At 32.5% G+C, this 144,179-nt stretch overlaps 4 protein-coding genes across 9 annotated transcripts in view; 2 read left to right on the forward strand and 2 right to left on the reverse strand.

Moving 5' to 3' along the window:
* Positions 1-11,484: 11,484 nt before the first annotated feature.
* Positions 11,485-34,298, forward strand: LOC143083944 (thymidylate synthase-like). The gene is made up of 9 exons (XM_076260352.1): positions 11,485-11,534; positions 13,458-13,576; positions 22,333-22,460; positions 23,710-23,886; positions 24,972-25,142; positions 25,655-25,755; positions 26,554-26,628; positions 29,627-29,698; positions 30,639-34,298. The coding sequence occupies exons 2-9, from the start codon at positions 13,470-13,472 to the stop codon at positions 30,774-30,776; spliced, it is 969 nt and encodes a 322-aa protein (XP_076116467.1). The 5' UTR covers positions 11,485-11,534; positions 13,458-13,469; the 3' UTR covers positions 30,777-34,298.
* Positions 34,299-46,554: 12,256 nt separating this feature from the next.
* On the forward strand, positions 46,555-81,284 carry LOC143083945 (retinoic acid receptor alpha-A-like). 3 transcript variants are annotated; one of them, XM_076260353.1, is made up of 10 exons: positions 46,555-46,646; positions 59,568-59,632; positions 60,634-60,875; positions 61,391-61,532; positions 63,433-64,670; positions 66,830-66,926; positions 69,749-69,837; positions 70,792-70,996; positions 75,946-76,149; positions 76,969-81,284. In XM_076260353.1, the coding sequence occupies exons 3-10, from the start codon at positions 60,774-60,776 to the stop codon at positions 76,998-77,000; spliced, it is 2,109 nt and encodes a 702-aa protein (XP_076116468.1). In that variant the 5' UTR covers positions 46,555-46,646; positions 59,568-59,632; positions 60,634-60,773; the 3' UTR covers positions 77,001-81,284. The 3 variants fall into 3 exon arrangements, with proteins under 3 accessions (XP_076116468.1, XP_076116469.1, XP_076116471.1); XM_076260354.1 differs by lacking the exon at positions 60,634-60,875; XM_076260356.1 differs by lacking the exons at positions 46,555-46,646; positions 59,568-59,632; positions 60,634-60,875; ... (1 more) ...; positions 63,433-64,670; positions 66,830-66,926 and adding an exon at positions 66,956-69,057.
* A 1,213-nt stretch (positions 81,285-82,497) lies between these two features.
* Positions 82,498-116,391, reverse strand: LOC143083946 (RUN domain-containing protein 1-like). Of its 4 annotated transcripts, none has more exons than XM_076260359.1 (17): positions 116,250-116,391; positions 104,026-104,172; positions 103,628-103,772; positions 102,620-102,715; positions 102,042-102,149; positions 101,562-101,674; positions 98,975-99,017; positions 98,218-98,308; positions 95,457-95,515; positions 94,843-94,923; positions 94,110-94,246; positions 93,035-93,152; positions 92,228-92,320; positions 90,642-90,752; positions 87,600-87,790; positions 86,949-87,043; positions 82,498-86,488 (listed from the first exon to the last, which is right to left on the reverse strand). In XM_076260359.1, the coding sequence occupies exons 2-17, from the start codon at positions 104,169-104,171 to the stop codon at positions 86,382-86,384; spliced, it is 1,734 nt and encodes a 577-aa protein (XP_076116474.1). In that variant the 5' UTR covers position 104,172; positions 116,250-116,391; the 3' UTR covers positions 82,498-86,381. The 4 variants fall into 4 exon arrangements, with proteins under 4 accessions (XP_076116474.1, XP_076116473.1, XP_076116475.1 ...); XM_076260358.1 differs by having other exon boundaries at positions 116,246-116,373; XM_076260360.1 differs by lacking the exon at positions 116,250-116,391 and adding an exon at positions 111,251-111,306 and having other exon boundaries at positions 98,296-98,308.
* A 22,051-nt stretch (positions 116,392-138,442) lies between these two features.
* The window catches only part of LOC143083947 (uncharacterized), an 8,762-nt gene continuing 3,025 nt past the window's right edge, over positions 138,443-144,179 (reverse strand). The window contains exons 2-3 of the mRNA XM_076260361.1: positions 142,005-142,032; positions 138,443-138,946 (exon numbers count right to left, since the gene is read on the reverse strand). Coding sequence (XP_076116476.1) covers positions 138,576-138,946; positions 142,005-142,032 — 399 coding nt within the window. The 3' untranslated portion in view covers positions 138,443-138,575. The remainder of the gene's footprint in view (positions 138,947-142,004; positions 142,033-144,179) is intronic.

Consider the following 144,179-nt stretch of genomic DNA (forward strand, 5'->3'; position numbering starts at 1 on the left):
TTAAATACTGGAAAAAAACGTTTTTCAAAATATTAAATAGTTTAGACGAAAATCACAGTTTAGTGGTTACAATAAATGAAATATGTTACGCGGGACAGCCTAAAAATAGCCGTTTTTCAAAACTGAAGCTTGTCGCATGCAGCATAAAACATAGTTTCAACAAATATTTTCTTTTTATTTAAAAAAAACCAACATTTTTGTTAATGCGTACAATAGCAATGAATATGATATCACAAAATAAAATATTTTGGACTTGCATCATGTCAACTTCACCGATTTTCCAATGAGGTACGAACATCGCGCGTAACGTCTATACATATATGAATCCTATTGCATAGAAATAAAAAAAATCGAAGTTTTACACTTCCCAAAGAAAATTTAAAAAGAGGATTTTTTATCCTCTCGTGATACAAAACTTTTTCACAACTTAAGAACCTCATCTAAACGAACAACCCCAGTCATCGGATTTTTAGCTCACCTGGCCCAAAGGGCCAAGTGAGCTTTTATCATCACTTTGCGTCCGGCGTCCGTCCTCGTCGTCCGTCGTCGTTATCTTTTACAAAAATCTTCTCCTCTGAAACTACTGGGCCAAATTAAACCAAACTTGGCCACAATCATCATTGGGGTATCTAGTTTAAAAAATGTGTGGCATGACCCGGCCAACCAACCAAGATGGCTGCCATGGCTAAAGATAGTACATGAGGGTAAAATGTAGATTTTGGCTTATATCTCTGAAACCAAAGCATTTAGAGCAAATCTGACACTTTATTAATTTTGTAAAATTGTTAATCAGGTAAATATCTATCTGCCCTGAAATTTGCAGACGAATCGGACAACCGGTTGTTGGGTTGCTGCCCCTGAATTGGCAATTTTAAGGAAATTATACCGTTTTTTGGCTATTATCCTGAATATTATTATAGATAGAGATAAACTGTAAACAGCAATAATGTTCAGCAAAGCAAGATCTACAAATAAGTTAATCGACCCCTTAAGGAGTTATTGCCCTTTATAGTAATTTTTTACCAATTTTTCGTATTTTTTTCTTATCTTTTACAAAAATCTTCTCCTCTGAAACTACTGGGCCAAATTTAACCATACTTGGCCATAATCTTCATTGAGGTATCTAGTTTAAAAAATGTGTGCGGTGACCCTGCCAACCAACCAAGATGGCCACCATGGCTAAAGATAGTACGTGAGGGCGAAATGTAGATTTTGGCTAATATCTCTGAAACCAAAGCACTTAGAGCAAATCTGACAGGGTTAAATTGTTTATCAGGTCAAGATCTATCTGCCCTGAAATTTTCAGACAAAACAGACAACTTGTTGTTGGGTTGCTGCCCAAGAATAAGTAATTTTAAGAAAATTTTGCAGTTTTTGGTTATTATCTTGAATGTAATTATAGATAGAGATAAACTGTAAACAAATAAGTCAACATGACCAAAATTGTCAGTTTACCCTTTGAGGAATTATTGCCCTTATAGTCATTTTTTAACAATTTTCATAAATTTTTGTAGATTTTTAGAAAATATTTTCCACTGTAATAACTAGGCCAAGTTCATTATAGAAAGAATGTTCAGTACAAAAGTAAGATTTACAAACACATCACAATCACCAAAACACAATGTTGTCATGAATTTATCTGTGGCCATTGTTTAATATGCACATAGACCAAGGTGAGCGACACAGGCTCTTGAGAGCCTCTAGTTTTATATACTTTGTGGTCTTGTTGATAGTATCTGACAATCAAGAAAATTCTATCTGAGGAAATAAATACAGATGATCCACCATAAATAGCGTACCCTGAATCGACATGCAACGTTGAAAACGTATGAAAATCGTCCAGTGGACAAACTTGCAAGACATTTCATTTCTTTGAAAACGAAGTTTGACTACGCAAATTAATAAAAAGTATGTAGCTGTTTTGAAAAGTTAAAGTACAATTACGGAAAAGCACTATGTAGCATGCAACTAATCTGAACGTCGCAAATGACAATTTATTTGTAAAAACGGCGAAATCCGACATTGGACATCTTGCAAGACATTTGCCAGAAGCCGTTGCATTTTTATATGAAGTGTGAGTGCTGCAAAAATTCGATTTTGATATGGTCTATGTATGTACTTTTGTGAGCACAATTTACACAAACGAAATATCATATAATCTTGTATTTTAAATCATGCAAATTTTGATGACTTAAGGGGGTACCCAACACTTTCACTAAAATTAATTTGGCTCGTTTAAATTTCATAAAATTTTGTAAAAGTATTTAAAAATATAAAAGATTAAAAATTTTTGAACCAACCGTTTTGTCAGAAAAAATTACACTGGTTATATAGCAATTTGACAACCACCAATTTTGATCATTGAGATGCTTAATATTCCTTTTACAACACAACGTAATTAAAACGTTTAGCTGACTTTACAGAGTTATCTGCCTGTAGTGTTAGGTACCACCTTAATTTAACATTTTTAAAAATCTGACAATGAATGAACACTTTTGTTTTTTTGCCAAAGAATAGCGTTGGTCGTTACAGGAACGCATAATCAGTAATATTGCAATACTTTAATACTAAAGCATATATCATTCATTCGAATTTTCGTGGATTACCACTGTTTTGAAGAACACAAACACCCCCTGCTAAAGTTATTATGCGTAGTCTGTTACGTCTGACCCGCATATTTTTGACGTTTTGTCAATTTGTTGTCCTTATTCTAGACTATAGTAAAATACATGATAAAACAATTTGTACATTTTTTTCGAAATAGTATTTACCTGTCTAGTCTATGGATTTAAGTTTTATATATCTTAACTGTTATGATTTAATAGAAAAGCTGTTTATTAGTGTGGACTGGTTTATTACACGATATTGACACAATAACGTGCGTAACGTCTTTGATATAAGAAGATGTGGTGTGAGTGCCAATGAGACAACTCTCGATCCAAATAACAATTTAAAAAAAGTAATATAGTAGATATTATTCAGTACATGTATTTTTGAATTGTATATTGTGTTTATTCTCTCCTCCCTATTTAAGTGTGTATTAGTATATATTTTTTTTAAATATTAGAAGATTATAGACAAACGATGGACGCGAAGTAACAACATATGATAACATGACACCTTGTGCAAATTCAGCTAAACAGCTTGTTGCCACCCAATTTCGGTGATGGTTACAAAGTCATTAAAAGCAAAAAATAAATAAAACCCTTCTACCATTCCTTTCAAAACATAAATAATGATAAAAAGTTGCATATGTTATATCATATATTGGAAACAAAAGTAAAGGCTTATAAATCAAATTTACTATTTATTTGCACAAGACAATTAAGCATGACAGCTGAACTAGTCTACACAAATTCAATAAGCTTTTGCATGTGCCTGTCATACAGCCACTCTGATAACTGCATGGCCTTGGTCACCACTTAAAGATAGCAGTTGTACTGCTTTCATGACTGTAACCGCAATGTTCTCTGGTACATGTATGTGTTCAACATTGTCAAATATTTTCTCTGAATCTTTTTCGATTTGATTTTCCAATTTGTGTTCCTATATATTCTATATTCATTTTTCGGCATTACTCAGCACAACTCCTTTGGTTTTTCTACAGTCCATCGGACCTTGGTCTACTCTTTCTTTGCACTGGTATTAAAACATTGTCTCCAATATCTAAATCTTTTAATCATGTTTTTGAATGTACTGTCCTAATCAAAGGGTAAAGTTCATCCCCTGTAGTAATTTTCTCCACTTTGTGAATACGTTTTCGCTGCATTCAAAACACCATACTGCCGTAAGATATATTTTTGAAGTGTTTAATTTGGCTTCCTTTACAATACTAATTTTCTCTCTTTATTTTACCCAATGTGAATACCGAATTGTTAGAAGATTTATTTTCATGCCAGACGTTAATTATTTTGAGCATATTTTTTCAACACTGTTTTGCATCTTTAGTACACCTTAATTTTGAGTCTAAGTCTAAGTCATAATTTATTTGTATTATTTGTTTAAAGGGAAACGATTTGTTGAGAACATCAAATAGGCCAAGGTAGAATAATGATTTGTACAAGTTACTATCTTTTTCTCAGTAAAAATTGTACTAGTAATTACTTGTACAATTGTTTTTGTACAGGTAATAACTTGTATATGATGGCCTCATACAAGCAATTACTTGTATGAAATAGTTGTACAAGACTTAGTAATAACCTGTACAAAATAATAATATGTACACGACATATACATTATTTACAGCAAACCACTAAAATCAGAGTGAGATCCATACAAATATATGTTTATTTGCATGGGATCCTTTGTAAAACGGTAGTACGGGTTGGGGCCTTGACCATTTATGCATGCTTCGGCAAACTTTACCATGTCTCAGTGGTATTATTTTTAACTTTAGTTTCTTGTGTATATTTCGAAGTTTAGTATGGCGTCCATTATCACTGAACTAGTATACATTTTTGTTTAGGGGCCAGCTGAGGCACGACTCCGGGTGCAGGAGTTTCTCGCTGCATCCAATGAAGACCCTTTCAGTGGACTTCGGCTGCTGTCTGCTCTTTGGTCGAGTTGTTGTCTCTTTGACACATTTCACATTTTATTCTCAATATTATTATACAATTATTTGTTAAACCACATTGATTATTTAAAAGTTGATGGCTTGTTTAGGTGCACTCATTGGCGGATCCAGGGGTCCGGGGGCTGGAACCCCCTTTTTTTTAGCCGATCAATGCATTTGAATGGGGACATATAGTTGGACCCCCACCCTTTTTTTTTAAATGGCTGGATCCGCCCCTGGCACTTATTTTTCAATGACATATATAATTCTCACTGATAGTTGTCAAACTTTTCTTTGATGGATTAATAATAGAATAGAATAGAATAGAATATTTTTATTTCCCAAATTACAGGGCCCATAAAGGGCATAAAATCAGATACAATTGATTTACATAATTAGTAACAACAGCAATAATAGAGGCATATACATATATAATTGGAATATAAGCATTGGTCAGAATCAATCTAAAAACCACATATATATTGTGAATAAAAGAATAATAAAATTACATTATACATGTATATGTATTTATTCTCAAATTATTTACTTGACTTATTGTCAGTGTTCATGCCTGATCTCCTTAATTCAAAACAGTCACAAATATAACAACCCAGTTTTTCCATAAGAGAAACATTTTCTTGGGTCAAGAGCCATAAAAATTTAGAAGATTTATTTAATTTATAAAATTATAACAATTGTTAGAAATGTCTTGAAAAAAATCGTCCCTTTGAATATCATAAAGAGGGCATTCTAATAAAAAAAAAAGCAAGCTCATCTTCAACTTTACCAAGTGAGCAGTTAGTACAAAGACGCTCAGATCTTTCTATATGCTTTTTTGAATATCTGTCTGTCTCAATTTTTAAAGAGTGAGCACTTATTCTTAATTTACAAATTGACTGCCTTTTTTTGAAGTCATGCAATTCTAAATATTTTTCTTTTTTAAAACATTTTTTTATAGAAAAATAAGTACCAAGCTTCCCTTTTTCGGAGTTAATTGTTTGATACTTAAGTTTATTCCAAAATGTGACATAACTTTTACATAGCTTATTTTTAACATACTGACATAAAGAACCAATTGATTGGTCAAAATTTGGTAATTCAATTTCTCTCTGAATATAATCTATACTAGAATACCATGTATTTACATTAGAGCTATGTAACTGTTTACAACATATAAATGCATCAAATAATAATTCTTCTTTCAAACGTTCCAGTCTATGACAATATTTTAACATTGATAAAATTATAGTAAAATATAGGAAATCTACCAAGCTCTGACATTACAGCTATATTACTTGACTTTCTGTTTACACCAAGAATGTATTTCATAAATTTGGTATGAGCTTTTCAGAAGAATCCTGACCAAAGACTTTTTCTAATATATAATCATTATCTTTTTTACAAGCAGCTGAATCCGTTCTAAACATCCCCATATTTCACTGCCATATAATAGTATGGGTTTAATTGTATGATCATAAAGATGTAAAAAAGTGGCAATACTAGGGTTAGATGATGACAAGCATCTTTGTAGCTTTAAACAAGCTTTTCAGATTTGTTGTATAATTCGTCTTTACACTGCTGAAATAAACCACTAGATGTAAATGTGATTCCAAGATATCTATATAATTTTGCACTTCAATCTCTTTACCTCCAAAATGTAAACAGTCTTTTAAAAATTTTCCTGGCTTGTTAAAAATTATACTTTTTGTCTTTTTAAATTTACATCAAAGCACCATTCTACATAATATTTATGTAACATATTAATTCTCTTTTGCAAGCCTTCCTGTGTTTCTGAAAAAATTACTACATCATCAGCATACATAATCTTAAGACAGTCTAGATACGGTTTTTAATATTTACTGGATCAGGACAAGATAAAAACTTGTCAGGTAGATCATTGATAAATATTTAAAAAATATTTGGGCTTAAAACATCACCTTGTCTAACCCCTATAAATGATTTAAAACATGGAGTCATTTCATTATCAATTTTAACACAGAGGTCACTTTTATTATACATGTCTTTAATGATAGAATAAAACTTTCCAGTAATATTTTTTGTTTAAAGTTTATATATCTGATACCCTCATGGATCACTTTATCAAAAGCCTGTTTAAAATCTACAAAACAGGCAAATAGTTTACCCCCCTTTTTTACTTATATATTTATCAATAATGGTTTTTAAAACAAAAACATGATCAGACATGATCTACATTTTTTTGAAAATCTAATTTGACATGGATTAATCACTGATTCTTTTACCAAAAATTTATCTAGTCTGTTATTTAAAACAAACAATAAAAACAACGTTTTGTTTGGAGAAACAAGTCAGCTTAACATTAATTTATAAAAAGAATGATTTACGAATTGTTCATCATTATGAAAAGCCGGATGAACAAGTTCACATATTATAACATGTTTGGTACGTTAGTCTCAGTTATATACTGCATACGTTGACTGATTAGAACTAGTTGTTATTAAATATTTAAATAGATATAAAGGCCTTGTATTCCACTATTCTAGTACTATGCAAATTAAAGGGAAAATAACAAATTGGTTGTAGCAATACAAATATTCGGGCCGGCGAATTTTTGAAAAAATCTTTAACAGGTCAGGACCACTACCTTATATGGAAATGCATAAATTAACATACTTATGTTCTCGCACATGTAATTGTTTATTTATATGTGACGCAATTTATTTTTACCTATGTTTTTGACCAATCCACTAAATGAGTCGCAATGCATGATGGACTACTACGTGTTTACAATCAACCAAGAACACGTGTTATTTACTGAAATACAACACATTTTTTCGTGCAATGCCGGATTCACAATTTCGCTTAGTTTTTCATTTTGTGTATCCTCATTTATAGTTCGTGATATAAAGTATTACTTTCATGCTCAGATTAACGAAAACTTGTTTCTATGCGAAGAAAACATGGTTTGAATTACCCGATATATAGCTAACATGTTTGATGATGGCACAGAGATTTCATATATATTCGTCTACCAGACAGCAACGAAACAACAGCGAAAAACACAATTACCCATGAGACAAACTTACTAGTGTAAGAATAAGCCGTCGATAACAGCCAGTGCTAATATTCACGAGTACGACAATTTTCGTATAGATAATTAAAGGCAAATGTGTGATCATTGAATTTTGTGATCGTAAAAAAGGCGAAGAAATATTTACATACATGGCAGTGTTAACAAAATCTATACGTATTTATTTTTGTCACATTTCAATATATTGGACTTCCAAACTGTTCCCTTTGTTTTCAAGGTAGTGAAGTCAGCAACTGTAGTTTTAGTTTGTTCGTTTTTTATCAGGCTCGTACTTTTGCCAAACTTAATAAATCAATACAGCTGATTTCTTATACCTGCAAAGTAAAACTTTGGTTGGTTTGCTTGCTTTGTTTGTATAGATGTTTTTACAAGCTTTGAAAATAAGACTGACATCTTTAAACAATATATATATATAGGCATAGTTTAACTTGTATATTTTATATTTTTTTACAATAAACAAACAAAGCGAGCAAGCTAACCAAAGTTTGGCTCTACATGCAGTAGTAAATAAGCTGTAATAATGTTATCCATATGTATGTGCGACAAGGTGGAAAATTTGATATGTTTTGTGAAAATGCAGCGTTGGACCTATAATAAGAAAAGAAGATGTGGTATGATTACCAATGAGACAGCTGTCCACAAGAGACCAAATGACACAGAAATTAACATTTATAGATCACCGTACGGCCTTCAACAATGAGCAAAACCCATACCGCATAGTCAGCTATAAAAGGCCCCGATATGACAATGTAAAACATTTCAAACGAGAAAACTAACGGCCTTAATTATATATAAAAAATTAACGAAAAACAAATATGTAACACATAAACAAACGACAACCACTGAAATACATGCTCCTATACAATATATTTTTGTTGATGAGATATATTTCTTCTTCTTTGATACATTTAATTGGGCCGGGTTTTTTGTTGTTGTTGTGGTTTGGATTGTTTTACACAAGTAATTTTTGGGTCATTTATAGCTTACTTTTCAGCATTGAACCTATGCCTGCTAAGCTTACTTTACTGAATTATGTCTTTGTTGGAAAGATGTCTCATTTGGCACTCAAACCTCATCTTCTTATTTCTATATACAATGCACGTTTTAGAAGAAAAAAATAATAGGTAATATGGCACCCACTATGATCCAGATACTTTTAATATTGGAGATATTTTACATATGTCAACAGGGCAGCAGCCGAACGATAAAAAACCTCTGAGGTATATTTTGTGATAAATTAGCAACAAACGGATATTATCGATGGATGAAGCAATAAAAAAATGAATTGAGCTATATACCGTACCTGCTCCAGGAAGGCGGGGGTTCCGGGGGGATGGACCCCCCTTTTTTGGACGATCAGTGCATTTGAATGGGGACATGTAGTTGGAACCCCCTCCCCTTTTGTCAAGGTTTAGGACCCTCCTTTTTTTAAATGGCCGGATCCGCCCCTGCCGCTTTCATAACACTTATTTTTAGCATACTGAATATTATGATGTTCTTACTTTTAGTTCAGGTCCTGATAAAAAGAATCACACATTCAGTACAGAAAGAAGTGTTTAAATGAAAGTTTTCGTGTTTTTCTAGGCAGAAATGATTTTGGAATGACATTATATAGCGGTTTAAAAGAGCTCAAAATATTTTCTTACTGGACAGTGGTCACTTAATTGGATATTTCACTGTTTCATGTCGTGAAATTAATGCAGGTTCAATTCATAACAATGCACAAAACCGGTTCAACTACTTTTGCCAGGCGAAAAAGAAAGTCGAATCGTGAAGCCAGTAAACAATATTTTTTAATCTGACCATGCAAATTGAGGATTACGTTATATATTTTACATTAAATATATTTGCAGAATAAAAACATTGGTAATGAGAGTCGCAGACAATGTATAAGTTGACTGTTTTCCCACTAATTCCACGTGTTTTAAGTAGTATTTTACTCGTAGTAGCCCACAATGCATTGTAGTTCATTGAGTCGATTGGTCAGTTTTTCAAGGCCGTATTGGCCTTGTGTTTTTGAAATTACTATGCAAATATATTCTGACGTCAGAAAATCTAGAGTTCTCGATCTGTTTAACATATACTGTTCAAATAATAAACACTATGCAACTAGACAACAATAAGAAAGAAAAAAATCAGGGCGAATGGATCCTTGGTGAACAGGTATTCACGCCTCCGGGTGCGGGAATTTCTCGCTACACCGAAGACCTGTTGGTGACCTTCTGCTGTTGTTTTTTTTATTTGGTCGGGTTGTTGTCTCTTTGACACATTCCCCATTTCCATTCTCAATTTTATTAGGCCGAACGTGAATCGGGGTCGAATTTGGGGTCTCACTAATTAGCGACAACAAGCGTCAACAAGCGACAATAAGCGTCAACAAGCGACAAGAAGCGACAACAAGAATTATTTTAGCGACAACAAGCGACAAGAAGACTATTTAGCGACAAGAAAACATTTTTTTTTATTAGATATAAAGAAATTTGTATTCAATGTTTTTTTTTAAATATACGAGCAGATATGTCTAATTAAAATGTTTTATTATATAGATAGACGAAAAAATAAAACATTTGTGAGGAAGAAAGAGATTGTGAAGTTTATATTAGTATATTGGTAGATGAAGAAATTTAACATTTGTGAAGAAGAAAGAGATTGAGCTTCTTTTGCAAAAGTCTTTTCTTTCTCCGATTTAATCTGCCATAGAGCTTTTGTGCATTGAAAATGGCAATGGAATTCTCTACTCTGTTTTTCGAGCATTGTACACGTAATCCCTTATAGTAGGAATAACTTTTTGCGTAAGATATGGACCAACGAGGTCTTCATATATTCTTTCAATATCAGTAACCTTACTTTATACTAAACATAAAAGTTATATGGCTTCAGTCAGCTTGGTAGAGCAAAGGAAATGCACACGCTATAAAATTGAAACAAAAACAAAAAAAAGGTCATATTTCCTTTGAAGGATTTATTGAAACAAAAGCATGAAATATTATTTCCTTTCTAACAGTATAATTCATTGTTCTTGATAGGAACAACATTAGATGTGGCTTCACCCTAAGGTAATAACAGTACACACAATGTGGAACATCAAATGAGATTAACAAGTCGCGTGTTCCGTGTTTTAGTGCTACAATAACATCCAATTAACACCTTCAACTTTGTACACGCGTCAGACTATACAATTACACGCGCCAGAATATACAATCATTGTAAATAGTGAACACCTGTTGAAAACTCAAGATTGTCATTAATTTCCTTTTGAACATCTTCAATCAATATGCATAAACATGATAAATATCGTTTAATGAGGCAATAAACAAATAAAAAGATGAAAACATTCACATTTCAATTTTCTTTTTCTCCTGTTTGATTTCAGTTCTTTGTATTTCACAATTTATGTCAATATTGTCAGGACAATGATGCACAAATAATTCATTTTGCGAGCTTAATATATATTGCACGAAAAGAGTTTTAAAAAAAAAATTATAAGAGAAATAATATGTTCTTAAACACAAGGAAAAGTAATCTCATAATACAATAATTAAACGTAATACTGGCTGTTATTCATAATAGACGATAAAATATTATGTAAATAATGTTTCATTTTTTTTCTATCAATTTTAACTTTCTTGTCGCTAAAATTATTTTCTTTTGCATATTCTTTTCAAATTTATTGCAATAATTAATTTTAATAAAAACAAAATGTTTTCTTGTCGCTAAATAGTTTCTTGTCGCTTGTTGTCGCTAAAAAAATTCTTGTTGTCGCTTCTTGTCGCTTGTTGACGCTTATTGTCGCTAAAATTCTTGTTGTCGCTAATTAGTGAGACCGCGAATTTGTATTTGTTTCACTCGGAAGTTTTCGAGAGTTTTCCTATACAATTTTGGCGCGTTATTTAGGCGGGGAAATTGAAGAAGGTAAACAAAGCTGCAAAGTCTTTATTTTTTTATTCTCTACTTTATATTTAAGTTGATAGCTGTGTATTCGTCGAAACTATCTATAATCGTCAGTTTTGTACGCTTTGCAAAGATTGGATATCTGCTTCACAATCACATGCAGACACTTTTTATAATTTTTACCGACAAACTATATATTCATAACTTTTTAATCTATGTATTTCATATAATCTAAGGTTAGACATCCTCTTTCCTCCCTTTTGGACTATCTATGCAATAGAATAGGGACATAATGACCCCCTTCTCGTCCTGAATATGCATGAAATATTTGCCACTGGACGTTAAGCAACCAACAATCAATCAATTGAAAATGGCTAAAGCAAAGCCACCCTTTGGCACCAGAATGGACGAAGCAACGCATCTATTTTGGACAGGTAAATATCCACTTTTGATATGGATGAGCTCTGATGTCCAATGGCCCCAGCTTGTCTGGCAAAACAGCTGTTGGACGTCAGAGTACTAAGCCCATACTAGTCCAAATAATAATGATGGCTGGCAAAGCAATTTAAATATTTTTCTGGGACATCATAACACTGAAGCCTTTATTTACATCTGGACTTAAATGAGAGCAAAATTTGGGAGGAACTTTGCGACGTATAGTTTTGACAAGAAGTTTGCATTGCTAGCTAGACATTTTTGGTGCTAATTGATGCAAAAGTTTCCAGAAATATCCAAAAGAAATGATAGAATAAGATATGATCCCATTTGAGATGGACAACTATTTATTTTGCTTTCAACATGATATCCTAGAATCACTAAAATATGTCAATTCCCAAGACAATGCAAGAGTATAAAATATTAAACTCAATAAAATTTGAATTTTCGGATAATGTAAATGGAACATTCCAGAAATTCAGGTTCAATAAATTTTACCGAGTTTAATATTTTATATTCACCGAAAGTGATATTTCTTAGGAGTTCTGGGATATCATTTTGAAAGCAAAATAGATATTTGTCCACCTTAAATGAAATCGTATCATATTTTATCATTTCTTTAGGATATTTCTGGAAACATTTTACACCAATAAGCACTAAAAAGGTAGGACTTTGTAAGTACGTCAAAATTACATGAATTAGGTCACAAAGTTTCCCCAAAATTTTGCTCTCAAAGTCCAGATGTTAAAATTGGTTTCAGCATTATGATGTCGTAGGAAGGGGTCCCCCCAAAAAAATTGCCTTGCCAGATGTCATAATTATTTGGACTAAGCCCATACTGGATAGTCCCCTGACCTTGAGGGTACGATACAGTTTTAAACCTGTGTTTACAAGTTGATAAAAATTTGCATATTGCCTTTTTTTTTACCTGATTCAATCAAATATGTAATAAAAAATATACCTTCATGTGCTACTTTTTGAGTAAAATTAGGTCGAAATTTTGTATATTTGCCCAAAATTCAGAATGTGGCAGTATTTTCCATTTCGAAAGAAAGACAAAACTTTTTTGTTTTAAAAGATAAACACAAATTGTTTTTTTGTTAAATAATCGGTAATATCTGCATTTTATAAGTATCATTAAAAATTGTGTTAAATGAAACAAATTGCCGTTTTAAAAAATAGGGGTCCATGCACTCATTTTTAAATTAAATCAGTTTTAATGATAAAAATTAGTCGAAAAATGCATCTTTTCTCGATATATCATAGTTTGACGTTGCGAAAATAACATTTGACGTTAGCAACGTCATTACCTCCCCTGTAACTGTATCGTATGCCCTTAAATGACAAATGTAAAACAGTACTAAATTAACAACCTAATTTATGTTCAAAATAATGACAAAAAACAAATGTTAAACAGCAACAAACCACACCCACTGTATTGTAGGGTATTTTTTTTAAAGTTTTTTTTTATATATATATGTATATGTGATCTGATCTTGATTTTACTAGACAGCTGTAGTTATGGAAGTAGAACAGAAACTAATGAATGGACATGGCGACAATTTGGTCAAAACAGGAGAAATAAAACAGAACGGGTGTAATGGACACACAAACGGTACAACTAGAAGGTAATTAAAGATCTTGTATGTTTTGTGCTGATAGAGTTCCCTTAAGCATGTTAAGTGTTATGTTTATCTTTTTAATACTGGTTAATGAAATCATTACAGTGTGTACTGGCTGGTCATTATCGCGTATGATACGATTTTGACACGCCTACATAGCTAATGAATATTCATGATTTTAAAGATAAGAACAGCACGTGTAGCCAGAGACTGGGACTTGTAGATTTGTAGCATAACTGTACATATGTAGTTTTGAAAATATAGAATAGATACAAAAATATGTGTTTTTAATATTAGTATCCGAGCAAGTAAAACACGGATCTATCATGGTGGAGGACTCAAATTATATTTATTAATATTGTGACTTTTATTTTAAATGTTTCCATGAACTTTATACGTAAACATCTTTTTCTAGTTATTTTTTTTTACTGGATATTATGATGGTATTCACCAGTGTCAAGATTATGGTTGGTAAAAACTTTGTGGTGTAATATGTACTGTCTTTAGTTATAATACCAGCGAATTCTGCCTGGAAAGGGATTTATTTAAAACATTCAACTCCAGTTACCTGTAAGTACGTTTATTACTATACTTAATGATTGTATGTGCAAATTGTCGCGCTACAATATTCTAGTTCCGAATTTGGTATAAGTGTGAAGGAATCTGCGCTACAAAATGCAAGAGATGTATAACCTTTTCTGTATGTGTACATTGGTACGCTACAATTTGAACTGTAATTGAAATGAGTAGTCCAGGGTCTGATGAAATTAATAACACCTCTGAATCTACGTTTTTTTATCAACATGATCAAAATGAAGATGATTTTGATAATACTATTCTAACTCCAGATTTTTTAGAATTTAACGAATTTAAAGAACATGACATTTTTCTCTCACTACCAACACCTAGGAAAAGTTCCACGCTAAAATTGCATTCAACAAATTTAGATTCATTTTTTCCAAAAAGCTCAAACTCGTTTGCCAAAATGGAAAAACTTGCCAACTGCTCAACATTTTCGGGTTATTCCCAGGACAACGCACAGAAATTTTTATCGGAATTTAAGTCATATGCCCTTTTGCACGATCTTCGTGAGTTTGACGGGAAAAAAGTAGCTGCGTTTCATCTTCATTTAAAAGGTCCAGCATTAACCTGGTTTAATACTCTAAGTGAAAGATCAAAAGAATCATGGACATGATGGAACGCCATTGAAGTTTTGTTTGAGGAAAAATTTACAAATTTTAAAAATCACAGTGCTATGGCTATGATGGAAGGTCAAATATTCAATACCCTTAAGTTAGGAAAATCTCAACAGCTTGAAGATTTCCATAGTCAAATCCTTGAAAAGGGAAACCTTTTACACAAACCTGATCATGAGGTTTTAGCTAGATTTATAGAGGGTCTACCAGAGAAAATGGCATTCTTCGTACGAGCTGGCCAGCCAGCAGATTTGTCCGCTGCTTTAACATCTGCTAAAATGGCCGAAACATGTGGATACCGTGAGAAAATATTTGAAAATGCAATTTCTACCTCTCCTCCTGAACAACAAAGCGATATTTCTACTCTCAAATCCTCTGAATTTGCTAGTCTAACGAATGAAGTTGCTAAGCTCAGTAAAAATGTGTCAGAGCTTTTAATTTCGAAAGTCCCAGAAGCATCAGCAAATAGCCAATACGAGTCGACACAAAATAATTTTCAAAGGAGACAACAGTATCAATACCCAAACACAAACACCAATTCAAATTGTTTCAACTGTAATTTTCCAGGACATAGGAAACGAGAATGCAATTGGAATGGATTTGGACAAACAACAAGTAATAAATGCCAAATTTGTCACCAAACGGGTCACACTGCTTATCGATGTAAAACCATTAAACCAAATCAGGAAAACTACCAATACCCGGCCGATACAAGGCCAAATCGTTCGGGTCCATAAATTCGAGGTCTAAACAAGTCAACTATACCGATTCCAAACCAGATAACCTATCTACTTTTGATAATTTTATATATATGAATGTTTGTTGTGATACTGTTGATATTGCAGCTTTGATTGACACTGGAAGTTCAATTAACATTATGTCCGCTCCACTATATAAATCTTTACCAAGGCATGTTAAATCCGATATCAGTAGGTTCACTGAACCCATTAAATTAGCAAATGGACAATTAATATTTGTAGAAGGAACTTCTTCTGTAACGATACAAACAAATCAAGGTTTGCATGAGGTCAAAGTGTACATTCTTAGCACGACATCACATCCGTTAATTCTAGGTATGGAATATTTGAAATCTAGTAATATTACATTGAAGTTTAGTGAATTTAACACAAATAGTAAATATCATCATGTGAAATGTAATAAAAGGCTATGTATTCAGCCAAATTCTGAAATTTTTGTTCGGGCAAATGTGCCGAAACATTTGTCTGTTGGTCTTCAAGGTATATGTACAAACAATGTGTTTTCGTTAGGAAAAGGACTGCTTCTTGCAAAAGCGTTAGTCACTGTGTCAATTGATAAAACTATTCCTTTGAAGATAATAAACCCTACAAATACAACAATTTCAGTCTCTAAAGGGTCAATCTTGGCGAACTTTCAGATATTGAATGCTGACTTCAGTGTTATAACTGAAGACATTAAATGCCCCCCTGTAGTTCAAAATGTACAGATTGGATCCACTCATCCGATTATTTCAACGAGTAAAAACAATGAATTTAGGGATGAAACTAAGACAGTGTTTTTGTCGAATTTTAGTATTCCTGAACCATTAAATCCTGAACAAACAACGCAATTAACTGACTGTTTATATAAAAACAAAGACATTTTCGTCACAAAAGAAAATCCTGATCTAGGGTTCTCAACTTATGTACAACATAAAATAAATCTTAAACCTGATGTTAAACCAAAACACCAACAACCGTATCGACTCCCGCCACATAAAAGAGAAGTATTGCGGCACCATTTAGATGAACTCCTTAAACAAGGAATCATAGCACCGATTAGCGAGGAAGAAAATGTGCCTATCACAAGTCCAATAGTATTGGTGACTAAACGAAAAAGACAAAATGATGCTTTTCAAAGTGAAAAGGATGCAGCCCTATCACAATATAGATTTTGTTGCGATTTTAGATATTTAAATTCATGTACAGAACAGTTTAAATATTTTATTCCTAATCTACAAGAACTTACAGAGTCTTTTTCACAATTTGTTCCAAACTATATATCGTCAATTGATTTGTCCTCAGGATTTTTTCAGTTAGGCATTGACCCTGAGTCTTCACGCTACACCGCATTTAATACATGTTTTGGTACATATAAATTTTTGCGTTTACCGATGGGACTTTCGTCATCACCAGCATCTTTCCAATTACTCATGGACAAAGTGTTGCATGGGCTAAAATTTAAGTCATGTCTTTGTTACCTTGACGATGTTTTGATATGCTCGGAGACATTTGAGCAACATATTACTGACTTACAAGAAGTTTTTCATAGATTTCGTTCTGCAGGTCTTAAGTTAGGACCAAAGAAATGTTCGTTTGCTCAGTCGTCATGTATCTTTTTAGGCCATTCTATTTCAAAGGAAGGAGTAAGTCCGCCACCTGATCGAGTACAGGCAATTCAGGAATACCCACCACCTAAAAATATAAAAGAGCTACGACGTCTTATAGGAATGCTTAACTGGTTCCGAAAATTTATTCCGAATTTCAGTGCAAAAATATCACCATTAACTAGATTACTGAAAAAGGGTCAGTTTTTCGTTTGGAATGTTGAACAACAATCGTCATTTAATGATTTGAAATATTCGTTACTGAACTCAAAAATATTAGCATTTCCCAATTATGATTTGACATTTAGACTTGCTGTAGACACATCTTCGCGTGGGATTGGTTACATGTTATATCAAATGCATCCTAATGTAAACGGTGAAGAACAACCAAGAGTTATACGATTTGGTTCAAAATCGTTAAGTAGATGGCAACAGTCCTATGGACCGACAAAACTCGAACTTTTGGGCATGGTAGTTAGTATACTAGACTGTGCTGATTATTTACGTGGAAATAAATTTGTTGTTGAATGCGACCATCAAGCTCTGAGACCTATTTTTCAAAAACAATTCAAGGGTGCAATTTATGAACGATGGATGGCTATTTTACAACAATTCAATTTTGACCTGCAATATAAACCGGCAGAACAAATGCAAGTAGCAGATGCATTGTCCCGATGTACGAGAAAAAATGATGAACCCGTCATCAGTCCAGATGAAGACGATCCATTCTTTCCTTATGTCACAGAACGAACTGGCCAAATCAAATTGCCGTCCGGTAGAAATTTAGCTGACTTTCTTCACAATTCTGAAACCGAATCCGCAACGGTCATAAATGTAAATAATGTAAATAATATAGATATTTTCTCTGAATGTGTTTATGATGCTGATACAGACGATGTTCTTGAGACACCAAACAAAAAGAAGAAAACTAAACTTAACAAAAAGTGTGAAACTGTAAATGTTACCCAAGTTCATAACAATGACTCTTTATACGATAAATCAACTGACCAGTGTAGTGACAAAATAGACATTTTTGATATTTCCACGGTGTATGATACGCCAAGTGACAATAATTTCGATAAACCTACGCAAAATCATGACAATACGTTATCGGAACTTGAAATTTTTAAAAACAGTGATTTAACACCCCAAAATATTAAAGATTTGCAAAGGAAAGATCCTGATTTATTACCTATGATTATTTACTTGGAAGAAAATAAACTTCCTAATTTACAGAAAGAAGCTAGGAAATTATTATTACAAGCGGCTGATTATCTTTTGATTAATGGCGTATTATTTCATAGCTCGATAAAGAAGAAATCCCGTAGAGCAAGTAATTTAGACAATTTTCAACTTGTGGTTCCGAGATTAATGAGAAATTTAGTGTTACACATGTGTCATGATTCACCTCTAGGAGGTCATTCTGGAATTAAAAATACAATCGATAGAGTACGTGAACATTATTATTTTTCGAGGTTATCTACAATAGTATCAGAATATGTCAGGACATGTCACGAATGCCAAATACGTAAAACCTCAAGTGTACACACTAAAGCAGGTATAATTTCTTTTCCGACACCATCAGCACCGTTTCAGGTATGGGAAGTAGACTTATGTTGGCCTTTCCCACTTTCATCGGCAGGACATTCACATATATTCACTGCTGTTGACATGTTTAGTAAACTTGTGTTTGCTGTACCTTTGCATAATTGTGATGCGCTGTCTGTATGTCATGCACTTTTTCAATTATTTTCGTCTTATGGTGTTTGCCATACTTTATTGAGTGACCAAGGGTCAGAATTTATTTCAAAAGGTACAAAAGAACTATGTAAAATGTTGGAAGTTTCCCAAGAGTTTACACCAAGTTTTGCACATCATTGTTTAGGTACATGTGAACGTTCACATCGAACATTAGAAGAACGAATGACTCCATATATAAGAAAAGGTCGACCTTGGAATGATATTCTACCAGCTGTAATATTTTCAATGAACTCCTGCACAAATGCAGCTTCACAATACTCGCCATTTGAAGTAGTATATGGTAATAGACCCCAATTTCCGCTTTCAACTCCTCATGATTTAGATTTAAGAGATATTCCAAAAGATATACACGTTTACCTTAAACAAATGCAACAAAAATTGAGCACAATAAGAAAAGAAGTCCAAATAAACGTTGAAAAGGCAAATGCTAAAATGATTGAAAGAGTTAATAAAACAACATCACCTCTAAAATTATCAGTTGGAGACTATGTGTACTTACACGACGAGCCTATTGGTCAGGGACGAAAATTACAAGCTAAATTTACGGGACCTTTTATTGTTGATAATATACGAAGTCCTCATTTAATTAAAATTAGAGATCCTGAAAACAAGCGAAGACTTCGAATGCCTGTACATATAAATAGATTAAAAATGGCATATATTCGTGCCCCACAACCACAGCCGTATTTGCAACACGTAAGTGAAAGCCAAAGTTCAAATACTACTGTCGATTCTTCTACTTCGTCATATTCTGAACATGTCCCCGTACGTCAGTCAACTAGACATAAAAAGCCACCCGCAAAATTTAACGACTTTGTTAATTTAGATTCCGAATTAGGAACAGATTCAATATCATCAGACGACAATCGATATCATAAAATCAAACGTGTTTTAGCAAGGAAAATCGATAATAATCAACTAAAATATCTTGTACAAATTGTCGGCGAGCCAGCACAAAATTCTATATGGGTAGAGGAGTCAAGTTTATCACCTAAAGCAAAGAAGATAGTTAAAAATAGACCACCTCCAATGATACTGTAAATCTATTTTTGTGTGTGAAAATTGTTTCGCCACAAGCAATCGTCGTTTTATACAGATCTGTGTGTGAGAATTGCCTCGCCACAGATACTTCGTCAAGACTTGTGTGTGAGAATTGCCTCGCCACAAGATTCTGGAATTGAGTGTGTGAATATTGATTCGCCACCTGTAATGTGATTGTCTCGCCACTATCGATATATCTAAATACCAAACCAGAGATGAAAGAACATTTTAGTGACAATGTTGAAATTTGACATTTTGTTAATATGTGTTAATGAGAACACTGCTTTACATTGAATTGTTTGTGACATGTAATTAATTTGTTTGTTCTATTTTATTTGGTTCTTGTGCATGCTTATATATATAGGGCTACACGTGACTGCATTTAGATGTTGTTGATACTTAAATCGTGCTGATAAAGTTTAAATTGTAAAAGTTACTTTTGCTATAATGAGTATTTGAGTGTCTAATTGTATTAAAAATGTTGGGTGGAATCAAATGATTCGTGAGATATTTTATAAAATTGTTATAGTGGCCAAAAATTGATGGCTGGGTAGAATCAAATGATTCAAGAAACTGAGTAGTAGCGGTCAAAAATTGGTGGCCGGTATTTTATTAAAGGGGACAAAAATTGGTGGCTGGGATTTCATTAGAGGGGCCAAAAATTGGTGGCCGGGATTTGTGAATTGTTTGAACGTTGAACAACAGATGTAGTAGCGCAAAAGATGTTATGCTAGAAATAACCTTTGTTTTCATATATTAATATCTATTTTTGATTGAATGTTGTAAGAATCTTTAATCTCAGTTAACGGAGCATTAATGAGTAATTATGTGAGAGTGTGAGAATAGACTAGTTATTATTATTTGAAATATATTATTAAGAGTCACGGGTCTCTGCTAGTGTCATCACTTTGAAACATGTATGTTTATTTTTAAAGCTACATTTTTAATGCATCGCAAGTGTTCACTTGAGCAAAGTTGGCAGTTGAAATATGTCGTGCTCTTGGAAGTATCCGTAAAATAAACAAGTGAGAGTTTAATGGTCAAGATTTTACGACCTATGGTATCGAACATCTGTGTCTGGGATTTCACAGAGAGATATTAATGTTGTTGTGGTTTTTACATAATGAGTTTTAATGAGATTTAGTGGTTAGATTAGTTGATTTGTAACTATAAAATTTCTGCACACTTGTCATTTTGACAGATCAGATAAACAGAATTTTCGTTTCAAGACTGCAATTTTATTACACTGGGAACTAAAGTTTAAACTATGATCATTGATTTTCAATGTTTTATTGTTTTCTGTTTTCATATACATTTCGACATAATATTTTTTTTTTACTGCATATTTTAACTCAAGAAAAAGAAATCTTTCATTATAGATATTTTAAAACTTTCTGTTTTTATTTTTATTGACTACAAATTTTGAAGTTATTTAATTTAACACATAGAATTATTATTTTATGAGAACTTATGATTTTTTTTCCCAAGTTTTAAATGTGTGTATATTAAAATACAATTAGTATTTTCTGAGAGATTGTTTCAATTTATTTTTTATTTTTTTTATTATTATTATTTTATATAAATAGATTTCATTTACCAGTAAGAAATTTTTAGAAATTTCTATTTTGTGGGCGGGGGATGTTATGTTTATCTTTTTAATACTGGTTAATGAAATCATTACAGTGTGTACTGGCTGGTCATTATCGCGTATGATACGATTTTGACACGCCTACATAGCTAATGAATATTCATGATTTTAAAGATAAGAACAGCACGTGTAGCCAGAGACTGGGACTTGTAGATTTGTAGCATAACTGTACATATGTAGTTTTGAAAATATAGAATAGATACAAAAATATGTGTTTTTAATATTAGTATCCGAGCAAGTAAAACACGGATCTATCATAAGTGCATAACAGATGGAATGCAGGGTTGTCAGATAAAAAAATAAAATATGGCTGCATTGACAATATGTTTTGCTTATAGATCAGCGTCATGAGGACACAGTATACAAAATAAGAACCCTTGAAGTACAAAAGAATAGATGGTATCTTGTATGTGATGTCATAATTGTCTGTTGTTGACTTTGCTATTATAAGATACAATAGTTCTAATGATTTAGATGGTAAATAATTTTGAAAGAGGTGTCAGTTTTGTAAGCCATGTATAAATTTCAAGAATATAAAGGAAACCTTGTTGTCTATAAAACTCTCATGTAACACAAAAAAAAATCTTTTTTTCTTCACAAGATTGAAGAACTTAAAACACAAACAATGAAAACTGAATTAACTTTTTTTTATTAAATATTTTACAAACAACGACAAAATTTAACAGGACTAGAGCTAGCGCCCTTCACTTGCTAGATAAAATGTCAAATTCTTCTGCGGTATTATGTACTGTATTATTTCTTCTATTTATAGACATGATGAATACCACTACTTAGATGCCATACAAGAAGTAATGGACCATGGTGTTAGGAAGAGTAACAGAACTGGTATAGACACGTTATCTATTTTTGGTATGCAGATGAGATACAGTTTACGAGATCGTACGTATGAAATTTTTTTTAAATAATGTAATAATAAATTTATTGCAAAACATGAAACCCTGACGGATTAAAATACAAACATAGTATACACTAGTGACAAGAAACGTAATGCATGATAAATCGATAATTCTTATATGATTTGCATATCTATAAATACTTGAATTGGATTGTGATTGGTCATTTAGAATTTTTCTCAAGGTTTACACTTCAATAAGCCATATTCCCGAAACTACTTTCGTAATCTATTCATGTGTGATACCATTCTTGCAAAGATTATGGGATTTTCAGCAAATTGAGATTAAAAACCAAATCCTGTTGCTCTTCTAATGCATATATATATAAACAAAAAAGAAATAAAATAAATGCACTAAAGCTTCGATAATGTATAAAAATAAAATTTAATTAAAATTCCGCGAAATTTCATGAAGGATTTGACGGATTGACGTCATGGCAAACCACAATGTCATACGAATAAAAACTTTCAAGGGAAAGAGAATTTCGTTAAGTGTACGCTTCAAAGTCGGATAATATCTCATTAAAATGAAGTTTTGGAGGTAGGTGTTATTTTTTATTTTAGATTCCATTGCATTTATCGAACATTATGGATTTTTGAAAGTCAATATAGCGGCCAATTTGAATCAAAACCAAAAAGTGGTTTCAGTACAAAATCTTATAGTACTTTGCAGCAAAATCAACAACCAGCTTCTATTTTACCGGAAATTCAATTTTATTAACCAATCAGAAATGCCGTTATATATCTCTCTAGATTGTCCTAGATAGTGACCGATGATCTGAAACTAAAAGTACGATTTATATTTTTTTGACATGAAAAAAACAACCAATGGGAATTTGATTATAAACGATCATTTTAATCGGCAATCGGTTCTTAATGAATACGCTGCTAAATAAAAAAAATATTTAATAATGCTTACAAAAATTGAAAACAACACGTATAATAATTTCATGCTTCCCCAGTGCTTTTCAGGATGAACCTTCATCAGGAACTCTCAAAGCCAAACATTTGAAATCTGAGGATGTATAATTACCGTTGAAGAGCTTTATGACAAGAGTACCCAAAATAAATAGCCAAATTTATCTAGTCAACTTTGACCGAGGGAGTTGAAACCTTAGTTTCTATTGAAAATGCAACCACCCATATTTTTTTATTAATTTTAGTGTCTCCCATTCCGCTATCCACAACAGATTTTATTTTGAAGCAGCCTTTATCAAGACTTAACATTATTTTCAGAATTTCCCCTCCTGACAACGAAGCGAGTGTTTTGGAGAGGAGTTGCTGAAGAATTACTGTGGTTTGTGGAAGGTTGTACTAGTGGGAAGAAGCTGAGTGATAAAAATGTTAAAATATGGGATGCTAATGGTTCCCGAGATTTTCTGGATGGTTTAGGTCTTACTCACAGAGAAGAAGGTATTTTTTATGTTTAGAAAATTAAATATGTAATTGTGAAAAAAATGCAATTTCAAAAGTAGTAGTTTTAGGTGTTTGGAGGCAAAAAAAATAGGGTAGGTAAGTATGGATTTTTTTTTTACATTGAGCCTTTTAGAGGGACATTCTAACTTAAACAGTGCTTATTGAAAAATGTCAAAAAAGACTTTAAGGTAGGCTATTTTCAGGTTAAAAAATAGGGACGGTAGGGTATTAGGGAAACACACATCTTTTTTCTCTTTGCCCTGATGGAAGTTTGCCAGCCAGTATTGTCAAAAAGTACCAACGGATTTGGAATTGCAATATTAATTTATATTAGTGCAATCTGTCGTTATTCCTTAATCAACTTCATTACACAATAAAAATTATCGTTCATGATGACACAAGGTCCCTCAATAAAGTGCACAGGTAAATTAAATAAAAACCTGATAAAAATTGTGTTTTTATGATCCTAGCTAAAATATGTTATTATAAGTATTGAATGCTTCTTTTTGTAACTTCATAGGGTTGTAAAAGCCTTGGCCGTGTGCACATTGTTAGAATGAAGCGCTTCCCCTCTTCAAATAACATAACTTCTGTCCTAGTTTTTACACCCCAATGAAGTTACAAATAGAAGCATTCAATTCTTAAATAATATGATTATCGTACTCTTCTGTTCAGTATCAGAAAAAGCTTCATTTAATTTCCTACAACTTCATGTTCAATGTAAAAAAGAAGAAACAGAATGTGACTTGGGTACTTCGAAACTTTGTTATGCTGGCCTTGCAAAATTAAATCTTTAATATAGTTCTCAGACCTGTCAAATTTCTGGATAAGGTGTTTCAAGCAAACGTTTTTTACTTTTTTAAGTACTGTATACTTATTTCTTAAAAACTATCTTCATTTTATAGAAAATGTGGGAGGGTAGGAAGGGACTTGCAAAGTATCCCTTCAACCATGGAACATTTTTTGCATAATGGTAATAGACTCATACTGAAAAAAGACCCATGGCCAATAATCAATAATTAAACTTTCCACATACATTTTAATGGAATAGGCTTTATAATAACTATCAATTTTGATTGTAGGTGATTTGGGTCCAGTTTATGGATTTCAGTGGAGACATTTCGGTGCTGAGTACAAAGATATGCATGCAGACTATACTGGACAAGGCGTCGACCAATTAGCAGACGTCATCAACAAAATCAAAACAAATCCTGATGACAGACGAATTATTATGTCAGCATGGAACCCTGTTGGTAAGATTTTGTACCTGATATAAGTAAATTTAAGCTTATAATAACACAGGAAGTAATATAAACAAGAGTTTGTCCTCAGTACACGGATGCCCCATATGCACTATCATTTTCTATGTTCAGTGGACCATGAAATTGGGGTCAAAACGCTAATTTGGCATTAAAATTATAAAGATTATATCATAGGGAACATGTGTACTAAGTTTCAAGTTGATTGGACTTCATCTTCATCAAATCTACCTTAACCTAAATATTTAACCTAAAGCGGGACAGAAGAATGGACAAAATAAGAAGACATGTGGTAAGATTGCCAATGAGACAACTATTCGATTAAGTTAAAATGACTAAGCAATTTTACCCTTCATAATTTTGACATGCTGTAGCCCTTGATTAATTATATTCCCAAATAACCTTTATAGTTTCCTTGTGATGAACCAAGCACCACTTGACAAAAAATTGTTTGTTTTTAACAGTTAATTTATTGGCAACATTTTTCATTTGAAATTTTTGTTCAGATCTGAAGAAGATGGCATTGCCACCTTGCCATGCCTTTGTACAGTTCTTTGTAGCTAATGGCGAATTATCTTGTCAGTTGTACCAAAGATCTGGTGATATGGTAATGTATTGTCAATTCTTGTTTTAAACTTCTTTTTTTCATAAAATAATTTACCCGTCTCATGTGGTACATAGTACTACATACACATTTAACTCTAATTTTCTTTTCTTTCGATAAATATTTTCTCTTTTCGTATATACATAAAAATGAATTTACAACTATGTTTATTGTTATAAATAGATAGTCAAATGTATTGCTAACATTACTATATGTTTGTTTGATGTGTTGTATTTGTTGTAATTCTTGAAAATAATAGAAAATAAAAAATAAAAAAATAATTAAATCACTGCGAAATAGGCTAGTATATAAGGACTAAACATGAATAAAGTATCCATGAGAGTAACTTGGTTTATAGAATTTCAATGGTGTAGTAATTCAATCATTGTTTGAAGGCATTTTGACCACTGGCCAACTTCTTTCTTATTCTTCTTTACTGAATGGTAAACATTTCACTTTCACAATCATTAAAGTGTTATACTTTAGGATCCTTGGTAATGTTATTACATCATAATAATTCTTTTATTTTCATGGGTACTCAATTTTGTAGTTTTCACAAATTCAGCTTTCTTGTTTATGGGAAATTAAAAAAATTTAGAACTTAAATTTGTGGAACCTCTTTTCCCATGAAATCTGCTAAAAATTAATTAATTTACACACTACCAGTTTTAATCACATTTGAAAAAATGGCAGAGAAAGGATATTCCATAAGCGTGTGAATTCATTTATAGTTAAATTACAGATTGAAATTTCAATTCCTAGATAATTACTACTTCATATGACATTTTATTTTGTTTTCAGGGTTTAGGGGTGCCTTTCAATATTGCCAGTTACTCCCTACTAGTATACATGATCGCTATGGTAACAAATCTGAAGGTTAGTGTTATTACAAGTAAAATAAAAATAAAAATCTAATATCATTAATATATATAAATAACATGAATAATGAGATGTACGATTTCCCAATGAGACAACTATACACCAGAGTTCAACTGAGATAGATGAGAAAGAATATGGTTTCCATTCATGACATTCATTCATCACAAAATTAGTTCATGCACAGCAAATAAACATAAAAGTAAAGGAAAAGTGAATTACTTGTATATAGTTAACAACCTCTAACAATGGGAAATCATGTCATGACATGACATGACATGTCAAAAAGTGTGTGAAAACGCGTGACGTAGATGCGGATTTGTTAATATGAATGTGGTAATGTTCATAATTACATACAAATTTGTTAATATAAAAATACAATATATATTCTACTGTAAACTTTTATTGTATTAAACAGTGGTCTGTTATGTTGCTTTTAAAGCACCACCATTAGGCACATATTCAAAACAACTGACAGTTTCAAGTTTAGTTACATTTATTTCAATGTATTTGATAACAGCACACAATGCAAATGTAACATAGTCAAGTTCTGATCAGAATTCAGTGTCAATTTCTTTATAATTGAAAAGGCTCTCCCACAGTAGGAATTGATATTTGACTGAATTAGCTTCATCAAGATTTGAAAGAATGTCATAATGTTTTGTTTTTTTGGCAATGTAAGTGTCATCTATTAGCTCTGCCATTGCTCCCATTGCTATTGCCTTGTTAAAACTGAGTATTTCACCAGAAGAAAGCTGGTACTATGAGAGCTATTCCAACAGTTCTGTGATATTTTTATCCCCATGGCCTGTAGAAATCTGTTGCCGTGTTGGCTAGATTTGAAACTGAAATTGAAAAAGAAAAATGTTTTATAAATTTGATTTCCATTAGATAAACATGTTAAATGCTTATTCAAATAGCTACATTGTATTTCTCCTCTCACATGTATTGTTTTTATGCCCCACCTACGATAGTAGAGGGGCATTATGTTTTCTGGTCTGTGTGTCCGTACGTTCGTTCGTCCGTCCGTCTGTTCGTTCGTTCGTTCGTTCGTCCGTCTGTCCCGCTTCAGGTTAAAGTTTTTGGTCAAGGTAGTTTTTGATGAAGTTGAAGTCCAATCAACTTGAAACTTAGTATACATGTGCCCTATGATATGATCTTTCTAATTTAAATGCCAAATTAGAGTTTTGACCCCAATTTTACGGTTCACTGAACATAGAAAATGATAGTGCAAATTTCAGGTTAAAGTTTTTGTCTTCAGGTTAAAGTTTTTGGTCAAGGTAGTTTTTGATGAAGCTGAAGTCCAATCAACTTGAAACTTAGTACACATGTTCCCTATGATATGATCTTTCTAATTTTAATGCCTTATTATATTTTTATGCCCCATTTATGGGCATTATGTTTTCTGGTCTGTGCGTCCGTTCGTCCGTCTGTTCGTTCGTCCGTTCGTTCGTCCGTTCGTCCGTCTGTCCCGCTTCAGGTTAAAGTTTTTGGTCGAGGTAGTTTTTGATGAAGTTGGAGTCTAATCAACTTGAAACTTAGTACACATGTTCCTTATGATATGATCTTTCTAATTTAAATGCCAAATTAGAGTTTTGATCCCAATTTTACGGTTCACTGATAGAAAATGATAGTGCAAATTTCAGGTTAAAGTTTTTGGCTTCAGGTTAAAGTTTTTGGTCAAGGTAGTTTTTGATGAAGTTGAAGTCCAATCAACTTGAAACTTAGTATACATGTGCCCTATGATATGATCTTTCTAATTTAAATGCCAAATTAGAGTTTTGACCCCAATTTTACGGTTCACTGAACATAGAAAATGATAGTGCAAATTTCAGGTTAAAGTTTTTGGCTTCAGGTTAAAGTTTTTGGTCAAGGTAGTTTTTGATGAAGTTGAAGTCCAATCAACTTGAAACTTAGTATACATGTGCCCTATGATATGATCTTTCTAATTTAAATGCCAAATTAGAGTTTTGACCCCAATTTTACGGTTCACTGAACATAGAAAATGATAGTGCAAATTTCAGGTTAAAGTTTTTGGCTTCAGGTTAAAGTTTTTGGTCAAGGTAGTTTTTGATGAAGTTGAAGTCCAATCAACTTGAAACTTAGTATACATGTGCCCTATGATATGATCTTTCTAATTTAAATGCCAAATTAGAGTTTTGACCCCAATTTTACGGTTCACTGAACATAGAAAATGATAGTGCAAATTTCAGGTTAAAGTTTTTGGTCAAGGTAGTTTTTGATAAAGTAGAAGTCCAATCAACTTGAAACTTAGTATACATGTTCCCTTTGATAAGATCATTCTAATTTTAATGCCAAATTAGAGAATTTATTCCAATTTCACAGTCCTTTAAACATAGAAAATGATAGTGTGAGTGGGGCATCCGTGTACTGTGGACACATTCTTGTTTATCATTGCAACATAGAATGCACAAATTATGTGTTACTTGTCACTCAATCATATAAACTCGAACTCCAAAATATAATTTATAAATCTTGAATCTTGCCATACACATCGTTTTGGCTTAACAATCAGCACTTGAGACGACGGTACAGGGCCTGAAAGTGACCTCTTTCTGTGCACATTTCCCCATTAAAGTAAATTTGAAAGAAAGTCACAAAATCGTTAAAACTAATCACAAACTACTTACCTTTTACTGTTTGTCCATATAGAAAAATAAACAATATTCAATATATAGGCTCAATATACTTCGAATTTTTCGGTATTTATCGACGAAAAAGGAAAAAACCCAAGAATAGTGATATCAATAACAACCAAAAAATGAAAAGAACGAAAAAGCGTGTAATTGTGTGTAAAGTGGTGAAAAGTGTGTACACGCCATGTGACAAAATCCTCGCATGTAACCCGTTGAAAAAGGGTGTAACACACGCGAATATCATGTCACTTGGCATGTATGTGACATCCTTAGCCGAAAAGTGAGCTATCTATATAAATTTTACAGTATTTTCAAATTGTGACATTTTCTTTTCTTTACAGCCAGGAGATTTTGTACATACCATTGGAGATGCCCATATTTACGTTAATCATTTAGATCCTTTAAAGGAACAGGTATAGTAGTTTTATGCAAATAGAGTTAAGGATGTTTGCTACTCTGCTTCAAAATAACAATCTTTTTAAAAGACTGTTATAAACTGATAGTATATAAGTAAAGGAACTAATTTGAAGTAACTGCTAGCAACTTCAATACTAAAACGTTTAAATGTACCAAACTTTATATAGTACCATAAAACCCCATAGTAGAAATCGGCAAATTTTTTCTTGTGCCTTGTGCACGTAACATCAAACTTTATAAATAGTACTTAATCTTGAAGAACTAGTTTCAGAACTACTTATACTCGTTCCTATCTATATATAATTAATACAAATACCAAACAGGAAAAAAAATTTCAAATGAAATGAAATATATCGTATAACTGTAAATTCACAAAAAGTTGGATGCGTTTATTTTAGCAATATTACTAGAATGGATGAAATGATAGTTTAATTATTGTGATTTCCCAAAATCTGCGTAATGGTCTATGTTTCAGTCATAGAATGCAAATTCTTATTATTGCGATACTTACCCAGTCGCATTATTCACATTTATAAAAATCAAGCAGTAATTTCAGGATTTACAGTAATCTGACTCTTAAAACCTTTCATGCACTTGACCTAAACAAAGGAGCTGGTCTCTTAAAGTCTGCATCGGAATGTGATATAGCCAGTTTTTCTTTGATTAGTTTCTAATACTAGTTTGACAACAATGTTTCTATCAATGTGAAAACAGGTAATGGCAAGTTATACAGGAAATATATGATACACTTGGGTTTTTTTCATCTTCAGTATAAATAAACATTTTTAAACAGGGTAGAAAAAATGTCTGAAAATGTTCATTTATGAAATTTTAAAGAGTGGATTTTTTCTATGCAATGGGAGGAGATCCATTAGAAACTGGATTATTTGGAGGTTCACATGTATGAAACATAACATATTCTACTATTTATTGCAGCTGAAACGAGTGCCAAGAGAATTTCCAAAACTTGTCATCAAAAGGGAAGTTACAGACATTGATGATTTTAAATTTGAAGATTTTGAAATTGTTGGTTATAATCCTCATCCAAAGATTGCTATGGAGATGGCTGTGTGATGTCTAGGGTTGTTATGGAGACAGACTTGTTATTGTTTATTAGTTGCCATGGGAATGGCAGTGCATCCAATTGATCAGTGGAATCAAGAATGATTTGAAAAGTCCTTTGTTTGATAACATTGAAAAGTGCTCAAATCTTTTATGTATAGCCCAAAACATTAAATTAGGTATGACATTATATTAATGTTAGGAAGCGCCCTATTGAAGTGTTTTTTGCTATATATCATGGTTTTATATGTAAGAAGCAATTCTTTAAAAAAAAAATTGTACTAGAAAACCAAAAAGTGTGTTATCTTAACCCTTTCGCCGATGAGTCCCGGTTTACCGGGATTCACGCTTCAGACAGCTGACGATGAGTCCCGTTTTACCGGGATCGGAATACCTCTTTTATATTTCCCGCTCAAAACAGTGCAAACATGAGTTATCTTTCTTTGATGAATACCCGGATGAAAGTGTAAACATGTCGCTTCCGTTTGTTGAAAACTGTGTCAAAATCAGAAGAAATTTACGGAATTTACGAGAATTTGAAAAGAGGGAACATTTTTTTTGAAAGAATATGGAAGAATTGAAGCCAAACTCAGGGGTTAAAAAATCCACTAGCCCGACGTCCGGGACTACAGCATTTAGGCCTCGGGCAACCAAAACTTGTAACCCAATATGCCCGACGGACTAGTAACAAAAAATTCTTGGCGTTTCCAAAATAGAAAGTGGAAAATCCCCTCATCACTATTCTATCTTAGCCAATCAGATTCGACTACGTCATCTGGGATTCCCAGAATTTGAACTGATTTTGTAAAATTTTTAAAATAGAACAAATAACTCGGGGTGGATCCCGTACTTTCAATATCGATTTGTCAGTACAGGGGGAATTGTACATTGCTTATGCAACCAGAGAAATATAATGTAACCTGATTGTACCAGTAACCTCCTTCTGAATAATTTATTGCAATATAAATGTGAATCCCTTTTGGCATCAGAAACCTGACTTTTGTCAGATTTAAATGTGTAATATGTGCACATGTTATGGATGCCATTTTGTTTTTGTTTACATACTGTGAAGCCTCCAGAACCAAGACCTAAACATGAACAGTCTTCAGAAAACTTAAACTTGATGCAATAATATTTCATCAATCATGTTTATCTTCATTTATATTCAAATTAATTTGATTTTTGAAGAAATAAAATTTATAACAAATACAATTTCCGTTTCGAGACTGCTCAGTTTTTTTTTTATCTATTTATAGCCCACAATTAGCTTAGCTAATAAATAAATGTAAATATGGATATTACTGCACTTCATTTATAAAACAATTATAAAAGACACAAACTCTGGAAGGTGATATTTATTCATATAAATATTTGAGGTCATTTGATTTATTTTAAATAGAACTTTAAAACTGAAAACAAATATGAGCATTACACATAACCAGCTGATAATTCTTTTACACAAACGTGATGATGTATCTCAAAAATCACTCCAATCCTTTTATATAACCATGTATAGCAGGGGTCAAGACTTGTTCCATCTCGGGATTTGGTCAACTCATTATTACAGAATATTCCATTATCGATTAATTGAATATATCTGCTAATGGGATATTTTTTTGCTGACATAAGTTTTGGGTATCCAATTTGCTAAAATCTACTATACAACGGATAAAAATTGTTAAGTTTATAGAATTCATTGTATATTGCAGCAAACTCGGAAATTTTAAGGCATACTAGGGCTAGCAGGTCAATTTTGTTGGGCTAGTATTTCTTCCAACAGGGCTAGTAAAATCCTGCTTCCAATTAGCCCTGGGCTAGTGAGCTATAACGAAATTTCTTAACCCCTGCAAACTAGTATACTTTTTTGACATAAAATGTTGTTTTATGTACAAAACACTTGGAATGGACATCGTTCAGTGCAAGGAATTTGTACAGCCTCATAAAATTTTTCAAAATTATGCCGTTTTGGGTTAAAAAATTACGATGTGGGGTCTTAGAGCAGAATTTTGAGAATTTCACCTAGATAATGCCGAAAATTTGAATATTTTATGAAGAATAAATTATCAAAACATGAACAAAACTGTGAACATGTTAGTGAATGAAATAAATACACAAATAACTACAAACAAGTTTTTATTGACATTTATTATGAAGATCTCCCACTTGAGTAATAGTAGCCAGGGAAGCCATCGTCTCAGAGTAGCTTCTGTCTGGGCAGCAATCGGTGAAAGGGTTAAGGTTATGTATAGATTTGTGTCCTCTCAAGATTTTGCATAGTGTTGTGTTTTTTCATGAAGAGATTCACTAAATTTGTTTATTTTATTTGCTCTCCTGTAGGAACATTGAAAGAAAAGATGCTTTGAAAACTACTATAGATATTAAATTTACATTTTTTTTGTAAATTATTTGAAGCTTTTCTAATGCTCAATTGTTCTGTTGCCCAATATGTATACATTTTTTGGCTTTGAATTAAATTTTTCCAATTTCTTTAAGAATATGAGGATTTAAATTAAACAAGACCCTTTTATGTATGAATAAATCAGGAATATTTTTTTTTTATCTGTAATTTTTTAACCTACTTGTGTTCAATTATATTGATGTCCACATGTGTTACAAAATACTTATGCAATATGTTGCCAATGATTTATTTTTCTATGTATATATTCAAGTAAATATGTTTTCAAATATACTGTACGTACTTGGCACAAATTTCATAACCCCATGTGTGTTCAAATATACTGAAAAAATTGATCTATTCAATTTCTTACCAAAAAAAACACACATTTTAGAATATAACTCGAGACCATACTCGCAAATGGTGTCAAGGGAGAGCCGAAAATTCAGTTCCTGAAATTTTCATCCCAAACGGGAATCAAACCAGGAACCTTTGCCTGATTTCCTATTGAATGTCATGGTTCTCTCAGTGCACTCCTGTTTTGTCCACCATACACCTGCCATGTAAAAGCCAAAAGTAATAAAAGTGGCATTAAACACCATCAATCTCTCTTAAACTTCCTGTTTTCAGAATATTCAAAGAACTTAACTTGTGTTGCCTTTGCATTTGTTTAAGCTACTTGTGCTCAGTAATTATATTATGATATTAAAGTATTGAATCTATGCAATAACTAAACTGGTGTGTTTTACCTCTTTGATAACCTTCACTTATGAAATAATGTAAGCCAGCTTCTGAATCAAAGTAACAACATTTTTGTTAGACATCTACACATTATTTAAACAGTTGTTATGAAATATGCTTAAAACTGTACTATGCAATTGTTTAGTCTAACCACTTTCAGGTGTTGGTTCAGGTTCATTTGTAACTTGTTATTTATATATTGATAAGATTATGTATGTATTTAACTTATACCCACTTGTGTTCAGCCTAAATGGCAGCTATTGTATTCTATGTATTATTCTTGTGCCATAAATATTTACAGAACTTAATTATGTAGATCTGAGGTTATCAATTCATTTCAAACACAAATGTCATTTCATCTTTATTGAGAAATGTTTTGTGAGTAAAAATGATGTTTATTTCTTTGTACCTTCATTTTTATGCACTGCCTACTAGTTTTTAGTTGGTTTGTCTTTAGTCTTCCATGAACCAGTAGTTTGTTGTAGTATCCAGGCATTTCTTATCTGAGCATGCAGTATGGGTTTTGCTCATTGTCGAATGCATTATGCTTTCACATTATTGGACTTTGTTAGATAGTTGTCATGTTTACTAAAACTCCTGTGATATTTTGATATTGTTTGTCTTTTTGTTGTTGGTCATTGCGTGCCATGGATTTGCAAGTTTTTCTTCAACTTATTATATTTGATTTTCCCTTGACATCCATTGGAATGGCTCTTTTAAAGTTTTTCGTATTCACCATGAAAAACAGATAAATATATCAAATAGCCAGGATGGTCCATAACAGGTGCAGATCCAGGATTTTGATAAAGATGGCCATCCTGCAAACCAACTTTTTGAATGGTATGGCTCTTTTTCATATTAACCATGAAAAACAGAGAAATATATCAAATAGCCAGGATGGTCCATAACAGGTGCAGATCCAGGATTTAGATAAAGGTGGCCATCCTGCAAACCAACTTTTTGAATGGTATGGCTCTTTTTCATATTAACCATGAAAAACATAAATATATCAAATAGCCAGGATGGTCCATAACAGGTGCAGATCCAGGATTTAGATAAAGGTGGCCATCCTGCAAACCAACTTTTTGAATGATACTTTTCAATCGTTTACAGTTTGAATTTATAATAGGATATGGTATGCTTACCAATGAAACAACTCTCCACAAGATCCCAAATGACAAAGAAATTAATTAAATATAAAATACATGCAGCTTCATTCAGGTGGACTGAGCTCCACATAAATCTGTCTGCATATGTCAACTTAAAACTTTCCAACACCATGGCAACCAAAACCAGATGCTCCACAGGGCGCAGCTTTATACGACCGCAGAGGTTGAACCCTGAACGGTTGGGGCAAGTATGGACACAACATTCAAGCTGGATTCAGCTCTAAATTTGGATTGTGATTAAATAGTTTTTAGCTCACCTGGCCCGAAGGGCCAAATCAAACCAAACTTGGCCACAATCATCATTGGGGTATCTAGTTTAAAAAATGTGTGGCGTGATCCGGTCAACCAACCAAGATGGCCGCCACGGCTAAAAATAGAACATAGGGGTAAAATGCAGTTTTTGGCTTATAACTCAAAAACCAAAGCATTTAGAGCAAATCTGACATGGGGTAAAAATGTTTATCAGGTCAAGATCTATCTGCCCTGAAATTTTCAGATGAATCGGTCAATTGGTTGTTGGGTTGCTGCCCCTGAATTGGTAATTTTGAGGAAATTTTGCTGTTTTTGGTTATTATCTTGAATATTATTATAGATAGAGATAAATTGTAAACAGCAATAATGTTCAGCAAAGTAAGATCTACAAATAAGTCAACATGACCAAAATGGTCAGTTGACCCGTTTAGGAGTTATTGCCCTTTATAGTCAATTTTTAACCATTTTTCGTTAATTAAAGTAATCTTTTACAAAAATCTTCTCCTCTGAAACTACTGGGCCAAATTAATCCAAACTTGGCCACAATCATCTTTGGGGTATCTAGTTTAAAAAATGTGTGGCGTGACCTGGTCAACCAACCAAGATGGCCGCCACGGCTAAAAATAGAACAAAGGGGTAAAATGCAGTTTTTGGCTTATAACTCAAAAACCAAAGCATTTTGAGGAAATCTGACGGGATAAAAATGTTTATCAGGTCAAGATCTATCTGCCCTGAAATTTTCAGATGAATCAGTCAATCGGTTGTTGGGTTGCTGCCCCTGAATTGGTAATTTTGAGGAAATTTTGCTGTTTTTGGTTATTATCTTGAATATTATTATAGATAGAGATAAACTGTAAACAGCAATAATGTTCAGCAAAGTAAGATCTACAAATAAGTCAACATGACCAAAATGGTCAGTTGACCCGTTTAGGAGTTATTGCCCTTTATAGTCAATTTTAACAATTTTTCATAAATTAAATTAATCTTTTACAAAAATCTTCTCCTCTGAAACTACTGGGCCAAATTAATCCAAATTTGGCCACAATCATCTTTGGGGTATCTAGTTTAAAAAATGTGTGGCGTGACCTGGTCAACCAACCAAGATGGCCGCCACCGCTAAAAATAGAACATAGGGGTAAAATGCAGTTTTTGGCTTATAACTCAAAAACCAAAGCATTTTGAGGAATCTGACATTGGATAAAAATGTTTATCAGGTCAAGATCTATCTGCCCTGAAATTTTCAGATGAATCGGTCAATCGGTTGTTGGGTTGCTGCCCCTGAATTGGTAATTTTGAGGAAATTTTGCTGTTTTTGGTTATTATCTTGAATATTATTATAGATAGAGATAAATTGTAAACAGCAATAATGTTCAGCAAAGTAAGATCTACAAATAAGTCAACATGACCAAAATGGTCAGTTGACCCCTTTAGGAGTTATTGCCCTTTATAGTCAATCTTTAACCATTTTTCATAAATCTAAGTAATCTTTTACAAAATCTCCACTGAAACTACTAGGCCACAATCATCTTTGGGGTATCTAGTTTGAAAAATGTGTCCGATGACCTGGCCATTCAACCAAGATGGCCGCCACGGCTAAAAATAGAACATAGGGGTAAAATGCAGTTTTTGGCTTATAACTATGAATTCAAAGCATCTAGAGCAAATCTGACAAGAAGTTAAATTGTTAATCAAGTCAATATCTATCTGCCCTGAATTTTTCAGATGAATTGGACAACTGGTTGTTGGGTTGCTGCCCTCCAATTGGTAATTTTTAAAGAAATTTTGCCGTTTTTGGTTATCTTGAATACTATTATAGATGGCGATAAACTGTAAACAGCAATAATGTTCAGCAAAGTAAGATCTACAAATAAGTCAACATGACCTAAATGGTCAATTGACCCCTTAAGGAGTTATTGCCCTTTATAGTCAATTTTTAACAATTTTCATTAATTTGGTAAATATATGTAAATTTTTACCAAATATAGTTCTCTGTTACTAATGGGCAAAGTTCATTATAGATATAATTGTAAGAAGCAAAATCGTTCAGTAAAGTAAGAACTTCAAACACATCACCATCACCAAAATACAATTTTGTCATGAATCCATTTGTGTCCTTTGTTTAATATGCACATAGACCAAGGTGAGCGACACAGGCTCTTTAGAGCCTCTAGTTATTTATGAAATCTGAAATGTGAAAAATTCCCCCCCCCCCCCAATTTTTTTTTCACATCCCCCTTTCCCTTTTTCCAAAACTGATCTCAATTCACATTTCTGATGGAGTTTGCAACAATAACTACTCATTTATATACAGCATAACATAATAAAATGTAAAAAAAAGTGCTTGTTATCACTGAATGGTCAAGATTGTTTTAATTTATCAGTTGGTAGTAAAAGTGAATATACATTGTATATTGTATAAAATCATTGATTTTAAGTTGATTCAACTACTATTCTTGACAAAGAAAGATAACTTCAATTGAAAATTTCTTGCTATTGCACAATACTGTGCAATTGAAAATATTTGCTTTGCACAATACTGTGTAATTGAAGATTTCTTGCTATTGCGCAATACTGTGCAATTGAAAATTTCTTGCTATTGCTGAATACTGTGCAAGTGAAGATTTCTTAGTATAATAATTTTGGACCAACTTGAAAACTGGGCCCTTAATCAAAAATCTAAGTACATGTTTAGATTCAGCATATCAAAGAAGCCCAAGAATTCAATTTTTGTTAAAATCAAACTTAGTTTAATTTTGGACCCTTTGGACTTTAATGTAGACCAATTTGAAAACGGGACCAAAAATTAAGAATCTACATACAGTTAGATTTTGCATATCAAAGAACCCCAATTATTCAATTTTTGATGAAATCAAACAAAGTTTAATTTTGGACCCTGATTTGGACCAACTTGAAAACTGGGCCAATAATAAAAAATCTAAGTACATTTTTAGATTCAGCATATCAAAGAATCCCAATGATTCAATTTTTGTTAAAATCAAACTAAGTTTAATTTTGGACCCTTTGGACTTTAATGTAGACCAATTTGAAAACGGGACCAAAAATTAAGAATCTACATACACAGTTAGATTTGGCATATCAAAGAATCCCAATTATTCAATTTTTGATGAAATCAAACAAAGTTTAATTTTGGACCCCGATTTGGACCAACTTGAAAACTGGGCCAATAATAAAAAATCTAAGTACATTTTTAGATTCAGCATATCAAAGAACTACAATGATTCAATTTTTGTTAAAATCAAACTAAGTTTAATTTTGGACCCTTTGGACCTTAATGTAGACCAATTTGAAAACAGGACCAAAAATTAAGAATCTACATACACAGTAAGATTCATCATATCAAAGAACCCCAATTATTTAATTTTTGATGAAATCAAACAAAGTTTAATTTTGGACCCTTTTGGGCCTCTTATTCCTAAACTGTTGGGACCAAAAATCCCAAAATCAATCCCAACCTTCCTTTTATGGACATAAAAGAGGGACGAAAGATACCAAAGGGACAGTCAAACTCATAAATCTAAAACAAACTGACAACGACATGGCTAAAACTGAAAAAGACAAAACAGAAAAATAATAGTACACATGACACAACATAGAAAACTAAAGAATAAACAACACGAACCCCACCAAAAACTAGGGGTGATATCAGGTGCTCCGGAAGGGTAAGCAGATCCTGCTCCACATGTGGCACCCGTCGTGTTGATTATGTGATTACAAATCCGGTAAATAGTCTAATTTGGTAGGTCATATTCATGAAAGGGAAGGGGATAACCTTGTGTTTAAATTTCATAGATTTCTATTTACTTATACTAAAGTTGTGGTGCGAAAACCAAGAAAAATGCTTATATGGGCCCTTTTTTGGCCCCTAATTCCTAAACTGTTGGAACCAAAACTCCTAAAAGCAATCCCAACCTTCCTTTTATAGTCATAAACCTTGTGTCAAAATTTCATAGATTTCTATTTGGTTAAACTAAGTTATAGTGCTAAAACCAAGAAAATGCTTATTTGGGCCCCTTTTGGCCCCTAATTCCTAAACTGTTAGAACAAAAAATCCCCAAATCAATCCCAACCTTCCTTTTGTGGTCATAAACCTTGTGTTAAAATTTCATAGATTTCCATTCACTTTTACTAAAGTTAGAGTGCGAAAACTAAAAGTATTCGGACGACGACGACGCAGACGACGACGCCAACGTGATACCAATATACGACCAATTTTTTTTTTTTTTTTGCGGTCGTATAAAAACAACAACATTGTCTTGCACAAGAAGTATTCCTGTCAGGTATAAGGGACGACATCAAAAGTTCAATGTAGGATAAATAACTTAATTCACATAGTTTTTTCACTGACCCCCCACCCCCCTCTTAATTAACTTAATTTGGGAAAAAATGATTTACCAATAGGGATATATGTAAAAATCGATTGTAGATATACAAAACTTGCAGAATTTTAACCCCCCCACCCCCAAACTATTTGATTTAAGTTTGTTTTTTTTATCCTACATCGATCTTTTGATGTCGTCCCTAAGTGACTGGCTAAACTGATAAATGTAAAGTTTCTATCAGAGACCTATAAAATTGGTATTCGTTGCTTCACCACTATAAAATTAATTTTTGAAATTTTAAAAACTTTCTTAAACTATCATGGATTTCTACCAAACTTGGACAGAAGCTTGTTTACGATCATAAGATATTAACCAGAAGTAAATTTTGTAAAAAAAAATATCTTGTTTTTCCGTATTTTACTTACAAATGGACTTCCGCCAGGAAAAATTAGTCACTCTGTGGTTAAGGTTTTAAAATTTTTAATAATAATTCTTAAACTATCCTGGATTTTTACCAAACTTGGACAGAAGCTTGTTTATGGTCATAAGATAGTATCCAGAAGTAAATTTGTAAAGAAAAAACACATCTTTTTCCGTATCCAACTTATAAATGGACTTTATCTTTACATAAACTTTGACAAAATATGCAAACGATAAAAATGCGTCTGCAGTTTGTCGTTTGTTAGTACAAACGCTACATTTGTTTCTTACTTCAACCTGATTAAACAAAGTATTTGTTTCTACGTTTGTAAAAAGTATGTTTAGCCAACAACATGTGCATGCATTATTGAAAGTTCAAACAGGGTCATTAAAGACTTATCAAACTATGTATTTGTTTCTACTTTTGTAGCGTTGAGAAAATAACAACAAACGCGAGACAACGTTTACGAAATTTTGGTTAGAAAGAAATGTGGCCTTGAACAGAAGCTTCTTACAATCAAAATATAGTATTGGGAGGATTTTTTTTATTATTTTTTCCTCATTTTAATTTTTGTTGAGCCTGTGATTAACAGCAAAAGTAGGCGAGACACTGGGTTCCGCGTTCGAATTTTTCTTCCAGATAACATATTTACATACAGTCTGCAATAAAAGTTCTTAAAACATGCATTAGATTCTTATAGTAGGCGAGACACTGGTCTTCGAAAATATAACTGTTTTTGATCCCTCTGGAATCTTCTGTTTTTTTACAGTTTCTTTGAGGAACAATATATATTTTTTCAGAAAATTTTCTGTCTTGTATCTAACAGAAATGCTTTTGACTACACCTTAACATTCAATATTTTCAGTTAATATTTGTGAGTCTAAAACCCTAAAATCCAGGAGCTGCCGGGGGCTTCGCCTGCTAGTCCAACTGGAAGCCTTTATCGGCCTCAAGTGCCTGCCGAGTTGTGCTTCACCTTCAACATATTGATTTTGTTACCAGTAAATTTAAAACAAAAAAAAATATTATTGTTATATACACAAACACATTTATATGGATCTACAATCTGTCGATACTTGTATCTTGACATTGCATAATGTCATGTTTTTTTCTCTCTGACTGTTTATGATGTCTTTACACTGAATCCACTATTATAGTTGTTAATTTCTTAACTCGAATGATTCAGCGCCCTCTATCCACTACTTTTCTCGTTAATGAAGTGATCGAAGTGATCGCAATATAACGACTGGATTATTCGGGTTATTAATTTCTGTGTCATTTGGTCTCCTGTGGAGAGTTGTCTCATTGGAAATCATACCACATCTTCTTTTTTTTTCTTTCTTTTTTTTAAATATTAGACACACTGTGCAATACCTCTTACAATATTGATAACTATTCTATGCAAGAGACTTCAACTATCAAAACGGACACTGACTCGCATACCATTACAGCTGATTGCATTGAGTGTGTAGCTAAAGGTAATACCTTCTTCTTCTTTCGTTAATCAGCAACGGAAAAATACCATCACGCTGATGCTGTGTCATCAAGTGCAGGTGCTGTACAATTTGTGATCAACAAAACCGAAAAGTAAATAAATATATACAAGTTTAAAATTGTGGTCTGTGCAGGATAAAAACAAGGATGATCTTTACAGCATCACTGTGACTCTGGTCTCAGGATGGAAGTGTGACCAGAGGTTTTCCTTGAAAGAGTCCGAGTCGGTGTCAGTTGCAATGTTTCCTGGTAGATGGTTCCAGTCTCGGATTGTTCGTGGGTAGAAGCTGTACTCGTATTCAGAGGTGTTACATTGTGGCTGCATGATGCTGACTGTGTGACTATGACGTGTTTTCCTGTTGTTGATGAGGTAGTATTGGGGAATTTCAGTGGCTACTTGGTGGTACAGTATTTTCTGAAATAATATTAATCGATTTGCTGTTCTTCTCGTTTCAAGGGTAGGCCAATTTAAAGATTGTAGAATTGCGGTCATAGAGCCGGGTTGGTAATTGTAGTTCTTGGTTACAAATCTTGCCGCCCTGTGTTGTACCATTTCTATACGTTTTATGTCCTTCTTCCAATGGGGGTCCCATACTGAACTGCTGTATTCCAGGTGTGGTCTTACCAGAGCAATATAAGCGTGTTGTTTAATTTCTTGAGGGCATCTATATAAATTTCTTCTTACAAAATTCAGTTGTTGTGAAGCTTTGTTAACTTTTGAGGTTATGTGATGGTTCCAATTGAGCTTGCTGTCCAGCTCCACCCCTAGGTATGGGTTATGTTCTTTTAGTTCCAATTTTGTAGAATGTAAGAAGTATGGTCTTATAATTCTATTACGGATGTTATGCGTTGTCTGTAAAACGTAGCATTTCTTTGGATTGAATGACATTTTCCAATCGATAGACCATTTTTCTAGTTCAGTTAAGTCTTTCTGTAATATTTCTGTATCATTATGAGTTTTGATGTCTCTGTAAAGTAGGCAATCATCTGCAAAGAGTCTTATGCTGGTGCCAGTTGTTAAATTATCCCCAATGTCATTGATGTATAGGAGAAATAGAAGTGGGCCAAGTACGGTTCCTTGAGGGACTCCGGATCTTACGGTAGCTGGTTGTGATTTAAAGCCATCTAGGAGTACTGTCTGTTTTCTATTTTGGAGCCAGTTATCTATCCAGTTTACTGTGTACTTATCAATACCCTTTTTCCTAAGTTTGTGTACAAGATGGCGATGTGGCACGGTATCGAAGGCCTTACTGAAGTCCAGTATCAGTATATCTGCCTGGCTTTTGTTATCTCTTATTCTAGCTAGATCTTCTGTGGTGTTTATGAGCTGTTGTTCACACGAGTGTTTTTTCCTGAATCCATACTGGTATGATGACAGGAGATTATTGTTGTCCAGGTAGTTCATAATACTACTAAAGATTATGTGTTCCATAATTTTGCAAGGGACAGATGTAAGGGAGACAGGACGGTAATTTGCTGGATCTGTTTTATCGCCCTTTTTAAAGATCGGGATGACATTACCGATGAGCCAGTCTGATGGTACTGTTCCTAATTTGATAGATTTATTAAATATAACCTCCAAGTACGGTGCTATTTGTTCTGCTGTCTCTTTCAGGACTCTGCAAGGTATCAGATCTGGTCCTGTTGCTTTGTTAGGATTTATATTTTTCAACTGTTTGATAATTCCAGGTATCGATATGTATATTGGTTTCATGTGTACTATAGGTCTTGGTAATTTTGGTAGCCTAAATTCAACATCTGTATAGAATCGTATGTCTATGTACTGGTTAAAATCAATATCAGAAAATGCTGATTCGTACTGCTGATTAAGGATGTTTGCTTTTTCTTCTGCATCTATGATGTCCTTACCATTCTTATTAAGCATGCTGATGTTACTGCTATCCTTCTTCATACCTTTTATGTACGACCAAAATTTCTTGGTTGTAGCATATATTTGTTCTCTGCAACTGTCTGTATGTGCTTTTGTTGGTTCTTCAGGTGTCAGAATATCTTTGACATATTGATCGTGGTTGCTTTGAAGTTGCTCTTTGACCTTCTTTCTATAAAGTTTAAAATCTTTCCAGTGTTTCTTATCGTTTGATTTTTTGGCTTTGTTGTAAAGTCTCTGTTTCCTTCTTATCATTTGTTTAGTTTCTGTTGTTATCCATGGAAGATTCCATCTTGTAGTAGTATTCTTTGATGGTATGTTATTTTCAATCGATTCTGTAACTAGGTGTTTGAAGTTTGTCCATGATGTTTCTATACCTTCTTTATTGCTGTCTTCTTTGAAATTTTCAAGTTTTGATCTTAGGTCTGATCTTATACCTTCCATGTTCCCCTTTTTATACATGTATATTTTCCTAGGTGGTTTTTTGTGAATTTTTGCCTTTGTATTTATAGTGATCTTAACAAGGTTATGGTCGCTTATACCTGGTCCTACTTCTACTTTCTTTATAAGATTAGGGTTGTTGGTGAAACATAAATCTAGAATGTTGTTTTCTCTTGTTGGTTCTGAAACAACCTGTTCAATATTGTGGTCATTCATGATATCTATCATTTTTTGGTTGATGTTTGTACCATACTGAGCTACTGGTTTGATTGTTCCATTTTCCCAGTTTATGCTTGGAAGATTGAAGTCGCCCATTAGTATAATGTTGTTGCTATTTGTATCAATCATACTCAGTGATCTGTCGAGGTTTTCAAGGTCTTCTAGTGTGCTTTTTGGATTTCTGTAGAAGGATCCAATATAAAGGTTTTTACTTCCTTCTATTTGTATTTTAGTCCAGATAATCTCGCATTCAGTTCTTAATTTGGTTTGTTCTGTACATATAAGTGTTGTTTTGCTTGCTATTAACACTCCTCTATCTCCCTTTTTACGGTCTTTGATTATTTCGTAATGATCGGTTGGTAAAATGGATGGATTTTGAAAGCTTTTGTCCACATTGGTCTCGTTAACGCATAATATATCTGGCCTGTGTGTGTCTACTAATGATTGGAATGCTATCCTTTGTTTTAATGAGTAAAGACTGGTGGTGTTGATGCCTATCATTGTCAGGTTCTGGTTGTTGTTTTCATTCAATGTTATATTTATTGACTTATTGGTATCTAGTTCATCACTGTTAGAATCTGAAAGTGAACTGAACGAATTGTCATTGCCAACACTTAGATTGAAAAAAGATGTACTCACGTTGGTAAAGAGACAGTTATGGCAACTCCAGCTTAGATGTTCATGTTTCTGGAACATTGCATATTCTTTTTCATTGATTTGCCCATTACATTTAATATGAGTCCACTCGTTGCACTCATCACACTGTAATGCTTTTTGGTTACTTTTTACAGCTTTTGCACAGAGTGTGCAAGGGTATTTTGTTGGACCAGGGTTGGAGTGTATGTCGCCACATAGTATAATCAGATATATGTTGGTCTGAGTTGTATTAATGTTTGTATACCATTTGTGTCTTTTATTGATGTCTCTGTATACGTAAACTGAAAACTTACTAATATTAGTTTCCACTAATGCTTTATGAATATGATGATTATATGGTTCAGCATATACATCCTTTTTTATGAAGTTTCTTTCAAGGGTTTTGCTGGTGTTAGCAATAGATGCCTTTGGTAAGCTTGCTTTCTATAGATGAACCGTGAAGTAATTATTAGATTAGATAAACTATCCTCCTTTAAGAATAGACTAGTCTGACATATATCCAATTTATCTGTCTGTAGGACTAGGCTACTTCGAAAGGAGGTAGTATACCTTACCTAATAATTACTTCACGGTTCAGCTAGCAAGTAAGCTTACCAAAGAAATTACCTTTGCCTACACACTCATTGTAATCGGCTGTAACACTATGGTAACTCTGGTCACTCTTTTATCTGAGACCAGCGATATTCATGATATGGATATTTTTTTTATGGCAGTGGCTTGAATTAAGATATTTAAAATTTTTATTAGAGTCGGCAAAATAGCTACTTCCTTTTTTTTTTTATCCAGCACGGTACCCCTTTTTTCAAATATTTATTTTTGTGCTTTTAATCAGAGACATATATACACAGTAACACATGTGTATATATATGTCTCTGTTTTAATATAAGATCATATCGTCGCTGTTATGCAAAAACCTCGTATCTAAGGTTTTGATAATTTTACACCAGACAGAAAAAACTGAAATCTTTTTATCGATTATTTAGAATTAAATATGTATTTTCCACTGTATGCGAAAATATCTGATCTTCTAACCAATCAATTACCAAGACGAGAAAATTTTTTACACATATTATGTATTTTCAAAGCTTTTCATCATGTAATAGCTTTGAGAATCTAAAATTGTTAAAACTGTACCTGTGATAATGTCAGCTGCCTTGACATGTGTTTTTCTTTTGAGATACGATATTTTCGCACAACAAAATGTCTCATCAATCCGACTACACTTTTTCGTCACATGTCAGAATTTGGGTTAATGATTGGTTAGAAGATCAGATATTTTCGCATACAGTGGAACATACATATTTAACCCTAAATAATTGATAAAAAGATTTCCGCAAAAAATTGAGATACGAGGTTTTTGCATAACACCGACGATATAACTTACACTATTTCACGGTATTGTTGTATATGTCACCAAAAACGTCCATGAATGATGTCATGAATGTTGGATTACGGTATTTATGATATCAGGTGCTTCATCCAATAATATAATATCTAATTTGATATTCTAACTTTATGTTCAATGTGAAAATTATTTTAAATATATATAGATATATATGAAGTTTTTAGGCAATCTCATTAAAATCCGATGTTCTGACACGTATCAGAACATCGGATTTTAATGAGATTGGTTTTTAGGCCACCTGTTTTTATCTCCCATAATTTTTCTAAAAGTGCAGGTTTTACTGTATACATTGTAACACATTATTGACCTGGATCGTGAGAAAGTCGAGCACCTGTTCGTGTGACGTCACAATATCCTATTTCATTTCCCACAATACAACCGGCGGAAATTTACCTGTTGCAAATCAAAACAAACCATTGTGGGGTTGGTTCTATCCCAATGTTGTTCACTATATACTACAGTAAGTAAATATAAAATATATCGTTTTCAAATGTTCTTCCAGACACAACATGACGACAAATTTAGAATTATGTCACTCAGCAAAATTGATCTATTTATTGAAATGGTTCGGTGCCGGGTATACAAGAAAATCAATAAAGTATATAAGTAAATTTTATCTAATAACTGTAATGTCGGAATATCTGAATATATCATATGCACATATAACTATGTAAAGTACACGTGCAAAGCAAATAATATTTTATACCTGCAAACTTCTGGAAAGAGGCCCCTTTCTCCCCTATACCTACATGTAGCTGCTATAGGGCTGGCAACCACACCACTGCATGGGCACACATTTTCGTTGTAAAATGTAGTTTAAACATATTTTATTGTAGAAAACACTGACAATAGGACTAGACACAAGTTTTGCAACTTAGAATGTCTTAATTCTCCATTACCATGATTACATACAAATAATAAATAACAGTACAAAATAAAATACAAAATAATAACATCATAAGCAATATTAATAATTATGGCATGTATGGAGACATGAAATGAACAATAGTTTAAACCACATTTCTAATAAATTTCTAATAGTCAAGAGGGCATAGCCTATTTGATATATATGGAGATATAAATAGTGAACTATGGACGATTGGATTTTGTAATATATAGTTAACTTCGTTTACATGGTGATGGATGAATCCGGGTCCGTTCGCCCTGACTCATGTTCGCCCTAGTACCTGTTCGCCCTGATACCTGTACATCATTTTCGCCCAGGGTCCATTCGCCCTGATTATTATTTTTTTCTAATTGTTGTCTAGTCGCATTATTTTACGTGTTTGAACAAATTACGTTAAAGTTTGTTGAAAAATTGACAGAATATTTATATTGCCGCAGTCAATTTATCATTTTCCCTTTGATTTGAAATTGCAGAGTAAAATACTGGAATACAATGTATTTATCTTTATTGATATTTGTTAACAAAATAATTGTAATCAGTCAATCACGAAAGTATGCAGTATAAATAAATGAACTTATAAATCCGTTTTATAATTTACAGTTCGTACATTATTAGTTTTATTAATTTCAAGCTGAATATTTTATCAATTATTAATCCATCAAAAGACAAGTTTCACAATAATCAGTTATCCGAATTATTTTGAATTTAACAATTAACAATGATTAATGATAAAAAACAAGCCATAAACTTTTAAATATTTCAATGTTTCCATAAATTTCAAGAATATACATGTACATGATATATATACCATAGAAATATCTGAATAAGTTTATTCAACTTCAATGCCCTGAATATTAATATTTTTATAGTAGGGCGAACGGACTCTGGGCAAACGAACTCAAAGCGAACGGACCTAGGGCGAACATGTTATTAGGGCGAACGGTCCCGATACCGTGATGGATTAGTCCACATGCTGTATTCATGTATATGTTACTGATATAAAAACTACATATACGAACATGTACAATATTGCATTTATACTGATTTTATGAGTGCCCCGTGTGTAAGGGTTAGGGTGCAAATAAGAAGTACGTAGGAAACCATGGTAACAGGTAACAGTCAAGTTGACCGTAAATTTATTTATGAATTAGTCAATAATATATATATAAAAGTACATGTACAAGTATATATTGATAGTAGACCAATATTTAATAATCATGCATGCCTCAATCCTCAAATAGCCAAATAGTCAATTAAAGGATTGTTTTTACATCTTTGGACCTTCTTGGAATGAAAAAATGTAGTATAATGTACTTGTAGACAACTTGGTAGAGACCCTCATGTTTTGCTCACTTATACAAATGTACATGTAACCTTTTATTCTAAAAACCAGTTGTTGGCATGACACGGGTTATGTTCTTCTCATATATGTTATGATGGTATGATACTAAACTCCTAACGGGAAGGATTGTGCCTGATGTTCATATGATGAAATCATAATCTTTCAGTCAGTTTAATTGAAGTCTGGAGCTGGCATGTCAGTCAACTGCTAGTAGTCTGTTGTTATTTATGTATTATTGTCATTTTGTTTATTTTCTTTGGTTACATCTTCTGACATCAGACTCGGACTTCTCTTGAACTGTAGACAACTTGGTAGAGCCCCTCATGTTTTGCTCACTTATACAAATGTACATGTAACCTTTTGCAGAGTTTCCTCTCAAGTCAAAAAAAAATGTGCCACTTTTAATTTTCTTTTGCCAACTACATGTAGCATAAACATGTTTTTGTTAAGAACATGAAGAACTTGCTTTCCCGTTCTTGGTAACAAAACAAATAGGAGGGGATGATCAATGCATTTGAATGGGAACATGTGGTTGGACCTGCCCCCCTTTTTGTCCTGGGCTTGGATCTGCCCCTGAAGTAGGTTCAAATGTATACTTAATCCAAATTTCCATAATTTCAGTAGTGCTGATGTCAGATCAATTATAAGAAATCATTTTCTCAAATAAATTCAGCAATATACATGTAGCATCATATTTTGTTAGGGAGCTACCATTTGATTTTTAGGGGGGGGGGGGCTAGGATGAAAAATTTTGTCCTGCTTTTTTTTTTTAGTTGTAATCTCTGTCCTGCCTTTTTATTTTTTACTCTATTCGGTCCTGCCTTTTTTTTTACTAGTTTATCCTGACTTTTTTTACACAAATTGTCATCTGCCTTTTTTTTTTAACAAGTTTCTCATCCTGCCTTTTTTTTTACTCAAAACTCCTGTCCTGCCTTTTTTTTTTCAATTTTCATCCTAGCCCCCCCCCCCCCCCCCCCATAAAAATCAAATGGTAGCTCCCTTAACCATTTGCTCAACCACTAAAATGATTGATATATAAAGTTCAAAACTTCAAACTGTAAAACAAACATTTATTATCAATGATGTAAAAACAAACAATCCTTTAAGTTGACATCTTTAAATGAATCCTTTAGCATGTTTTAAGCTGGCATCAGATGATATTTTACCACACATTTTAATTTAACAATACAATTAACACCTTTAGTTTATTAATAAGTTCATGGTACCTATTTCTATCAAATGCAATCAGCTGATTATTGATTTTCTGTCAAAATATCCATACAGGTGAAAATCAGGGGAAAAGTCTGAGAAACTGAAAAAAATGACAAGGTGGACTAAGTCGAATGTTTGAATGTTTCTGATAAAATGAAGTTGTAAGATGTGTTCACTGGGATAAAGATCCTCCGGGTGCGGGAATTTCTCGCTGCATTGAAGACCTCTTGGTGACCTTCAGCTGTTGTTTTTTTCTATGGTCGGGTTGTTGTCTCTTTGGCATATTCCCCATTTCCATTCTCAATTTTATTCAACTATAAATCATATAAGAAGATGAAAAGGTGATATGAATGCCAATGAGACAACTCTCCATCCAAGTCACAATTTGTGAAATAGTCAATGACAGCTGTTGCTTAAATAGTTCATAGGACATGTAGGAGTAAAATTCAATTTTGGTCAGTTTCTAAAAAAGTTAGAAGGTTTAAGGGACTACATCAAAAGTTCAATGTAGGATAAAAAACTTAATTCACATAGTTTTTTTAATGACCCCCCTACCCCCCTCTTAACTTAATTTGGGAAAAATTGATTGACCCATATGGATATATGTAAAATCGATGTAGGATAATCAAAACTTGCAGCAAGTTTAACCCCCCACCCCCAAACTATTTGAATTAAGTTTTTTATCCTTCATTGATCTTTTGATGTAGTCCCTAAGGTCTATCACCTCTAACATTTCAGTAATATTGGGACAATGGATTTTGGAGTTATTGCCCCTTAAATGTAAAATTGAGTAAATTTCACAGATTTTGACTTAAACGTTCAACATGAAGTAAATTAATCTGTAGATACATGTATATATGTCTTATATTTTTTTTGTCTTCTGACAATTTTTTTTAATCTCCTTAGGGGATATAAGGTGATACCCAAAACCTTGACTAAAACTAATTTGGCTCATTTAGTATTCATAACATTTTGACAAAATATTTACTGGTCAAAAAATATATAAAAATTTCAAAAAACTTTCTTGGGAAAAAATTGTTGGATATATAGCAGTTTGTCAAACACTAATTTTGATCATGGAGAAGCTTAATATTTCCTTAACAATACAATGTGATTAAAACGTTTAGCTGATTTAACAGAGTTATCTCCCTGCAGTGTTAGGTACAATGTACCACCTTAAGTCCTAGAAGTCAGAACCTAATGCCAGGCTGCTAATGCTCCTCTAATCATGCTTATATCATGTACATGTATGTTGTCAATTGTTAATGACATCTATGCTATCATGACTATTAAAAGAGAAGACCTCATTTTGTGTGTCGCTTCTCTTCCTTCTTGAATAAATTAATCATCATGCCTCTGTGTCCTATAGGTACCATGCATAGTCACATTTGTCAACCATTCTAATGATTATTCAGTTTAGGTTATTCTGGGAGAAAAACTAAGAAAAAGGCACCCAGATATTGTTCCCGTTATCAGATCTAGACTGACTGTTAAGTCATACCCAAGACAGTTTAGACTTCCGATTTAAACTTTAAAAGAGGGGGCAAAGGGTTATCTTTGTGCAACATGTTTTGCCACTTTTTATTTCATGTGCAGCCGTGAAAAAGGTTAGTTATGCACCGTGTTTTCGTGAAATTGATTTAAAGATCAACGTGCAAGGAATTTTTTATTGTTTGTTCATCATGTTCATTGTGAAGTGATTATTTTATTTCGCGTTTTTCTGTGGAGATACCCCTCTTTACTCCCCTCTTCAAACATAATTGTCATTATTACTCGGGGACTAAAGGACAATATTGTCTTATTATGTATTTCTAATCTATTACTATAAAAAGAAGATGTGGTATGACTGCCAATGAGACATCTCTCCACAAGAGACCCATTGACACAGAAATTAACAGCTATTGGTCAATATACGGCCTTCAACAATGACCAAAGCCCATACAGCATAGTCAACTACATGTATAAAAGGCACAGAAATCACAAATGTTTTTTAAAAGCAATTCAAACAAGTAAACTAACAGCCTAATTTATGTACAAAAAATTAAAAAAAAAACACCAAGCATGGAACACAGCAACAAATGACAACCACTGAACTACAGGCTCCTGACTTGGGACAGGCACATACATACAGAATGTGGCGGGGTTAAACATGTAAGTTTGATCCCAACCCTCCCCAAACCTAGGACCTTGGTGTAAAATGCAATATAAGATTAGAACTATAAAAATCAATTTAACTCATCCTTTTGTCATTAGTCATGTTAGTTGGATAAAATGTAAGTCAGTGGCAGATTCAGAAATTTTCCACTGACTGCCTAAGAGGGGGCCTGCTCCAGTCATGCTTCACTGATTTGCTTTATGATCAACCAAATTTTCTGTACTAAAGTAGGGCTGGGGCACTCTTGGCATGCCTCTAAATTTGCCTCTGTAAGTATAGCTTTCTCTTTGGTTTGAACCAAGAATCTTTGTTGAAAGACATATTTAGAACAATACATTTTTGTAATTGTCTACTTTTTACCCATTGTTATTAATGGATGGGGAGTTGTTTCATTGGCACGTACTCATACTACATCTTCTTATTTCCAATTATTACTAACTTAATTTAAGTATCAAAGAAACAGATATATAATATTTGACAGCACAAATGTTCTTTTATTAACCATATTTCTGTTAGTTATAGGAAATAACTGTATTGTATTTTAAGCTCTGACGGCATCAATTGGGGATTTGATGGTAGCAAATTAAAATTACTGGAGACCCGTTAGCGGAGACAGTAAACAGGTATTTGTGACCATCAAATCCCCAATTGATGCCATTGATGCTTAAAATATAATCTCCATTTTAATGAAACTGACACGAAACAACGTTAAAACATGTATTTTAAATCTGTCATATATTATCTGCGCTTAGCGTACGTTCCATAGCATCAATTGTCAATTTATGCAATGTAAATCAAGTGACGTTATCCAATCAAAACGAACGTTACAAACGTTGTTGCATTAGAATTAAGATTTCCTTCTGCAAGATGTACTTGCAATTGTTTCAGTAATATCATATATAATTTAAAGCACCTGCATATGAAACCTGTGTGCACCAAAATCTTTTCCAACTACTATAGTACATGTAATAATCTATAGACAGTAAGAAGAACAATATTCCAACAATTTTCTTAAATGTCTAAACAAATTATAAATTATTGTAAATGCTTATATATAATTTAAGAAGAACAATATTCCAACAATTTTAAATGCTAAACAAATTATTGTAAATGCTTACTAGTGCGAATACAATTTTACTAGTCTATAGACTTGGTCTGAGGCATCAGACTATTGTGTAATGGTACAGACTGTAAAGAACTGTAATGAGCCATTCCAGTTAATTTCTGACAGTTGGGGATGGATGCAGAGATATTTTTTTTATATGTATCAGAAAAAAACATCATAAAAACAACCTATCAGATCTAAAAATTAGGACCTATCAGATGTAGAGTTTCTGTTCATATTGGATGAATGGGCGGGCTCTCATGGGAAAAATGTCCTATCAGAATTTTTTACTGCAAGGATTGTACCCATCAGAATTTTTTAAATACATGCAATACCAGATAATGCATGATACAAAACTGTCTACATTCCAAAGCACCCCTTAGATCTGACATAGGCATTTTTGTAACCGGGCCTAGGATGTCAGTATTTTTAATTATTTAATTACTGCTGCAAGACCCTCAGAAGTTTTTTGTGTTTAAGTGTATGTGTCAAATGAAAAACCCCAAAATTTCACCCCTAAGATGTATTAATTTTACAACCCTCAGAAAGGACCATCCTTCCCCATTTAGGGAGCTACCATTTGATTTTTATGGGGGGGGGGGGGGCTAGGATGAAATTTGAAAAAAATAGGCAGGACAGGAGTTTTGAGTAAAAAAAAAAGGCAGGGTAAAAAAAAATGCAGGACAAAATTTTTCATCCTAGCCCCCCCATAAAAATCAAATGGTAGCTCCCTTAGCAGACATTATCTGGAATGGCCCAATATGAAGTGGATATTCTATTCTATTCTATTCTACCATATATAGTGACCGCCTTCAACAAATTGAAGATTATGTCACAGGAGGAAACTTACAACAAGACATAGATTGAAAAAAATTACAATTTTTAAAAATACGAAAAAATTAAAAAATATAAATTGTTTTGTATAATAAAGTAATATGTTGTAATTGAGTTAATATTGATGCTTTGAAATTGAAGATTTGAAAGAGTCTACTGAAGTGCAGTTTACAATGTTATCCGGTAGTTTGTTCCAGTCGGTAATAGTTCTTGGAAAATATGATTCTTTTCTGTACTGTGTTTTGCAGGATGGAATTTGGAAACTGTTCGAATTAGAATGTCTTGTATGTCTTTTTTGTGGAATTAATTTGTTATTTTTAGGAATTGCAACCTTTTCGTGTTCAATTTTGTAAAGCATTACCAATCTGGAGTCTTTTCTTCTGTCAGAGAGACTGCGCCATTCAAGATGTTGTAACATGATATTATTTGTGCTTTGTCTATTGAGAAGGTACACTGTTTCCTTGGCATCAAAGGGAGACAACCCTGACCTGATCTGAGGAGAGAAACAATAGAGTTTAAAAAGACCAATGATTATCTGTTAATTTCACCGTTTTCTAAGGCAACATCAATAACATTGGCTCATGATGTCAACCATTATCTTTCTACTCCATTGATTATTTGTTGGTGTTGTAGTACCATTTTTAAGTGCCACTTTTGGGCCATTTCGTGGCAGTTTTTTTTTAATTGGTGGAGATAGCTGGTATGCCCTGAGAAAACCACAGATCTTCGATAGGAAAACTGACAATCCTAGTCTATTATGATTGGAGTCAAGTGCACCTGTAAAAGCAGGGTTCAAACTCACAACTTCAGTGTTGATTGGCCAGTGAGTACAGTAGTAGATCACTTGATCACAGGTGCGTTTGATTGAGAAAATCTCTTATCACTTTTTAGGGGCCTCGGTGGCAAAGTGGTCGAAAGACTAATTAGCCATTGCTGTTTTCAGACCAAACAGATTCAGACTAAATGACAAAACATTAAAATAACTAAATTAAATAATTATCAAATGCAACGCTTAAACTATGCTTACATGAATATTTTTCACATGCATTATATATACATGTAAAATTTTGTTAAAAAATATCATGATCAAATGTAATGTGTAATTTAATTAATTACATTAGTAAAGTAATTGTAATTTAATTAATTACATTTCAAAAACTGTGTAATGTGTAATTGATGTAATTGATCATTTTTGCAATGTAATGTGTAATATAATTAATTACTTTCCAATGTAATTGACCCCAAGTCTGGTTTAAGTAGTTTCTACTGTAATCACTAGCCCATCAACACTGAGGTTTTAAGTTAGAAACACGCCGGTGCATTCGACTCCAATCTTAATTGACTAGGATTGTCAGTTTTCCTATCGAAGGTCATGGTTTTCTCTGGGCATGGCAACTTCCTCCACCAGTAAAAACTGACCGCCACAAAAAAGCCCACAACAACAAAAAATAAAAAAATAAAGCTAATCACTCTTAATAAGAAGCTTGATATGTAAAATTAGTACAAGAAAAGACCGTGAAGACCAAAGCAAAGTATGAGAAAATAGTGTTAATTTGTTATTTTTGACACCTTTCGAAAAAAATCAATAACTAGAATAAATATATGACTGAAAAGTGTAAAACAAGACCAAAAATAAGTGACACACATGATAATCAATAAATATTATAACAGCATGCAGATATCACCTGTTCGTTTATTAATTGACTTAGAAGAAATATTTAAAAAGGAGACTTTCATTCTTTTTTTTTATCAGGATGTAACTTTTATCACAGATGACAAAAAGGTTAACAGTATGATTAATCTCACAAGAATATTTATTTGATATATCTATCAGTTAATGACATTTCATTTGGAACTATCATTCTCTTACATTCCAGTTCCAGACATCAATTTAAAACTGATCGAAAGATTATGTCTCCAGCATACAAAAACCAAGTACAATCCCCTCCTGTTAAAAATAAAATTTGGTTAGGGGTTTAGTATCAAAATTACCGTCTTAAAATATATGAGAATAACAAAACCTGTATCATGCCAACAACTGCATGGTTTAAGAATAAATATGTGTTTATTTCCTATGAAAAGACACTATTAGGGAATCGATATTAATACCAAAATATTGTTCATCTTTAATTACTTGACAACAGTATTGTAACTATGTCCCTTCTGGATAAGTCTGGTTAAAGGTTAGGTTAGCTTTTGATGTGAATCAACATGATTAATGCAGACATTTTAGTGCTTTGTAAAGAATATTACCATAAAAGATTGGATGTTAAATACCTTAATGTATATAAGATGTTTGCATGTTGATTTGTCTTTACAAATGATGTCCGTGTACGGTGATGGTGTACCTATGATAAAATTAAGTAAATAATTTGACTATTGTTTGTGATATCGTACACCCTGAGGTATATATATATATGTGTACAAACCTTTTATTGAATAGCAAAGTAAGAAAAACTGCAAAATTATTTTTTCTGGTTTGAATTGTTTTTTTAAAAAGCTTACTGAGTTGTTCAAACGTAAGTTGTAGTCTGCTCAATGTTGGAGGTACATACAGATTTGTAAAAGCCTCTAAATTCAGAAATTAATCGTTTATTTATAATTGTGATTTTTAAACAGTTAAAGAATGGACTATAATGCAAGACTAATAATTGTGATAACAGAAAAATTGGCACATTTTATATGATATATACAGGGTCAGTAAATTCCATATTGGGTTCGAGTACAGCTCTCAGTACTGACCCTGTTTATATCAAATTAGGTCACTAACACACTATGCAACTAATAGTACATTACTATTATGTCTCTGATAAATATTAACTTTTCACAAAGAATCTTTTATATTTTTCATTTATTTCAGGCCAAATTAAAATAAAAATGTGCGTTCTATTTTTCTACCTTCCCTATATTTTAAGCTTAGAAATTGCCTACCTTATAGTTTTTTTTGGTCATTTTTATAGGGCCGAAAAAATTGAAAATTTTTTGGTCATATATATTGGTATGACGTTGGTGTCACCGTCATTGTCGTACGAAGACATTTGATTTTTGCACTCTAACTTACGTTTAAGTTAATAGAAATCAATGAAATTAAAACACAAGGTTTATGACCATAAAAGGAAGGTTGTGATTGATTTTGGGAGTTTTGGTCCCAACAGTTTAGGAATTAGGGGCCAAAAAGGGCCAAAATAAGCATTTTTCTTGGTTTTTGCACTATAACTTTAGTATAAGTAAACAGAAATCTATGAAATTTTAACATAAGGTTTATGACCACAAAAGGAAGGTAGTGGAATTGATTTTAGGAGTTTTGGTCCCAACAGTTTTGGAATTAGAGGCTAAAAAAAGGTCCCAAATAAGCATTTTTCTTGGTTTTTGCACAATAACTTTATATTATAATTGTAAATAGAAATTTATGAAATTTTAACACAAGGTTTATGACCACAAAAGGAAGGTTGGGATTGATTTTGGGTGTTTTAGTCCCAACAGTTTAGGAATTAGGGGCCAAAAGGGTTCAAAATTAAACTTTGTTTGATTTCATCACAAAATGAATTCAATTGGGGTTCTTTGATATGCCAAATTAAACCGTGTATTTAGATTCTTAATTTTTGGTCCTGTTTTCAAATTGGTCTACATTAAGGTCTAAAGGGTCCAAAATTAAACTTAGTTTGATTTTAACAAAAATTGAATTCTTTGGGTGTTTTGATATGCTGAATCGCTAGACATGTACTTAGATTTTTGATTAATAGGCCCAGTTTTCAAGTTGGTCCAAATCAGGGTCCAAAATTAAATTTTGTTTGATTTCAACAAAAGTTGAATATATTGGGTTCTTCAATATGCTGAATCTTACATGATCTAACCATGTATTTAGATTTTTGTCGAGCCTGCAACTTTTGTTGCAGAAAGGTCGACATAGGGATAGTGATCCGATGGCTACGGCGGCTACGGCGGCGGCGGTGTTAGCTAACTTTTTAAAAACTTTTATATTTTAGAAGGTGGAAGAACTGGAGGCTTCATACTTTGTATATGGATGCCTCATGTTACGAAGTTTCTGTCAGTCACATGTCAAATTGTCAAATGTCCTTGACCTCATTTTCATGGTTCAGTGACCACTTGAAAAAAAAGTTAAGATTTTTTGTAATGTTGAATTCTCTCTTATTTTAAGTAATAGGATAATTATATTTGGTATGTGCGTACCTTGTAAGGTCCTCATGCCCGTCAGACAGTTTTCACTTAACCTCGACCTCATTTCATGGATCAGTGAACAAGGTTAAGTTTTGTTGGTCAAGTCCATATCTCAGATACTATAAGCAATAGGGCAAGTATATTCGGTGTATGGAAGGACTGTAAGGTGTCCATGTCCAACTGGCAGGTGTCATCTGACCTTGACCTTATTTTCATGGTTCATTGGTTATAGTTAAGTTTTGGTGTTTTGGTCTCTTTTTCTCATACTTTACACAACAGATCTACTATATTTGTTGTATGGAATGATTGTAAGGTGTACATGTCTAGCGTGCAGATGTCATCTGACCTTGACCTCATTTTCATGGTTGAGTGGTCAAAGTTAAGTTTTTTAGTTTTGGTCTTTTTATCTAATACTATATGCTATAAGTCAACTATATTTGGTGTATGGAAATATTATATGATCTATATGTCAGTTGCGCAGGTTTTATTTGACCTCGACCTCATTTTCACGGTTCATTGCTCAGTGTTAAGTTTATGTGTTTTGGTCTATTTTACTTAAACTATAAGTAAGAGGTCAACTATATTTGATATATGAAAGCATTGTTAGCTGTACATGTCTGTCTGGCATGTTTCATCTGACATTGACCTCATTTTCATGGTTCATTGGTCTTTGTTATCTTGGTTAATGTTAAGTTATGTGACAGTTGTTATAAAGCTTTATACTTAAGACTATCAACATAATATCAATGATTAGTAAAGAAGGCGAGACATTTCAGCGTGTAGTCACTCTTGTTAATATTTGGGCCTGGTTATCAAATTGGTCTACATAGAGGTCTAAAGGATCTAAAATTAAACATTATATGATTTCATTAAAAATTGAAATCTGGGGGTTCTATAATGATATGCTGAATCTAACCATGTATTTATATTTCTGATATTGGACCATAATAGGTAAATGTCCAATTTAGAATTTTTAAGTTTAAGTTCTTAGACCACATTCATTCTGTGTCAGAAACCTATGTTGTGTCATGCAACTATTTAATCACAATCCCAATTCAGAGCTGTTACAATCAAGCTTAAATGTTGTGTCCATACTTGCCCCAACTGTTCAGGATTCGATCTCTGCGCTACGGAGCATCTGGTTCAATATTAGCACTATTAAAGTCGGAATTTCTCTCCAATAAACTGTAAAAAAAATGTAAAAAAAAATCCCAATGTATGTACCCTCTGATTTTCAAAGATGTAATAGGAAACACACATGTTATTTGTTTTGGCCTCGTCTTTCTTCTTCCTTTGTTTATTCTGCATGTATTGATCTATTTTTTACTTTTATCTGCTGTGTTTTACCTGATTTATTAATGAGGCCATTGTTAGATTATGCTTTATTCTTCGTAGAAAAATCAATGAAAATTTGAAAATCTTTTTAATCATGTTGATTTACACTGTTATCATAATCTCAGAGGCAGGTATTTTGTCTCTGAAAAAATTCTTTGAAGAGATATTGTAATCAAAATCGTTGAAATGTGCATCTTGTGGTATTACGCTTATTTGATGTTATTGTTGTTCTATTAATAGATCTGTCTTTTGTGTTTTCCCCTGATTTATGAATAAGTATGTTGATACAGAAGTTTTATTTTTTGTTTGTAGAAAATCAATGAAGACTTAGAACATGTTGAAAGCTTTTAACTCAGATGAACATTGGTGTTAATACAGTAAGTGACATATTATAATGGGGATTTTATTTAGGGGGAGGGGTATGGTGTATGGTTACACTTATGAAGCTATATGAATTTTAAATCATTAATTAAATGCATATATACTTTTTACAAGTCCCAATCTAATGCTACATTGCCAGATTTGTATTAAATTGATTGCAAAGGTTTCAGACATACCTGTATATAAATGACTTTTTTCATCACATATGTACAGAAAATAATAACTTTAATAATTTAAATGAAGAAGAAAAAATTCATTATTTACTAAATCCATCATCGCCTTTACAAACAAATAAGTTAGGATCCTTCTTGAAAAAGTCATTAGAACTGAGGGCAGGGGACTCTTAACAACTTGTTTGTTGTTATAAATTTTAATGCTGTTGATATTTTGTATGTTTAATATGTATGTATATATGTTTATTGTGTTTATTGTATTAAAATATGTTGGTCACAAACTGTAAAGTTTATATGACAATAAAATATTTTTTTTTTTTTTTTTTTTTTTTTTATTGTTATAGGAGCTATTTAGAGGAAATTTGAAAAAAGGCAGGAAAAGTTTTTAGTAAAAAAAAAGACAGGATGAGCAACTTGCCACAAAAAAAAGGCAGTCTTATCGGGCCCTTTTATAGCTGACTATGTGGTATGGGCATTGCTCATTGTTAAAGGCCGAACATTGACCTATAGTTGTTGTCTGTGTCATACTGTCATTTTGGTCTCTTGTGGACAGTTGTCTCATTGGCAATGATACCACATCTTCTTTTTAATAGGATAAAACTTATAAAAAAAAAGGACAGAGATTATAACTATATAAAAGAGGCAGAAAAGAATTGTTCATCCTGCAATCATATGAAAGTTTTATCATTTTCTTAAAGGAAAATAATGCTGTAAGGAGCTGTACCTGCAATCATAAAAATGATACATTTTCGGATAAGGAGATTAATATGCGGATAGAAGCAGTACTTTATACAATCATGAAAAAGTTTGTCATTATATTTTAGACATGTTAGAAATGAACATAAAGCTGTAAGGAGCCATACCAGCTATAATATAAAAGTTTCAGTTTTTGGAAGAGGAGATTATGCCAATAGGACCTGTACCTGCAATCATATAAAAGTTTCAGTTTTTGGGAGAGGAGAATATGCCAATAGGAGCCATACCATTCCCATTTGGGAAGTGCAAGATCTGTAAAGATAAAGCTACTGGTGTACATTATGGGGTGGCTACATGTGAAGGGTGTAAGGTAAATAGATCTTTCTTTTAAGTGTAATACCACCAAATTATAGTAAGTCAAATCTGGTTTCATACAGGAGAGTCAGAAAAAAAAATTCCATTGAATTTGACAGTTGTCAGAAATTAACCCTGCATTTCATTGCAGAAAAATATTATAGAATATGATATTGAGAATTTAAAATCTGTTTGGATGTGCTCCTCATTAGCAGGAGGAAGATACAGAAAAGAAGAAGAAGAATGGAAATGGGGAATATGTCAAAGAGACTACAACCCGACCATAGAGCTGACAGCAGCCAAAGGCCACCAATGAGTCTTTAATGCAGCAAGAAATATAGACTGTTAACCCTTTGTAATAGTTTAATGTTTATGCATTATACAAGTTAATAGAAAATGTGTACTGTGTTGAACATTTAAAGTTACGTCTCTTATTTATCAACAAAAGTTACCAAAACTTATACATGTTATAGGTATCCAATGAATTATTATGAATTAGCAGTACATCTTGTTTATATTTGTAATTTTTAGGGATTTTTTAAAAGGAGCATCCCAAAAGCACATAAATATAAGTGTTTTTTTGGAGGACAATGTGATATTTCACCAAAGAATAGGAATAGATGTAAATCATGCAGGTTTAATATGTGTCTTCAATTTGGAATGTCTATTGATGGTGAGTATTAGTAAAGATAAATGAGGGTGGGGGGGGGGGGGGGGGGGGGGGGGGGTTAAACATGAATGAGACAATCACACATTGTTGTCAATATAAAATATAATTTTCTGTATCTGTCATACAGGCCAGAGGTTGAGCTAGCTATAAACATGGTAAAACTAGGTTTAATCCACCATATTCTATATATAAGAAAATGCCTTTACCAAGTCAGGTTTATGACAGTTGTTTTCCATCTGTTTGATGTGTTTAAGCTTATGATTTTGCCATTTGATTATGGACTTTGCGTTTTGAATTTACCTGAGATCTGGCCTTGCGGTCATAAAACTTTCGAGCACGATTTTAGTACTCAGACCAAAAATCAACCAATCAAACTGCTGGTTTTCATGTTTCGAGCATGATTTTTGTGCTCCGAGCACTGAGCAAAGTTTTATGCCTTCAAGGCCTGGATTTTTTGTTATTTTACTTTTTAGACAGCAACCATCACAAGAAAAAAGGACAATAACATATAGATTTAAAGTACTATCAATTCTTATTTAATTTAATAAGGAAAAAGAAAAAAAACGCCATGACAGATTTCATTTGAGAAAAGGTTAATTAAATTACCAAAATGACTAAGTTACTTTGGAAGTTAGAAAATTAGTGGAGAATAACTCAATGACCCTTTCCCTTGAACTATGAAGAAAATACGCTACATGACAGAAATAATATAGAAAAACTTATACTGAGCAAAACTCTATGACAAAAATGACTGAGACAAACTCTATGACAAAAATGACTGAGACAAACTCTATGACAAAAATGACTGAGACAAACTCTATGACAAAAATGACTGAGACAAACTCTATGACAAAAATGACTGAGACAAACTCTATGACAAAAATGACTGAGACAAACTCTATGACAAAAATGACTGAGACAAACTCTATGACAAAAATGACTGAGACCAACTCTATGACAAAAATGACTGAGACAAACTCTATGACAAAAATGACTGAGACAAACTCTATGACAAAAATGACTGAGACAAACTCCATGACAAAAATGACTGAGACAAACTCCATGACAAAAATGACTGAGACAAACTCTATGACAAAAATGACTGAGACAAACTCTATGACAAAAATGACTGAGACAAACTCTATGACAAAAATGACTGAGACAAACTCCATGACAAAAATGACTGAGACAAACTCTATGACAAAAATGACTGAGACAAACTCCATTATCAAAATAACGTAGAAAACTGAATGAATTCTTCAGGACAGAAAAGACTGTAAAGAACTCCATGACAGAAACAACTGAGAAAAACTCTGACAAAAATGACTGAGAAAACTCCATAACAAAAATGACTGAGAAAACTCCATGACAGAAATGACTGAGAAAACTCCATAACAAAAATGACTGAGAAAACTCCATGACAGAAATGACTGAGAAAACTCCATGACAGAAATGAATGAAAAATACCATGACAGAAATGACTGAGAAAACTCAATGACAGAAATGACTGAGAAAACTCCATGACAGAAAACTGAGAAAAATCTATGACAGAAATGACTGTGAAAACCCATGACAGAAATGAATGAGAAAAATGCCATGACAAAAATGAAGGAGAATAACTCCAGGATAGATATAACAAAATACATCTGTGGTTCAACTGTACCCATGAATCATCTAAAGTTGGTATCCTAGGAATAATGATGAATCCACAGTACCAAAACAATAAAAACATTAAGATGACCAAAACTTTTGGTTCTCCCCAGGAGGTTTTAGCGTTGCAGTACTGCAACGCTATATTTTCTTCCTGTGACACTGTATTAATTTCCGCGACGCTATAATTATTTTGGTCCAAAAGGCACATCATTGAAATTAAATGAAAATTTGACACATACATATTTTTCAGCCGTGAAAATGGGCAGAATACCAAAGACGGAGAAGGAGAAAGCCTTGGCTGAAGCAGCAGATGAGACAACACCAGACCAGATTAATAACTTTCTTCAAAGTGAAGAACATAGTTCCTCTTTCCCACAAAATGTGTGTTCTATAGAACAGAGACACTCTTTTGCCCCCCAAAAGGTATGTGCTGTGAGCCAGCAATCATTAGAACGAAACTCTGAAGAGGGAAATCATATGCATGTTCAACACATGAATACTTTAGAAAATAGTGAGATAGAAACAAATTCAAGAGTGCTAAATCATCATGACTTTCATGAAAGATCTGAAATTGAACAGAACTTCAAAGAGAGATTACAAAATTGTCAGGAATTTCAAGAAAAATCACAAAACGAAAGGAATTTTGAGAACTGGAGGAATCCAAGGAAATCAGCCAATGGAAATTGTCAAAATTTACCCTATATGGATTTTCAAAAGACTGAATTTTCTGAGATGTCATGGCAAACACTACAGAAAGGGCATATACCAGCGCTACAAAATCCATCATCGCAGAACAATACCACTAGTGGTATAAATTCATTATCCCAGCGCCATTCCACTGATGGTATAAATTCATTATCCCAGCGCCATTCCACTGATGGTATAAATTCATTATCATTTAGTGCTGGTATTGAAACTTGTGATAAAAACATGCATGAATCGAATTCTCAAAATGTACAAACTTTCTCAAACAATCATGATGTATTACGACCATCCACATTTTCTTCTCCCAATTCCGATGTCCAGATGACCACATGTGGTCCTAACGTACCTTCTACTTCTAAGGTGCATTTTAGCTCAATAGTGATAGAAGAACTTGTTAGACAGGTTCTTGAAAAACCTGAGGTGACCCAGATACTTCACGAACGATCAAACAGCCTGTCTAGTCAGAGTTCAACGTCTATTGGCGAAGGACAACTAGATGCATTGAGATTGGCAGACGTTGCATCGCCAAATGAAAACAACACAAACAATGCTGTTACGTATAATATGTTTGATGCTGAAAATTTGGCAAGCAGGCAAATAGGAAATGTTCAACAAATAAACTTTGACATGAACGGAACTGAAGTTGAAAAATCAGAGGAAGTAGCGAAAGAATCTAAAGAACTGATCAATGTGACCTTGGAAAGATTTAAAGCACCAGTTGATCTTCTGTTTCATTATCAAGCCTTTAACAGGGATTGTTATAAAAATCATAAAAGTGGCGAGGTATGTTAAAACAAAGGCTTAAAAATACACTTTAGGTGAGATTAAAAATACACTACAGACGAGATAAATAAACCTCACTACATCATTTGTACATGTGGGATCTACATGTGAAAACAGGTGAGATAAAAAAAAAAACACTACCTAACTGCAGGAGAGATAAAAATACACTATAGACAAGATAAGACTACACTACAGGCTAGATAAAAATATACTGCAGGCTACATAAAAATACTCTACAGATGAGATAAAAATACACTACAGGCTAGATAATATACTCTTCAGATGAGATAAAAATACACTACACTACAGGTTAGATAAAAAATACACTATAGATGAGATAAAAATACACTACAGGTTAGATAAAAAATACACTATAGATGAGATAAAAATACATTACAGATTAGATGAAAAATACTTCAGATGAGATAAAAACACACTACAGGTAAAGTAAAAATACACTACCTGATAGATAAAAATACACTACAGATGAAATAAAAATACACTACAGGCTAGATAAAAATACACTACAGGTAAGATAAAAATACACTACAGGTAAGATAAAAATTCACTGCAGGTAAGATATAAAAACACACTACAGGTAAGGTAAAAATACACTACAGATGAGATAAAAATACACTACAGATTTGATGAAAATACACTATAGGTAATATATAAAAACACACTACAGGTAAGGTAAAAATACACTACAGATGAGACAAAAATACACTACAGGTAAGATAAAAATACACTTCAGGTAAGGTAAAAATAAACAACATGAGATTAAAATACACTACAGGTAAGGTGAAAATACACTACAGACTAGATAAAAATACACTACAGATGAGACAAATATACACTACAAGTGAGGTGAAAATATGCTACAGATGAGATAAGAACACACTACAGGTAAGGTAAAAAATACACTACAGATGAGATAAAAACACTACAAGTGAGGTAAAAATACACTACAGATGAGATAAAAACACACTACAGGTAAGGTAAAAATACACTACAGATGAGATAAAAACACGCTTCAGTTCAGGTATAAATACACCACAGATGAGAAATAAATACAATACAGGTATGGTAAAAATGCACTACAGATAAGATAAAAATACACTACAGGTAAGGTAAAAATACACTACAGGCCAGATAAAAATACACTACAGATGAGATAAAAATACACTACAGGTAAGATAAGAATACTCTACAGATGAAATAAAAATACACTACAGGCTAGATAAAAATACACTACAGGTAAGATATAAAAGCACACTACAGATAAGGTAAAAATGCACTACAGATGAAATAAAAACACACTACAGGTAAGGTAAAAATACACTACAGATGAGATAAAAATACACTACAGGATAGCAGTTAAGGTAAAAAAACACTACAAGTGAGGTAAAAATACACTACAGATGAGATAAAAATACACTACAGATGAGACAAATATACACTACAAGTGAGGTGAAAATATGCTACAGATGAGATAAGAACACACTACAGGTAAGGTAAAAAATACACTACAGATGAGATAAAAACACTACAAGTGAGGTAAAAATACACTACAGATGAGATAAAAACACACTACAGGTAAGGTAAAAATACACTACAGATGAGATAAATATACACTTACAGGTAAGATAAAAAAAACACTACAGATGAGATAAAAACACGCTTCAGTTAAGGTATGAATACACTACAGATAAGATAAAAATACACTACAGGATAGATAAAATTACACTACAATTAAGGTAAAAATACTCTATAAGTAAGGTAAAAATAAAGTACTTGTAAGGTAAATATATGAGATAAAATACACTTCATTACAGATCTTCTTTGATTAGACATATGAATTGAGAATGGAAATTGGGAATTAGTCAAAAAGGCTAAAATCCCATCCACAAAGAGTAGAAAACAACCCAAGGCCCCAAATTGGTCTTAATTCATTGCAGTATAAAAATTCTGGACTAGGATACATTTCATAAACTGCTCTTAATTTTCTCTCAAGATTTGACAAATTTGACTTTAGGCTTCTCCAAAATATATCTCGTAGAAGGGTTTTTTATCACACCTGAATTTTGGGGATTTGGAAACATGTTATTTATGCCAATATTGCAGTGTTTAGTGTTAAACAGTAGTGTTTTTATTTTCAGTGGAAAGTTCCTATGACAAACACAAACAAGGAAGAATTGAAATTCATTTGGAACCAACTGATGGAAGGAGTAAAATATTACAATGAACAAGTTATGGGTAAGGCTAATGGAAGGAGTAACATATTACAATGAACAAGTTATGGGTAAGGCTAATGGAAGGAGTAAAATATTACAATGAAGTTATGGGTAAAGCAGGGGCATAGCTCGTTATTCAGTCAAATGTAGGCACCAATTGGCAGGGGGTCTGGAGGCCACTTAAGGCACCCAGCAGGTACAGGGCAGAGCCCTTGTAGGGGGTTCAGGGGGACAAAGCCCCTGCTGGAAAATGATTTTAGCTGCAAAATTTTATGTACAAAAATATTAAATTTACTGGTTATTTAATCATGATAATTATAATATCCATAATGAAAAGTTCGAAGAATTATGAATAATTTACCATAACATCTGAATGGTGAATTAAATAACGCATTAAAATCCGTAATATAAACAAAAATATTTACAATATGCATTGCCCAGCATAGATCAGGGTATCCCTTTAATTGAGCAGTATACTCCCTGTTTGGTATTATCATATCTATATTCCGTTCTGATTGATGTATACGTTTAACTTAATTAATAGTACAATTTGACGATCCTTCATTAAAAAAAAAAATAGGCATGTAAACACTGATACTACTATATAATAGAACTATCCATTTGACTAGACATCAACCATCAATCTCTTGAATCTTAAACCTTCACCCTAGCGACACAAACACAGACAGACATAGTCGATGCCTAACAAAATTCAAGAAATTCGTACTTCCTTATATCCTGTACTGTAAAATCCCTACCTGTTTAGGAATTTTGAACAATTGTGGCCGTAATGGATTACACGCAAATTTGAGAGTACTCAAAATTTCTGGAAGCCAGTTCATTGATTGATTTTTTTACATCCAGTGTCAAATATGGTTGCAAATTCAGAACCGTTGATTTGAATTTTTTTTTTTTTTACAATAAATACAACTTTGAGCTAGGTCCTGTAATAGATGTCGTCCAGGACGAAGCTCTGGAAATTTGAAAATGCCATACATTGGAAAATGAGAGATTATTGGATAGGAGCAGAAAATTTGCCTTTCAGTAGACCAACTATGAACTCCTCAAAGAGTTGCATTCTCTGTACAACTACTGGCATCGGATTTAATGTCCCCATTCTGACCAGACATGACTGCATATTTATACTTCCTGCACAGCCAAATGGACCACCAACATTGGCAAGTCGAGTGAAGACAAAGTTGAAAGCTAGTTGAAAACTAAAAACAGCTAATTAAAAAACTCATGTGTCTAAGTTGAGGTTTATTCAAGTTTTTGTTGATAGAAGTGAAATGATCTGAACCAAAGTTCTAGTTTATAGTTTCTATATAAGGTAAAATCGTAAAAACATCAATTCTATCCAATATTCCATTCACTAAGGATGAGAGACTACAGTACTAGTGTATGCATGACATTCGATAATTAAAGAGTTTTGACAACATCACCAGCTTTTATCTACAGATAACGTTGTTTACTATATATTAGTGAAAAAATTATGTGTAGGCACGTGCCTAAAGTGCCTTACGGCAGCTTCACCCCTGTAAGGCTTATGGAAGGAGTAAAATATTACAATGAACAAGTTATGGGTAAGGCTAATGGAAGGAGTAAAATATTACAATGAACAAGTTAGGGGTAAGGCTTATGGAAGGAGTAAAATATTACAATGAACAAGTTATGGGTAAGGCTAGTGGAAGGAGTAAAATATTACAATGAACAAGTTATGGGTAAGGCTAATGGAAGGAGTAAAATATTACAATGAACAAGTTATGGGTAAGGCTAATGGAAGTAGTAAAATATTACAATGAACAAGTTATGGGTAAGGCTAATGGAAGGAGTAAAATATTACAATGAACAAGCTATGGATAAGGCTAATGGAAGGAGTAAAATATTACAATGAACAAGTTATGGGTAAGGCTAATGGAAGTAGTAAAATATTACAATGAACAAGTTATGGATAAGGCTAATGGAAGTAGTAAAATATTACAATGAACAAGTTATGAGTAAGGCTAATGGAAGGAGTAAAATATTACAATGAACAAGTTATGGGTAAGGCTACAGTTATGAATAAGGCTAATGGAAGGAGTAAAAGATTACAATGAACAAGTTATGGGTAAGGCTAATGGAAGGAGTAAAATATTACAATGAACAAGTTATGGGTAAGGCTTATGGAAGGAGTAAAATATTACAATGAGCAAGTTACGGGTAAGGCTTATAACATGTATGATGGAAGGTGTCCTTCAGTATGAAATAAGAAGATATACATGTAGTGTGATTACCAATGAGTTAATTTAACTGTCTAAAAATACCAAATAGTCTGGTTTTATGAACTTTGGAATAGCATCACTGAATAGACATTAATTGGTGAAGTGAAATTGGTTACTAAATCTCAGAGGGAATATTACTAATTAGCTTTTATGGACGTAATATTTATTTTTATGTACATTGTAACAATTTCCGTGCATGAAAAAAAAAGTAGGTTTCGTGGATATATGTTTTGTGGTTTAACTAAACTCTGTAAATAACTATTTAAGAAAATGTACTTAAATCTTAGAAGATGTTGTATGGGTGCCAGTGAGACAACTCTCTATCCAAGATAGATATTTTAATTCCTGGACATTATTACCCACAGAATTGAAGAAAATAGGTATTCCACAAAAAATTATGAAAATGTATAATAAATAAAGTTTGACCTTTTCTTTGAAATGATCCAAGATGTAATTGCTGTACTTCATCTTTAGTATTGGTTTTGACATTAAAATAGTATATAAATGTTTTTGGTTACATGCTGATGTCAATCAGGCATTTATTTTTCTCAATTTTCTTGATGCTAAATGTATATATTTTTAGGCTTTGCCAGTAAGACTCCAGGATTTTCTAAATTTACAATGGCTGACCAAGAAAAACTAACTATGAATGCCTATATGGAAATCTGGATGGTAATTAGATAATCAGCTTAGAATAGAAGCCAGCTCAGCTCATGTTTTTATTTTTATTTCTTAATTTACAGAATAGCATTATTTGAGGAACAAAATAAGCTAAAATATTGAACGGTTATGTAGCTCCTTTTTGAGATATTCTATTTTTAAAAAGTTGCTGGAATAGGCTGACTTTAATTTTTACCTTATATTTGCATTGGTAATACTTGCGTCTCAAAACTTCTGTAAATTAAGGAAAAAAAGAATAAAAAACATGAGTGATGAGTAGCTCAGCTTCTATTCTCAAATCAAATCTCAAATGGAATGAAATCTAGAATCTGCTTAATTTAGTAAACAATCTTTTATGAGCTATTGATTTCTTATATGAAATGAAAAAGGGGTGTTATTAGGAAGAATATTATACCCTGTATCGTAGGAAAAACATCAAGGAGTTTGAACATCCAACATAAATAAAATTCCCAAACCTACCTTTGTTCATCCTTAAGAAAACTAAAGGTAATTTTTGTGAGAAAAAAATGTTACAGAAGAAATACACAGAGGACCATTGAATATTTCCATATTTCACTTTAAGTCTTGTATACTTTCTTTATGTAAAGTAGAGCTATATGGGATGGCTTTGGGTGAGTGTTCGGGTGCTTTATAGGGCTATGGTGACAATTGTAGGCCCTTGTTGGATATGAAGTTCCCATTTATTTGTGTCACTGTGGATGTTCCAACATATAATGTGGATTCATTTATTTTCGTGGGTACCTATTTTCGTGGATTGCTGAAAACTTGCATTTTGGTGGTTTTGAAAATCACTGTATATAGAGCCTGCATGAAATATGTAATTCGTTGAACATTGAATTTGTGGTTTCATCTCTTTTGGAAAATTGCAACCAGCCAATAATAATGAATCCACAGTATTAAAATCAATTTGAATTCAAATATATGACATTGTATTCTTTGTTACAGATGATAAATTCAGAGTTTTTGTGTGAGAATGAATCTTATGTGCTATTGAACAACACAAAGGTGTTTTATTCCAAGGCTACGATGAAGATGATACTTGGTGAAGAGTTGACAACTCTGATGTTAGATTTTGGCAGGAAGTTTAGTCAGTACAACTTGTCGGATACTGAGATTGGTTTATTGTGTGCTATAAGACTGACTAATCCTGGTAAGTGTTAATACTGAGGCTCTTAAATTGTTAAAAGAACTTGTCGGATACAGAGATTGGTTAATTGAGTGCTATAAGACTGACTAATCCTGGTAAGTGTTAATACTGAGGCTCTTAAATTCTTAAAAGAACTTGTCAGATACTGAGATTGGTTAATTGAGTGCTATAAGACTGACTAATCCTGGTAAGTGTTAATTCTGAGGCTCTTAAATTCTTAAAAGAACTTGTCGGATACTGAGATTGGTTTATTGAGTGCTATAAGACTGACTAATCCTGGTAAGTGTTGATACTGAGGCTCTTAAATTCTTAAAAGAACTTGTCAGATACTGAGATTGGTTTATTGTGTGCTATAAGACTGACTAATCATGGTAAGTGTTAATACTGAGGCTATTATAAGACTGACTAATCCTGGTAAGTGTTGATACTGAGGCTCTTAAATTCTTAAAAGAACTTGTCAGATACTGAGATTGGTTTATTGTGTGCTATAAGACTGACTAATCCTGGTAAGTGTTAATACTGAGGCTCTTAAATTCTTAAAAGAACTTGTCAGATACTGAGATTGGTTAATTGTGTGCTATAAGACTGACTAATCCTGGTAAGTGTTAATACTGAGGCTCTTAAATTCTTAAAAGAACTTGTCAGATACTGAGATTGGTTAATTGTGTGCTATAAGACTGACTAATTCTGGTAAGTGTTAATACTGAGGCTCTTAAATTCTTAAAAGAACTTGTCGGATACAGAGATTGGTTAATTGAGTGCTATAAGACTGTCTAATCCTGGTAAGTGTTAATACTGAGGCTCTTAAATTCTTAAAAGAACTTGTCAGATACTGAGATTGGTTAATTGAGTGCTATAAGACTGACTAATCCTGGTAAGTGTTAATTCTGAGGCTCTTAAATTCTTAAAAGAACTTGTTGGATACTGAGATTGGTTTATTGAGTGCTATAAGACTGACTAATCCTGGTAAGTGTTGATACTGAGGCTCTTAAATTCTTAAAAGAACTTGTCAGATACTGAGATTGGTTTATTGTGTGCTATAAGACGGACTAATCCTGGTAAGTGTTAATACTGAGGCTCTTAAATTCTTAAAAGAACTTGTCAGATACTGAGATTGGTTTATTGTGTGCTATAAGACGGACTAATCCTGGTAAGTGTTAATACTGAGGCTCTTAAATTGTTAAAAGAACTTGTCGGATACAGAGATTGGTTAATTGAGTGCTATAAGACTGACTAATCCTGGTAAGTGTTAATACTGAGGCTCTTAAATTCTTAAAAGAACTTGTCAGATACTGAGATTGGTTAATTGAGTGCTATAAGACTGACTAATCCTGGTAAGTGTTAATTCTGAGGCTCTTAAATTCTTAAAAGAACTTGTCGGATACTGAGATTGGTTTATTGAGTGCTATAAGACTGACTAATCCTGGTAAGTGTTGATACTGAGGCTCTTAAATTCTTAAAAGAACTTGTCAGATACTGAGATTGGTTTATTGTGTGCTATAAGACTGACTAATCCTGGTAAGTGTTAATACTGAGGCTCTTAAATTCTTAAAAGAACTTGTCAGATACTGAGATTGGTTAATTGAGTGCTATAAGACTGACTAATCCTGGTAAGTGTTAATACTGAGGCTCTTAAATTCTTAAAAGAACTTGTCAGATACTGAGATTGGTTAATTGTGTGCTATAAGACTGACTAATCCTGGTAAGTGTTAATACTGAGGCTCTTAAATTCTTAAAAGAACTTGTCAGATACTGAGATTGGTTAATTGAGTGCTATAAGACTGTCTAATCCTGGTAAGTGTTAATACTGAGGCTCTTAAATTCTTAAAAGAACTTGTCAGATACTGAGATTGGTTAATTGAGTGCTATAAGACTGACTAATCCTGGTAAGTGTTAATACTGAGGCTCTTAAATTCTTAAAAGAACTTGTCAGATACTGAGATTGGTTAATTGAGTGCTATAAGACTGTCTAATCCTGGTAAGTGTTAATACTGAGGCTCTTAAATTCTTAAAAGAACTTGTCAGATACTGAGATTGGTTAATTGAGTGCTATAAGACTGTCTAATCCTGGTAAGTGTTAATTCTGAGGCTCTTAAATTCTTAAAAGAACTTGTCGGATACAGAGATTGGTTAATTGAGTGCTATAAGACTGACTAATCCTGGTAAGTGTTAATACTGAGGCTCTTAAATTCTTAAAAGAACTTGTCGGATACAGAGATTGGTTAATTGAGTGCTATAAGACTGACTAATCCTGGTAAGTGTTAATACTGAGGCTCTTAAATTCTTAAAAGAACTTGTAAGATACTGAGATTGGTTAATTGAGTGCTATAAGACTGACTAATCCTGGTAAGTGTTAATACTGAGGCTCTTAAATTCTTAAAAGAACTTGTCAGATACTGAGATTGGTTTATTGTGTGCTATAAGACTGACTCATCCTGGTAAATGTTAATACTGAGGCTCTTAAATTCTTAAAAGAACTTGTAAGATACTGAGATTGGTTAATTGAGTGCTATAAGACTGACTAATCCTGGTAAGTGTTAATTCTGAGGCTCTTAAATTCTTAAAAGAACTTGTTGGATACTGAGATTGGTTTATTGAGTGCTATAAGACTGACTAATCCTGGTAAGTGTTGATACTGAGGCTCTTAAATTCTTAAAAGAACTTGTCAGATACTGAGATTGGTTTATTGTGTGCTATAAGACGGACTAATCCTGGTAAGTGTTAATACTGAGGCTCTTAAATTCTTAAAAGAACTTGTCAGATACTGAGATTGGTTTATTGTGTGCTATAAGACGGACTAATCCTGGTAAGTGTTAATACTGAGGCTCTTAAATTGTTAAAAGAACTTGTCGGATACAGAGATTGGTTAATTGAGTGCTATAAGACTGACTAATCCTGGTAAGTGTTAATACTGAGGCTCTTAAATTCTTAAAAGAACTTGTCAGATACTGAGATTGGTTAATTGAGTGCTATAAGACTGACTAATCCTGGTAAGTGTTAATTCTGAGGCTCTTAAATTCTTAAAAGAACTTGTCAGATACTGAGATTGGTTTATTGAGTGCTATAAGACGGACTAATCCTGGTAAGTGTTGATACTGAGGCTCTTAAATTCTTAAAAGAACTTGTCAGATACTGAGATTGGTTTATTGTGTGCTATAAGACGGACTAATCCTGGTAAGTGTTAATACTGAGGCTCTTAAATTCTTAAAAGAACTTGTCAGATACTGAGATTGGTTTATTGTGTGCTATAAGACTGACTAATCCTGGTAAGTGTTAATACTGAGGCTCTTAAATTCTTAAAAGAACTTGTCGGATACTGAGATTGGTTTATTGAGTGCTATAAGACTGACTAATCCTGGTAAGTGTTAATTCTGAGGCTCTTAAATTCTTAAAAGAACTTGTCGGATACTGAGATTGGTTTATTGAGTGCTATAAGACTGACTAATCCTGGTAAGTGTTTATTCTGAGGCTCTTAAATTCTTAAAAGAACTTGTCGGATACTGAGATTGGTTTATTGAGTGCTATAAGACTGACTAATCCTGGTAAGTGTTAATACTGAGGCTCTTAAATTCTTAAAAGAACTTGTCAGATACTGAGATTGGTTAATTGAGTGCTATAAGACTGACTCATCCTGGTAAGTGTTAATACTGAGGCTCTTAAATTCTTAAAAGAACTTGTCAGATACTGAGATTGGTTTATTGTGTGCTATAAGACTGACTCATCCTGGTAAATGTTAATACTGAGGCTCTTAAATTCTTAAAAGAACTTGTAAGATACTGAGATTGGTTAATTGAGTGCTATAAGACTGACTAATCCTGGTAAGTGTTAATTCTGAGGCTCTTAAATTCTTAAAAGAACTTGTCGGATACTGAGATTGGTTAATTGAGTGCTATAAGACTGACTAATCCTGGTAAGTGTTAATACTGAGGCTCTTAAATTCTTAAAAGTTTGTGGGGTGTCAGTGGCCAAGTGGTTTAAGTAGCTGTACTACTGTTTTCACTAGCCAGTCAACACTGAGCTCAAACCCAACTCAATGGGGTGCACTCAACTCTTATATTAATTGACTAAGATAATCAGTTTTTCGAAGGTCAATGGATTCTCCGGGCACTTCACTCTCCTCCATCAGTACAAACTTGAAAGTGACGAAAAAATGTGACGTTAAAATACCAGCAATCTTTCTTAAAAGCTTGTAAGTTAAAAAAAAGTCCATCAATGATTTCTATAGGTGAAGTACTAAGACCACTTTGCCACTAAAGTCTCTCATATGAAAAAAAATGATACCTCCTTATGGAAATCCTGGAGGGTTTTCTGTTTCTATTTCACCTGGCCAGAACTCAGTTCAAATGGAAAACAAATTGACTTAAAAGTAAAAAGAAATGCATTGCATGAGTTATCTCCCTTTATAGCATGTTTATGGCGTATTCTGTATGATTTATATTTCCTATAATTTTTCCTTCTGAAAGGAATATTAGAAATATTTTCTAATCGTTCACACGATGACAATAGAAGATCTTTCTACTTACCCAAATTCATATTTATTGGTAAAAAATGATAAGTTCTGGTTTAATAAGTAAGTTCCATTGTTAGGAGATAGTTTTAATTTTGAACTGATTTATAAAAAAAAATAGATTTAGCTAGTACTTTGTTATTGAAAACATCAAGATAATTAAATTCATCTAATTAAAGAAAGTAGCATAGGGTTTTAATATGAAATGTTATTTAACATTAAGTCCAAATAAATATGGTTTCTAAGCACTTTTTCTTGAAATAAGGGAGATGATTGGCTTCTATTTAACACTGATTCCAAAAAATGAATGAGTTTTTGGTATTAACACTTGTAATAAGTGCAAACATAAATACTTCTTATTTTTATCATGTCACTTATAGTCAGCATAAAAAGTATGAAAGGTAAGAAGGAATACCAATAACAATTTGTTATTGTTTATTTATAGATGTTGAAAATTTGGAAGAAAAAGACAAAGTAGAACTCCTGAACTCTCACTTTCTGGATATTTTTGCCAGCATGTTCAACAAGAGGCCCCACAGTAGCAGAATGGCATTGTCTCTGTTCCAGTACATGTCTGTATTAAAAACAATTACCCAGCTACAACAGGAGGCCATTTTTAACTTCAGCTTGGATAGTCCACCTGTAGAAGGTAAAAATCTAATGCATTCTGGGTAATATTTCCTCAAGTGTACGCCAAAACCTTGTGATTGGTTTGAAACTTGATATATGATAGAAATTCAACCAATGATGTTCGCTATTTTCATTTGCTGTACGTACAATAAGATATAAAGGCATGGTCCTTTTGATTCTGAAAAGGCAAATTGTTGCAGAAGTTGATGTTGTTTTCTGTCAATTCAGAAATTTCTTTTAGTGATACTATGGAAATAAACAAATTATTCTCTTGAACTGAATTTTAATGTGCGTATTGTTATGCGTTTACTTTTCTGCATTGGCTAGAGGTATAGGGGGAGGGTTGAGATCTCACAAACATGTTTAACCCCGCCACATTTTTGCGCCTGTCCCAAGTCAGGAGCCTCTATCCTTTGTTAGTCTTGTATCATTTTAACTTTTAGTTTCTTGTGTACAATTTGGAGTTTAGTATGGTGTTCATTATCACTGAACCAGTATATACATGTATTTGTTTAGGGGCCAGCTGAGGGACGCCTCTGGGTGAAGGAGTTTCCCGTTGCATTGAAGACCTGTTGGCGGCCTTCTGCTGGCACATTCCCCGTTTCCATTCTCAATTTTAAATGTACAGTTTATAGGTTTTGCTGTAGATCCTTTATTGTCCTATATCCCTTCAACTGTCTCAGTTCTTACACATTCGCCTTTGAGAAATCCTGATTAAAGTTAATCTAGCAAAGTGTTACCTTGGCCAAGCCTCAGTTGACAATTTTTTCTTGTGGTAACACTGCTCTATTATCCTTTCAGCTATGTGTTAGTTATTTATAAATTGTTTCTGTTTTAGTTGTAACTGAAATTGAAGTGACTCCAACATGAGATATTAAAACAACATAAAATATAAGATGGTTCAGCTCTACAGAAGAATTTTTACCAAAGATTTGGAAAAAAAACAACGAAGACTTTTAAGTTCCTTTATAAATGTTTTTTTTTTTTTTATCTACTATGACAGTAGGATGTAATAGCTAGGTCCAAAAATAGAAAAAAATGTTTAGGGGGTTTATCAGCTCTAATGTTTTTAAGACAAATTCTTAAAAAAAAACTGTTCACCAACACATCAATTTTTGTATTAAACATTAATTACACATTTAATTAAATTATGCTACTGAATTTATAAATAATGTAATGAAAACTGTCACTATGTTAATTGACCATTTGAAAATTTTGGAAGATTACTGAAATACGTGACATGGTATTTACAATACCGGAACCAAACTGGGTGAAGACAAGATATTTGCAGGCTTGTGACTTCGAAAATCAATTTTTACCTACTGACCCTATATTTTAGGTATTAAGCTCTCAACTTAAATTTGCTGTTGGCTTAACCATCTAAATAGATTTTCTTGTTTATCCTTTATAGTGCCTTGTTTTTAAGAGATTATTGTGATATATTTTTTGCCAAAAGGGAGATAATTAGTAGTTATTTTTAAAAGATGAAAAGTTTTCATATCAAAACACAGATTGACAATCAAAAAAAAAATTCATGACAATGCTCAAAAAGTGTAAAAATGAGTTTTGTCTTCCAATATTTTTTTTGCCAACACTAATTTTTTTTCAATAATTTAAAATAATAATTAACATATGTTGCAGAACTAAGGACCTATATGGCTACATTGGTTTCCATGGCATTAACTAATTTTACTTAATAAACCAGATCATTAAAAGTTGAATATGTGGCTAGACATGACTTATTTGTATTAAAATCAGCTGTTTTCTGAAAAAGGATAGATAAAAACTTTCGAAAATACTTTGCACATGAAGTGTATATAGATATAAGAAGATGTGGTATGAGTGCCATTTCAAAAACTCATTTCCAGAATCATAAATTTTACTCATAAATGGCAATTTGGAGTTATTTCCCTTTTCAATAAAGTTCTTTTTTTTAATTTAAGAAACACAAGATTTGTCAGATTTTATCTTAAAATACTGTATCAGCTTATATGTAGTTTGTATAAAAAGAAAACATATTGTTGTTCGTTAATACATGTAACAGTAGATTTTGTAAAAATATTTTCTTGTCTTTAGTATTTGTTATGAAATGCAAAAGAACTTTAAGACAAGTCAAAATAACTGCCTTTGTAAATAAAGGAAGATGTGCTATGGTAGCCAATTAGACAATCTTCAACAATTAGACGACTATCCACCAGAGATAAATCACCATTTAGCCTTCATCAATGGGCAAATCCAATATTGTATAGTCATCTATAAAATGCCCTGCCAAGAGAAAAATTCAAACAATTCAAACCTGAAATCTAATGGTCTGATTCATTTAAAATCAACTGAAGAAAAAACAATTATGTTAAACATTGAAAAAATAAACAACTTTAATAATCTAACAATAATGTTTCTACGTGTATGTGAACAAAATTAATTTTTTGCTACCTAAAACAAGTGTGGACACAGATTAGTGTGGATAGTATGTTTGGATGCTTGTTTGCAACCTTAAAACATTTTGGTCCCAAGTTAGACAACTCTTACAAACAATATTTTGCTCAAGTGGCAAGGTTATATAGTTAAATGTGTGATGCCAAATAAACAGCTTTAACTGCCTCTATCAAGTGTACATTCCAGTGCAAATATGTGATTTCACAATTTTTTATTTAATATTTTTAGGTTTGAATGGTATTGTTAATGATAATGTTTGTTCAAATTTTGTTATTTTTTATCAGGAACTATGTACAGGCAGTTATTTTATTAATTTATAATTGATTTATTTTTTTATTGTTGGTATGTATTATCATTGAGATACTTATATTTTATATTAGCGGCAATTTTACAGCAATTATACAGTGTGTCTCATATTGTCTTATTTCATAACCCAGAAACATGTTTTAAAAATATAAATTATGTCATGCATCTTTAATAGAGGGTTGGAAGAACATTTTACAATACGTCAGGATTCTGGATTTACACTTATATTAATTTAAAGAATGCTTTTTTTTTTCAAGGTTCCAAATTTGAATACTTTTTGCTATTCTTTATTTTTGTTGTTCTTTATTTCGTAAATTTTTCCTATTTTTCTATTCTGTGTCAACATTATTTGTTGTATTTCTATTAGAGATGTAATATACTTACTTCTTGTTTGTTAAATATTTCCACTATATTTTTATATTGTTCAAAGCGACTTAATTTTATCGAAGAAAAAAAATTGATGCTTTACCATGATGTATGGTAATTTTTTATGCTGATAGTGCAATGTTTATATTATTGTCTATATAATATATGTATTATTGTTTAAGTATTTCAAAGGTAGATAACCCAGGCTATAATGTTTCAAATCATGTTTTATTAATGACAATCAATAATGATGTGCCTTGGTATTTTTTTATTAAGTATTTTGTGTTGTTATGCCCCATTTATATGCATTATGTTTTCTTGTCTATGCGTCCGTTTGTCCCACTTCAGGTTCAAGTTTTTGGTCGAGGTAGTTTTTGATGAAGTTGAAGTCCAATCAACTTGAAACTTAATAAACATGTTCCCTATGATATGATCTCTCATTTTCACGGTCCACTAAACATAGAAAATGATAGTGTGGACGGGGTATCCATGTACTTGGGACACATTCTTGTTTATTATTCTATGAAATTCATAATTATTGATACAAAATTTAACGGCTTGGCCGACTATATTAGTAGGGGGCATTTTGTTTCTGTAAGGTTTGTGATTCTCTTTGTCAGTTCATATGTCGTGTATCATTGTTGTTTCATTCAGGTGTGGACTTTTTGTCTGTAAGACATGCCAAACAAGTATCTGTCCTAGATGTTGTGGTTCACTGAACACGAAACAACATTATATCCAATGGATATGTTTCTGACCATACTATTATTTGGACCATGACCATATGGGTATGGCCCTATGAGTTTTATACTCATTTAATTTTTAATGACCGTATGAATATTCAAACCATATAGGTATTTTTCAAATAAATTCTTCGTGCTGAACATGCATGAAATATTTGCCACTGGGCATTGAGCAATCAATCAATCAAATAAATTTTAACTACCTCCACAGGAACATGTGTACAGCTCCTTTTGTGAAGCAAAATCGGCCCAAGTTACTAATTGAAAGCCTTATTTTTTTTATGTGTATTCACAAACTCGATGAATCTATTATCTTGCCGTCGCTAAAGTTTATTTAAAGTGCCTTAATTTTATCCTGTTGACTTTCGTCTATCAGTAATACCACACAGTGATTTAAGAAATGCACTTTTTTTTTTTTTTTTTTAGATCTCCTAAATTTTACTCATCATGCTTATTATTCACTTAATTGATATGTTCTTGCTCCTATTTATACGATCATAAATCACAAAATATTTGAAAATCGTGAAATTAAATCACTGTCAAGTGGACTAGAATGGGCTACAACACCAATAATTTCTTTATTATCAGTATGTATGTTGATTTTTTTTTTGCTCAAACATTTTTAATATGTAGATAATAATGACATAATTTAATTGTTTGTGGATTTATGTAACAAATATATAGAATTGAAAGGCCTACGTGTTTTTCCAAGGTATTGTTTGTACAATTATTATGTAAGAGTAGAAATGACATGGTCATTCCATAATCAGGTGCGGATCCAGGGGGGGTTCCGGGGGTTGGAACCCCCCCTTTTTTTGGACGATCAATGCATTTTAATGGGGACATGTAGTTGGAACCCCCCCCTTTTTAAAATGGCTGGATCCGCCCCTGATAATGGGCAGGATATGTATGTGTCCTTTTCTCCCACCATGCATAATGTGGATTCTTTTACTTTCATGGGTATCAATTTTTGTGGATTGTGGAAATTTTTGATTTTTGTGGTTTGCCAAAGTTTGCATGTACAATGTACTTGTTTAACACTTAAATTGGTTGTTCACCATTAAAATTGATATTCAATGAATAATAATATAATCCACAAAATTTAACTGAGAATAAAGTAAATCCACCCAAGCTCTTATGATTTTAAAAATAGTGTGAAAAAATGAAATTTTTAAAAGATGGAAAATTTTGAATGAAATTTTATATTGTACATGTATATTGTTGTTAGTGACTCATTTTGATAGTTTATTTATATTGTTAAAATTGACTGAAATTTATCAAGAGTATAATAGTTACTAAAATTTGTAAGTGTCTGTTTTATTTCAAGTTTCAGATTTGAGTGATATAATATAATATTGTAAAAAAGAAGATGTGGTACTATTGCCAAGAGATAACTCCCAACAAGAAGATGTGGTATGATTGCCAAGAGATAACTCCCAACAAGAAGATGTGGTATGATTGCCAAGAGATAACTCCCAACAAGAAGATGTGGTATTATTGCCAAGAGATAACTCCCAACAAGATGATGTGGTATGATTGCCAAGAGATAACTCCCAACAAGAAGATGTGGTATGATTGCCAAGAGACAACTCCCCACAAGAAGATGTGGTATGATTGCCAAGAGATAACTCCCCACAAGAAGATGTGGTATGATTGCCAAGAGATAACTCCCCTAAGAGACCAATTAATGACACAGAAATAAACAGCTATAGGTCTATGTACAGCCTTCAATAATGAGCAAAGCCAATACTGCATAGTCAGCTCTGAAAGGCTTCGAAATCACGTATGTAAAACAGTTCAAATGAGAAAACTAATTGCCTAATTAATGTACAAAAAAACCTAAAAATAACAAACAACCACGTGCACTGACTTACAGGCTCCTAACTAGTTCTATGCTGTTTACAAAACTTTTGAATTTTTGAAATACTAAGGCTTTTCTTTTTCTACCTCAGGAATAGATTACCTTAGCTAAATTTGGAAAAACTTTTAGGAATTTTGGTCCTCAATGCTCTTCAACTTGTACTTTATTTACCTTTTAAACTTTTTGGGATTCGAGCGTCACTGATGAGTCTTATGTAGACGAAATGCCAGCTGCGTAAATACAAAATTTAATCCTGGTATTTATGATGAGTTTATTTATCACTTTAAGGCAACAACTCTTGTAATAAATTGTCTGGCAGTTTTGATAAAAATGGACAATAGGTAAATCTCAACATTCTGAACATTTCTGTCACTTTCACATTTTCTCTTTTCATTAGCAAGATAATACCTCAATGATGATAAATTATTGATAATGGCCAAACGTTTAAATTTGGCCATGTAGTTTTAGAAGATTTTAGTAAAAGTTAACTAATGACAAACAACGAACCCGAGTGATTAGAAAAGCTCACTTGGACCTTTGGATCAGTCAAACTAAAAAAAGCTGAAATTTTTCATTCATTGACTTAATATTGGATGCGTACAAGAAAATCACATATTGAGACAGTCCCTAAACCTCACAATCAACAAATAAGACATTACATGCTGAAATAATTTATTAGATATCGTATTCATGACATAAATGCAACATCAACAATAATTGTCAACAGGAGATTCAACTCAAGTCTAATCCACTGTGGATTCATCAGTATTTGCTTGTGGGATACTTAGTTTCATGGGGGATACTTAGTTTCATGGTCTTCTTTAAAAAGTTAACCACTTTTAGTTTTTTTGGTCTTGGTACCTAACCCTACAGGGAGATAACTCTGTAAAATCAGCTTAACGTTTTAATTACGTTGTGTTGTAAAAGGGATATTAAGCTTCTCAATGATCAAAATTGGTGTTTGTCAAACTGCTATATAACCAGTGTAATATTTCTGATAAAATGGTTGGTTCAAAATTTTTCGAAATTTATATATTTTGGTTAAAAGGTCAAAGTAAATACTTTGTCAAAATTTTATGAAAATTAAATGAGCCTTAAGAGATTATGCTTTTCTATTCAAAAGTTACTTTTTTTCATCAAATAAGATAAAATAAAAAATAAACAATAATACTGTGGATTTATTATTTGTGGATTACCAATTTTATAGATATAGATGAACAGGGAATTTAGGTGTTCAACAAAGTTTAAATATCATATAGGTTTGGAAACAGACGTCTTTCGCAATGATACTAATCAGATATGCATAAAAATATTTTTTTTTACTAAATCCAGGCAAATTGTTACCCAGGAAAATAGTTGAATCCACAGTAAAGAGGTATTGTCAATAAAACAATACAAGTTCAGTAAGATTTCACAACCTCCTATGGAATTAAATATGTAAATAAATGTTCACTTATTACTAGTATTGATAACATACCAATAAAACAAAAGAACCTTTACAATAAACAATATAAACATTATGATATACATGTGAATTTAGATGACTGACAATGCACTTTCCCGAACATTTCATGTTATTACGTCATAGTAAGAAGGAATTGCTAAAAGATGTCATTAACACTAAATCACCTCGGGTTAATTTGTGCAACTAATTCAGAAAATTGAGATTTTATATATGTGCACATTTTTATTGGCAAGAGAAGTAATATTTGTGAACTTTAAACTGTAAAATAACCATTTTCTTGGCTTAAAAAAACAATTTGTCATTCATACAATTCAAAATCTAGGTTGGAAACTCTTGCTAAAGGGAGATTACTTTAGATTCAAAATTGTTCGAATTAAGTTATAAACATAAGCTTAGAATATTTATAAGAAAATCATTGAAGACTGGAAATTTTCTCAACATGTGTTTATAATGAAATTGTATCTGTGGTCAACCAAGATCTCTACATAAATCCATATAAAGTCGCATAAGGGTCCTAGTTCCTACACCCTATTTTCTAGACACATCTTAATGATTATAACCAAACTGAAAGAACTGTAAATCCAGAAATTATTGAACGCATTTTCTTTCTGCTTTTGTCATTTTTGATGTTTGCATTATTGCGAAAAATCTTGTTTAAATCAATTTTTTTTTTTAAAAGGCGAATTTAAATTGTCGCATTTTTCGCAATAATAGAGTCATTGCATTTATTGTTTGATTGTTGGTTTCTTAATGTTCAGTGGCAAATATTTCATGCATGTTCAGGACAAGACATTGCAATAAATTCTGAATTTACAGTAATGTCGACAAATGTTTTAGTAAAAATCGGGAGTTCCGTCTACATGTATATACAAATACATGGCAGCGTAAAAGAATAAATCATTAGACCATTTACTAAATAAAGGGGACAACATAACAATAAATTACCTGGATTTCACATATTAGATTCAAAGAATAAAATAAACAAGAAAATAGATAGATATATAAATAAACTTATGTAAATAAATATTGCCTGGCTAGTTATTCCCTCCAATTGCATAGCCAAGATACACTATAGCTCAATCAAAGGAAATAACAGTACTTCAATTGCACTTAAAAAAACAGTTTCATAATAATATCAAGAAAAAAATAATAAATGGATTTCAATATTTTAAACATAACAAAACAAAATCACATATATAATAATACATAACGAAAATGGGGTATGTATAATATATACATAATAACAAAAGAAGATAATTTTTACAAAATCATATTAAATATATCACAACTTTTTTAATATTTCCCCAACAACCTGTGATTTGTAAAATTACATATATACATACAAATGTAAAAGTATGGATTTCTTGTGTTCAGAATTATTTTTCAAATGGACCCTCTTGGAATTAAAGAACTGGAATGAAAGAAATCCACTTGAATGAAAAAAGTCCACTGGAATGAATTTTCATTATATATACAACTCAGACAATTAAAAAAAAATGGAATTATGTAACGATATGACAAATGAAATTTTGGGAATAAACTTTAAATTATAATACTAATGTGGGTATTAATTTATCAATCTTTTTGTTTAAAGTGACAATTAAAATTGCCATTTCTTCATTTAGAGATATATAATCGAGCCCCAAAAGTTGCCTTGGGCTGTTCAAAAATTGATCCTTGTTGGAGAAATGGGAGTTATTCAAATTTATTAATTATGTGTTGAATTTTCCTTATAATTTTGTTAAAATTCTTAGTAATTAGAAAATTTTATATTCTGGGTAAGAGGATCTAGAAAAAGTGCCTCTTATGTCCCACATGATTTTAATTTCTTCGCTGATTAAGAGTTTCTAATTTTGAGCAGTTTAAATTTCATAATTTCTGGGTGGAATCTGATAACAGAAATAATTTACAGAATAGTAATTTTGATTTTGAATTTCATCATACAGAGGAAATCAGCCAAAATAAAGCAGTTACAAAAATTTCCCACTTATCATTTCATGCAAAAATATCGGAAATTACATTAATGTAAAAACATTGGAATTTGCAGTTAAAATAAATTAAAATGAAATATGGAATGTACATGAAAAATTTAAGTAGTATATTTCAAAGACTGAACAACATGACAAAAATAGTCTGAAGAAAAGCAGACAGAACTTGTAATTGTCTCCCTTGAGTAACATGTACACGATTTATACCAAAATTGGGGTCTTGGAATTTTTTAAAAGCAAACAACTGTTTAGAAGAAAAATTACAAAATACATTTTGGCTTATGGGTATTAACTTATCATGCTTGTGACTTTTTGTCAGATTTTCAAATTCCTTTGGTTTTATCCATGTAGTGCCATTTAAGGATTTTCCCTCCTATAAACCTCTACTATTTTTTTCATAACTTTATTATCAGAAAAAAAAGAACATGGAACAATCTTCATTTTTCAATAATACTTGAAGATCTAATTTTATCCTAGGGCTTAACTTCAGACCCAACCACTGCCTAAAAAATTTGTATTTCATATGCCTAAAAACCTACCCTTTGACCCAAAAATAAATATATATGTTTCCAACCACATTTGTAAATTCAATACCTTGATTAGTCTATCCTTTCATTTTTAGTCATGGTTCAAAACCTGCTTTGGTCACATGACCGTCAACACATATTTCTATTGCACATACTTAAGGATGTTCTCTAGTCTTGTTTTGAAATTTTTGCCAGATATTCAGAATCCTCTGGTTTTATCCATGTTGCCTGCTTACCCTTAGTTTTTTTTACAGAATTTTATAACAAATCATTAAAAAAGCCATATTTGGAAATCGTATAAAATACTTGTTCTTTTTTCGTACTTTTGAAAGAAAAAATGTCCCAATGTTAATTGTATGAACATTATAGAGAGAATAATTTCCCGCCAATTTTCAAGGACACAGACTCAACATTTTTTTCTTCAATTTTAGTTCCATTATTTATATTATGTCCATTTATTACATTATTTTAAAAAGCTTGTTGTTATTTTAAAACAGAGTAGCGAACATCCTTATGTACTACCGACATAATATTATGACAATACATATAATGTCTATGATTAGAACGCATCTTTGATGTTACTAAACGGTCTGACGGCCAAATCTACAGGGAGTCTGAAGTTGATATTGTTTAATCTGTCGAGAGCCTTGATAGCATCATCAAATCCTAAAAATAAAGAAAATATAATATCAAAAGATATAAGAAGATGTGGTACGAGTGCCAATGAGACAACTCTCCAGCAAAGTCATAATTTATAAAAGTAAACCATTATAGGTCAAGGTACTGTCTTATTATCCCTTAGTATTTTGTTAAATTTTATATACAAGGAGAACCTGTTTTTAAAGTCAGAAGTTTTGACATGCATTCATTACTGCAAACAATGGACACAAAATGCAGGGAGTGCTGCACACAAAAAAAGAAATCAGAATTAAATGTAATTTTTTTTTCTTCAAAAAATCTGTTCACAATAATAAAAAAAAAACACAATTCAGAATTTACAGTAAAATAATTCAGATTTGAACTTATGCCTCAAAAGTGACATATTCTAACTTTTACAGATCACTTTTTTAGAAATTGAGTAAAAATGATATTTTAAGTCAGTCAATTGTATGAAGAATGTACAAACCTGTTCTGGCAACGTAGCTCCAGTCTTGGTAATAATTGTCTATTAAACTCTGTGTACGGAATAATAACTTTAACCATGTTGGAAGTTTTCTTTCACTGTAAAATAGAACAATATTGTCAATATATTATAAAATTAGAATCTTCCATGCATTTAAATCTACTTTCTTAAAAACAAGAGACAAAAGCTTTAAAATGAGAATTTTTTGTGTGTTTATGTGACTTTTTTTAATAATACAAGCTTTAAGTGAGTTGAAAGTTGAGTATTTTGTGCTTTTGTTTTATTAACTTTAATGCAAATGAGATAAGAGCTTTAAAATGAGAATCTTCTGTGTGTTTGAGTGACTTACTTCAATGCAAGTGAGATAAGAGCTTTAAAATGAGAATCTTCTGTGCGTTTGAGTGACTTACTTCAATGCAAGCGAGATTATAGCTTTAAAATGAGAATCTTCTGTGCGTTTGAGTGACTTACTTTAATGCAAGCGAGATTATAGCTTTAAAATGAGAATCCTCTGTGTGTTTGAGTGACTTACTTTAATGCAAATGAGATAAGAGCTTTAAAATGAGAATCTTCTGTGCGTTTGAGTGACTTACTTTAATGCAAGGGAGATTATAGCTTTAAAATGAGAATCTTCTGTGCGTTTGAGTGACTTACTTTAATGCAAGGGAGATTATAGCTTTAAAATGAGAATCTTCTGTGCGTTTGAGTGGAGTATGAGATGAGATGACTGTATCTATTGCACCAAGTAATGTCTGTTTGGCAGTAATGGCTTTCCCTCCGACGATGTCTAAGTGGAATGATTGAGACAACATTCTGGCCGGGGATTCATTGTATTCTTTACCATGCTGAAATAACAATAAATATGTATGTTTATCTACATTAAACACTAGGTACAAGGCCAAACAAGGTGTATATGTGTTTTCTGTAACCCTACCTATGCTAAAGTTTTATCCCCTACCCTAAAAGTTTTTGACCATTTTTGATAAAGCACTGTTTAAGTCACAATGTTGTTCCTATTAACTTAATGTAATAAAAAAAAATTAAAATTAAAAATTCCATACTTCATGTAAGGTACCTACCTACACACATGTAACAGTAAACACACATAATGTGGATTCATGTAGTTTTGTGGGTACCAATTTTTGTGGTTTGAGGAAAACTTGCATATTCGTGGATATCTAATTTCGTGGTTTTGGCAAAGTCTGCATACATTCCTTTAGAAAATTTGCAATTCGTTATAAATATTTAAATTCATGGTTTCCCTGTAACCACGAAATCCACGAAAATTGGTATCCAACGAATATTAATGAATTCATAGTACATTATCAAAAGGAAATTTATTGGGAAGTACTGTAAACAACTTCCACAAGAAAATAATGGCACTTATATTTAAAACTTTGGACTTCCCTTATATAAATAAACTGCAGACAACTTAAAGGGTCACTAGTTACGAGATATATAAAAAATCGAATATATTATTTTTTTTTCTCAATCATTAATGAAATGCAAATAGTGAAATAATAATTTGCTTTTAGCAGCCAGTTTGGTTCAATTGTGTCAAAATAAGCTAAAAAACATTGATTATGAATTATTCACTTGCAAGTGAATAATTCGACCTCATTGAATCTGTTTTCATGTGAACTTCAATTTAACCCACTTGCTAGAGATTGATAACACATGAGTTGTATGTGTAAAGTTATTTAAAGGAAAAGAATGTCAACATTGAAAGTGAAACAAAGGTAGATCATTTTATTTACAGATTGGATCCACAAAACATCATTCTTAAACAGGTAAAGACTATGATAAACATTTATTTTTCATCAATAATATGAAATTAAATAGACATAGAAAAATCCAACAGCACTAGTTTGCTTAATCTATTTTTATCTTATTTATGTTTACATCGCTTATATGGTCATCAGATGACTTTAGAGGTCAACTCGATAGTTAATTAGATGGCGTCTAGAATAAAAATCACACGAAACGAAGCTACGAATTTTCTTGCCCGTGACTGTTAATTGTTTATTTTAGACTGTTAATAGTTTTGATAAATGTTTTACATTGTTATTAATCAAACATGAGAGTTTTATTAAAATCGGAGAACATGGATTTGACAGCTAGTGCCCCTTTAAGGTGGTCCATTACACTAAAAGGAGATAATTCTGTAAAAGTCAGCTGAATGTTTCATTGTTAATGAAATGTTTATATAAGCATTATATCTACATAGCACTCATCATATGAACTTGTTTTACATAAAGGTTAAACAAGTGAGACTATTAGCTACTTCTCACTGATGATACCCCAGGCGCAACTGTATAATTTTAATAGTGTTAAAAAATTTAGGTGTTCAGAGTTGTTGAGTGATGAATCTGTCAACGCATCACACGGTATAGCTCACTTATATAAACCCTGAAACTAAATTTTAAAAGTTTTCATGATGTAGTTCCTGAGAAAGATGTGACAAAAATATTCATGAGATGGATGGATGTATGGACGGACAGACAGACGTAAAAGAGTATACCCCTGCTTTTTTAAATTATTAATAACAAAAGTAATGAGCATTGAAAATTTGAAGATGAAAAAAGTGTCAAATCCAGCTTAAGTAAATAAAACAAGAATGTGACCTACGTACACGGATTCCCCACTGGCACTATCATTTTCCATGTTCAATGGACCGTGAAATTGGGTAAAAAATCTAATTTGGCATTAAAATTAGAAAGATCATACCATATAGGGAACATAAGTACTAAGTTTCAAGTTGTTTGGTCTTCAACTCCATCAAAAACTACCTTGACCAAAAACTTTAACCTGAAACTCCCACTTTCATTTTCTATGTTCAGTGGACCGTGAAATTGGGGTCAAAAGTCTAATTTGGCCTTAAATTTAGAAAGATCATATCATAAGCAACAAGTGTACTATGTTTCAAGTTGATTGGACTTCAGCTTCATCAAAAACTACCATGACCAAAAACTTTAACCTGAAGTGGGGTGAATGGACGCACGGACGGACGGACGAACAAACGAACGGAGGCACAGACCAGAAAACATAATGCCCCTCTACTATCGTAGGTGGGCATAAAAATAGAGCTTGCAATCACTTGACACTAATTCTATCAATTCAAATTCTTTATAAAGCTGTACAACTCCGGTTTTAAATCCTTATGTAATAAGAAAACTGTCTCAAAAAGTTGAAAATGCCAATTTCAATAACACATGTGGACACAAACATGATGGTAGTGTCACATATAAAAAATCAACTCAATTTCTGAAAGCTTTTAGAAAAAAAATCCGTATAACTGTGATTTCAACAATTTATCAAAGTCCAAAGCCTGTAATTTGGCAAAATTAAGCGGAGCCGAACAAAACTTAAACTTGATTTGTATCTCAGCATGGTTAACTCTCATACTAAAAATCACCCCAATATCTGAAAGTGTTTAGGAAAAATGTCTGTATAACTGTGATTTTCAACAATTTATCAAAGTCCAAAGCCCTTAATTTCGGCAAAAATTAGTGGAGCGGAACGAAACTTACACTTGATCTGTAACTCATCATGGTTAACCCACATATCAAAAATCACCCCAATATCTGTGGACATTTAGAAAAAAACTCTGTATAATGGTTTGTTGCGGAATGACGGACAAGGGTAAAACTATGTGGCACCGACAACTTCGTTGTGGGGCCATATAAAGATACTTACCTTCATTTCATAAAATTTGATCAGCAAATCCCAAGCATGCATCTGTCTGGTTACCTGCCCTGACCTCGATGGAAAACATCCCCACGGTACTACACTCTTACTCTGTCCTATCTACAAAACAATTGTTTGAAAAGTAAATAGAAAAACATCCCCACGGTACTAGGTTCGTACTCTGTCCTATCTACAAAATAATTGTTTGAAAAGTAAATAGAAGATGTATAGGCAGAGAACTGCATCATTTATAATAATAAAATATTTCTTGACATTTTGGTAATACTATAACAAAACAAACTTATTTACGGATATAAAAATGATGGTATCACATGGTCGACCCTGAGTTATGCCTTTCTAGGCATTTCAATAATTTATTTTAACCTTAACAACATGATTTTGAGATTCAATAATTATAACAAAAATAAACGAAAAAATAAAATAAACAATTACTTAATAAAAAAAAAATGAAGAAATAAATGAGAACAATAATTGATAAGAAAAAAAACAAATAAAATACTTGATTTTTGTCTTCAGCTTTATATGAAAAGCCAGATTCATGAAAAAAAAAAAAAGTTTTTTCTTAAATATCCTTGATGACATATTTGTAGAAGAAAAGATCAAAGTTTTATATTTTCACAACAATTTATATTCACATTATTTTCTTCTTTCAAAAGTCCTTGAAATTAAAATGTGTATTGAGGACTTGAACATTAAAATGTGTATTGAGGACTTGAACATTAAAATGTGTATTGAGGACTTGAACATTAAAATGTGTATTGAGGACTTGAACATTAAAATGTGTATTCAGGACTTGAACATTAAAATGTGTATTGAGGACTTGAACATTAAAATGTGTATTGAGGACTTGAACATTAAAATGTGTATTCAGGACTTGAACATTAAAATGTGTACTCAGGTCTTGAACATTAAAATGTGTATTCAGGACTTGAACATTAAAATGTGTATTCAGGACTTGAACATTAAAATGTGTATTCAGGACTTGAACATTAAAATGGGATGCAAGTAAGAACCCTAATTCAACACACTGAGGAGAAATCGATACCATTCTAGTTCACACAAAAGATAACATGTTCCTTTGTTAGTCCTGCATGTTTTTTTAAATTTCCATTCATTTATATGTTTCAGAGTTTAGTGTGACTAGCATATGGATATTACAGGTCCAGGTTCGGGAGGTGGGCCTCAGCTGGAGACCAATTGGTGTCCTTGGTTTGCATTCTGATTTTTGCTTGGGTTGTTGTCTCTTTTAACACACTTCTAAATTTTACCCTTTATCACTTTTTTTTTATTCTATTTTTCTGCGTTTTAATGCGTGTTTAAGCACTTTTTGGGCTATTAGTTCAGGCCATTTATTATAGGTGGAGGAAGACTGAGTTCCCAGAGAAAACCACCAACATTCAATAGGAAAACTGACAATCTGATTCAATTAAGATTGGAGTCGAGTGCACCCACACAAGCTGGGTTTCGAAACTCACAACCTAAGTGTTGACTGGCTAGTCATTACAGTAGTAACTATTCTGACCAATCCGCTTTGGAGGCCCCTACCCTTCTTTAAGAATGGTCCTGTGACATACCTCCATAAGTCCATGTTCAATCAAATCTCTAATGGCCATTGAAAGATCTCTTCTCACAGTCTGGGTAAGCAAAGCACTGCTTTGTTCTTGACTCTGTACAAAAAAAACATGATAAATATTAAAGCTAACTTATATAAAGGCTATTCAAGATATAAATGTATGGGGGGGTCAGGAAGGCATTTTTTTTAAAACTATGCATAACATTTTAATTTATTATTTCCTATAATTGTTAAGGCCAAATTAATATACGTATGCAAAAATTTTGAGGTGGTATAATAATGAAAATGCGGTATGATTGTATGATTGCCAATGAGACTGTCCACCAAGTTCAAATAACATACTATGTCCTGATATAAGCAATTATCCCTATTTTACCAAATTTTCATTTGATCTTACTGACTGATAATTTCCATTCTCAGCACAGTAGAGTGATATGAAAAATTATTGCCTTCTTTTACTTTAGGGGTCCAAACCTATAAAGAGCTATACTAACCTATTCTTACCACCAAACCTTACCTTAACCAATACCTAAACCTAACACTAGCCCTAACCTAATAATAACCATGAATGATCCTTAACTCTAAAGTAAAAGAAGGCCAAAGTTATCGCTAGAAACTATGGGTGCATGTGACGTTGTCAATGAAATCAATGTCGCCATAGGTAAAATAGCCAAATAACAGGTTATCATTGGTCATTGCAACTCAAATGCTCTTCTCACTCTTGCTGTACCCAGTCAAGCGAGGAAATCAATCTAGTTGAGATGACCAATGATAATTTATAATTAAAGGTTAGTTTATTCATTCTAACCTCCTCTGAATCACTGCCATATTCACTGAACCTGTCGTCTTTCTCCTGATTTTTTTCCTCCTCTACGGCTGCCTCTAATACTTTGTTTATAGCAACCTCTAACCTGGCTCGTAAGTCGCTACAAATATAAACATCAAACTAAAATCAAGTCCATATTTCTCTATTCCGTAGATTTTTTTCATAATGCTTTATTAAGAAGTATTGACTTGGTTATAAGTTTACTAATACATATTCTTTTAACATTTTTTTTTCCATTTTCAAACTTAAATTGGCTCTTACTAGATGACTAGAAGAGAAGAGGCTGTAAAACTTCCAAAATCTTATAACCTAAAAATTGTATTTTCATCTATTACATCTTATGAGTAATAATAAACATTTATATATATATATATATATATATATATATATATCTACATTTTATCGATCCTTGTATATGTAAATATCACTTAATGAAAACAGAGACCTGTGTGTATGGAACAAAGCACATGTTTATTGTTCTTCATCTTTTTAACCAGTAATGGCTCTTACACAGAACCAAAAATTGAAACGAGGCGAAAGAAGTCAAACCTTGTTTTAATCGATTGTGATTGCGATCATTTCAGCAACAATTTGTCACTATAAACAAAGCCTTTTATAAAATTGAAAATGTAAATGGGGAATATGTCAAAGAGACAACCCGGCCAAAGAGCAGAAAACAGCCAAAGACCACCAATGTGTCTTCAATACAATTTTTCTTTTTAAATATTTCTTCACAACTATAATGTTATGAGACTGTTAACAATGTAGTGAATTTTTGTTTTTATTTGAAACATGTTTATCTGTGTGAAGCTGTTAAACCTGCTGTACAATAAATATGTGATTTTGAGCAGCTTTTGTGTCGATTTTAAGAGGAATTTGAGTGGATTTTGAGAGAATTTTAAGTGGATTTTGAGATAATTTTGAGTGGATTTAGAGAGGATTTGAGTGAATTTTGAGAAAATTTTAAGTGGATTTTGAGAGAATTTTGAGTGGATTTAGAGAGGATTTGAGTGAATTTTGAGTGGATTTTTGTGTATATGTTTTATACAATACCTACCCCCAATGATTGCCTTTTGTGGTTTTCTTCAGTAAGTTTCTCTGGAAGTCCCTCCCACCACATCCAAACTGACTAATGAGGAACATCTGTAGTAACTCGATACTCTTCTTTATAAATGCTTTTGTTTCTTTCACATTCTGTAGAAATTAGATACATTTAAAGAGTTGCATATACATGTATAAATATAGATTCTACCACTATATCAAGCCTTATACACTGTTTCTCTACTGGAGACTGCTGAATTTTCAAAATTAAAACCAAGGCTTGCCAAGTGTTTTTAAAAATATTTAAAGTTTAACACTCGAGTGAAGAAATATCGTAATGTACAAGATTTGGTCGCAACAGGAAATGCAGAGGAAAGCAAGAAAACGTTGAAGTCAAATCAAACAGACCACATGTTTATTAACAAACATAATCAACAGGTCATGAAGAGAATAAATCTGCTAAGAATCAGAGAAATGAATATTATGAAATAATTAACATTGAGTATCAACTGTACAAAGAAAGAATTATTTAAAATCGTATCCTGGGCAACTGAGGAAATTGTAAGCAGGTAATATTTGGAAAAAACAAGTATCTATTTAAAAAAAAAAAAAAAATTGTGTCAAGATTCATGAAATACAAAACGAAGAATTTAAATAGTGTTAAACACCAAAAGTTATGAAAAGTTGTGTCTAATCCAGCTATGGCCCTCTACGAATCTATACAGTCTCCTGATTTATTGTATATTTACCTTTTTATTGTGCTTGTTTGTATTTCTGTCTCGTACTTTACAATCTTTTGAAGAGGTATCTGAACAATCACCAGAAGGAAACTAAAAGAAAATACAAGGTTTATACAATTTATAAATGGTTTATAACAACCTTCCCTTTCTCTATTTTCAAATTCCTTAAAAATCATGACACTTCTGGCCTTTTTTTTTAAGCTATAAATTATTTTTTGCCAATTTTTTAAAATTTTTCCTAAAAAAAATTACATTACAGTTACACGTCTGTAATTTAATAGAAGTGCCAGTGCAATAACTTTAAAACAATCTTTTTATATCATAAATATCTTGAAGAAATGAAGGTTTGAGAGCAAATGCAATGTAATTTCCACTATAATTAATGTTTCCAAAGGACATAACTCTATTAAAATTAATTAATCGGAACTTATTTTTAAACTTTCTGAGACATTGCTGATGTAAACCTATGATATATATTTCATAAAAATCAGACAAGCATTGTACACATGAGAGAGCTAGCAATGCACATTTTCATATAATGTTTATTTTCCAAAGGGCATAACTCCGTTAAAATTAATAACTCACTGATACAAAAAATATTGACACATTTAAATCTGACAAACCTTATGAACTGTACATGTGCATCTCTCCTTTCCTAACGGCCCAGGACTTGTTGCCTCCCCTGAAAAAGACATTTTATGTTCTTCAAAAATGAAATACACTAATGACAAATAAATAATACTGTTTTAGAAATGATCATATATACAGAATGCACTTAAAATAAGTAAGAAGCTTTGTATGACGAGTGGTCTAAGAAGTTCATCTATTATATCATTAGTTAGTCAACACTCATGGTTGTGAGTGTCCAACCCTGATCATGAGCAATACATTACTCATACCAACTTTACAGCTCATGAGCAATACATTACTTATACCAACTTAACATCTCATGAGCAATACATTACTTACACCAACTTAACATCTCATGAGCAATCCATCACTCATACCAACTTAACATCTCATGAGCAATACATTACTCATACCAACTTAACATCTCATGAGCAATACATTACTCATACCAACTTAACAGCTCATGAGCAATACATTACTCATACCAACTTAACAGCTCATGAGCAATACATTACTCATACCAACTGCAATACATTACTCATACCAACTTAACATCTCATGAGCAATACATTACTCATACCAACTTTACAGCTCATGAGTACATTACCAAGTAGTATAAGATGCAAGGGTATTGATTTTTTTTTCTCACAATTTTGGTGATTCTAACATCAAAGATGAGTTGGGTCCTTTTTACAAACTGTCATATTTGTAAACAAAGGTTATGGAGTTTCCATCGATAACACAAAATTAGAACACACACAAAGTAAAACAACTTTTGTTGCTGTTCTTCATCTTAAAGTCACAATGAAGTCTTCAACAGGGTGCAAAACAAAACCTCTCACCTCACAAGTCACAATGAGGTCTTCAACAGGGTGCATAACAAAACCTCTCACCTCACTGCAATTTTCAGACAGCTCCTAGCACATGCACATGTATCAAATCAAATTAATAAATTTAATTAAAATAGTTGTAACTCATCAAAGTTGAATAGAAGTACCTTTCTACCCCCATGCAATCAATTCAGAAACAGCTTATGGTTGAACAATATCATATATTTGGGGTGTCTCATTGGGGGGTTCTGATCCCGGATCCCGCTTACTGTTTTGTCAGATTCCCGTATCCCGCTTACACTATGTACATAAGCAATTCTCATTTATTTTGTCATTTCCCGGGTCCCGCAAGACCTCATTTCCCGTTTTCACGACACAATAATTTGACTTTCACGTGTCACACTTACAAAAAATCGGCAATCCTGCGTCACGCTTATACCCCAATGAGACCCACTATTTGATGGTTCTTGTTAGATCTATCTATTGTTATATATATTTATTTTATTAGTATTGCTAAACTTGAAGGTGACAAAGGGAGCACTAAGTATATATATATATATGTATATGATAAAAGCAGGTTTTGGATGAAGCGTATAAATGTTAAAAAAGAATATAAAACTAAATCAAAACAGAGATAATTTCATTTTAAGATGGCTGAAATTATAATTGTCTTTAATGTGTTCCACTTGAAGGTACACAACAGCTCTCATGGATTTAGCAATTACCACCTGTTCACTATAAACACACAGATTTTGAAATGTTCACCTGTCCACCATGGACAGACACGCTGCTCTCCTTACTTTAAATTCATTTTAGAATTAGTACAAAAATATTGTAAGTTTTGCATGTGCTGCATCACTATGAAAGAACATTAATGGCATGTGAACTCTATAAGGTTGCCACAAGCAACCATATAGATCAAATCTTACTATGGACAGTTGGCAATGACAAAATTCAAAGCTATTCCAGACGTATTCTCATGTGGAGTCTTTAATCTATTTTTAGATCTAATTTTGCTTATATGTTTGCTAGTCAAAGTTTTTCTCTGTTAAATAGTTTCTGTTAAAAAAATTTCTAATGAGAATGACTTGTCATTAAAGGGCAATAACCCTAGGATGCTCAGAGCTTTTTAAGTAGGCTCTTCTGAGTAGTACTTTCCTTTGTATAGAAATGTTAAAGATCTGACAGACATATTAATAGATCATGATAACTATTGTCATATGAACTGCTGAAGAGAGCCTACTTATAAAGCTCCAAGCATTCTCCAAGTATGCTCCAAGTATGCTCATAGCTTACTTGTAATAATAAATCTACGATCCCTAACAAAACAAGTAACCTTTCCAAAATCATTTGAGTTACTTCTTCTTACAAATTTCAGATCCAGTAATTCTAATTTTAAGCAAATTAATATTAAATACATGGCTGCTTACATTGTTTGATGGGTCATTAATTGTTAGTGTGATAAAAGAAGGGAAAATATGATAAAATAATACAGAAAAATAGCAACTATGTTATTTCTAAGTCAGGAAGGAAAATCCCTCAACTAGAGAATTAAAAGCATTACCAGGTCAAAATTTCATAAAATTCCCCAAATATTTTTTGTGAGTAATCAAATTAATTATACAATGAAAAATAAAATCTTTGGGTAACAATGAAAGCGTTTTCGTAACCCCATTTTGAATAGACCACCTATAGCTTGAGTGCTAAAAACAAGGTTATTTAATATAATTTAGAAAATTATTAGATTAAAAATTTAGCAGTCAGAAAACTTCAATTCCGTCTGTTGTTCCCAATTGCTTAATAGAAAATAATTTTTTGCTATTGAGAAATTTAGCAATATCTAAAATCTTGTCAACATTGAAAGTACCGAACAAAAAAATTAACCAGTGCCACAAGCAAAAGAAGTTTTGACCCAGTCCATCACCTTGTAAAAACTGTATAAATCTTTCTAAATCAGTTATCTGTGTAGATAACTGCTGAATCAGCTTTTCTTTAACCTTGCCTGGGTTAACTATCTGGAAAAGAAAAAAAGGTTATAAAATTACTACATGTATATAAAGTTTACTGGTTTTCATGTATTGTGAATTCAGAAATTATTGCATGCATTTATTATTGTGATTTTGGCATTTTGGACTAAGTGCAATTTCAATTTTAGCCATATTGAAAAAATTCATATAAAAAATTTCAAAATGAGAGTTTAAATTGCTGGAATTATAATTTATTATAACCCTGTCGCATTCTTCTCAATAATAAAAACATCCCAATAATAGAATTAAAATTTCATAAAGGCAAGGATCATCAACGACCAGACAAAAACCCTTAAAATTATCAACTGCCCATTTAACTTTGACCAATTCAGCTCTAAAAGGATTTTTAGTGTACTCAAATTACAAATTATTATTTGAAAAGGCATGCAATATATTTAGAGTTAGATTCCAAGCTTAGACCAGAAATAAGATTTTTTTTTTTTGTTGTTGTTGCCCTTATGTACCAAAAATCATCTCAAAATCATCAGTCCAACAACTGTAATCCTGCCAAAAAAACAAAATAATGAAAATATGTCAGGACAAATGTTTCTTATCAGAATATCTGAACAAAAGAATGATACACATATATAAGTAACAATATATGCCCGGACCACTTAGTACGGCATATAAAAAATGAAGGCACAAGATAATTACCTCTCCAACAGCATGATCAACAATCTGTTTTAACTGATCCGTGCTGTAAAATACAGACATTAATAACATTAAATAGTCATAACTAATAAATTGTTGATAATTATTTACTGTAAATTCAGACATCATTGACAGAATTTATTTTTGCAATTTTGACATTATTGAGTTTTCTTCATGAATTTTTATTTGAATAGGAATACAAATTCTTGTTATTGCAATATTCAGTTTGTTTAATTTATATAAATAAAACTTTCTGATAATTTCTGAATTTACAGTATTATATTTTTCCTCATGATAATTTCATTTTTTAAACTTTTCTAGAAAATGCCAAAGAATAAAATTATTGCATTTCTATTTTAAGTTTTCAACTGACAAAGAATTTTTAATAGTATTGAAGGTTAATAATTTTATTCAATTTGTAATGGACTTTTTTTTAGTTTGTGATTGATTTTATTTAATTTCATTTTTACTTGTTCATTGTTGTTGTGATGTGTTGTTGTTTGGAATTTTTAAGTTGGTTTTGTGTGGAATTTTACATTTATAAGCAGGTTAGTTGTGGTATGCTATTGTTTGGATATGTTGTCTGTTTAAGTCATTCTTTTTCTGATGCCAAAAGTTTATTAATAAACATGACCAAGATAACGAAGGGTAAGACTGGGAAATCTTTAAAAAATAAATATCGAAATGTTTTTTATTGTTGTGAAAATGATACATCGTTTTCTGTTGGTATTAAACACCCCTTTCATCAGACTTGGCTATACAACTTTTTTTATTTGTTGAGAAAAGTGGAGAACCCTGATACTGATAGAATCATGAACCTTGTCAAATAGGATTAGAATCAAACACAAACTTGTGAAACACAAGCTAGACAAGCACAAGCTAGACAAGCACAAGCTAGACAAGCACAGGCTAGACAATGACAGGCTAGACAAGCACAGGCTAGACAAGCACAGGCTAGACAAGCACAGGCTAGACAAGCACAAGCTAGTCAAGCACAGGCTAGACAAGCACAAGCTAGACAAGCACAAGCTAGACAAGCACAGGCTAGACAAGCACAAGCTAGACAAGCACAAGCTAGACAAGCACAGGCTAGACAAGCACAAGCTAGACAAGCACAAGCTAGACAAGCACATGCTAGACAATGACAGGCTAGATAAGCACAGGCTAGACAAGCACAGGCTAGACAAGCACAGGCTAGACAAGCACAAGCTAGTCAAGCACAGGCTAGACAAGCACAAGCTAGACAAGCACAAGCTAGACAAGCACAAGCTAGACAAGCACAGGCTAGACAAGCACAAGCTATACAAGCACAAGCTAGACAAGCACAGGCTAGACAAGCACAAGATAGTCAAGCACAAGCTAGACAAGCACAGGCTAGACAAGCACAGACTAGTAAAGCACAGGCTAGACAAGCACAAGCTAGACAAGCACAGAATAATCAAACACATTTAGTTGAGCACAGAATATATACAAGGATAGGCTAGACAAGCACAGGCTAATCCAACACAATCTAGTTGAGCACAGAATAGTCAAGTACAAGCTAGACAAGCACAGGCTAATCAAACACAATCTAGTTGAGCACATAATAGTCAAAGATAGGCTAGACAAGCACAGGATAATCAAACACAATCTAGTTGAGCACAGAATATACAAGGATAGGCTAGACAAGCACAGGTTAATCCAACACAATCTAGTTGAGCACAGAATAGTCAAAGATAGGCTAGACAAGCACAGGCTAATCCAACACAATCTAGTTGAGCACAGAATAGTCAAAGATAGGCTAGACAAGCACAGGCTAGTTAAACACAATCTAGTTGAGCACAGAATAGTCAAGTACAAGCTAGACAAGCACAGGCTAATCAAACACAATCTAGTTGAGCACAGAATAGTCAGATAGGCTAGACAAGCACAGGTTAATCTTACACAATCTAGTTGAGCACAGAATAGTCAAAGATAGGCTAGACGAGCACAGGCTAATCCAACACAATCTAGTTGAGCACAGAATAGTCAAAGATAGGCTAGACAAGCACAGGCTAATCCAACACAATCTAGTTGAGCACAGAATAGTCAAAGATAGGCTAGACAAGCACAGGCTAATCCAACACAATCTAGTTGAGCACAGAATAGTCAAAGATAGGCTAGACAAGCACAGGCTAATCAAACACAATCTAGTTGAGCACAGAATAGTCAAAGATAGGCTAGACAAGCACAGGCTAGTTAAACACAATCTAGTTGAGCACAGAATAGTCAAGTACAAGCTAGACAAGCACAGGCTAATCAAACACAATCTAGTTGAGCACAGAATAGTCAAAGATAGGCTAGACAAGCACAGGCTAATCCAACACTATCTAGTTGAGCACAGAATAGTCAAAGATAGGCTAGACAAGCACAGGCTAGTCAACAACAGGCTAGTCAAGCACAGGTAAGTCAAGCACAAGCTAAACAAACTGGTTAAACACAGGTTGGTCAAGTTCAAGCAAGTGTATGTAGTGATTAATATAGTTTGATAACTGACACCTAGACCACACAGACCCAAGGCAGGCGATACTGATTTACATTGTACATCAGTTTATAACATCCTCCTATTTACCTGAGACTGTCAAAGCCTTCCAGATTAAGATCCAGTTTATGTTTCAGTTCATCGATGACAACTTTTTGTTTCTCCATCACTTTGGATGTAGGCACCACATCAGCATCGCCAGTCTATAGAAAATATGTATAAGAAATTTACTGTAGACCATTATATGTACAAATATATATATATATATACATGTATATTAACATGAAAATAATTTTATTAAACATAATCATTACCAGAAAACATCCAGATTTTTAACAGTATCATTTGTCAGATTGATGGATGCCACATGTGGAGCAGGATCTGAACACCAGAATTCACCCCTGGTTTTTGGTGGAGTTCATGTTTCTCCCTTTTTATTTTTTTTATGTCATGTTTTGTGAACTGTTGACTGGTATTTTTTTAGTTATTGCTGAAGGACTCGTGTTAAGCTTGAAAACTGTGTTACCTACTTTTTTGGGGAGGGGGGTGTAGCAAAAAAGTTTTACAAACCTCATAAGCATAAGTTTCTAATTCTTCCAGTTGTTTCTTCAGCTGTTCTATTAACTCCCTCTGTTTCTCTCTTTGCTCTATTAGTTTCTGTTCATGTTCCTGATCACTCTGTAATTCAAGGTAGAAAAAGGTTGAAGGCTGTTCACAATATAATGTTTGGGAGTGTAGGATGGGAGACACTCAAATAAATAAATTGCTGATGGGTGCTTCTTTTATTTATTTTTATTTTTTCATATATAATTTCAGGATATGGGAAAAACATGCTGTATTTTCTCATTGTCTTGTAGACCCATTGGTGCCCTTGGGCTTGGTTGGGTTGTTGTCTCTTTGACACATTCCCAATTTCCATTATCAAATCTATTCTATATAATGAGTGGTTGGTGTCTATAATAAGTGCTCCCATCCCCAATAATAATTATGTACCTGTACGATTAGTTTGTTTTTCGAAGTTCTGTCCCAAATGGGCCAGTCAGAGAAGGGAGGTCAAAATTGTTATTTAACTTCATAGGTTTCAATTTTTTTCAAATTTTGACTTTGGTTATAAAATCGTGTTAAAAAAGCATTTAATGTGGACTTACCATTTCCTCTTGAACCTCCTCTAACTTTTTGTCTAAACATAATCTGGCATCAGGAATACCTCTAAAGGCAAACTCTTCCAATTCTTGTAATAATGTCTGCGGGAGAAATATAGCATTCAATTCAATAAATTGTCAATATGTGCATGACTGATGTGGTTTGGGCCTTGTAGATTTATAGATTACTTGTAAACATTTTCTTTACACAGTATTGGTTTCACTTTTTTATTTTAAATTCCCAAAAATTTTCTGCAGTAAAAGATAAAAATGTTCACCCGTTTGCTCATCATATGTTGGAAATGACGATGCCTACATTTGAGTCACATGGTGATGGAAGTCAAATGACAGATACAGCTAAATACCACATCCCTGAACTGGCGTATTGGTTTTGCTCTTTGTTGTTACTTTTACAGTTACCTGTTGTTGTTCACAGGGTTCTCACTTAGGGGGCCCCTCATGAAGGTTTCCAAGTTATCACATAATCACAAATGTTTTGCCAATACTATCACCAATCACATAATCATTTATTAAAATTAATAAAATTGAGAATGGATTATCTTTTTTATACAACATAAACAAATCATCAAAAGTACAGTCCTAGATTACCAAATAATCATGAAAGTTTTAGTTTGGTAATCAAATAATCATTATCATGAATGTAATATACATGATATAACATGTATAATGACCAAGTCTTGGTCGAAATTTAATCATGACGTCAAATTTTCTTGGTTTCTTCTAAATTTCCTATTGCATGGTTGTATGATGATTTCATATATAAAAAACACATCTTTCTGCAAATCTTTGAAAAGGAAGGAAAATAATCATTAGAGAAACAGATCCCACCACTATAACCAGTGTATACAATATTTCTTCACTCTCAACTTTTAATTATTTAAAAAAAACTCTGCAAGCCTCATGCTTTCAAAATTAAAATTTAACTGTCTTAGAGTTGAGAAATATCGTAACACACTAGTTGCAGTGGAGGAATCTATTTGTTTCTATTTTTACCTCTTTATCATCTGGAGGTGCACTAACAATCTGTTTTAATCTAAATTGGACATGGGCAAAATGTGTGGTCAGGGCTAGTAGTGATGAATTTAGCTGTTCTTGTTCTTCTTCTAACTGTCGTAACTGATCGTTCTGTGCATGATGGCTGAAAAGTATATAAAAAGTTATTCTTATTTTTTTAATTGAGATAACTGCAATCATCTAAAAAATAATCTGTTTTTCAATTTAAAGGAATTTCATATTGGCGATATATTTACATTTGATTTACAATTTTTTTTTTTTAAATAAGGGGCATAACTCTTCAAATAAATAACTAGTTTCTATTTGAGATGGAGCAGTACTAACAGCAGCAGCACCTAGTGGCCAAACATTCGGGAAATAACTCTTATAATACATACCTAGTTTCTGTCTGAGATGGAGCGGGACTGACGGCAGCAGCACCTAAGGGAGCCCAACGTTCTGTAGGTCTTTCGTCACTGTTTTCATCAAAGCTGTCGTAGTCATAACTTTCATCGTTAACACTGACTTGTGTTTCTTCCATCATCCTGAAATGTAACCATGGTAACCGTAACATGAATTGTTTTAATCAACATTTTTAACAAGATTTCTGCAGTAGCATGGGTTTGAATCCCGGCGAGGGAAGAACAAAAAATTTGTTTCGCAAATTTACAGATCTAACATTGTTGGGTTGATGTTTAGACGAGTTGTATTGTTTATATATACATTCCCTACATCAGAAATGCTAGCTTTTTAAACTTATGCCATTTCACGTCATAGCCAACAATTGTACTAATAATCTATAACAAACTTATGCCATTCCATGTCATAGCAAACAATTGTAATAATCTATAACATTTTCTAATTTCCCACTTTTATCTTCCCTTTTATTACTCTCCTGATTTTTAACAAGTTCTAACTGATCCAATATTTCAAAATTAATAATTCTAACCTCTCTTTAATCCTTAGTTAAAATCTTTTATTTTTTCATGTTTTTCATTATGTTCCAACTTCAATATTCTAAAGCATTTCTCATGGTTGACTCTGACAATGTTTCCCCTTTACCAAAGTTGAAATCCATTATTCACAATCATTCAAAATTAAATAGTGCTCCCTCCCCCCCTTTTTTTTTATCTAGCTAAGTTACAATTTTTTCTAATTTTAATACACTTTATCATGTTTATCATCAGCCTTAGTATAATTCGCGTGAAGAATAAAAATCATTACCAAAATGGCAACCCACAATTTGTTACCATTGGTATGTCTGATTATCAGTGTTTAACACCCCTTGAAGTATTTAACATGCATATAAACTCACATATTAGGCCAAATAAAAATATATGTGTGGTTCCAGTTACATACTTTTAAAAAATAGGGTCGGTAGGTTGACAATTGCTTTTTTTTTTTTGAATGTCAAAATCCTGTAAAAAATCATGTGTTTACCAAAATTGTTTCCGGTATTATACATGCCCCAACCAGAAGTCCCCCATTTTTACATGTGTTTGGTTGTAAAATAAACAGTCATGATATGTTTTTAGTTAATTTTGTTGCATTCTGTTATGAATTGTTGCATTTTAGCCATAACAGATACTTGTGATGGAAATTCAGATGACAGAAATCTATGAATTTAATTATTTTAATTCACAATCCTCAAAATTTCGTTTGAAAATTTATTTTTCAGAAATGAAAAAAAAGTTCTAGGGTCGGGGGTTTTAACTAGGGTTGGTCGGGTTACTGGAACCACACATTTATTTTTATTTGGCCTTATGTATACATGAAACCAGAAATAGACTCCAAAAATTCATTTATACTGGTGAACCAAATGTCAGCAAGAAAATTTGAAGTATTTTTCCACCCACCTTACTAGCAAGTGGTAACACTATCTATTATTAATTAGATCAATAGAAATGTCAAAGAACTGTCTTTTCAAAACTATTCCACCCACACGGACATTATTGATCCAAATCCTTTATTTTATACCACAGTTATCACTCTTTCTTTAAAACATTCATCAAATTCAATAATCAAACTTCAATGTGTGGGGCAGACTGTTATGGGTATACATGGTATATGAAGATACACAATTCAATAATCAAACTTCAATGTGTGGGGCAGACTGTTATGGGTATACATGGTATATGAAGATACACAATTTAATTAAAAATATAGATCCTGTATCCACATTTTTCTGACAAGGATCAGACAACATTCTATTCTACTTCTGTTTATAAATGAATTATTACACAATAATTTGGGCCTCCAAATTTTTTAAGATGACAAAACCAGAGGATCCAGAAAGTACTAGTACATGTACTAGTTCACCACTTACAACTTAAAATCATTTTTTTTTTCAATTTCATTTTTTTTAAAACTATAAACATGACATGCATGATAAATGGTTATAATCAAATATATATTAGCATTAATCCAAGTATTAGTCCAACAAAATGCACGTTTGTCAATTTACTTTTAAATTAATTTCAATGAAGCTGTTTATAAATTAATAAATTTCATGAAGTTTTAAATTGTCAAATTGTCAATTTCAATACATACACTTAACAGGTGCACTTCTAGATATAAAGTAAGTGACGTCTATCAAATGTCATAGCCTTGTACAATGTTGTAGGTGTTTTGTTCCAACAAAATAATCCAAGTTTTTCAAGTTTGTCAAAGTTTGGTTGAAACATGATAAACAACCACAAATATCAAATGATCAAAAAATGCAAAGGAATTAAATTGTACATGATGTATGTACATATATATATATGTATTGAAATTTAATCTGATTCTTAAGATTAGTTGGGTATGAAGTAAAAACTTGAATCAAAAAGGTAAAATTATAAATGCCACGTACTTCCTTTTATAAAAATACCAAAAGGGGGAAGACTATAACTTACAGCGTGAATATAATTGACATTAAACATTAAAGTCAATGGAAGTTAAGGAAGTTTGCTTGTCATGTTTTGGAACTTTTGTCAGATTTTCAGAATCCTCTGGTTTTAACCATTTAAATGCCTTAACAAAAATTGCCCATTGACATATATATATACACATTATTTTCTTTTGTTACATCTTCTGACATCAGACTCGGACTTCTCTTGAACTGAATTCTAATGTGTGTATTTTTATGTGTTTACTTTTCTACATTGACTAGAGGTATAGGGGGAGGGTTGAACATGTTTAACCCCTCCGCAATTTTGCACCTGTCCCAAGTCAGGCGCCTCTAGCCTTTGTTAGTCTTGTATGATTTTTAATTTTAGTTTCTGGTGTATAATTCGGAGTTTAGTATGACGTCCATCATCACTGTACTAGTATACATATTTTTAGGGGCCAGCTGTGGGAGTTTCTCGCTACATTGATTGGTGGCCTTCGGCTGTTGTCTGCTCTATGGTCGAGTTGTTGTCGCTTTGACACATTCCCCATTTCCTTTCTCAATTTTATTTTTATTTGCTACAAATACCTTTATCCACCCTAACTAACATTTTTTTTTTAGACTTGAGGGATTTATAACTTTGAGTTTTTGAAAATTTACACCTATTCAGTTCTTGGATGAAGTTAGCATAATATGCACATTATAAAAATGCTATGGTAATTTATTTAAGAATTGAATGCTTCTTTTTGTAAATTTATTGGGGTGTAAAAGCGTTGACCGAAGTACATTTTGTATGAAGCACGGAAGCGCTTCATTCTAAAAATGTGCGCACAGTCAACACTTTTACAACCCTATAAAGTTACAAAAAGAAGCATTCAATACTTATACATTTTTCAGTTATGATCATGAAAACACGAATATCATATATTTTTTTATTTAATTCACCTTTGTACTTTATTGTTGGACCACGTGTTATCATGAATGAAAAGTTGTATTGAGCAATGCAACTGCTTACGGAATAACACGTGATGTGCAGTTAGCCAATCAGAATAAAGTATTATAATGAAACAAACATCTAATGTAATTATTCTGATTTATTGAAATCTCCATATTCAACAAAAGATAAATAAATATAAATTAAATAGGCTATGGCAATGACTTAACTCTAAAAAAACAAAACAAAATTCTCACGGTAATATTAATGTATTTTCTTTTGAACTGATGGCTTATCCTGGATAAACTTCTTTCTATTAAAATTATCATATTAGCATCAATAAAATTCAATGAACTGTAAACTATTATTTACATATATATACATCACATAAGAAATAAATATGTTTTTAAATAGCTTTTATGCATGTTTTTGAATGCTAATTTATCTTTACTTGAATGTAAACAGAAATAAACATTGACGTTCTTCAAGTTCTTTTATCCATAAATAAGTTATATATAGCGAAAGTAACAATTTAAGAACAACAAGAATAAAGAAAATCTTTTTAGAAGCAAATTCTGTGTCAGTTATATATTAAGAGACACTGAAAAGTTCAATAACACACGAATGTTATAAGTTTAAAATCACTTTCCAAATTCAATGAAATTATTGAATAAAAAAAATAATTTACTAAACCAAATTACAATATATATACATGACATACACATATATATATGTAGGACTCAAATCTATGGTGGGTTCCAAATCTATGGCAGATTCCTAATCTATGGTAAATATGACGTAATCCATCCCAAATCTATGGCAGATTTTTAAAAACCCTAATCTATGGCAAATTTTGTAATTTCCTAATCTATGGTGGATTTTTGTTGTTTCCAAACCTATGTTAAATTTTGTGCAAATGGAAACAATGCAGTATATATACGACCAATGACTTGTCTTAAACAAGTTGAAATATACGACAACGGGAGCATGTCTATAAACATTCGTGAAATAAACTTTCCATAATGGTCAATCAATACATTTTATAAATGATGAATTCATATATCCTAATACAGACTGAAATATTTAAATGATGCGCCCGGTAAAAATAATCATTTTTTAATGCATAGTACCTGTTTAGCCCATTCATTAAACCAACTAGTTGAAGTCCCTTAACAAACAAGAAGGCAGGTTTGTATATAAAAAAAGACAACTAAAAATGAAGTTTGAATTTTCACATAATGTTATTTTGTAGTTAATTTTTTTTTTATTTGATGACAATTCTAATCAAATTGGTATCAGGTAATTTGATCTTTCAGTTTGTAAACTTTGCCAGACGTAAAATATTTTTTATAAATCCTTTTATAAAACTTCCGGTACTGAAAACCATAGATGTCCTTATTCATCGCGGTCTTCGGTCGGTATAGCACATTTTGTCCCTCTTTCGGATAAACGGCTACATCTTCCTTTAAACCATCTGCAAAATGATGTCAAGTGAATTACCTTCATCTGAAATGGTGTTCAAATCCATCGGTTCCGTCGTATTCGGCAGCGACGATGTAATATGGCGTTATTCAATTGTGACGTTATGAAAAAGATCTGCCATAGATTTGGAGAAAACAAAAATCAGCCATAGATTTGAGTTGTTTGGCGTTTATAACGTCACATTTGCCATAGATTAGGAATCTGCCATAGATTTGGAACCCGCCATAGATTTGAGTCCTACATATATAAAGTATATCAGAAACCTCTAGACTTTGTTAATCTTGGGTCGTGTTTTTTAATTTTGGTTCATTTATATATGTTTCAGAGTTTAGTGTGGCGTCATATTCCTGACCTAGATAAAAGAAGATGTGGTATGAGTGCCAATGAGACAACTCTCCATCCAAGTCACAATTTTTAAAAGTAAACAATTATAGGTCAAAATATGGTCTTCGACATCGAGCCTTGCTCACACCGAACAGCATGCCACAATGTATAAAGGTCCCCAAAAATTACTAGTGTAAAACCATAAATATACATACTTTATTGTTTAGGGGCTAGCTGAAACCCACCTCTGCATGGGTGCAGCATTTTCTTGCTGCATTGAAGACCCATTGGTGGCCATGGTTTTTTTTCTGCTGTTTGGTCGGGTTGTTCAATGTTGTCTCTTTGATATATTCCCCATTTTCATGATTCTCAATTCTAATAACTTTTTTTAATCATGTTAATAACAGATGTTCTAAGAAAAGTATAAAATAAAATTGAGATTAGAAATAAAGAATTCATGTGTCAAAGAGACAACAACCTCTACCAAGAACAGAACACAGCACAATGCCACCAATGGGTCTTCAACACAGCGAGAAAATCCATCGACCTGAGGGGGCCTTAGCTGGCCCCTAGACACAAATATGTACTAGTTCAGTGAAAATGGATGTCACACTAAACTCCAAAACATATAACTGAACTAAAATTAAAAAACATACAGACTTGGGACAGGTGCAACAATTAATGTGGCAATGTTAAACATGTTTTGTGAGATCTCACACCCCCCCCCCCCCCTTTCTACCTCTAGCCAAAAAAGAATAAACAAACACACAGCAATAACCACAGTAAAACTCAGTTAAAAAGAAGTCAGAGACCAGTGTCAAAATAGGTAGCAAAATATACTAAGCAAAATGACATTGAAAATGATACATAAATTAACAAAGGACTAGCTACATGTACTAGCAGTTACTGACAAAGTGACATGCCAGCTTCAGACCTCAATTAAACTAATTGAAAGAGTATGTCTTCTTCATATGAAAGCACAATTCCTCCTGTTAGGGATTTAGTATCATACCATCATAAAACATTTATGAAAACATAACCTGTATCATGCCAACAACTGATTTGTTTATTTCTGCATGTTCTGATGCAGACCCTATGAGGCTATGGGTGAATCAATATTAATTCCAAAATATGCCATCTTTACTGACATGACAACAGTATTGTAACTATATCCCTTCTGAATAAGTCTGTTTAATGGTTTTGTTAGCTTTTGAGGTGAATGACAACATTTTTGTGCTTTGTATAGAAAATTACCATAAAAGAGTGGATGTGAAATACCTGAAAGTATAACATGTATAAGATGTATGCATGTTGATTTATATTTACAAATGATGTCCTTGTAGCTATGATAAAATTTAGTAAATGTTTTGACTAATTTGTGTTATCAAAAACCCTTGTGTAACAATTTTTCAGTAATGAAAACATGAAAAAGATTTCTTTCGTTAAAATCAAATACATATGCATACACAAGCGAATATAACAAGTTGAGATATATATTAACACCATAAGATGGTGACAAGGGAATGTCACCATCTAAAAATGGATAATTAACAATAGGAAATTAAAATTATCTCTTTTATCATAAATTTTGGTATTAAGCTTCCCGTTTAAGATATTAAGTATTACATGCATGACATGTATTAAGATCCAGGAGTCGAGGAAAGGGCAGTGGTCATTGTTAGTCATGACTTTAGTATTAGCTTCATTTGAAGTCAGTTCAGCAGTACATGTTATGATGTATACATAGGTGTACATATGTATCTTTGTACATGTAAAAGTGGAAAGGGATTTATATAAGTTGCAAAACTTGTTTCCCAATCCACTATAAATAAATATGTTTAAACTAAATGTATGCATGTCAAACATGTCAAATGACCAAAATTGTCAACCATGTCAACAGACTCCTTAAAATGTTAAAATAATAATTTACTATCCTTAAATTTTCTTGTCGACTTTTCTTTCTTTAATATTTGGCGATTAATTTAAAAACTATGTATAGCAGATAAAAATTTACCTGAAAAGCACATTACTGACCCCTTCCAATGCCACAGTCATGAAAAAAAGTCAATCTACTTAAACCATCCAATATTAACCAGCTTTTTACAAATTTACCTTGTCAACATCATACATGTTATGTTAAAGATACTATCGTCCCTTTTATTGACAAAAAATTATATAAACGACAACACATTTATGTCAGAAAGCAAGCCTACCTGTATTGGACATTTAAATATGAAAATGAAATAGGACTATAAATAAATTTCATGTTTTAGATATTAAATGCATGAATGGTTTTTAATATATAGTGATAAGTTTCCTGTACTTTGACAATTGATGTTTTCTTTTAATTTTGCCCCTATCCATGATATTTTTTTAATACATTTGTAATACAATGTACATTATCTATAACTATTACTGTCTGTTTAAGAAGAACTTTCAGCTTTACAATGTTTATAATTCAAAGTTAAATATCCTTCAAAAAGTTTTGCTCTGTTTGTATTGTTTTATCAAATATAAAATTATCAACAAAAACTCTATGTTCATGATGTTGGACTTTCATAAAATATTTCTGAACAAAGTCAGCACAGGCACAATCTGATTAAAATTAGTTCTCCTCAACTGCTCCTTGTTGTTTATATGTCGTTCATAGGACATCCCATGTGCGACATATAAACTACAAGGAGCAGGTGTGGAAAACTAATTTCAATTAGATTGGCACAGGCAGTACAATGCAGTACTGAGTAGGTTAGCAAGTAACAGATACTGTACATATGTATATTGAAATTGATGATCCAAATAAAAAATAAAATAGGGGAGAACACATTTTAAGTTGAGACGATCTAGTATGTCTTTAGTATAACAATAAGAAGCTGTGGTTTGTTTACCAAAGAGGCAACTTGAACATTGGTCAAATTAAATAACATTGTTATAACTAATTTTTTTTCACATTAATCAATTAAGTTTGATAAGAGTGGGACTTTAATTATTTTCTACAGATTATTTTACTTGTCCCATTGGACTTGTAAGCTTTATTGGGTTTTTACCTCTGGTACTAATCCAAATAATTATGACGTCTTGCAAGGCTGTTTTATTTTTTGTCTGTGTCATTATTATTGGACGTCTGACGTACATTTTAACCTAGGACATTTTTTGGGAAGGCATCGCCAAAAAATAATGAAATAGCCTTGCAAGACGTCATAATTATTTGAGCTAGTCTGGTACTGGACAAAACACCTTTAATATCGCTATTTGTTCCACATTACCTGACATCGCACAGGTTCCCGTAAATTTTTACTTCATAATACAAAATATCTGACGCCACAATGGAAAAGTGATTGTTGCATAAGGTCAATAGTTCAAGCAGGACAGATTCTCAGGTCAGCCATATAGTAATACGATGTATTGGACAAGCCCTAGATGTTGATGTAGATAGAATATTAATGAACGAAAATCAAAAATGATATACAGCGACAAACAACTACTGAATTACAGGCTACTGACTTGCATGGGACAGGAACATACAGAATTCACAGGTTTAAACTAGTTTGGAGGTGCCAACCCTTCACCTAACCTGGAGCAATACACCTTATCGGTAATTCCGGCTGACCCGGCTGCTTGAACTTTGACGTCAACAACAATCACTTTTCCATTGTGGCGTCAGATATTTTGCTTTATGACGTCAAAATTTTACGGGAACCTGCAGTGTGGTATCAAGTAATGGCGGACAAATAGCGATAAGATGTAACTTTAAATAGGACATATCATGTAAACAACATGTATTTATATCACTATTATGTACACAGTGTACAGATAAATCATACCTGCCAACTTTCACGATTTAGGCGTGTATTACACGATTTTGACCCTTTGTCACGATTGCACGATCGTGATCGTGAAAAACCCTCTAAAACACGATTTTGTGAAAATCTACACGAAAAATATGATGGTTCCCGATTTTGAACTGTGTCCAAGGAAGACATTTGTGTTCAGCCAATCAAATTCTATGTTTCTCATGATCAAATTAATCAGCCAATCAAAAACGTTTTCTCTCAAGATAATTCTAACATCCTAGATTTTGAACTTGTGTTGAAGTCCTCTGTTTTTTAAAATCGTGAACATGGCAAATGGTTTTTCACCTGCAAGGAGGTTCTTACACAGAATAAGAATAAAAGCATGGCTGATTGACAAACTTCAATGATGCAGTACTACCATAAAGATAATAAATAGTAGTTTATTCACTAATTTATTGATATTACACTTGCTGTAACAAATGTTATTTATGTATTTAATTAAAATACCAAACCATTTAATGTACTTTTCTTTATTTTTCACATGGACAAAACAAAAAATAAACCACATGAGGAATCCCTAAAATGAGGGACTTCTCTTAGTCAAGGGGTATTTTACTTCTGTAAAAAATAAAAAAGAAAAATGTAGATTTTTATTTAACTTTAAAAAAAATGGGAAATTCTGACATTATATTTAGAACCACTTTTCTAAATGTAGGGTCCAATTATTTTGAAAAATAAAGAAGATATACATGATATATTAGGCCAAGAACATACCAAAATTCTTGGACATGTGTTGACCATATTATACCAGATAGATCATAAGATGTATGATTCTTTGGGAGAATTAAGTTTCTTCAAATAATATGAATATCTGCTCATTTTTACTTAAAAAGTGGTTTTAAATGTCCTTCCACTGAGGGGATACCCCTAGGTGTTGTTCCCAACCTTTTAAAGGTCTTTCTTTGTGCATAATTTTAAATTGGAAAAGTCAACAATTATTTAATATCCTTACACATGAAATTAATTCCTGGTCTTGCAGCTACATTTTGTACATGTTCATCTTTTCTACTGATAACTAGAATCATGCAAATAAACTTAAGAAAAAAGCATGTAAGCTCATCTTACAAATATGACACTTTTTCTAGACCACAAAACAGCACACGCAAAATTGTCGTTGCAAAGAATTGTAACCTTTGAAATTGTTGTCGCGCACTAAAACCCCCATGGGCACTTTCAAAACTTGGCAGGTATGATAAATTGAGTCCAAATAATTATGACGTCTTGAAAGGCTATTAAATTTTTTTCTTTGACGCCTTACATCGACGCGTCCTTACATCGACGCGTCAAAGAAAAAAATATAATAGCCTTTCAAGACTCATAATTATTGGGACTAAGATAAATTATGACTGTTTTCAAACATATATGGGTCATTTTCAAAAAATGTCGAATTTTCAGTACACCCATGCTAAATTTTTTATTTCTAATGGAAATTTCAGTTGTAATGGTTTAAATGAAAGCTTGTCGGATTTGTGATTCAGAACATTAATAATAAACACACCTTACATCTATTTTGATAAGATTAAACTGCATTTAAGTCCAATTTTGGGGGTATTTGTGTGCGTACATTGTCAGAAAAACACATTTCAAATGATTTTTTTCCGATTTTCTGATCGCCTTGATATCTGCAAAAGGGACTTTTTAAGAACGTTAATTATAATTCTAACGAAAAATCGTAGCTTCTTTATCACTGTATGTAACAGTTTATCTACAAACTAAATTCAATCAGCGTACAGGAGGTTCATGTCTATCCTGTTACCGCTACTTAAATCAGTCGTTAAATTATTCTCCCTATGAATATTGAATCAGTCAGTGTTGATTTCGAAAATGCAAAGTAATCCTTACATTTAAAACGCCTCGTTTCTTGAACGACAGTGTAGAGAAAAGAACATGAAGAAATTTCAAGACATTAAGTGAAAAAAATAGAGCGTACTTTTTTTTATGTCTATTCTGTTACCAACCATTTTGATTAATTACACTAACAGTATGGTTGTAAAAAGTGCAATAACGTGTTGGAAACCAAATTCACAATAGAAAACCATAATTACTTCACCAAAGGGAGTAGTTATTTCACAACAGCAATCAAAAACGACGAAATTTGTCTATCCTGTTATGTCTATCCTGTTACTATGGTTGCTATGGTTACAGTAACAGGATAGACAATTATAGACAAAAACGTCGTTAATTTTTTTATCTCAACATGTAGGTGGAAAACGAATGAAATATTTCATTGTTTGAACCCATCCTAAGGTTATAACGTCTTAATCTTCCCAATTAAGCGTTTGCAGGTGCAATACTGATATCGGTAACAGGATAGACAAAAAGGTAACAGGATAGACTTTTATATAGTGATATATCAGAAACGTACGTTCCTGTTACCAACGAAATAAAGAGAAAAGTAAATCAACTTGTGAGGGATTTGCTTGATGTTGGGTTTATTTGAAAGGGTGAAAAAAGGCCGAACAATATAAATTGCTATCTTAGACTTGCATTACTAGTGGTAATTTTTACAACCTTTGAAAACCAATTTTTAGAGCTATTTTTCAGTACAACCTAGAAAATTGGCAAATAATCTATTATTTTACAGAATGAATATATATAGAAGTTTATTCTCTTGAAAATCATCTAATTGGTAACGTAAAACAAGCTTAACATTTTATCTAAACCTTTTCTTAATAACCCAAAATTTCTTTTGAAAATGGTAACAGGATAGACAAAATATTGTACCACCGATCAAAAAATGTTTCAAGATATTCTTGTATGACATCATTAAGATTGCATCTTTTAATATGTTGTTCTTAAAGTACTGTTTGTTTTGATTTGCTTATGAGTTATGTAGAGGGTTGTTTGAATAAGTAACTTTTAATAAATTTTTCAATTTCAAAATTCGACATTTTTTGAAAATGACCCATATATACATAATTATGTTACTTTAATACTTGAAAGAAACTCATTTTGTTCAACATGAAGGCATAATTGTAACAGATTGCCATGGCCATTTTGTATAAATCTTTTTGGTCAGGAATCAGACAGGATCATGTTTACCGAATATTGTCCCCCCTTTTTTATCAAGTTGCTGACGCTACACTGTCGTTGTGTGTGTTTGTAACAGTGTCACCGAATCATACCCTCTCGCTAAATCTGATGTAAGGAGATTTTACCTACTTTTTGTCATGTTTTCCTATGCAATAAAATTGTCCATATGGGAATCGACAGGTGCCAAAAGTCTGTTTATCCGGGTAATCACAGAAGCAGAGCTAGCATCGTTTTATTTACGATCAATAATGCTATGACGTCACAATGCAAGTTGTTGCGTAGGTGGCAAACTACAGTGCGATCGATATAATCAATTAAAAATACCTAGACATGAATTATCTTATATCGGGTACATAATAAAACCAGAGACATATATGTCTCTGATAAAACATAATCAAACATTTCCAAATTATATATATTTTACAAATCAATACACACAGAAACTATCGTCGTACTCTATATTGAGAGGGGGGCAAGGGGTTTAACTGTTATGCTGTTATGGGGTAATTATTTGTTATCTGTTATTTTGAAAATATATTTGCTGTTAGCTGTTATTGTCTTATTCTTTGTTAGCTGTTATTGGGCTTTTAGTTTTTTTGTTATCTGTTATTGTGATAATGTATTTGCTGTTAACTGTCACACGTATTTGGGGCATGGACCCCCCCTTTTTTTGGACCTCACTAAAAAAGAAATTGTTTGGTGTTTTTTTATTTATTTTCAATTTTCTGCAATGTATAAACATATATCAAGTCTCAACAATCCATTGCTAGTCGATTGCAATAACTTTTTAACTATCCATACGAGCCCCAAGTGAAAAAAGAAGCCCCAAATACCTGTGTTAACTGTTATTGAAAATTGGAATGTTAGCATTTTTTTTTTGTCAATATTCGGAATAAATTGAAGATCATTGGGCATTGGGGTCTACCACTACTAATTATGTTTGTCCCGTATTCAGAGAAGGATTCCATTAACATATACCCATCACAGAAGTGAGGTACAGGACACTGATTCAAGTATATCTTATGATTATCCTTTGTAATAAATTCCATTTTTTTTTGATGAATGTGTACTTAGAATTATCTTAATATTTTGTATGAGAATAATGTTCCTTGTTTTCCGTACAAACATATTAAATTAAAACAATTCTTAATATGACAAAAAGGAAAACATATGGCCAGGAATATCTGACAAGGATCTCAATTAAGGACTAGGTCCTAACAACCACTTAACCTTTTATATAATATGGTACATAGACTCAGCTCTAAGATTCTTTTCAAAGCAGAACCAAATGCATTGTACAATGAAAGTTCCAACCATGTACTTGAAGCTGCACATAACTCATTACGAACAAAGATTTATTTCGTTTCAAGCCATTGTTTCCAAACTATGTATTCTACTTACTAGTACACTTATTTCAATCAAAAACCTCAGCTGATAAAAAATTGTTCAAATAAGGCCTTTGAAAATAGTGGAATAAATCAGACGCGGATTTAGGGGGGGGGGGCCCCTTTTATGGGAAAAAATTTGGTTGCTTATATAGGGAATCACTCAAGCGTGACTGGAGCGGGCCCCCTCTTAGGTCAGTCAGTGGGCCCCCACTTATGAAAATTCCTGGATCCGCCACTGTAAATTGCTTTTAGAGTGTCAAAATTTGTTCGAAGTACTTGATAAATTGCATGCTTATAATTGGTGCTTTTGATTTTTCTACCCTATATACCACTTTGCCTCATAGTCTTATTAAGAAAAATTCACACACCTCATTAAATGGTCATTTAGAAAAAGTCATTTTTTTTATTAGCAACAAAGGGAGCTTCAGTCAATACACCAACGTTTAATGAGAACTGCTGAAAGCATTTTTGAGTTATTTTTGAAAACTAGAAAATACTACCTTTTTCTAATGAATAAATCCCTTAACTCAATAACAAAATCAAAAATTAATAAAAATTGAAAGTGAGTTTACAACAATAGATATAAACATTTCAGCAAAGTTTCATGAGAACTGCTGAAAACATTTTTGTGTTAATGTCTGAAAACTGAAAAAAACTCCTTTTTTACTCGGAAACGTAAGATCTAAAATTTATAAAAATTGAAAGTGACCTCATGGTAAAAGATATAAACAATTCACCAAAATTCCTTGCTTTGTGAAAGCATGTTTGAGATATTATCAGAAAATAGAAAAAAACACCAATTTTATTGAATAAAAAGCCATTACCCAGAAACTTGAAAACTAAAATTTATGAAAAAAACAAAAAAAACAAAAGGGAGCTCACGTCAATAGATATAAACAATTTCCCAAAGTTTAATTCAAATTGGTTCAAGAGTTTTTGAGTTAATGAACGACATGTTGAAAACAGACGGACAACAGTATACATAATACGTTCCGTAAACGAGCGTATAAAAAATATTATAATATATTGAGCAGTAATTTAAACACATTCTAGATACATAAATTAATACTTAAAACATAGTCATAGAAGATGGAATGCATTACAAAGGATATCCGTAATAACACGGCCGACACTCGGCTAACCGAGAGATTGGTCGGTTAATCTATATTGAGTATGTGGCTATATCGGCGGTGGGTCTGTTAATCGGGTTGGCTAAAGTCTGTTAATCATGTGTTATCGAGGAAATCATTGGAAATTCTGCATGTTTCATTGTATAACTTTTTAAATATATGTTTATCATAAAAATTATTTATGTCTAACAAAACAATTCATTGTACTGAATCCAGTGGTGTAATTATTATTTTTCTAGCTTCGATGTACGATTTATAAAATGAAAAGGCGTGTTACTCATCAATAGATTTATACACATTTTACACACACAAAATGTACACAAAAAGACACGTTGGTTGAATTTACTTGCATCGAACAAAGACAGGCATTATGTTTGTCAACCAAATTGATATCATTGTGTGAAAAATCTACACAAAAATCTGTATTTTGGTGACATAAATCAATCTTTATTTAAAACTTGGCCTGTTAATGGGTCGGATGTATAAAACCCGGTCTGTTAATGATTGGTCTTGTTAAGAGTTATGAATGGCAATAAAAGTATAATTTTATTGCTGTATGGGGTGTTATCGGATCAAATGGGTAGGCTCAAGACGAGTGGCTAAAATATACGGAAACAACACATGAGCAATGAAACATAATATATACGGAAACACTGACATGAACAATGAATTTAGGCCATGAATATTGAAAACTGATATAAAAAAAAGTGTAATATTAAAGTATTATTATACATCATGTTAAAATGCCATATTTTGATTGCCTAATACGAAGGTGTTAATTTACTCTATCACATGGCTGAGCGGGTGACAGTTTTTTGGAATGTCACCCTCTCGGCTAGACCAATCAAAAATCGGCAGTTTAAACGACAATGAATTGAATCTACATCAAGTTATTTTATAGACAATGCTTAAAGTTCTAATTTACTATACAACGAAGCGTGGAACGACTCAAACTTATTTCTTTTACAATTGTTGGAAAAACGTATTTCACTTGTTAATATTTTTACTTTAAAACCTATAAATCATTGTGTGTTATGCTTATTGTTGATATTAAACTCATTCGTTCACCATCAATGGGTTTCAACTGGTGATGTACATTTCATCATGTTCATTGTGATGTATATTTCTCAGCCAGATATGAGGCCTTTTGAAAGGGGTATTTACCCAAAATTTAAATAAAATAAATAACAATAACAAAACAACAACAATTGAAAAAAAAAAAAATTCTTGATAGCAGAGCTTTTTTCCCGTTACGGGCCTAATCCTTGTATCGTTTATATGTCAAGTCAATGCACTACTATTGTCCATTTACTTCACTTCTGATGATTTTTCAAATACCCGTTACGCTGTCAAGTACGTGACTACATAGAAAATACTTTATAATAAAACTCATCTGAAAATGATGATAGGACATTCATTATAATAAATCAAATATCACATAGCTGAGAGGATGATAGAGCAGATCGGTATCCCTCGAAAAAACATTGTCAACCTTGGCTTCGCCGCGGTTGACAATGTTTTCTCGGGACCCAATCTGCTCTATCACCCTCTCAGCTATGTGTTATTTATATCTTATCACATATTTGTTACGGATACGGATAAATTTTTAAGATTTACCTGTTATGTTTCATTAAATTGTTATAATTTTTACTTTTTTTCCCTCTTTTCTGCAACACTTAAATATGTGATAAATAGCTTAAATATTATAACATGTTTTTCCATATTTGCCCTGGGATCATCCCTCGACCCATATCGGCCCTCGGCTTAAGCCTCGATGCCGATATGGGAGTCTCGGGTAATACCAGGGCTAACATAGAAAAGGGCATGTTATAATCTATACATATTGATTTCATCCAAGAATGGTCGCATATATCATGTGGATTCTGTTGAATGACACTAATTTGTATCTAAATTGGTATTAACCAGTATATAAATCAGAGATAAACGTCGCAATGTAACTAAACATCAGTAAGTAAAATATATTGGGATGCTAGAATATATAAAGAATAAAGAAATAATAATGAGTAAGATAAAATAAAATGTAGAGAAAACTCACGGTAACAGACAATTGAAAGAATATAGAAATAAACAACACCCCCAATCCGGACCCTCATTGTATACACGAGAATCTGGATGGAAACACAGAATATATAGAATAATAGATAAGGACAGTAGGAAGTGATGCATTAATAAAAAAAGATAGAAAAAAATAATAACTGTTTGAGAAGAAAGATATGAAACACCCCTGGGTGTTGAAACAGTAACGGATTGCTATGTACTCATATTGGTAATAAATGCTAAAAGTTTACATGCGGACAACTGCAGTTCTCCTCTGCACTTATGTAGAAAGGAACTAAACCAGGGTTGGCAAAAACCCGGGTTTTATGAGTATTGCCCAGCCCAGTGGGAAATACTGGGAAAACCCGGGATTTACTGGGTTTTAGTGGGTAATACTGGGCAATACTGGGTAATATAAAATATTTGTCTGAATTTTAAAGAGGATTCAGTGATAAACACAAATGCAATACATTTAATAAGATATTTATACCCTATTTTGTTTGTTTAGCATTTGTCTAGATTGGCAAACTGTAAATAGAAAGCAAATAAATCATTTTTTTTTTCAAATGAATATAGCTCCTATTAAGAATTAAGAATTACATGTATTAAAGAAACATCACATGTAGATAATGTATATGTACTGTCACTAATTAATAAGTAATTATTCAGATTAGAACATAGATTTGTTTATGTAACAATAATCAGTCCTTTCAATTTTATAAGTGTTAATGGCATGACCCTGTAGGGTGTTTATTTAGCAATATGAATGTATAACAATTAAAATTAACAATTCACTTAAACACTGCAATAAAATGCATTTTTTCAAAGTTTGGACTATTGAAACAATACTTGGTAATTAAAAGGTATCTTTAAATGTGCAAATCTTGTATTCTGCCTACATATAAAATTAATAGAGAAGAGAATGAAATTGAATTTCCTAGAAATGACTGTCAATGGTTATCTGTATAAAAAGTATATATTTAGCTGTTATACTATGAAACTTTAACAAGTCTTTACTATTTTGTGTTAAAATAAGCTTAAAAAATCATATTGCCCAGTAATGTCCACTATTACCCATTTCTGGGAGTATTGCCCAGCCCGGGAAAACCCGGGTTTTCCCGCCCGGGAATTCCCGGGTGGGTAATACTTTGCCAACCCTGAACTAAACGGAATAAAATGAATTAAAACTTAAGATAACCAAATGTATTCGTTCCTTTCCATTTACTTCTTTAGACTGATTTGTAAACAACAGATGATTCAGTAATAGAAGAAAAGAACCAATCGGATGATGTTGACGATTTAGAGTTTAACGTCCAGTGACAAATATCATGTGCATATGAGAACGACAACACGTTATATGTACCCTGTGTTGTATTAGAAAGACACTTTCGGACGGATTTGAGAACGTGCTACTTTGAACAGACACAAAAATTAAGGCTGAATAAACGTTAATAATAGATTCATGCATATTCCAGTAGGCAATCCATATCCATATATTGAAGTGACACACCCCTTAATAAAATGCAAAGGAAGTCAAAATAAAAATGTTCTTACTAGAAGGATACTGATGCAGCGTATTGTCATTTTTTTTTACTCAAGAGCATCTCATTCTTAACTTTTTCAAAGGGAAAATATAAAGGTAGCACAACTATTGTCGTGGCTAAATAACTCTTAACTGACACATTTTCAATTGTCCAACCCATTAACAGACTTTATTCCCATAATGTTCACTAAAACGTGGTATTACTCACGTTATATTACAATTATGAAATATTTACTAATTTCAATTTATATTTTAGAACCAAAGTACGATTTTGTGTCCTTTAAATGATATCTAAAATTGTTTTTTTTCGCCTTTCATTGCAAAAATTGCTATGCGTATAAGCATAAATACTACATACTTGCGCGACGCCTTTTAGTTTTACTGAAAACTGCGCAGACTATGAAATGTTTTTACAGTTGGAAAATGTTCTATGATATATATCATTTTGTCAGACACTTTTCTTTTTTTGATTTGATTCTTATAATGCACCTAAAATCTGTATATTAAATAGATTTTAATATTAAAATTGTGCGTTTTACTCTTAACAGACGTATAACCAACCCGATTAACAGACCAACCGCCGATATAGCCGCATACTCAATATAGATTAACCGACCTATCTCTCGGTTAGCCGAGTGTCGGCCGTGAATAAGAAATACTGATTTATCGAAGACCGAATTATTTTAATATTTCATTTACTGTTATCTGTTTTTGTCCATTTTAATTCCTTGTTATCTGTTATGAGCCAAATCAATTTGCTGTTTTGCTGTTATTGGGACCCCCCTTGCCCCCCTCTATATTGTTATAACATTTATGATTTATAAGGTTATATTCTAAAATATATAATTTTATATTTATATCTGAAAAAATACCCCAGTGTGAACGGAAATATAATAATGAAAAAAGATATTTTTTTACTGAAGTGAATATTGCGATGAACTCGTGATTTTTTTCGTGTTAGTTTATAGACTCTTTATACTATATGATCATATGCATACCTTTATTTCTACGTGAACTCAGTCTCTTTTATATATAATATATTTCACAAGGGTTGGTTTTAACAACGATTAAGCCGTGCATTTCCCCCTGGTTAGGATGCCATGGTGATTGTTCAAGTATATAACTCAACTGACTTCGATGTTTAAAGTGCCGCATTTATATACTTCTCTATGTTTATTTCTTATTTATTCTTTTTTTTTTGTAGGTCTATAATATTATCCACTAATGAACTCTGATATTCATAAGTATATTTTGTAGGTCTATAATATTATCCACTATTTTGTAGGTCTATAATATTATCCACTAATGAACACTGATATTCATAAGTATATTTTGTAGGTCTATAATATTATCCACTAATGAACTCTGATATTCATAAGTATATTTTGTAGGTCTATAATATTATCCACTAATGAACACTGATATTCATAAGTATATTTTGTAGGTCTATAATATTATCCACTAATGAACTCTGATATTCATAAGTATATTTTGTAGGTCTATAATATTATCCACTATTTTGTAGGTCTATAATATTATCCACTAATGAACACTGATATTCATAAGTATATTTTGTAGGTCTATAATATTATCCACTAATGAACTCTGATATTCATAAGTATATTTTGTAGGTCTATAATATTATCCACTATTTTGTGCTCATAATCATTTAATATGCATATCAAATAAATTGCCGTTCAAACAATGTTTCATATAATCAAAATTCTAAGATCTAATGATTAATGATTAGCATTTGATCAGCTTTGATATAGGAAATAAAAATAAAATTGAGAATGGAAATGGGGAATGTGCCAAAGAGACAACAACCCGACCATAGAAAAAAGCAACAGCAGAAGGTCACCAACAGGTATTTAATGTAGCGAGAAATTCCCGCACCCGGAGGCGTCCTTCAGCTGGCCCCTAAACAAATATATACTAGTTCAGTGATAATGAACGCCATACTATAATTCCCAAATTGTACACAAGAAACTAAAATTAAAATAATACAAGACTACCAAAGGCCAGAGGCGCCTGACTTTGGACAGGCGCAAAAATGCGGCGGGGTTTAACATGTTTGTGAGATCTCAACCCAGAAGATGTAACCAAAGAAAAAAAACAAAATGACAATAGTACATATATAACAACAGACTACTAGCAGTTAACTGACATGCCAGCTCCAGACTTCATTTAAACTGACTGAAAGATTATGATTTCATCATATGAACATCAGGCACAATCCTTCCCGTTAGGGGTTTAGTATTATACCATCATAACATATATGAGAAGAACATAACTCGTGTCATGCCAACAACTGGTTTTTGAATAAATGTGTTTAGTTCCGATGCAAAGACCCTATAAGTGAATCAATATTAACGCCAAAATATGCAATCTTTAATGACCTCAGGGGCGGATCCAGCCATTTTAAAAAGAGGGTGTTCCTAACCCAGGACAAAGGGGGGGGGGGGTTCCAACCCCCGGACCCCCCCCCCCTCTGGATCCGCGCCTGGACCTGACAACAGTATCGTAACTATATCCCTTCTTAATAAGTTTATTCAAAGGTTTTGTTAGTTTTTGAGGTGAATACTGGCACTTTTGTGCTTTATAAAGAATATTTCCATAAAAAATTGGATGTGAAATACCTGAACGTATAAGAAGTCTGCATGTTGAGCTATATTTACGAATGATGTCCTTATACCGATGATAAAATTTAGTAAATGTTTTGACTAGTTTGTGATATCGAAAACCCTGGTGTGATAATTTTTAAGTAATACATAAATTTCTCTCGTTAAAATCTAAAACATTGTTACATACACGAGCAAATCGTACAAGTTGAGATATATAAACACCGTAAGATGGTGACAAGGAAACGTCACCATCTAAACATGGATAATTAACGATAGGAAATGAAAAATCATCTCTTTTATCATAAATTTTAGTATTCAGCTTTCTTTTAGTGATATAGATATCAAGATCGAGGAAAGGGCAGTGGTCATTGTTAGTATTAGCTTTATTTAAAGTAAGTTCAACAGGATAAATTTCTTTAATATACATACTGAAGTCGTCATTATTGAGAGCCAAAATATCATCCAAATATCTAAAAGTATTATTAAATTTGTTTATCAGATGTTGTTTCGATGGGTCTTTGCTTATTTTTGTCATAACTTGTAATTCATAGCAATACAAAAACAGGTCCGCAATAAGTGGTGCACAGTTAGTCCCCATTGGAATTCCGATAATCTGACGATATACGGAATCCCCAAAGCGAACAAAAATGTTATCTAGTAAAAATTCAAGGGCATATATAGTATCAAAGCATGTCCAATTGACATAGTTTTTTTGTTTATTGCTACTATATAGGAAAGTTTTTTATTCATATGCTGCTACTTTATGATAAATGAAGAAAGTTACAACTACTATGTATATACATAATATCATCAACTAAATTATGGGTAGGAGTCGGTAAAAATAGGGTATGAGTTGGTTGTGTACAAGTTATCGTGTACCCTTTTTATTTTTATCTCATCTGGCCCCAAGGACCAAGTGAGTTTTTCTCATCACTTGGCGTCCGTCGTCCGTCGTCGTTAACTTTTACAAAAATCTTCTCCTCTGATTGGCTCTGAAACTCCTGGGCCAAATTAAACCAAACTTGGCCACAATCATCATTGGGGCATCTAGTTTAAAAAAAAAGTGTCCGGTGACCCAGCCAACCAACCTAGATGGCCACCATGGCTAAAAACAGAACTTAGGGGTAAAATGTAGATTTTTGGCCTAAATTTCTGAAACCAAAGCATATAGAGCAAATCTGACATGGCGTATAATGGTTTATTAGGGGTAGATCTATCTACCCTAAAATTTTCAGATGAATCGGAGAACTCATTGTTGGGTTGCTGGCTTGCTGCCCCTAAATTGGCAATTTAAAGAAATTTTGCCGTTTTTGGTTATTATCTTGAATATTATTATAGATAATAATGTTCAGCATAGTAAAATCTACAAATAAGTCAACATGACCAAAATTGTAAGTTGATCCCTTAAGGAGCAACTGCCCTTTATAGTCAATTTTTAACACCGTACCGTGGCTTGAAGACCGTACCTTGACCTTTAATGGTTTACTTTTATAAACTGTGACATGGATGGAGAGTTGTCTCATGGGCACTCATACCACATCTATTATTGTATCCTATATCTATTTACAATTTTTAGATAACTTTTAATTTTTACATTCTATAATAAAAAAAATTATTAAGATAAAAACAATAGTCACATTGACTTCATAAGTGAGTTCATCTTTAAAGTTTTCTGTATAGAGTTTTGGTTTGCAGAACTTATTCCAATCTTTGATGGTTTGACTGAAGAATGAGATTTTAAAACTGTCTTAGTTGCCAATGAGACAACCATCCACAAGAGACCAAAATGACCAGGGATGGGCACGATTACTGACAAATGTAATCGATTAATAATCGATTACATGAAGGATTTTTGTGCAATCGATTAATAATCGATTACTCAAATTTTAGTATGTAATCGATTACAATCGATTACTTTATCAAAAGTAATTACATTACTTTTCGATTACTGTCAATTACATACTTCAACATTTCAACAAAAAATAACATAAGTAAAACACAATTATATTGCTCAACATTTGTATATATAGTTGAAATTAAGATCTTTACCTAATGCAACATTCAAAGCATTGTTTCTAAATTATAAGTTAATAGCTGCTTTTTAGATCAAGTCTCTTGATGAAAATTAGAAATATTTAAAAAATCTCGTAATTTTGACTTTCAACATATATGAAAGATGTCATCGCATTGCAATAATCACTTATAGTTTTTCAAAAAAATAGCTTTCTTACTGACACGTTAGCTTTTTTGTTTTTACTCTTTAAAAAAAAATATTTTAGCATAGTTAATTACATGTTTAAGGAAATATAAAAAAAAGTAGAATGATTAATTAGTTCAGCTAATTTTTAAGATCAAAATTTATTTTTATAATGACATGCATGTTTTAAAACTTTTGTTTGGAAAAGCCCATACCGCATAGTCAGCTATTAAAAGTCCCCGATATGAAAATGTAAAACAACTCAAACGAAAAAACTAACGGCCTTATTTGTATAAAAAAATGAACGAAAAACAAATATGTAACACAAAAACAAACGACAACCACTGAATTACAGGCTCCTGATTTGGGACGGACACATACATTAATAATGTGGCGGGGTTAAACATGTAAGCGGGATCCCAACCCTCCCCTAACCTGGGACAGTGGTATAACAGTACAACATAAGAAAGAACTATAAAAATCAGTTGCAAAAGGCTAAACTCATCAGAGTGACAAAAAAAAAACAAGTGGACGTGGCCGGGTACTTGTACATCCCGACAAAAAAAGACACTAAGAACAGATCTGAGAGTACTCGCAGTTATATGAAAGCTAGTTCAAAGCCACTTACAACTAATAAAAAAAATCATGCATCTAAGACTAAACTATCAATCCGTACACATCCAACATCCAATGGATTAAGTGTAAACATTGTCTTAAACATTCAGAGAAAAAACATGACCTTGTGCAATGCTAAGTTACAGGTATGGACAGATTGTAGATCCATGAATGTGTATATGTATGTAACATACTAGTAATATTTAGTTTGCTTTTAATTTACTGATAACAAAATCAATATTTATACCAATAAAACAAATATTCAATGATCTTATTACAGTGTTGAGTTGGTAACCTTTTAGAATAAGTTTTTTTTAAAGGAGCGATAAGTTTATAAGGGTCATTTCTAAATTTCCGGGCACGGTTAACTACATTTCCGTAAAAATGAGATGTGCTATATCCCGTTTGAAATAAGTTTTCAACAGGTACAACCAAACTTCAAACCAATCCTTTATATCTATGGAAAAAATTAGTAAAGGTTTTGAGTAATTTATGGTAACGATATTCCTGGTTTAATCATTTACCAGTAATACATAGATTTCGTTCGTTAAAATCAAAAAGTCGCAACAAACACGGGCATAGCGAACAAGCTGTGAAATATAAACACCGTAAGATGGTGCCAAAGGAACATCACCATCTCAGTAAATGGAAAATTAACAATAGGGAAAAAATCGTCCCTTTTATCGTAAATTTTAGTGTGTAATATTTAACGAAAAAATATCAAGATAACGGTAAGTGTTGTTGAGTTTATCAATTAAATGCAATTTCGACGAGTCTTTACTGAGTTTAGTCATAAACTGTGATTCGTAACAGTACAAAAACAAGAGTGCACACGCTGAAATGTCTCTTCTTCTTTACTAATCATTGATATTATGTTGATAGTCCTAAGTATAAAGCTTTATTAAAAACTGTCACATAAACTTAACATTAACCAAGATAACTAAACAAAGATCAATGAACCATGAAAATGAGGTCAAGGTCAGATGAACCATGCCAGGCAGACATGTACAGCTAACAATGCTTTCATACAACAAATATAGTTGACCTATTACTTATAGTTTAAGAAAAATAGACCAAAACACAAAAACTTAACACTGAGCAATGAACCGTGAAAATGAGGTCGAGGTCAAATAAAACCTGCGCGACTGACATATAGATCATAAAATATTTCCATACACCAAATATAGTTGACCTTTGGCATATAGTATTAGATAAAAAGACCAAAACTCAAAAACTTAACTTTGACCACTCAACCATGAAAATGAGGTCAAGGTCAGATGACATCTGCCCGCTAGACATGTACACCTTACAATCATTCCATACAACAAATATAGTAGATCTATTGCATAAAGTATGAGAAAAACAGACCAAAACACAAAAAACTTAACTATAACCACTGAACCATGAAAATGAGGTCAAGGTCAGATGACACCTGCCAGTTGGACATGTACACCTTACAGTCCTTCCATACACCGAATATACTAGACCTATTGCTTATAGTATCTGAGATATGGAGTTGACCACCAAAACTTAACCTTGTTCACTGATCCATGAAATGAGGTCGAGGTCAAGTGAAAACGGTCTGACGGGCATGAGGACCTTGCAAGGTACGCACATACCAAATATAATTATCCTATTACTTATAATAAGAGAGAATTCAACATTACAAAAAATCTGAACTTTTTTTTCAAGTGGTCACTGAACCATGAAAATGAGGTCAAGGACATTTGACATGTGACTGACGGAAACTTCGTAACATGAGGCATCTATATACAAAGTATGAAGCATCCAGGTCTTCCACCTTCTAAAATATAAAGCTTTTAAAAAGTTAGCTAACGCCGCCGCCGGATCACTATCCCTATGTCGAGCTTTCTGCAACAAAAGTTGCAGGCTCGACAACAAGTCTGCTATTAAAGGGGCACAATCAGTCCCCATGGGGATACCTACAACCTGTCGATAAACTTTGTTGCCGAAACGTACATAAATATTATCAAGGAGAAAATTAACAGCTTCAATCATCTCATCACACCTCCAGTAAGTATATCTAGCATATTTACTTTTCTCATTAGAGAAGAAGGCTTTAAATGCGTTGCAGCAAATATATCTGCATTCAGCTTTACCAAACGACCATTTAAATAAATAGAAAAAAAATTGTTTAATAAGATAGTGTGGAAGTGTAGTGTAAAAAGTAGAAAAATCAAAACTGTCAACAGAATCAAAAGGACCAACAAAACCACCTAATTTATCTAAAACATCCAAAGAATTTTTTACATTCCAAAAATAGTTTATTCTATTGTCCCTTTGGTATCTTTCGCCCCCCCTTTTTTATACCACTATGTTCATATATTTTATTACAATAGTTTATGATAAGCTCTTTAATAGTAGTTAATGAACTTGTTAAAAGTACTGAAAGATTAGTTGTAGAACACTTAATAGAGGCCGAGATGAAACGATATTTAAATGTTTTTTGTGTAGTGTAGTTTGTGTAACCAATACATAGTAGAGACCTTCAAATGTTCAGAAGAAGCCTTAAGCTTTGATGTGGTTGTGATATGTTTGTTTACTATATGACTCTCTGTGGAGCGGATGGACTTGAATGTAGATGAATTTAAAATTTCATTCTTAAGAACCGTCGTGTAGTATTTACGGCATACCACCACGACATTGTTGGCTGCTTTGTCGGCCGGTACAAACACAAAACGCGTTGAAAGTTCTTATTCTGGAAATAGGTGTTTTACATGTTTTATGTAATCTTTTATTCACTTCGAAATTGTTTTCAAAATGTGATATTCTCTTATCTACCACATTCATACATTTATTTTAATAACTTAAAGAATCAAGAGATTTTTTATCAGATTTTTCCCGTTTACACCATTTTTTACAAAACGAGGAAAGAGTATCTTTGGTGACTTGACGACACTCTTTCCAATCTATTTTAGATGGAGGACGACATTTTGATACTTTTTTCAAAACGTGTTTAACCTCTCTGTCCTGGACGATATTGAGGTCTCCTATAATAACATGGCCATATGGAACATATCTAAACTTCGACGATTCACAGTTTCAAGTTAAAGGAGTATTATTATCTATATTCACGTCTGATGTAACCGACGTATAATTAAAAATTAAACTTCTGCTGTTTTTTTTGTAAGTGTATGAAATTATTGGTGGTTCTATGTTATCAAAATAGAGAGGTATAAAGTTTTGAACGGTAGAGTCATTAAATATACTAGATAAGTTGATAAAATCAATACCTCTGCTAATATATTTAATTTTCAGAAAATGACGTTTATGATCTTCAGGTTTGTCGACGATACGCGGGAACAGCGTATGGCGGCAAAAAGCTGTAGTTATACGAGAATATTCATATAGTGGGCTGAAGAAAGAGATGGTGTCACACTCTGAAAATATCGTGAAATTTACTAATGGGTATTTGACCCAGTTTACATAATAATTGATGCCTACCATTGTTTTTAAATATGGAAAGGAGATTACCAAGTGTATAATTCATACGATGTTTAACTCGTTGATTTCGATTGATATGTTTCCATGAGACCTATTATTTCGTTGTTTTTTTTATCAAAAATATTCATGATATCAATAGAAGAAGTAGTAGATATGTTCCGTTCCCTTGTCCAAGTATATTGTCATTTAGACCCAGGGGATAAGCTGTTTGAAGTCGTTTAATCCAAGACAGTCCGATAATTTTACGGGAATCTTCAAATTGTTTATGCGATTGCCCTTGTTGTTTCTGGACCGTTTCGATCGTTTGTTAATGGGTAAATCTTGTTTTAGACTGGCTTTTTATGAGAATATCCTGCGATGGTATTGCATTTTCATTGTTTATAACTTGGTGGAACATTTGAAGTCTGGTTTTTAGCCTGTGTTCTTGTTGGGTTTGCCAGTTTAGCATTTGAAGCATTTCAGATACACTGGTGTTGTTGTGAAATCTGTTGCAAGTATTCATGGTGCAAATCTTCTTTGCACTTGGTCTACTAGATTACTAGTTAACTTTACTGATCACAGCTCACAACACGACACACTGCTTGGACAAACAATAATGGAATTCCCAGATGAATTAAATGTTTTATTGGATGCCATGAACGTTTCTGGAAAAGAACCTGCATGGAAATTTTGTCAAGTACTGACCAGGTGACAGTTCAATTAACGTGGAATAAGCCTAAGGAACCAGAGGCATCCTCCAGTAAACCCAAGCCGACCCTGAAGCCTACCAAATACCAATGTGAACCCGAGGGGATCGTCATTAATGCGTACATTGTTATCATTCCATTCAACCACAGGAATACATGCCATCGCCAGTAATATCTCCACCCAACCAACCACAGAGGTAAGCGATGTCGGATTGACTTTGACGAGGGATTTGATCTAGATGATCCCGGGTTACTCCGTACACCACCACACACATCACCATTAATAATGCCAATTCCAGAGGCAGTATTTACAGCTGTGTTAATCTTGAAACGGCCAGATACACCATACCAGACTCCTCGATGCAAGATGAAAGCAAAACGCAGTACAAACCAACCCGATCTGTAACCGATCTGATAGGTAGATGAAAGTCCGCTATATCTTCTCTGATAGTCGAACTATACAATCAAAGATGATAATAAGACACTTGTTCCAGTCTGTATATATGTTTTCTGAAGTGTGTGGATCCTAAACTGTGCAACAACATACTAATGTTGGTCTTACTATAGTTTGATATGCTCTTCTTTACTAATTTTGAAATAATGTTTTAATTTCGTCTTTTGCTGCTGATTGTTGGTTATGTTTGTACCATTTAAGATCTAAAGAGATTGTAATGCCTAGATATTTTGCTGATTGTACTTGTTCTGGAATATGGCCATGCATGTCATAATAAAAAGGTATTTGTTTTTTCTTTGTTGAGACTCTTAGGTTGTTACATTTGTCAGGGTCGAATGACATGAGTCAGTCGTGGTCCCATTTTATAGTTGCTTCTATGTCTTCTTGGAGCTAAAGACACTCGTTTTGGCATGTAATAGGCCAGTAGCACAATAACGCATAATTATTTTTGTTTGTAATACATGTATCAGTGCGTCTTTTAAATTTCAGTGTATTTCAAAAATAGTTTTAAAATAGTTTGATCGGAACGGCCTCCCATGAAGGAGGGGCGAAATATACCAGAGGAACAGTCAAACTCATAAATTAAAAATAAACTGACAACGCCATGGCTAAAAATGAAAAAGAAAAACAGAAAAATAATAGTACACAAGAAACAACAAAGAAAACTAAAGACTAAACAACACGAACCCCACCACAAATTTGGGTTGATATCAGGTGCTCCGGAAGGGTAAGCAGATCCTGCTCCACATGTGGCACCCGTCGTGTTGTTCATGCTATTGAAAATAGTCTAATGTGGTAGGTCACATTCATGAAAAGGGAAGGGAATTGTAGTTACGACGTAAGAAACATATCCGATATCATCTGTGAAAGGGTTATTCCATGATAACGGTCAACCAACTCGTGATGGCGTCCGTAAAATTTACGAAGGGATGATTTCAACTTCACCATTTCGAACTCTTGGTTTAATAGCTTCCTTTTGTGCAGCAACCCTCAATCAAGGAAATCATGATAGAAAATACAAGCGCGGGAATATCGTATCAATTGGGAGATAAATACTCCGTATGCAGGCGCTGCTGGAATGTTACTACATAGAAATGGAAAGTTCACAATTGGGAAGCTGAAATCATCTCGTTTGTTCTAAAGTTTTGTTTTCCACCGACACTCATTGTCAATTTCTAGATGTAAGTCAAGATATGAGACAGACTTAACTGTATCTGTTGTATCCTTTATCTCTAGTTCGATGGGATAGATGCCTTCAACATATAGTCACCAAAACGTTTTTTTAGTGTTATCTTGTTGCACTTTACTTGAGCACCTGCGATCATACCCGTTTTTTTAGTGTTATCTTGTTGCTCTCTACCTGAGAACCTGTGATCATACCCGTTTTTTAGTGTTATCTTGTTGCTCTTTGTCTGAGCACCTGCGATTATACCCGTTTTTTAGTGTTATCTTGTTGCTCTTTACCTCAGCACCTGCGATAATACCCGTGTTTTAGTGTTATCTTGTTGCTCTTTTCCTGAGCACATACGATCATACCCGTTTTTCTTTCATATGTTGCCCTTTTCCTGATAATGCACATGCGGTCATTCCCGTTTATCTGTGTCTTTGTGTTTCTCTTTTCTTTACTCATTTTGCTTCGTATTGTAAAGATTGTTGTGATTGCGTTTTGTTTTTCTCTTGTTTTTCCTTTTCGACTTGCCATGGATGGTCTGTTTTTCTTCAAGTTATAGATTTTGATGGTAAATTATTCATCTTGGCCCTCATTTTATTAAGCCATGTCATTTACCAAAAACATACAACATATTACTAAAACATCAGTTATGTACCAATTCATTTATTAAATGTGGAACAAAATGCTTTTATTTACAAAATACAAAACGTCAAACATATGTACCTGACAAATAGACAAATAGACAATTCAATGTATCAATTTATTTATTGATTTATTAAAAGTGGAATAAATGTTTTTATTTACAAGATACAAAATGTCAAACATATGCTACAATGACACACTCTACATCAATAGAACACCATATATTTACAAACAAGTTATAAACAATTCAATGTATCAATTCATTTATTAAAAGTGGAACAAAATGCTTTTCATAGACGTCTTCGGAAAGAAGACACTACTGCTTGCGCTCGTGTTGGATGGAAGATGAATACAATATGATGTGGGGACCATCTCACACTAAATATATGTGTTACGAACACCATATATTTACAAACAAGTTATAAACAATTCAATGTATCAACTCATTTATTAAAAGTGGAACAAAATGCTTTTCATAGACGTCTTCGGAAAGAAGACACTACTGCTGGCGCTCGTGTTGGATGGAAGATGAATACAATATGATGTGGGGACCATCTCACACTAAATATGTGTGTTACCTGTATGGATAGGTGTGTTTGATACCTCTGAGATTAATCGTAAACAATTATAGTTATTAAAGTACGAAGGAATAAACTAATTCTTTTAAGGACCAATAATGCTTGAATAGATACGTTTTTAGATCAATTAATATTTATCTTGATATTAAGGTTGTGTTAACAAATGGTAAAAGAATGTAGTTGTATAACTACGAAAGCCATAAACGAACACTAAACATAATGGACCCGTGACTATCGGATTGAAAAACCGTCATCTCGGATTGCTAATCTGTGTTCTTGATTTGCTAATCTGTGTTCATGAATTGCTAATCTGTGTTTATAAATTGCTAATCCTGAACTAAAAAACAATGACAATTGAATCACTTTTTTTTATACATGTAATAAAACTTCCATTCATCGAAAGCTAGCTCCAAGTCATTTTAACAACTAATATATAGTTCAAGGTTGATTTAAAAATTCAGATGATATTGTTATTTACTTTGCGCTAGCATTCAGTAACTGGTATTAGTTCTTTGTGTCAACTTAAGAAATAAAAAGTTATCAAGACATTAAAAAGAAACACTTAAGATTCAGTTGACATTGTTTTCCGCAGCTACAATCGTATATCCTAAAACTGGCTTTATTTATGTAAATACATTAAATACCATTCGTGTACCCCATCCCTCATTGTCATCATTTAACATAATATGTGTTTGCATTTCCGATTCAGATGGTTTTTATCATCTCGGTAACACAATTAGAGGGGATCTTGTTTCGATACCGTCTGTCCGTCAGTTTGTCAACTTTCGTCCGTAACACCCTTGTTAACACTTTATATTCACTCGTTCAAGGATTTTGACCAAACTTGGTAATAATTAGTTCTTTTGAATATCTAGAATCCTATAAACTTCGAAGTCAAAGGTCAAGGTTACTGTTAGACTTGTAATTTATTAAATATCTTTGTTATTACTGTAGAATCGATTTCGACGTAACTTAACATACACTTTACCCTTATGAATATCTAGAACCAAATTCATTTTCAAGTTCAGCGGTCAAAAGTCAATTTAAGTGTTACATCATATAAGAGACATCAATTTAGGCGGAAAACACCGAGCGAAAGAAATGTAAAAATTTAAATAAAAGAATATCAGAATCTGATAGTGGTGTGTTTGTTGAACATGCAATGAGACGTTAAACCGGGTCGTTTGGTACTTTTTTTGGGACATCAAAGGAACGAACTAAATCAACTAGTTGAATTGTGGGCCGAACTTGTTGAGAAACAAACTGAGATATTTACGTATTTAACCAATGCAACTGAATACTTATGTTAAAGGCACGTGACCACAATATCCCATATTTGCATTTTAGAATAAATCATCGAGTATTCATTTTGTGTAAAAGGGGAACATGTGTCTAGTTTCCAAAATAAATTGTGTTATCCTTTTTTTTTTTTAATCGTTCCAGAATGACAGTAAAAAGATGATTTGTTTCCATCGGGAGATAAGGCGGGACAAAACTTTTTATTATTTGCAAGAGTGTGTTGATTCTGAAACTAAAATAAAAACCTGCCCCTCCCCTCCCCCCAAAAATAAAACCCCATCCCCTTTTCTCCACAAAAGGCAAAGATTTGGCTAATTGTTATATCATATTTTGCATTGTGTAATCAAATAATTACAGTAAAATGAAGGGTTTAAATTATCTTCAATACTAGTATTCCACGTCATTTATTTTTAAATTCACATTTAGTCAGTAATGTGGGGTCTTTAAAAATAATTGATTTGCATACTATAAATAAATTATTTCAGTGGTCATACAGGTAATAAAATCAATATAGTTTTTATTCTTTTAGAGATGACCCCCTTATCATATTGTATTCATCTTCCACCCAACACGAGCGCCAGCAGTAGTGTCGAGTTTCCTAACACGTCTATTTACAAGATACAAAATGTCAAACATACGCTACAATGACACACTATACATCAATAGAACAACATGTAGTTAAAAACAAGTTATAAACAATTCAATATGCTTTTATTTACATGATAGAATTTGTCAAACGTGTGTTATAATGACACGATCTACAACAATAGTGGAAAATAAGTGTACAAACAACTACATTGGAACACAATGTTATCATTGATATGAGTCAATTTGTTAGATAAATGTAAAGACACAATCTACTACATTACTGTAGTAAACAAATACTATATATACATCATTCCTATATTTACTTGTTTTGTGTGACACTGCAAGAAATGATTTTATTCTCATACAATGGAGGTTTCTTGGTAAAACTATATGAGGGTTTAAAGATTCTGTGTCGTTCACCTTGGTCTATCAGCATATTCAACAAAGGACACTCTCAAACCTGGAAGACGATAATGGAATTCATTGCAATACTCTTTTTTTCATTAATCTTGCATTGCTGACTATTTATAAATCTGTTTCGGTGCTCTCTGTGTCTCCTTTTGTTTTTGCTTAAAACAAAAAAGAGGGTTTAAAAAATCCTTTTAGAAATGAAAATCCACTAACTGCAATGGCATACATTGGCTTGTAAGTAGATCCTGTCTTGCTGCTCATGTTTAGATATAGGAATATGTGGTATATAGTTATCAAAGGTACCAGGATTATAATTTAGTACGCCAGACGCGCGTTTCGTCTACATAAGACTCGTCAATGACGCTCATATCAAAATATTTATAAAGCCAAACAATTACAAAGTTGAAGAGCATTGAGGATCCGAAATTCCAAAAAGTTGTGCCAAATACGGCTAAGGAAATCTATGCCTGGAATAAGAAAATCCTTAGTTTTTCGAAAAATTTAAACTTTTGTTAACAGGAAATTTATAAAAAAAATGACCACATTATTGATATTCATGTCAATACCGAAGTGTCATAGTGTCTATATATCTATTATAATTTTTATCAAATAAGGCAAATTACAAAAATGGTAAAAATCATAATTACAGTACAATGATGATGGTGGTCAAATGTGGCTAAAAGTGGTTCAGTAGTTTCAGAGCTGTAAATTTTTGTAAAGTAAAAAGTCGACCACAAACGTACAACGAAGACGATGGACGATTGATGACAAACACCAAGTGATGACAATAGCTGACTTAGACCTATTGTCCAGGTGAGCTAAAAAGGGGAAATACGGATATCTCACAGTTACTGACAGCTAGTTCAAAGCATGTATCCTAGAAAGGAAAGTTATATGCACAACTTTGTTTTTCAATGGTCAAAATATAGGGCTATTCGGAATATTGTCAACGTATATATATGCCCCGGACTTCTGAGAGTTTATACTTACACTCAAATTCTGTATACTACCCCTTCTTGTACTTGATCATGTTTATGTTTTACATATATTTCAATTTGACCGATATGCATATGTATATTTACTGGTAACATTCCCAAGTTATGTCTCTACGAGCACCTTGCTGCCCTAACTCATCAAAAAGGTTCACATTGTTGCTTTCTACTGATGTTTTATAATATCAGTGTGTAGAAAAACCCGATTATCGGATATCAGAATACGAGTTCTTATCATTACAGTTCCCAACCAATTTTGCGACACCAAAAAAATAATTGCAATAAATTATGAATTTACAGTACCCTATTTTCTGGTGATGCGAGAAGTGCAACATGAAATTGGAAAGTTCACAAATGTAAAATAGTTTCCTTTGTCGAAAAAAAGTTAATTTATAATTAATTATGTAGTCTATCTTACTATGTTAACTGTTTATAATTAGGTTGAATATAAACTCATCATCTATGCCAGTATTGAAATTTAGTTTGCCAGAATTTGAATATTTTTTTACACAAAGATAAGACTACACCAGGTAATATTGCAATCGTCTCCTGATGGCAAAGCAAAAGGATGGTGTAAGTCTTGATTATAAAATTCCAATTAAAAAATGTCTGTACTATTTCTTCTTCTGAAAAAGATTCAGTTTTTTAAGAAATGTTTTTAATTTTCCTTCTTTTTGTGGCTCATATTTCTTCACTCCAACAGTTTTAATGATCTCTTCTAAACATTTGGTACCTCTTCCAACATTAAGCAGAGCTTGAACCAGAACGCCTATGGTAGGCCTGACCCCCTGAACTCTCCATTGAAATAATATTTGTTTACACTGTGCAACTAAATTCCGTCCATTATCATGCTGTATAATATCTATTGATGTTATCGGTAACTCTAATTCTATACCCAGTTGGAAGGATAACACACCTATGACTTGTGCAAGAGCATCTAGAATTTCATCTGTTGGAATCCAATCCATGTATATTTCATCGATATCTGTTTAGATAAATATAAATCATAAGACAAATCTACTGTGTAGTCAAAGTTCTGTAAGTTGCTATAAAACTCATCACAAAAAGCAAAGTAGACTGTAAAACAGGAAAAGTGTTAATATTCTCTCCAAAAAGGCATAGCATTGTTAAATAAAATGCTTCACCAATCCCACAAGCGCAGGCTGATAAGAGCACAGACTTCGAACCTTTAACAGGGTTGAAGGCCGTACATTGACCTATAATGGTTAACTTTTATAAATTGTAATTTTGGATGGAGAGATGTCTCATTGGCACTCACACCACATCTTCATATATCTTGGCAAATTTGGACGCAATATTCATGCTTGATGCTGTCTGAATTTGGATTGAGATTAATTTGAAGACATGTTATAGGTTTCTAACAGAAAATAAATGTAGTCAAAGATAATAAAATTTTAAATGGGGCATTAAATTAACTACATTAAATTATGTATGGGACATAATCGAATAAGTGAAGTCCAAAATTAAATAAAAGACATTGAAACTTCAATCCAAGTACACCAAGAAGACATTTTATTGGACAGGTACAATTTTCGGAAATTTAGAAAGTATAAAGTGTTAAAAGGTGATAAGAAGAATTCGAATTGGGATCTTTTAACATCATTTAAAATTGTACAGCTGGCCAGGTGTCTAAGCTGTGAAATAAAGTATCTTAGATGTGAACTTTATTTTGACCATCAAAATAATTTAAATGATTTGTCATACAGCAAACAGGAAACAATCGTTTTAACCAACAAAAAAAAGATGAAGGGACAAATATAATGCATGTCAATGAGAGAGCAATAATCAAATAGTTATCAAAAGTAGCAGGATTATAATTTTATACGCCAGACGCGCGTTTCGTCTACTTAAGACTCATCAGTGACGCTCAAATCAAAATAGTTAAAAAGCCAAACAAATACAAAGTTGAAGAGCATTGAGGACCCACAATTCCCAAAAGTTGTACCAAATAAGGCTAAGGTAATCTACTCCTAGGGTAAGAAAATCCTTAGTTTTTCGAACAATTCAAAAGTTTTGTAAACAGAAAATTTATAACAATGACCATATAATTGATATTCATGTCAACACCGAAGTGCTGACTACTGGGCTGGTGATACCCTCGGGGAAGAAACGTCCACCAGCAGTGGCATCGACCCAGCGGTGTAAATAGTTATCAAAAGTACCAGGATTATAATTGTATATGCCAGACGCGCGTTTCGTCTACATAAGACTCATCAGTGACGCTCAGATCAAAATAGTTAAAAAGCAAAACAAATACAAAGTTGAAGAGCATTGAGGACCCAAAATTCCCAAAAGTTGTGCCAAATACGGCTAAGGTAATCTACTCCTGGGGTAAGAAAATCCTTAGTTTTTCGAAAGATATTTTTTAATTACTAAACTTTGAGATTGGTTCTTTTTAATGTTTTTTAATAATTAAGCAAACAAACACATAAAAAATAAGTAATCAGACTTTGTGTTCGATGAGAAAAACATTAAATTCATAACAAACAATCCCGACACAGTTTTCTGGATATGCAATTTCAAATTGGACTCTTTATAAAATAGTACCAGTATTATAATTCAGTACAACAAACGCGCGTTTCGTCTACATTAGACTCATCAGTGACGCTCATATAAAAAAAATATATAGCAAAACAAGTACAAAGTTGTAAAGCATTGAGGATCCAAAATTCCAAAAAGTTGTGCCAAATACGGTAATCTATGCATGGGATATATAAAATAGTGTTAAAAGTGATTGTTTAAATTCTTTTTTGGAACAAAAAACACTGTTGCCGAGGAAGAATAAAGTCTGTGTATTTCGGCTTTAATATGACATAAATGAAAATTGATATAATTGTCAATGACTGACTGCGTATAGACAAAAGGATTAGATGTGAAGGCGCATAATTTTTCGTTGTGCAACGTTATCATAAGTAAGGTATCAAAATCTATATTATATCAAAATGTGATATAATTAGAGAGAGAAATAAAAATAAATAGTTTTGAAAATAAAGTCAGATGAACTCAGTCAAATATATGTAAAACCATATAACTATACTGAATAAAACTGAAATGACCCATTGTTTCTAGTATTTCTGAAATGGCAAATTAAACCCTCGTATCTTTCAACTGCCTTCTTCAAAAGCAACTCCAGCGTAAACTAAAAAAATGTACAGGGCAAAAAAGCATCAAAATATAATTGATATGTATTTCCTAAACTTCGAGTAAAGCAGCAACAAGCCCTTCTAAGCTGTATTTACCTAAATATACATAGTATAACGAAAATCTTTAAGCGAGCTAAAACAGATAAACTGTTAATGCAGAAAGCATTTAAATGTTCAAGATTAACGAAAGAAGTGGGCTGGGGTAGAAATAAGAAACACGTCCAATCCGCCACCTGCTTTATGTTTAGGCAAGGATTCATTGGTGCTGTCTGAAAACCTGTTTAACTGTATGGATTCCTGAAGCCTTATTCTTATTTCATATTACCTCATAAGGTAGATATATGAATAAAAACAACATACAAAAGACTTGAGTAGTAAAAAACTAGTTAAAAACTCAATGCACCTAATAAAAAAAACACAGACACATTAAATAGAATTAGTGTTAAGATGGCTTATATATTCTCAGACAAACTTAACTTTTGGAAATTTTACGTTTCCAAGATAACCTTTCCGAACAATATTCCATCTTCATTCCTGACAAACAAATAAGTATTTTCCAGACAACACAAAATATTACAAAATATATCCTGCAAGAAATTTAAAATGAATATGGAAACAAATTGACTAACAGAGAGACATACATATTACAAACTGACAAACAGATAGATAGATTATTGACCCTGAACTTAACATTTTTGAGAACTTTGATTTCGACTTGAAATAGTTGTGTGTACCTTTGTCGGAGGATTGTGAGACGGCACTGGTTGTATGGATATACAACTACCTGTCATAACACTTGACAAGTCTTCCTGTCTCAACATTAAAACCCTAATCGTGTCTGTGTTAACAATTACAAACACAGATATAAGCAATACATACCACATTCTCTTTTTATAACTCTTCTTATCTGTAATATAATTTAAATTCTATTAAAAAAGAAATCTAATCAAACCTTTTATTTTTTTTTGTAAACATATTGCTGCCTAACAGGCAATAACAATCAAAACAAGGTTATGTGATCTCCAAGTAATATATAAAAAAATCTAAGTTGTATATGTTACTGTATATAGTTGTATAGTGAAATTAAAGTTTTATTGTCGATAAAATGACATACATGAACACCTATCTAAATGGAAGACGGCACGAAACTAGTCACTCTAATAAAAGTTATAAAGTTCAATCAGTTCTTAAATGGTTACATACTAGTTGTAAACATATAATTATAAGACCCACATTTGGTACAAAATATTTTTTGTGACTTTATATGTGGGGTCTTTATAACAAATTAAAAACCGAGTAAACCTACCCTTACTAAGAAAGCAGTTTTAGCGATTTCAACACATGTTTGCTAGTTTGAATTCTTTTTTAGTGAACTATGGAATAATTTGTTTATTTAAAAGAGGGACGAAAGATACCAAAGGGACAGTCAAACTCATAAATCTAAAACAAACTGACAACACCATGGCTAAAAATGAAAAGCACAAACAAACAACAGCACACACGACACAACATAGAAAACTAAAGAATAAACAACACGAGCCCCACCAAAAAACTAGGGGTGATCTCAGGTGCTCTGGAAGGGTAAGCAGATCCTGCTCCACATGTGGCACCCGTCGTGTTGCTTATGTGTCTATAATCAACAGTTTTCACTACCTAGCAAACATTCAAGATCAAAAAGTGCAAGCAGGGAATTAAAAAATACACAATTTGGTTAAAACCCTTATAGATTCAGTGAAGCCGTAAATGTTCTCCTTTACAGCATTTATGTACGTTTTGGCAATATAGGTTAATCGATATGTTGTTGATATTCCCATTGGAACAAATTGTGCCTTTAAAAGCAAATTGTTACTATACTGTTATTTACCACACTTAACAACCAAACTCAGTAAAGACCTGTTAAAATTCAATTTATTTGATCATTTCAACAATACTTTCCATTATCTTGATGATATCGATACTTTTCGTTAAAAAAAAAGTTTGTCTAAATACACTGCTGACATTTACGCAAAGGAAAGCAATAAATGTTTGTTTTTAGATTGAGATATTTCAGTGCTTCACCGAAACTCTACACAAACATCTACGACAAAAAAAGGCAATGGTTGAGAGCTCATTAACATGTTTAACCCCACAACATTGTTTACGTGGCGTATTCAAGAGCCTATAGTTCAGTAGTTGTCGTTGGTTCAAGTCGGTCATATCTGTTTTTCGTAAACTGTTCGTTTATAAATTAGGCGGTTTTGAAATATATTGTTTCACATTTCTCATGTCAAGCCTTTTATAAACGATTGTACGGTATAGGAATATTTTCATTGTTGAAGGCTACATGGTTGTCTATAATTGCGTACACCAACTTCATTTGAACTTTGTTGGATAGTCGTCTGATTGGGAATGACACCATAGCTCCTAATTTTCATATAACACCCAATCTACAAACCATATATCACATGTATTAAATTATAAGTTGAACACAACCAGAAAATAAATCAGAACAAGAATGCTCAGTGGACAGTAAAAACGGGTTTAAAACTCTAAATTGGCAATAAAATTAGAAAGATTATATCATAGGGAACATGTGTACTAAGTTTCAAGTTGATTGGATTAAAACTTCATCAAAACACTACCTCGACCAAAAATTGTAACTTGAAGCGAGACAGACTGACGAACGAATGGGCGAACAAACGAACGAACGTACACATAGTCCAGAAAACATATTGCCTAAAATGGGGCATACAAACGTTTAATTGAGTTCAATTTACATTACCTGTATCATGGACTTATGTAGCAAGAGGCTGAACCACTTTTATTTTGATACTTGTTGTTTAGGAAATGAATAACTGAACTTCAACTACATAGCTTTTCAAGGACAATTAAGTTAAAGCAAGGTGTTTTTTCGTGATTACTCATTATACATAAATGTTAGGACTCCTTGGTGTTTTACCATACGATACAAGGTAAAAATAGTTTACCTATAACAACTATTTATCTTTTAACATAAGACTAAAAAGCTTATAAAAGGTCATTTGACAAAATTTAAGCAAATTCTTGATTTTATTT

This window comes from Mytilus galloprovincialis, chromosome 7, assembly GCF_965363235.1.
Source record: "Mytilus galloprovincialis chromosome 7, xbMytGall1.hap1.1, whole genome shotgun sequence".
NCBI lineage: Eukaryota > Metazoa > Mollusca > Bivalvia > Mytilida > Mytilidae > Mytilus > Mytilus galloprovincialis.

What these genes read in the sequence shown, in the direction of transcription:
- LOC143083946 (XM_076260357.1), bottom strand. Translation starts at nt 111,291, where the DNA reads ATGACTGTGGCATTGGAAGGGGTCAGTAATGTGCTTTTCAG. An exon ending in ATTTATACAGTTTTTACAAG is followed by an intron (nt 95,516 to 98,217) that starts GTGATGGACTGG and finishes TGTCTTTTTCAG; the next exon opens with GGGAGGCAACAAGTCCTGGG. An exon ending in GAGCTACGTTGCCAGAACAG is followed by an intron (nt 86,489 to 86,948) that starts GTTTGTACATTC and finishes CTTTATTTTTAG; the next exon opens with GATTTGATGATGCTATCAAG.
- LOC143083944 (XM_076260352.1), top strand. Translation starts at nt 13,470, where the DNA reads ATGGAAGTAGAACAGAAACTAATGAATGGACATGGCGACAATTTGGTC. An exon ending in GAGATACAGTTTACGAGATC is followed by an intron (nt 22,461 to 23,709) that starts GTACGTATGAAA and finishes CATTATTTTCAG; the next exon opens with AATTTCCCCTCCTGACAACG. An exon ending in GTCAGCATGGAACCCTGTTG is followed by an intron (nt 25,143 to 25,654) that starts GTAAGATTTTGT and finishes ATTTTTGTTCAG; the next exon opens with ATCTGAAGAAGATGGCATTG.
- LOC143083945 (XM_076260353.1), top strand. Translation starts at nt 60,774, where the DNA reads ATGCCAATAGGAGCCATACCATTCCCATTTGGGAAGTGCAAGATCTGT. An exon ending in ATTTGGAATGTCTATTGATG is followed by an intron (nt 61,533 to 63,432) that starts GTGAGTATTAGT and finishes CATATTTTTCAG; the next exon opens with CCGTGAAAATGGGCAGAATA. An exon ending in CCTATATGGAAATCTGGATG is followed by an intron (nt 69,838 to 70,791) that starts GTAATTAGATAA and finishes TCTTTGTTACAG; the next exon opens with ATGATAAATTCAGAGTTTTT.